The 144,179-nt window shown below is 44.0% G+C and overlaps 1 protein-coding gene and 1 pseudogene across 1 annotated transcript; one reads left to right on the forward strand and one right to left on the reverse strand.

The window, feature by feature from the left end:
* Window positions 1–34,403: 34,403 nt before the first annotated feature.
* On the reverse strand, window positions 34,404–39,786 carry LOC127299737 (uncharacterized). The gene is made up of 3 exons (XM_051329775.2): window positions 39,529–39,786; window positions 37,321–38,774; window positions 34,404–34,861 (listed from the first exon to the last, which is right to left on the reverse strand). The coding sequence occupies exon 2, from the start codon at window positions 38,686–38,688 to the stop codon at window positions 37,357–37,359; it is 1,332 nt and encodes a 443-aa protein (XP_051185735.1). The 5' UTR covers window positions 38,689–38,774; window positions 39,529–39,786; the 3' UTR covers window positions 34,404–34,861; window positions 37,321–37,356.
* Window positions 39,787–41,843: 2,057 nt separating this feature from the next.
* LOC139831577 (uncharacterized) lies at window positions 41,844–93,733 on the forward strand (annotated as a pseudogene).
* Window positions 93,734–144,179: the final 50,446 nt, after the last annotated feature.

Consider the following 144,179-nt stretch of genomic DNA (forward strand, 5'->3'; position numbering starts at 1 on the left):
ATGTATTATGTAAATTATATCCTACAGGTTGCAAGCCTCATGCATAGTATACTAATAGTGCCCGCACCTTGTCCTAATTAGCTCGGATTACCTGGATTATCATCGCAATACATATGTTTTAACCAAGTGTCACAAAGGGGTACCTCTATGCCGCCTGTACAAAGGTCTAAAGAGAAAGCTCGCAGAGATTTCTTGCTTTTGATTATTCTCAACTTAGACATCCATACCGGGACAACATAGTGATACGCGTACAGCACGCGACCGTTGGGAACCCCAAGAGGAAGGTGTGATGCGTACAGCGGCAAGTTTTCCCTCAGTATGAAACCAAGGTTTAATCGAACCAGTAGGAGCCAAGAAGCACGTTGAAGGTTGATGGCGGCGAGATGTAGTGCGGCGCAACACCAGGGATTCCGGCGCCAACGTGGAACCTGCACAACACAAACCAAGTACTTTGCCCCAACGAAACAGCGAGGTTGTCAATCTCACCGGCTTGCTGTAACAAAGGATTAGATGTATAGTGTGGAAGATGATTGTTTGCGTAAAACAGAGAACAAGATTACAAGAGATTGTATTTCAGTATAGAGAATTGGACCGGGGTCCACAGTTCACTAGAGGTGTCTCTCCCATAAGATAAACAGCATGTTGGGTGAACAAATTACAGTTGGGCAATTGACAAATAAAGAGGGCATGACCATGCACATACATATTATGATGAGTATAGTGAGATTTAATTGGGCATTACGACAAAGTACATAGACCGCTATCCAGCATGCATCTATGCCTAAAAAGTCCACCTTCAGGTTATCATCCGAACCCCCTCCAGTATTAAGTTGCTAACAACAGACAATTGCATTAAGTATTGCGCGTAATGTAATCAATAACTACATCCTCGAACATAGCACCAATGTTTTATTCCTAGTGGCAACAACACATCCATAATCTTAGAGATTTCTGTCACTTCCCCAGATTCACGGAGACATGAACCCACTATCGAGCATAAATACTCCCTCTTGGAGTTAAGAGTAAAAACTTGGCCAGAGCCTCTACTAATAACGGAGAGCATGCAAGATCATAAACAACACATAGATATAAATTGATAATCAACATAACATAGTATTCTCTATTCATCGGATCCCAACAAACACAACATATAGAATTACAGATAGATGATTTTGATCATGTTCGGCAGCTCACAAGACCTGACAATTAAGCACAATAAGGAGAAGACAACCATCTAGCTACTGCTATGGACCCATAGTCCAGGGGTAGATTACTCACACATCACTCCGGAGGCGACCATGGCGGCGTAGAGTCCTCCGGGAGATGATTCCCCTCTCCGGCAGGGTGCCAGAGGCGATCTCCTGAATCCCCCGAGATGGGATTGGCGGCGGCGGCATCTCTGGAAGGTTTTCCGTATCATGGCTCTCGGTACTGGGGGTTTCGCAACGAAGGCTTTAAGTAGGCGGAAGGGTAGGTCAGGGGGCGACGCGAGGGGCCCAGGAGACAGGGCGGCGCGGCCAAGGGTGGGGCCGCGCCGCCTGCCCTCCTGGCCACCTCATGGCCCCACTCCGTTGACTCTTCGGTCTTCTGGAAGCTTCGTGGCAAAATAGGACCCTGGGCGTTGATTTCGTCCAATTCCGAGAATATTTCCTTACTAGGATTTTTGAAACCAAAAACAGCAGAAAACAAAGAATCGGCACTTCGGCATCTTGTTAATAGGTTAGTTCCAGAAAATGCACAAATATGACATAAAGTGTGCATAAAACATGTAGATATCATCAATAATGTGGCATGGAACATAAGAAATTATCGATACGTCGGAGACGTATCAGCATCCCCAAGCTTAGTTTCTGCTCGTCCCGAGCAGGTAAACGATAAACAAAGATAATTTCTGGAGTGACATGCCATCATAACCTTGATCATACTATTTGTAAGCATATGTAGTGAATGCAGCGATCAAAACAATGTAAATGACATGAGTAAACAACTGAATCATATAGCAAAGACTTTTCATGAATAGTACTTTCAAGACAAGCATCAATAAGTCTTGCATAAGAGTTAACTCATAAAGAAATAATTCAAAGTAGAGGTATTGAAGCAACACAAAGGAAGATGAAGTTTCAGCGGTTGCTTTCAACTTGTAACATGTATATCTCATGGATATTGTCAACATAGAGTAATATAACAAGTGCAATATGCAAGTATGTAGGAATCAATGCAAAGTTCACACAAGTGTTTGCTTCTTGAGGTGGAGAGAGATAGGTGAACTGACTCAACATAAAAGTAAAAGAATGGTCCTTCAAAGAGGAAAGCATCGATTGCTATATTTGTGCTAGAGCTTTGATTTTATAAACAAGAAACAATTTTGTCAACGGTAGTAATAAAGCATATGTATCATGTAAATTATATCTTACAAGTTGCAAGCCTCATGCATAGTATACTAATAGTGCCCGCACCTTGTCCTAATTAGCTTGGACTACCGGGATTATCGCAATGCACATGTTTTAACCAAGTGTCACAAAGGGGTACCTCTATGCCGCCTGTACAAAGGTCTAAGGAGAAAGATCGCATTGGATTTCTCGCTATTGATTATTCTCAACTTAGACATCCATACCGGGACAACATAGACAACAGATAATGGACTCCTCTTTTATGCATAAGCATGTAGCAACAATTAATTTTCTCATATGAGATTGAGGATATATGTCCAAAACTGAAACTTCCACCATGGATCATGGCTTTAGTTAGCGGCCCAATGTTCTTCTCTAACAATATGCACGCTCTAACCATAAGGTGGTAGATCGCCCTTACTTCAGACAAGACGAACATGCATAGAAACTCACATGATATTCAACAATGAGTAGTTGATGGCGTCCCCAGGAACATGGTTATCGCACAACGAGCAACTTAATAAGAGATAAAGTGCATAAGTACATATTCAATACCACAATAGTTTTTAAGCTATTTGTCCCATGAGCTATATATTGTTAAAGGTAGAGGATATAAATTTTAAAGGTAGCACTCAAGCAATTTACTTTGGAATGGCGGAGAAATACCATGTAGTAGGTAGGTATGGTGGACACAAATGGCATAGTGGTTGGCTCAAGTATTTGGATGCACGAGAAGTAATCCCCCTCGATACAAGGTTTAGGCTAGCAAGGCTATTTGAAACAAACACAAGGATGAAGCGGTGCAGCAAAACTCACATAAAAGACATATTGTAAACATTATAAGACTCTACACCGTCTTCCTTCTTGTTCAAACTCAATACTAGAAATTATCTAGACTTTAGAGAGACCAAATATGCAAACCAAATTTTAGCATGCTCTATGTATTTCTTCATTAATGGGTGCAAAGTATATGATGCAAGAGCTTAAACATGAGCACAACAATTGACAAGTATCACATTACCCAAGACATTATAGCAATTACTACATGTATCATTTTCCAAGTCTAACCATATAACAATTTAACGAAGAAGAAACTTCGCCATGAATATTATGAGTAGAGCCTAAGGACATACTTGTCCATATGCTACAGCGGAGCGTGTCTCTCTCCCACACAAAGAATGCTAGGATCCATTTTATTCAAACAAAACAAAAACAAAAACAAACCGACGCTCCAAGCAAAGCACATAAGATGTGATGGAATAAAAATATAGTTTCAGGGGAGGAACCTGATAATGTTGTCGATGAAGAAGGGGATGCCTTGGGCATCCCCAAGCTTAGACGCTTGAGTCTTCTTGATATATGCAGGGGTGAACCACCGGGGCATCCTCAAGCTTAGAGCTTTCACTCTCCTTGATCATGTTGTATCATCTCCCTCTCTTGATCCTTGAAAACTTCCTCCACACTAAACTCAAAACAACTCATTAGAGGGTTAGTGCACAATCAAAATATACATGTTCAGAGGTGACATAATCATTCTTAACACTTCTGGACATTGCACAAAGCTACTGAAAGTCAATGGAATCGAAATATCCATCGGGCATAACAAAACAGACAATGCGAAATAAAAGGCAGAATCTGTCAAAACAGAACAGTTCGTAATGACGAATTTTATTGAGGCAGCAGACTTGCTCAAATGAAAATTCTCAAATTGAATGAAAGTTGCGTACATATCTGAGGATCACTCACGTAAATTGGCATAATTTTATGAGTTACCTACAGAGAATTTTACCCAGATTCGTGACAGCAAAGAAATCTGTTTCTACGCAGTAATCCAAATCTAGTATGAACCTTACTATCAACGACTTTACTTAGTACAACAAAACACTAAACTAAGATAAGGAGAGGTTGCTACAGTAGTAAACAACTTCCAAGACACATAATAAAAACAAAGTACTGTAGTAAAAACATGGGTTGTCTCCCATAAGCGCTTTTCTTTAACGCCTTTCAGCTAGGCGCAGAAAGTGTGTATCAAGTATTATCAAGAGAAGAAGTGTCAACATCATAATTTGTTCTAATAATAGAATCAAAAGGTAACTTCATTCTCTTTCTAGGGAAGTGTTCCATACCTTTCTTGATAGGAAATTGATATTTAATATTACCTTCCTTCATATCAATGATAGCACCAACAGTTCGAAGAAAAGGTCTTCCCAATATAATGGGACAAGATGCATTGCATTCAATATCCAAGACAACAAAATCAACGGGGACAAGGTTATTGTTAACGGTAATGCGAACATTATCAAATTTCCCCAAAGGTTTCTTTGTAGAATGATCAGCAAGATTAACATCCAAATAACAATTTTTCAATGGTGGCAAGTCAAGCATATTATAAATTTTCTTAGGCATAACAGAAATACTTGCACCAAGATCACATAAAGCATTACAATCAAAGTCATTGACCTTCATCTTAATGATGGGCTCCCAACCATCCTCGAGCTTCCTAGGAATAGAAGCTTCGCATTCTAGTTTCTCTTCTCTAGCTTTTATGAGAGCATTTGTAATATGTTTTGTGAAAGCCAAATTTATAGCACTAGCATTAGGACTTTTAGCAAGTTTTTGTAAGAACTTTATAACTTCAGAGATGTGGCAATCATCAAAATTCAAACCATTATAATCTAAAGCAATGGGATCATCATCCCCAATGTTGGAAAAATTTTTAGTAGTTTTATCACGGCGATTTAATAGCTTTAGCGATTTCAGGCAGTTTTTCGCGCTTTGCATTAGAAGTGGAAACATTGCCAACACCAATTATTTTACCATTAATGGTAGGAGGTGCAACAACATGTGTAGCATTAGCATTACTAGTGGTGGTAATAGTCCAAACTTTAGCTATATTATCTTCTTTTTCATTTTCTTCTCTTTCCCACCTAGCACGCAATTCAGCCATCAATCTTATATTCTCATTAATTCTAACTTGGATGGAATTTGCTGTAGTAACAATTTTATTATGATGATTTTCATTAGGCATAACTTTCGATTTCAAAAGATCAACATCAGTAGCAAGACTATCGACTTTAGAAGCAAGTATATCAATTTTCCCAAGCTTTTCTTCAACAGATTTGTTAAAAGCAGTTTGTGTACTAATAAATTCTTTAAGCATGGCTTCAAGTCCAGGGGGTGTGTTCCTATTATTGTTGTAAGAATTCCCATAAGAATTACCATAGCCGTTGCCATTATTATAAGGATATGGCCTATAGTTGTTACTAGAATTGTTCCGGTAAGCATTGTTGTTGAAATTATTATTTTTAATGAAGTTTACATCAACATGTTCTTCTTGTGCAACCAATGAACCTAACGGAACATTATTAGGGTCAACATTAGTCCTATCATTCACAAGCATAGACATAATAGCATCAATCTTATCACTCAAGGAAGAGGTTTCTTCGACAGAATTTACCTTCTTACCTTGTGGAGCTCTTTCCGTGTACCATTCAGAGTAATTGATCATCATATTATCAAGAAGCTTTGTTGCTTCACCAAGAGTGATGGACATAAAGGTACCTCCAGCAGCTGAATCCAATAGGTTCCGCGAAGAAAAATTCAATCCTGCATAAAAGGTTTGGATGATCATCCAAGTAGTCAGTCCATGGGTTGGGCAATTTTTAACCAGAGATTTCATTCTTTCCCATGCTTGTGCAACATGCTCAGTATCCAATTGTTTAAAATTCATTATGCTACTCCTCAAAGATATAATTTTAGCAGGGGGATAATATCTACCAATAAAAGCATCCTTGCATTTAGTCCATGAATCAATACTATTCTTAGGCAGAGATAGCAACCAATCTTTAGCTCTTCCTCTTAATGAGAAAGGGAACAATTTTAATTTTATAATGTCACCATCTACATCTTTATACTTTTGCATTTCACATAGTTCAACAAAATTTTTGAGATGGGCAGCAGCATCATCAGAACTAACACCAGAAAATTGCTCTCGCATAACAAGATTTAGTAAAGCAGGTTTAATTTCAAAGAATTCTGCTGTAGTAGCAGGTGGAGCAATAGGTGTGCATAAGAAATCATTATTATTTGTGGTTGTGAAGTCACACAACTTAGTATTTTTAGGAGTACCCATTTTAGCAGTAGTAAATAAAGCAAACTAGATAAAGTAAATGCAAGTAACTAATTTTTTGGGTTTTTAATATAGCAAACAAGATAGCAAATAAAGTAAAACTAGCAACTAATTTTTTTGTATTTTGATTTAGTGCAGCAAACAAAGTAGTAAATAAAACTAAGCAAGACAAAAACAAAGTAAAGAGATTGGGATGTGGAGACTCCCCTTGCAGCGTGTCTTGATCTCCCCGGCAACGGCGCCAGAAAACAGTCTTGATACGCGTACAGCACGCGACCGTTGGGAACCCCAAGAGGAAGGTGTGATGCGTACAGCGGCAAGTTTTCCCTCAGTATGAAACCAAGGTTTAATCGAACCAGTAGGACCCAAGAAGCACGTTGAAGGTTGATGGTGGCGAGATGTAGTGCGGCGCAACACCAGGGATTCCGGCGCCAACGTGGAACCTGCACAACACAAACCAAGTACTTTGCCCCAACGAAACAGCGAGGTTGTCAATCTCACCGGCTTGCTGTAACAAAGGATTAGATGTATAGTGTGGAAGATGATTGTTTAAAGAAAACAGTAGAACAGTATTGCAGTAGATTGTATTTTAGTATAGAGAATTGGACCGGGGTCCACAGTTCACTAGAGGTGTCTCTCCCATAAGATAAACAACATGTTGGGTGAACAAATTACAGTTGGGCAATTGACAAATAAAGAGGGCATGACCATGCACATACATATTATGATGAGTATAGTGAGATTTAATTGGGCATTACGACAAAGTACATAGACCGCTATCCAGCATGCATCTATGCCTAAAAAGTCCACCTTCAGGTTATCATCCGAACCCCCTCCAGTATTAAGTTGCTAACAACAGACAATTGCATTAAGTATTGCGCGTAATGTAATCAGTAACTACATCCTCGAACATAGCACCAATGTTTTATCCCTAGTGGCAACAGCACATCCATAATCTTAGAGATTTCTGTCACTTCCCCAGATTCACGGAGACATGAACCCACTATCGAGCATAAATATTCCCTCTTGGAGTTAAGAGTAAAAACTTGGCCAGAGCCTCTACTAATAACGGAGAGCATGCAAGATCATAAACAACACATAGATATAAATTGATAATCAACATAACATAGTATTCTCTATTCATCGGATCCCAACAAACACAACATATAGAATTACAGATAGATGATCTTGATCATGTTCGGCAGCTCACAAGACCCGACAATTAAGCACAATGAGGAGAAGACAACCATCTAGCTACTGCTATGGACCCATAGTCCAGGGGTAGACTACTCACACATCACTCCGGAGGCGACCATGGTGGCGTAGAGTCCTCCGGGAGATGATTCCCCTCTCCGGCAGGGTGCCGGAGGCGATCTCCTGAATCCCCCGAGATGGGATTGGCGGCGGCGGCGTCTCTGGAAGGTTTTCCGTATCGTGGCTCTCGGTACTGGGGGTTTCGCAACGAAGGCTTTAAGTAGGCGGAAGGGTAGGTCAGGGGGTGACGCGAGGGGCCCAGGAGACAGGGCGGCGCGGCCACGGGTGGGGCCGCGCCGCCTACCCTCCTGGCCACCTCGTGGCCCCACTCCATTGACTCTTCGGTCTTCTGGAAGCTTCGTGGCAAAATAGGACCCTGGGCGTTGATTTCGTCCAATTCCGAGAATATTTCCTTACTAGGATTTCTGAAACCAAAAACAGCAGAAACAAAGAATCGGCACTTCGGCATCTTGTTAATAGGTTAGTTCCAGAAAATGCACAAATATGACATAAAGTGTGCATAAAACATGTAGATATCATCAATAATGTGGCATGGAACATAAGAAATTATCGATACGTCGGAGACGTATCACATAGACAACAGATAATGGACTCCTCTTTAATGCATAAGCATGTAGCAACAATTAATGTTCTCATATGAGATTGAGGATATTTGTCCAAAACGGAAACTTCCACCATGGATCATGGCTTTAGTTAGCGGCCCAATGTTCTTCTCTAACATTATGCATGCTCTAACCATTCAATAGTGGTAAATCTCCCTTACTTTAGACAAGACGGACATGCATAGCAACTCACATGATATTCAACAAAGAGTAGTTGATGGCGTCCCCAGGAACATGGTTATCGCACAACAAGCAACTTAATAAGTAATAAAGTGCATAAGTACATATTCAATACCACAATAGTTTTTAGGCTATTTGTCCCATGAGCTATATATTGCAAAGGTAGAGGATAGAAATTTAAAGGTAGCACTCAAGCAATTTACTTTGGAATGGCGGAGAAATACCATGTAGTAGGTAGGTATGGTGGACACAAATGGCATGGTGGTTGGCTCAAGGATTTTGGATGCATGAGAAGTATTCCCTCTCGATACAAGGTTTTAGGCTAGCAAGGTTATTTGAAACAAACACAAGTATGAAGCGGTGCAGCAAAACTCACATAAAAGACATATTGTAAACATTATAAGGCTCTACACCATCTTCCTTGTTGTTCAACCCTTACTAGGAATTATCTAGACCTTAGAGAGACCAATTATGCAAACCAAATTTTAGCAAGCTCTATGTATTTCTTCATTAATAGGTGCAAAGTATATGATTCAAGAGCTTAAACATGAGCACAACAATTGCCAAGTATCACGTTATCCAAGACATTTTACCAATTACTACATGTAGCATTTCCCGTTTCCAACCATACAACAATTTAACGAAGAAGATTCAACCTTCGCCATGAATACTATGAGTAAAGCCTAAGGACATATTTGTCCATATGCAACAGCGGAGCGTGTCTCTCTCCCACACAATGAATTCTAGGATCCATTTTATTCAAACAAAACAAGAACAAAAACAAACCGACGCTCCAAGAAAAGTGCATAAGATGTGACGGAATAAAAATATAGTTTCACTAGAGGAACCTGATAATGTTGTCGATGAAGAAGGGGATGCCTTGGGAATCCCCAAGCTTAGACGCTTGAGTCTTCTTGAAATATGCAGGGGTGAACCACCGGGGCATCCCCAAGCTTATAGCTTTCACTCTCCTTGATCATATTGCATCATCCTCCTCTCTTGATCCTTGAAAACTTCGTCCACACCAAACTCAAAACAACTCATTAGAGGGTTAGTGCACAATCAAAATTTACATGTTCAGAGGTGACATAATCATTCTTAACACTTCTGGACATTGCACAAGCCTACTGAAAGTTAATGGAATCGAAAAATCCATCAAGCATAGCAAAACAGGCAATGCGAAATAAAAGGCAGAATCTGTCAAAACAGAACAATTCGTAAAGATGAATTTCTAAGAGGCACCAGACTTGCTCAAATGAAAATGCTCAAATTGAACGAAAGTTGCGTACATATCTGGGGATCACTCACGTAAATTGGCATAATTTTCTGAGTTACCTACAGAGAATTAGGCGCAAATTCGTGACAGCAAAGAAATCTGTTTCTGCGCAGTAATCCAAATCTAGTATGAACCTTACTATCAACGACTTTACTTGGCACAAAAATGCAACAAAATAAGATAAGGAGAGGTTGCTACAGTAGTAACAACTTCCAAGACTCAAATATAAAATAAAAGTGCAGTAGTAAAATCATGGGTTGTCTCCCATAAGCGCTTTTCTTTAACGCCTTTCAGCTAGGCGCAGAAAGTGTGTATCAAGTATTATCAAGAGACGAAATATCTACAGTGGGGTTTGGAGTTTTCTCAACCATGCATTGTATTTTGGATACATAAGTTTCAGAGGCTCCCTTTTCATTAGTCTTGGGCTTGCTACTCTCATCAAACAAATTTTGAGGGACAAGCCAAGCATAATTATCATCTAGAGCTTCATGCATCGCTAGGAGCTTACATGGTATTGGTGCTTTAATCTCCCCACCATCATTAACATTATTAGTGTACTTAATTCTATCCATATCCATCTTTTCAAGTGTTCTTTTAAAATCGGTGATCATACCAAGCCTCTCATGCTTACTAAAAACTTTTCTAGCTTCTTTGGCTATATCCTCAAATTCTCGCACTAGGACTTTTAGAACAAAATCTCTCTTCTCTCCCCTCTCCATATCAGAAAGTGTAAGGAACATGTCTTGTATCATGGGGTTGAGACTAATAAATCTAGCTTCCATCATGCGTACCAAACAAACAGAGGCATCTTCATAGGTAGGGACAGCTTTTGCAAGGGGTATATCTTTAAGATCTTCATGCATACTAACATGGGTGAGAAATTCTTCTATATTATCTCTTCCAATTATAGACCCTTGTCCCACAGGTATATCTTTTACAGTAAAATTAAAAGGAAACATGATGAAATAAGTAAATGCAAGTAACAAATTTTTTTTGTGTTTTTGATATGGAGAATGCAAACAAGACAGTAAATAAAGCTAGCAACTAATTTTTTTGTGTTTTTATATAATGCAGCAAACAAAATAGTAAATAAAAAAAAAGCAAGACAAAAACAAAATAAAGAGATTGGATGTGGAGACTCCCCTTGCAGCGTGTATTGATCTCCCCGGCAACAGCGCCAGAAAATCTTTGATGCTGTCCAGGACTGGCGCGTGGTTGACGAGGGAGGAAATCTCTGTTGTGTAGCTTTTCGTTCCCCGGCAACGGTGCCAGAAAATCTACTTGCTGCACGTAGTTGACGTATGTCTTTTCCGTTCAATACGCATCCGTTGGGAACCCCAAGAGGAAGGTGTGATGCGTACATCAGTAAGTTTTCCCTCAGTAAGAAACCAAGATTTATCGAACCAATAGGAGCCAAGAAGCACGGCGAAGGTTGATGGCGGCGGAGTGTAGTGCGGCGCAACACCAGGGATTCCGGCGCCAACGTGGAACCTGCACAACACAACCAAAGTACTTTGCCCCAACGTAACAGTGAGGTTGTCAATCTCACCGGCTTGCTGTAACAAAGGATTAGATGTATAGTGTGGATGATGATTGTTTGCAGAAAACAGTAGAATAAGTATTGCAGTAGATTGTATTCGATTAAAAGAATGGACCGGGGTCCACAGTTCACTAGAGGTGTCTCTCCGATAAGAATAAGCATGTTGGGTGAACAAATTACAGTTGGGCAATTGAAAAATAGAGAGGGCATGACCATGCACATACATGATATGATGAGTATAGTGAGATTTAATTGGGCATTACGACAAAGTACATAGACCGCTATCCAGCATGCATCTATGCCTAAAAAGTCCACCTTCAGGTTATCATCCGAACCCCTTCCAGTATTAAGTTACAAACAACAGACAATTGCATTAAGTATGGTGCGTAATGTAATCAACAACTACATCCTCGGACATAGCATCGATGTTTTATCCCTAGTGGCAACAACACATCCACAACCTTAGAACTTTCTGTCACTGTCCCAGATTTAATGGAGGAATGAACCCACTATCGAGCATAAATACTCCCTCTTGGAGTTACTAGCAAAAACTTGGCCAGAGCCTCTACTAACAACGGAGAGCATGCAAGATCATAAACAACACATAGATATAAATTGATAATCAACATAACATAGTATTCTCTATCCATCGGATCCCAACAAACACAATATATAGCATTACAGATAGATGATCTTGATCATGTTAGGCAGCTCACAAGACCCGATGATACGTCTCCGACGTATCGATAATTTCTTATGTTCCATGCCACATTATTGATGATATCTACATCTTTTATGCACACTTTATATCATATTTATGCGTTTTCCGGAACTAACCTATTGACGAGATGCCGAAGGGCCAGTTGCTGTTTTCTGCTGTTTTTGGTTTCATAAATCCTAGTAAGGAAATATTCTCGGACTCGGACGAAATCAACGCCCAGCATCTTAGAATCCCCGGAAGCATCCAGAACACCCGAGAGCCGCCAGAGGGGGGCCACAGGGGTCCCAGATGACAGGGTGGCACGGCCAGGGCCTGGGCCGCGCCCCCCTATTGTATCATCGCCTCGTCGCCCCTCCGACTCCGCCTCTTCGCCTATATAAAGGTCCCTGACCTAAATCTTCGATACGGAAAAGCCACGGTACGAGAAACCATCCAGAGCCGCCGCCATCGCGAAGCCAAGATCTAGGGGACAGGAGTCTCTGTTCCGGCACGCCGCCGGGACGGGGAAGTGCCCCCGGAAGGCTTCTCCATCGACACCGCTGCCATCTCCACCGCCATCTTCATCAACGCTGTTGTCTCCCATGAGGAGGGAGTAGTTCTCCATCGAGGCTCGGGGCTGTACCGGTAGCTATGTGGTTAATCTCTCTCCTATGTACTTCAATACAATGATCTCATGAGCTGCCTTACATGATTGAGATTCATATGAGTTTTGTATCACAATTCATCTATGTGCTACTCTAGTGATGTTATTAAAGTACTCTATTCCTCCTGCATGATGTAATGTGGACAGTGTGTGCATCATGTAGTACTTGGCGTAGTTTATGATTGTGATCTCTTGTAGATTATGAAGCTAACTATTACTATGATGGTATTGATGTGATCTATTTGGTTATGTTGATCTATCTTGCACTCTAAGGTTATTTAAATATGAACATCGAATATTGTGGAGCTTGTTAACTCCGGCATTGAGGGTTCGTGTAATCCTACACAGTTAGTGGTGTTCATCATCCAACAAGAGAGTGTAGAGTCTAGCATCTATCTATTTATTCTGTTATGTGATCAATGTTGAGAGTGTCCACTAGTGAAAGTATAATCCCTAGGCCTTGTTCCTAAATACTGCTATCGCTGCTTGTTTACTATTCTACTGCATCTGTACTGTCCGCAATATTACCACCATCAACCACATGCCAGTCCTGGACAACAAAGCACTTTTCTTGTGCCGTTGCTACTGCTCATATATATTCATACCACCTGTATTTCACTATCTCTTCGCCAAACTAGTGCACCTATTAGGTGTGTTGGGGACACAAGAGACTTCTTGCTTTGTGGTTGCAGGGTTGCATGAGAGGGATATCTTTGACCTCTTCCTCCCTGAGATCGATAAACCTTGGGTGATCCACTTAAGGGAAACTTGCTGCTGTTCTACAAACCTGTGCTCTTGGAGGCCCAACACTGTCTACAAGAATAGAAGCTCCCGTAGACATCAAGCACTTTTCTGGCGCCGTTGCCGGGGAGGAAAGGTAAAAGGCACTCTTACTCCGGTTCCAGGTAACAGTACTTTTCTGGCGCCATTGTGTGAGTGTTCGAAGCTATTTCCTTTAGATCCTGCAATTGCATCTTTTTGTTTCTTGTTTACACTAGTAAGGCATAATGGACAACAATGAGCTTCTTACTCTATTTCCTGATTTAAGACATGGATGGTTTGATCCGAAAATTAAAAAACCCATGGAACATATTAGTATGAACACTTTGAACACCATTGTTGCTAATGATATGGAAAATTCTAAGCTTGGGGAAGCTGGCTTTGATGAGCATGATCTTTTTAGTCCCCCAAGCATTGAGGAGGAAATTTACTTTGATGATACTTTGCCTCCTATTTATGATGATTATAATGATAGTAGTATTTTGGTGCCGCCTGTTATGGAGGATAAATTTGATTATGATTACAATATGCCTCCTATATTTGATGATAGCTACTCTGTTGAATTTGTTCCCACTACAATTAATAAGATTGATTATGCTTATGTGGGTAGTAATAATTTTATGCATGAGACTCATGATAAGAATGCTTTATGTGATAGTTATATTGTTGAGTTTGCTCATGATGCTACTGGATATTATTATGAGAGAGGAAAATATGGTGGTAGAAATTTTCATGTTACTAAAACACCTCTCTATGTGCTGAATTTTTTGAAGCTACACTTGTTTTATCTTTCTATGCTTGTTGCATTATGCTTCTTGAACTTGTTTATTTACAAGATTCCTTTTCATAGAAAGCATGTTAGACTTAAATGTGTTTTGAATTTGCCTCTTGATGCTCTCTTTTGCTTCAAATACTATTTCTTGCGAGTGCATCATTAAAACTGCTGAGCCCATCTTAATGGCTATAAAGAAAGAACTTCTTGGGAGATAACCCATGTGTTTATTTTGCTACAGTACTTTGTTTTATATTTGAGTCTTGGAAGTTGTTACTACTGTAGCAACCTCTCCTTATCTTAGTTTTATTGCATTGTTGTGCCAAATAAAGTCTTTGATAGTAAGGTTCATACTAGATTTGGATTACTGCGCAGAAACAGATTTCTTTGCTGTCACGAATCTGGGCCTAATTCTCTGTAGGTAACTCAGAAAATTATGCCAATTTACGTGAGTGATCCTCAGATATGTATGCAACTTTCATTCAATTTGAGCATTTTCATTTGAGCAAGTCTGTTGCCTCAATAAAATTCGTCTTTACGGACTGTTCTGTTTTGACAGATTCTGCCTTTTATTTCGCATTGCTTCTTTTGCTATGTTGGATGGATTTCTTTGTTCCATTGACTTCCAGTAGCTTTGGGCAATGTCCAGAAGTGTTAAGAATGATTGTTTCACCTCTGAACATGTGAATTTTGATTATGCACTAACCCTCTAATGAGTTTGATTTGAGTTTGGTGTGGAGGAAGTTTTCAAGGGTCAAGAGAGGAGGATGATATACAATGTGATCAAGAAGAGTGAAAGCTCTAAGCTTGGGGATGCCCCGGTGGTTCATCCCTGCATATTTCAAGAAGACTCAAGCTTCTAAGCTTGGGGATGCCCAAGGCATCCCCTTCTTCATCGACAAATTATCAGGTTCCTTCTCTTGAAACTATATTTTTATTCGGCCACATCTTATGTACTTTGCTTGGAGCGTCTGTATGTTTTTGTTTTTATTTTTGTTTGAATAAATGATTGTGTGGGAGAGAGACATGCTCCACTGGTTCATATGAACACATGTGTTCTTAGCTTTTAATTTTCATGGCGAAGGTTAAAACTGCTTCGTTAATTGTTATATGGTTGGAAACGGAAAATGCTACATGTAGTAATTGCTAAAATGTCTTGGATAATGTAATACTTGGCAATTGTTGTGCTCATGTTTAAGCTCTTGCATCATATACTTTGCACCTATTAATGAAGAAATACATAGAGCTTGCTAAAATTTGGTTTGCATAATTGGTCTCTCTAAGGTCTAGATAATTTCTAGTATTGAGTTTGAACAACAAGGAAGACGGTGTAGAGTCTTATAATGTTTACAATATGTCTTTTATGTGAGTTTTGCTGCACCGGTTCATCCTTGTGTTTGTTTCAAATAACCTTGCTAGCCTAAACCTTGTATCGAGAGGGAATACTTCTCATGCATCCAAATCCTTGAGCCAATAACTATGCCATTTTTGTCCACCATACCTACCTACTACATGGTATTTCTCCGCCATTCCAAAGTAAATTGCTTGAGTGCTACCTTTAAATTTCTATCCTCTACCTTTGCAATATATAGCTCATGGGACAAATAGCCTAAAAACTATTGTGGTATTGAATATGTACTTATGCACTTTATCTCTTATTAAGTTGCTTGTTGTGCGATAACCATGTTCCTGGGGATGCCATCAACTACTCCTTGTTGAATATCATGTGAGTTGCTATGCATGTCCGTCTTGTCTGAAGTAAGGGAGATTTACCGCTAGAATGGTTAGAGCATGCATAATGTTAGAGAAGAACATTGGGCCGCTAACTAAAGCCATGATCCATGGTGGAAGTTTCAGTTTTGGAAAAATATCCTCAATCTCATATGAGAAAATTAATTGTTGCTGAATGCTTATGCATTAAAGAGGAGTCCATTATCTGTTGTCTATGTTGTCCCGGTATGGATGTCTAAGTTGAGAACAATCCGATGCGAGCTTTCTCCTTAGACCTTTGTACAGGCGGCATAGAGGTACCCCTTTGTGACACTTGGTTAAAACATATGCATTGCGATGATAATCCAGGTAATCCGAGCTAATTAGGACAAGGTGCGGGCACTATTAGTATACTATGCATGAGGCTTGCAACTTGTAGGATATAATTTACATAGCACATATGCTTTATTACTACCGTTGACAAAATTGTTTCTTGTTTTCAAAACCAAAGCTCTAGCACAAATATAGCAATCGATGCTTTCCTATTTGAAGGACCATTCTTTTACTTTTATGTTGAGTCAGTTCACCTATTTCTCTCCATCTCAAGAAGCAAACACTTGTGTGAACTGTGCATTGATTCTTACATACTTGCATATTGCACTTGTTATATTACTTTGCATTGACAATTATCCATGAGATATACATGTTACAAGTTGAAAGCAACCGCTGAAACTTAATCTTCTTTTGTGTTGCTTCAATACCTTTATTGCTTTATGAGTTAACTCTTATGCAAGACTTATTGATGCTTGTCTTGAAGTACTATTCATGAAAAGTCTTTGTTATATGATTCATTGGTTACTCATGTCATTTACCATTGTTTTGATCGCTGCATTCATTACATGTGCTTACAATAGTATGATCAAGGTTATGATGGCATGTCACTCCAGAAATTATCTTTGTTATCGTTTACCTGCTCGGGACGAGCAGAAACTAAGCTTGGGGATGCTGATACGTCTCCGACGTATCGATAATTTCTTATGTTCCATGCCACATTATTGATGATATCTACATGTTTTATGCACACTTTATATCATATTTATGCGTTTTCCGGAACTAACCTATTGACGAGATGCCGAAGGGCCAGTTGCTATTTTCTGCTGTTTTTGGTTTCAGAAATCCTAGTAAGGAAATATTCTCGGAATCGGATGAAATCAACGCCCAGCATCTTAGAATCCCCGGAAGCATCCAGAACACCCGAGAGCCGCTAGAGGGGGGCCACAGGGGCCCCAGATGACAGGGTGGCGCGGCCAGGACCTGGGCCGCGCCCCCCTATTGTGTCATCGCCTCGTCGCCCCTCCGACTCCGCCTCTTCGCCTATATAAAGGTCCCTAACCTAAATCTTCGATACGGAAAAGCCACGGTACGAGAAACCATCCAGATCCGCCGCCATCGCGAAGCCAAGATCTGGGGGACAGGAGTCTCTGTTCCGGCACGCCGCCGGGACGGGGAAGTGCCCCGGAAGGCTTCTCCATCGACACCGCTGCCATCTCCACCGCCATCTTCATCAACGCTGCTGTCTCCCATGAGGAGGGAGTAGTTCTCCATCGAGGCTTGGGGCTGTACCGGTAGCTATGTGGTTAATCTCTCTCCTATGTACTTCAATACAATGATCTCATGAGCTGCCTTACATGATTGAGATTCATATGAGTTTTGTATCACAATTCATCTATGTGCTACTCTAGTGATGTTATTAAAGTACTCTATTCCTCCTGCATGATGTAATGTGGACAGTGTGTGCATCATGTAGTACTTGGCGTAGTTTATGATTGTGATCTCTTGTAGATTATGAAGTTAACTATTACTATGATGGTATTGATGTGATCTATTTGGTTATGTTGATCTATCTTGCACTCTAAGGTTATTTAAATATGAACATCGAATATTGTGGAGCTTGTTAACTCCGACATTGAGGGTTCGAGTAATCCTACACAGTTAGTGGTGTTCATCATCCAACAAGAGAGTGTAGAGTCTAGCATCTATCTATTTATTCTGTTATGTGATCAATGTTGAGAGTGTCCACTAGTGAAAGTATAATCCCTAGGCCTTGTTCCTAAATACTGCTATCGCTGCTTGTTTACTGTTCTACTGCATCTGTACTGTCCGCAATATTACCACCATCAACCACACGCCAGTCCTGGACAGCAAAGCACTTTTCTGGTGCCGTTGCTACTGCTCATATATATTCATACCACCTGTATTTCACTATCTCTTCGCCGAACTAGTGCACCTATTAGGTGTGTTGGGGACACAAGAGACTTCTTGCTTTGTGGTTGCATGGTTGCATGAGAGGGATATCTTTGACCTCTTCCTCCCTGAGATCGATAAACCTTGGGTGATCCACTTAAGGGAAACTTGCTGCTGTTCTACAAACCTGTGCTCTTGGAGGCCCAACACTGTCTACAAGAATAGAAGCTCCCGTAGACATCACCCGACAGTGAAGCATAATTAGGAGAAGACGACCATCTAGCTACTGCTATGGACCCATAGTCCAGGGGTGAACTACTCACACATCACTCCGGAGGCGACCATGGCGGTGAAGAGTCCTCCGGGAGATGATTCCCCTCTCCGGCAGGGTGCCGGAGGCGATCTCCTGAATCCCCCCGAGATGGGATTGGCGGCGGCGGTGTCTCTGGAAGGTTTTCCGTATCGTGGCTCTCGGTACTGGGGGTTTCGCGACGAAGGCTATATGTAGGCGGAGGAGATAGGTCAGGGGGCCACACGAGGGCCCCACACGCCAGGCCGGCGCGACCAGGGCTTGGGCCGCGCCGCCCTAGCGTCTGGCCACCTCGTGGCCCCACTTTGTATCATCTTCGGTCTTCTGGAAGCTTCGTGGCAAAATAGGACCCTGGGCGTTGATTTCGTCCAATTCCGAGAATATTTCCTTACTAGGATTTCTGAAACAAAAAACAGCAGAAAACAGCGACTGGCTCTTCGGCATCTCGTTAATAGGTTAGTGCCAGAAAATGCATAAATATGACATAAAGTATGCATAAAACATGTAGATATCATCAATAATGTGGCATGGAACATAAGAAATTATCGATATGTCAGAGACGTATCAACAGGATACTAAACATCTGAAATTCCAATGTGCCTTTAGTGAAGAATTTTTAATTAAGAACTATAATTGGAATAACTATATTCATCTTGGGTTCGAAGAGGTAGAACAATTTGTCATATTTATGGGAGCTTCTGAGTTCGAATCCTTCATGGCTAAAAATTATGAAACTTGTGCTGTTTGTAAGGACCTTAAAGATTATGTCTCTTCTATCCTTAATTTTTGCATAGAAAGTTACAGTGATAATCCTTATATCATTGATTATAAAGAGAGACTCATTAATGCACAAGAATGCACTCACAATTTGCAGGAACCTGTGGAAGAAGAAATTGATGAACCTGAAAGCTCATTGGATGAAAAAGAGGAGGAAATTGATGAACCTGAAAGCTCATTAGATGAAAAAGAAGAGGAGAGTGATGAATAAAAGGAGGAAGAATGGATTAGCTACCCATGCCAACCTTCTAATGAGAGTAACTCTTTATCTCTTACACTATTTGATTGTTCTCCATGCTTACCGAAAGAAGTTGAATGTTATGTTCCTGTGGATTCTCTTGAAATAGTACCTATGAGTAAAACTTGTGAAAATAATTATGCTACTGTTATCTATGATAATCCATGCTATTTTGATAAATCTTATGATAATGCTTTGTTTGTGCCTGATATCGAAGTGCATGGTACTAAAGAATTTTGCTTGGCAAATGTTTATGATAAAGCTCTAGATGATGGTCCTATCTTACTTGATAATATCAATTGTACTACTAATGAAAATGGGATTGGAGAGTTCTTGACTTCATGTATGAGTCCCATATCTCTTGATAATGATCAATCATCTTGTTATATTATTGATAAAAGTGGGTTTGAAAGTTTTAATCCCACTATTTTTGAGCTTGATAAAAAATATATGTTTGTGGATCATGAAAAACATGCTTTATGTGATATTTATATTGTTGAGTTTGTTCATGAAGCTACTGGAAATTATTATGAGAGAGGAAAATATGGTTGTAGAAATTTGCATGGTACTAAAACACTTCTCTATATGCTGAAACTTTTAAAGTTACTCTTGTTTTATCTTCTTATGCTTGTCACTTTGTTCTTCATGAATCTATTTGTGTACAAGATTACTATGCATAGGAAGTGGGTTAGACTTAAATGTGTTTTGAATTTGCTTCTTGATGCTCTCTTTTGCTTCAACTCTTATTTCTTATGTGAGCATCATTAAAATTACTGAGCCCATCTTAATGGCTATAAAGAAAGTACTTCTTGGGAGATAACCCATGTCTTTATTTTGCTACTGTTTTGTTGTGTCTTGGAAGTTGTTACTACTGTAGCAACATCTCCTTATCTTTATTTTATTGCATTGTTGTGCCAAGTGAAGTCTCTAAAAGAAGGTTGATACTAGATTTGGATTTCTGCGCAGAAACATATTTCTATCTGTCACGAATTTGGGCAGGGTTCTCTGTAGGTAACTCAGAAAAATCTGCCAATTTACGTGCATGTTCCTCAGATATGTACGCAACTTTCATTATTTTTGAGTTTTCTGATTTGAGCAACGGAAGTACCTCTTAAAAATTCGTCCTTACTGGCTGTTCTGTTTTGGTAGATTCTATCTCTGTTTTTTGCATTGTCTCTTGTGGACTTTAAGTGAAGCTTTCTATACGTGGAGAGCTGTAGCTAATGTTTTATTGAGTTCTTGCAATGTGTCACTACAGGACTAAGGTGAATTAAAGTTTTTTTTGAGTACTAACCCCTCTAATGAAGTTTATGAGAAGTTTGGTGTGAAGGAAGTTTTCAAGGGTCAAGAGAGGAGGATGATATATGATCAAGAAGAGTGAAAAGTCTAAGCTTGGGGATGCCCCCGTGGTTCATCCCTGCATATTTCAAGAAGACTCAAGCATCTAAGCTTGGGGATGCCCAAGGCATCCCCTTCTTCATCAACTTATCAGGTCACTTCTATTGAAACTATATTTTTATTCGGTCACATCTTATGTGCTTTACTTGGAGCGTCTATGTGTTTTTATTTTTGTTTTTGTTTGAATAAATTCGGATCCTAGCAATCCTTGTGTGGGAGAGATACACGCTCCGCTTTTTCATATGAACACTTGTGTTCTTCGTTTTACTTCTAATGTTCAATGGTAAAAGTTGGAAGCTATTGCATTTGTTGTTATTTGGTTGGAAACAGAAAATGCTTCATATTGTCTTGAATAATTTGATAATTGGCAATTGTTTTGAGCTCTCAAGTAGATCATGATTAAGTTCTTGCATCATGTAGTTTAAACCTATTAGTGGAGAACTACCGTAGAGCTTGTTGAAATTGGTTTGCATGATTGGTCTCTCTAAGGTCTAGATATTTTCTTGTAAAAGAGTTTGAGCACCAAGGAAGACAGTGTAGAGTATTATAATGCTTGCAATATGTTCTTATGTGAGTTTTGCTGTACCGGTTCATACTTGTGTTTGCTTCAAACAACCTTGCTAGCCCAAAGCCTTGTACTGAGAGGGAATGCTTCTCGTGCATCCAAAACCTTGAGCCAAAACCTATGCCATGTGTGTTCACCATACCTACCTACTATGTGGTATTTCCTGCCATTCCAAGTAAATACTTCATGTGCTACCTTTAAACCTTCAAAATGCTTCTCAATTTGTGTTAATGTTTTATAGCTCATGAGGAAGTATGTGGTGTTTATCTTTCAACCTTGTCATTTACTCTTGACGGACTTTCATAATGGACTAGTGGCACATCCGCTATTCCAATAATTTTGCAAAAAGAGCTGGCAACGGGGTTCCCAGCCCCAATTAATCAAACTTCATTAATAATTCTCTTCACATGTTTTGCTCTGATTCGTCAGTAAGCAACTTAATTTTGCAAATAGACACTCCTCCATGGTATGAGATTGATGGAAGGCACCCGAGGATTCGGTTAGCCATGGCTTGTGTAAGCAAAGGTTGGGGGGAGTGTCACCCATAATAAAACTAAAATACGTGTGTAAACAAAAGAGAAGAGGGATGATCTACCTTGCTGGTAGAAATAACGTCCTTCATGGGAGCCGCTCTTGAAAGTCTGGTTGGCGAGGTAGTTAGTGTACCCATTACCATTCGTTGACAACAACAAACACCTCTCAAGATAATTTTACTCCAGTACATGATTTAATCCCTGCTTCCCTCTGCGAAGGGCCATTCTTTTACTTTATGTTGAGTCAGTTTACCTACTTCCTCCCATCTTAGAAGCAAACACTTGTGTCAACTGTGCATTGATTCTTACATACTTGCCTATTGCACTTATTATTCTACTTTGTGTTGACAATTATCCATGAGATATGCATGTTGAAAGTTGAAAGCAACTGCTGAAACTTATATCTTCCTTTGTGTTGCTTCGATGCTTTTACTTTGAATCTATTGCTTTATGGGTTAACTCTTATGCACGACTTTTGATGCTTGTCTTGAAAGTACTATTCATGAAAAGTTTTGCTATATGTTATCTATTTGTTAGCAACTATAGATCATTGCCTTGAGTCGCTGCATTCATCTCATATGCTTTACAATAGTATGATCAAGGTTATGTAAGTAGCATGTCACAACAGAAATTATTCTTTTTATCGTTTACCTACTCGAGGACGAGTAGGAACTAAGCTTGGGGATGCTGGCACCGTTGCCGGGGAACAAAGGAAAGCTACACCATTTCCTCCCTCGTCAACCACGCGCCAGTCCTGGACAGCATTAGTGACCAAGAGCTCGTTGTAACCAGTTACACCGATGCAAGTTGGAACACTGATTCTGATGACTCTAAGTCTCAGTCTGGGTACGTGTTTATATGAATGGTGCTGCAGTAAGCTGGTCAAGCTCGAAGCAGTGCAAGGTGGCAAAGTCTTCAACAGAATCGGAATACATAGCGGCTTCAGAGGCTTCATCAAAAGAGATATGGATGAAGAGGTTCATTGTCGAGCTTGGTGTGGTTCCTAGTGCATTGGACCCACTAGTCATCTATTGTGACAACATGGGTGCCATCACCAATGCACAAGAACCAAGGTCACACAAGAGGCCGAAGCATATAAAGCTGCGTTATCATTCAATTCGCGAGTACATCGAAGATGGAGAAGTAAAGATTTGCAAAGTACACACTGATCTGAATGTAGCAGATCCGTTGACTAAAGCTCTCCCTAGGGCAAAGCATGACCAACACCAGAATGCCATGGGTGTTAGGTACCTTACAATGTAATCTAGATTATTGACTCTAGTGCAAGTGGGAGACTGTTGGAGATATGCCCAAGAGGCAATAATAAAGTAGTTATTATATATCTTTGTGTTTATGATAAATGTTTATATACCATGCTATAATTGTATTAACCGTAACATTGATACATGTGTGTTATGTAAACAACAAGGAGTTCCTAGTAAGCCTCTTGTATAACTAGCTTGTTGATTAATAGATGATCATAGTTTCATGATCATGAACATTGGATGTTATTAATAACAAGGTTATGTCATTATGTGAATGATGTAATGGACACACCCAATTAAGCGTAGCATAAGATCACGTCATTAAGTTATTTGCTATAAGCTTTCGATACATAGTTACCTAGTCCTTTCGACCATGAGATCATGTAAATCACTTATACCGGAAGGGTACTTTGATTACATCAAACGCCACTGCGTAAATGGGTGGTTATAAAGGTGGGATTAAGTATCCAGAAAGTATGAGTTGAGGCATATGGATCAACAGTGGGATTTGTCCATCCCGATGACGGATAGATATACTCTGTGCCCTCTCGGTGGAATGTCGTCTAATTAGCTTGCAAGCATATGAATGGTTCATAAGAGACCACATACCACGGTACGAGTAAAGAGTACTTGTCAGGAGACGAGGTTGAACAAGGTATAGAGATATCGATGATCAAACCTCGAACAAGTAAAATATCGCGTGACAAAGGGAATCGGTGATGTCTACGCACGCTTCTATTCCTGTAGACAGTGTTGGGCCTCCAAGAGCAGAGGTTTGTAGAACAGCAGCAAGTTTCCCTTAAGTGAATCACCCAAGGTTTTATCGAACTCAGGGGGGAAGAGGTCAAAGATATCCCTCACAAGCAACCCTGCAATCACGATACAAGAAGTCTCTTGTGTCCCCAACACACCCAATACACTTGTCAGATGTATAGGTGCACTAGTTCGGCGAAGAGATAGTGAGATGCAAGTAATATGGGTGTATATGAGTGGTAATAACAATCTGAATTAAATATGGCAGCGAGTAAACATGCAACAGAACAGTAAATAAACGGAGATTCGATGCTTAGAAACAAGGCCTAGGGATCCTACTTTCAGTAGTGGACACTCTCAACATTGATCACATAATAAAACCACTCTACACTCTCTTGTTGGATGACAAACACCATTACTTGTGTAGGGCTACAAGAGCACCTCAATGCCGGAGTTAACAAGCTCCACAACATTCGATGTTCATATTTAAGTAACCTTAGAATGCATGATAGACCAACGCAATTATACTGAGTACTAACATAGCATGCACACCGTCACCGACAGACTATGAAAGGGGGAATAGATAGCATCAATACCATCATAGTAATAGTTAACTTCATAATCTACAAGAGATCACAATCATAGCTTATGCCAAGTACTACATGATGCACACAGTCAACATTACATCATGGAGGAGGAATAGACTACTTTAATAACATCACTAGAGTAGCACATAGATGATATTCAACTAGATCACAAAGAGAGAGATGAACCACATAGCTACGGTAGAGCCCTCAGCCCCGGGGGAGAATTACTCCCTCCTCATCATGGAGACAGCGATGGCGGTGAAGATGGTGGTGGAGATGGCTTCCGGGGGCAATTCCCCGTCCCGGCAGGGTGCCGGAACAGAGACTTCTGTCCCCCGAATTGGAGTTTCGCGATGGCGGCGGCTCTGAAAGGTTTTCTGGTGTTTCGTCAATCTGTGTCGATGTTTTAGGTCAGGGAGGCTTAAATAGGCGAAGAGGCGGAGTCGGAGGGGACACGGGGCCTCCTCACACTAGGGGGGGTGCGCCCCCCTGGGCCACGCCGCCACCATGTGTGGGGCCCCCAGGGCTCCCCTCTGGTCCCTCTCTGGCTCTCTGGAAGCTTCCAGGAAAAATAAGGTTCTGGGCGTTGATTTCGTCCGATTCCGAGAATATTTCCTTTGTAGGATTTCTGAAACCAAAAACAGCAGAAAACAACAACTGGCCCTTCGGCATCTCGTCAATAGGTTAGTTCTGGAAAACGCATCAAAACGATATAAAGTGTGAACAAATTATGTAGGTATTGTCATAAAACAAGCATGGAACATCAGAAATTATGGATACGTTGGAGACGTATCAGCATCCCCAAGCTTAGTTCCTACTCGTCCTCGAGTAGGTAAACAATAAAAGAATAATTTCTGAAGTGACATGCTACCAACATAATCTTGATAATACTATTGTAAAGCATATGAGATGAATGAAGTGATTCAAAGCAATGGTAAAGACAATGATTCAACTGAATCATATAGCAAAGACTTTTCATGAATAGTACTTTCAAGACAAGCATCAATAAGTCTTGCATAAGAGTTAACTCATAAAGCAATAAATTCAAAGTAAAGGCATTGAAGCAAGACAAAGGAAGATTAATTTTCAGCGGTTGCTTTCAACTTGTAACATGTATATCTCATGGATAGTTGTCAATGCAAAGTAATATGATGAATGCAAATATGCAAGTATGTAGGAATCAATGCACAGTTAACACAGGTGTTTGCTTCTAAGATAGAAAGAAATAGGTAAACTGACTCAACATAAAAGTAGAAGAATGGCCCTTCGCAGAGGGAAGCATTGATTGCTATATTTGTGCTAGAGCTTTTATTTTGAAAACAAGAAACAATTTTGTCAATGGTAGTAATAAAGCATATGTGTTATGTATATTATATCCTACAAGTTGCAAGCCTCATGCATAGATTACCAATAGTGCCCGCACCTTGTCCTAATTAGCTCGGATTTACATGGATTATCATTGCATAGCATATGTTTTAACCAAGTGTCACAAAGGGGTACCTCTATGCCGCCTGTACAAAGGTCTAAGTAGAAAGCTCGCATTGGATTTCTCGCTTTTGATTATTCTCAACTTAGACATCCATACCGGGACAACATAGACAACAGATAATGGACTCCTCTTTAATGCATAAGCATTCAACAACAAATAATATTCTCATAAGAGATTGAGGATTGTTGTCCAAACTGAAACTTCCACCATGGATCATGGCTTTAGTTAGCGGCCCAATGTTCTTCTCTAACAATATGCATACTCAAACCATATGATCATGATAAATCTCCCTTACTTCAGACAAGACGAGCATGCATAGCAACTCACATGATATTCAACAAAGGTAGTTGATGGCATCCCCAGGAACATGGTTACCGCTCAACAAGCAACTTATAAGAAATAAGATACATAAGTACATATTCAATACCACAATAGTTTTTAAGCTATTTTTCCCATGAGCTATATATTGCAAAGACAAAGAATGGAATTTTAAAGATAGCACTCAAGCAATTTACTTTGGAATGGCGGAGAAATACCATGTAGTAGGTAGGTATGGTGGACACAAGTGGCATAGTTTTTGGCTCAAGGATTTTGGATGCATGAGAAGTAATCCCTCTCAATACAAGGCTTAGGCTAGCAAGGTTTTTTGAAGCAAACACAAGTATGAACCGGTACAGCAAAACTCACATAAGCACATATTGCAAGCATTATAAGACTATACACCGTCTTCCTTGTTGTTCAAACCCTTACTAGAAAATATCTAGACTCTAGAGAGACCAATCATGCAAACCAAATTTTAGCAAGCTCTATGTATTTCTTCACTAATAGGTGCAAAGTATATGATGCAAGAGCTTAAACATGAGCACAACAATTGCCAAGTATCACATTATTCAAGACATTATACCAATTACCACATGTAGCATTTTCTGTTTCCAACCATATAACAATAAACGAAGCAGTTTCAACCTTCGCCATGAACATTAAAAGCTAAGAACACATGTGTTCATATGAACCAGAGGAGTGTGTCTCTCTCCCACACAAGCATTTATTCAGAGAATGAAAATAACAAAACGAAAATAAAAGCACACAGACGCTCCAAGTAAAGTACATAAGATGTGACCGAATAAAAATATAGTTTCAAGAGAAGTGACCTGATAAATTGTTGATGAAGAAGGGGATGCCTTGGGCATTCCCAAGCTTAGACGCTTGAGTCTTCTTGAAATATGCAGGGATGAACCACGGGGGCATCCCCCAAGCTTAGACTTTTCACTCTTCTTAATCATATATCATCCTCCTCTCTTGACCCTTGAAAACTTCCTCCACACCAAACTCAAAACAAACTCATTAGAGGGTTAGTGCATAATCAAAAATTCACATGTTCAGAGGTGACACAATCATTCTTAACACTTCTGGACATTGCCCAAGGCTACTGGAAGCTAATGGAACAAAGAAATCCATCCAACACAGCAAAAGAGGCAATGCGAAATAAAAGGCAGAATCTGTCAAAACAGAACAGTCCGTAAAGATGAATTTTTTAGAGGCACCAGACTTGCTCAGATGAAAATGCTCAAATTGAATGAAAGTTGCGTACATATCTGAGGATCACTCACGTAAAGTGGCAGATTTTTCTGAGTTACCTACAGAGAATACTGCTCAAATTCGTGACAGCAAGAAATCTGTTTCTGCGCAGTAATCCAAATCTAGTATCAACCTTACTATCAAAGACTTTACTTGGCACAACAATGCAATAATATAAAGATAAGGAGAGGTTGCTACAGTAGTAACAACTTCCAAGACTCAAATATAAAATAAAAGTGCAGAAGTAAAATGATAGGTTGTCTCCCATAAGCGCTTTCTTTATAGCCATTAAGATGGGCTCAACAATTTTAATGATGATGCTCTCATGAGGATGAGAGTTGAAGCAAAGAGAGCATCAAAAAGCAAGTATGAAACAAATTTAAGCCTAACCCACTTCATATGAAAAGGAATCTTGTACACAAATAAATTCATAAAGAACAAAGTGACAAGCATAAGAAGATAAGACACGAGTAACTTCAAGATTCTCAACATAAAGAGGGGAAACTTAATATTATTAAGATGCATATAACCATGTTTCCCTCTCTCATAATAACTTTCAGTAACATCATTGATGAAATCCACAATATACCCATCACTTAAAACATTCTTATCATGGTTCATATGCATAAAAGTATCATTAATTTTGGCATAAGAAGAGTTCTTCTCATTAATAGTAATTGGAGCAAGATTATTATCAAGAATTTGAACATGGTAAACAAGTTGCTTACTAAGGGAATTGTTTTTGGCAATCCAATCATGACTATGACAAGTTTCATAAGGATAGTTATAACCTATATCATAGCATTCTTTATAATAATCATCAAAGATTGGAGGCATAGTGTCATCATAAGAAATAGAATAGTTATCTTCCACAGTATGTTCATCTGTGATCATACCATCATTGTTACTAGAAGGAGATGTATCAAACATATAATGATCAGTAGAAAAAGGATTTTCAAACACCTCATCCCCAAGCTTAGAGCTTTCTATATCATTATGGGAGGAAGCATGGATAGTACTGATACTATGGTAATTATTAACATCATCGTTTTCAGAATTAGTTTCCCAGAGATTTTCAATATCAAAAGTAGTGTGCTCTTTCAAATCATGATCACTAATGTAGGTAAAGGGCATAGGAAGATCATTGTACTCAGATTCATTATCATAATAATCATTAGGAGCAACATTCTTACGGTTACCTATCGTTATCTCTTTCTCTTTATTCCCCTTCTTCTTCTTCTTCTTCTTCTTCTTCTTCTTCTTATATTCCTTCTCCTCGTTCCCTTCTTTAGGAGGAAGAGGCTTGAAGGGGAGCTTCTCCACATAACCTGATTTATTTCCATAAACAATAGAATAAACTTGGGAGGATTCCTCCTTTTCATTAATAAGTTCAAACACACAGCGGTCCTATCATATTTTGGCAAAGTGTCATCTTCTAAAATATTTTGTATGTAAGTATTTGTATGACAATTATCAATGCAATAAGAAAAACACCCATGCAGGAGATCATCAATATCAAGATCACTCATATGTAACAAAGAGATTTTTCTTGATAACTCTTCACACCACAAAAATAAAGTAAGTTCATCATGCTGATTAGGGGTAATTTCATCATCACAATACAAATTTGCAGCACTCATGGGGTTCAAATTATCATTGGAGGAGCATTGAAAATTAAAATGACCCACTCTATGGCAAAGTTCACAAATAAAAGGATAGAGGGCACAAATTTTTTTACCAAGATCATCTAGAGCCCTATACCACTTTCTAGTTTTTTCATTAATATGGGATACAATATTCATCTTCGATTTGATTAATTCCACAGGGTCTATGCATTCCACAAAAATTAACATGCTTATAGGAAATAGCATTCTTAGGAGTTTGAGCATGTTTATTGTAATCATTAACAACAATTTCATCCTTCATGCAAGCATCTTTAAAAGGTTCATGATACTTATCAAAATTCTTCTTAGGCAATTCAAAATGAGAGGCAAAAGCTTTATAAAGATTTGCAGCAACTTGAGAGTCAAGACCATAAGTAGCACTCATATTTCGAAATTTACCAGTATCCATAAAAGTTTCAATGCATTCATAATCATAATTTATACCTGACTCTTTACCTTTGTCGTTCTCCCAATCTTCAGCGTTCTCCTCAATCCGGTCAAGAAGATCCCACCTAGCTTCAACCTCCTTGCTTGTGAAAGATCCCTCCGAACAGGCATCTAGATAGTCCTTGTGATGTCCTGAAAGCCTCGCATAAAAATTATTAATAATAACATTACGGGGGAGCTCATGAATGGGACATTTGAGCATTAGTGACTTCAATCTCCCCCATGCTTGGGAAATACTCTCTCCATCACGAGGATAAAAGTTATAAACGTAATTCCTATCAATATGCACTTCATGAGGAGGATAAAATTTAGAATAAAAGAGAGATACAATTTCCTCCCAACCAAGAGAATGACTATTCTTCAACAACTTATACCAATGCGCCGCTTTACCAGATAGCGAAATAGAGAATAGTTTCTTCCTCACTTCATCCATAGAGATACCTGCACACTTAAATAACCCGCATAATTCATGCAAAAATAGTAAATGATCTCCAGGATGAACAGTTCCATCTCCTTCATAGCGGTTATCCATAACACGTTCAATAATTTTCATGGGTATCTTGAAAGGAATACTTTCAGTAGGTGGATTTAAAATATCACAAGCATCATTAGAGTTATCGCATATGGGAGATAAAGTATTATCAGAGCAAATTTTCTCCCCTAAATATGGGAAGCTAAAAAGATCATAAAAACTAGCTTCCCCAAGCTTAGACTTCTCCATAGCATTAGCAGTGATTGTGTTCATACTAATAACATTGCTACTAGCATGCAAATAAGGTTCCATAGGTTTTTTAATTTTTGCATCACACAATTCATGTCTTAACTTAGGAAATAAATTAAAAAGCTCACAGTTGTTTTCCATTATGCCTTACTAGTGTAAAACAAGAAACAAAAAGATGCAATTGCAGGATCTAAAGGAAATAGCTTCGAGCACTCACCGAGAAAATAGCTTAGTTGCCGAGATCCGGAGTGTGAGTACCTTTTACCTTTCCTCCCCGGCAACGGCGCTAGAAAATAGCTTGATGTCTACGCACGCTTCTATTCCTGTAGACAGTGTTGGGCCTCCAAGAGCAGAGGTTTGTAGAACAACAGCAAGTTTCCCTTAAGTGAATCACCCAAGGTTTTATCGAACTCAGGGAGGAAGAGGTCAAAGATATCCCTCTCAAGCAACCCTGCAATCACGATACAAGAAGTCTCTTGTGTCCCCAACACACCCAATACACTTGTCAGATGTATAGGTGCACTAGTTCGGCGAAGAGATAGTGAGATGCAAGTAATACGGGTGTATATGAGTGGTAATGGCAATCTGAATTAAATATGGCAGCGAGTAAACATGCAACCGAACAGTAAATAAACGGAGATTCGATGCTTAGAAACAAGGCCTAGGGATCCTACTTTCACTAGTGGACACTCTCAACATTGATCACATAATAAAACCACTCTACACTCTCTTGTTGGATGACAAACACCATTAATTGTGTAGGGCTACAAGAGCACCTCAATGCCGGAGTTAACAAGCTCCACAACATTCGATGTTCATATTCAAGTAACCTTAGAGTGCATGATAGACCAACGCAATTATACCAAGTACTAACATAGCATGCACACCGTCACCGACAGACTATGAAAGGGGGAATAGATCGCATCAATACCATCATAGTAATAGTTAACTTCATAATCTACAAGAGATCACAATCATAGCTTATACCAACTACTACATGATGCACACACTGTCAACATTACATCATGGAGGAGGAATAGACTACTTTAATAACATCACTAGAGTAGCACATAGATGATATTCAACTAGATCACAAATACAGAGAGATGAACCACATAGCTACGGTAGAGCCCTCAGCCCCGGGGGAGAATTACTCCCTCCTCATCATGGAGATAGCGATGGCGGTGAAGATGGCGGTGGAGATGGCTTCCGGGGGCAATTCCCCGTCCCGGCAGGGTGCCGGAACAGAGACTTCTGTCCCCCGAATTGGAGTTTCGCGATTGCGGCGGCTATGGAAGGTTTTCTGGTGTTTCGTCAATCCGTGTCGATGTTTTAGGTCAGGGAGGCTTAAATAGGCGAAGAGGCGGAGTCGGAGGGGCCACGGGGCCTCCTCACACTAGGGGGGCTCGCCCCCTGGGCCGCGACGCCACCACGTGTGGGCCCCCAGGGCTCCCCTCTGGTCCCTCTCTGGCTCTCTGGAAGCTTCCGGGAAAAATAAGGTTCTGGGCGTTGATTTCGTCCGATTCCGAGAATATTTCCTTTGTAGGATTTCTGAAACCAAAAACAGCAGAAAACAGCAACTGGCCCTTCGGCATCTCGTCAATAGGTTAGTTCCGGAAAACGCATCAAAACGATATAAAGTGTGAACAAAAACATGTATGTATTGTCATAAAACAAGCATGGAACATCAGAAATTATGGATACGTTGGAGACGTATCAATCGGTATCGTATGTGAATGGTTCATTCGATCACTAAGTCATCGTTGAATATGTGGGAGCCATTATGGATCTCCAGATCCCGCTATTGGTTATTGGTCGGAGAGAGGTCTCAACCATGTCCGCATAGTTCGCGAACCGTAGGGTGACACACTTAAGGTTTGATGTCGTTTAAGTAGATATGGAATATGGAATGGAGTTCGAAGTTTTGTTCGGAGTCTCGGATAGGATCCAGGACATCACTAGGAGTTCCGGAATGGTCCGGAGAATAAGATTCATATATAGGAAGTCATTTTATAAGTTTGAAAATGATCCGGTGCATTTATGGAAGGTTCTAGAAGGTTCTAGAAAAGCTCGGAAGAAATCACTATGGAAGGCGGAGTCCCGGAGGGACTCCACCAAGCTTGGCCGGCCAACCCTAAGGGGGTGGAGTCTCAGGTGGACTCCACCAAGGTGGTCGGCCACCCCCCTCCAAGGAAAGGTGGGAATCCCACCTTGAGTGGGAATCCCACCTTGGGTAGGTTTCCCTACACATGGAAGGTTTTGGTTTGGGGTCTTATTCGAAGACTTGTAGACCAACTCTTGGGGGTTCCACCTATAAAAAGAGGGACAAGGGGAGGGGGCCGGCCACACCAAGCCCTAGTTGGCCGCACCCCTATAGTGGTCGGCGCCCCCCTCTCCCAAACCCTAGCCGCCTCTCCTCCACCACCTCTCCCGCATACGCTTAGCGAAGCTCCGCCGGAGATCTCCATCGACACCGCTACCACGCCGTCGTGCTGCCGGGATTCCAAGGAGGATCTACTACTTCCGCTGCCCGCTGGAACGGGGAGAAGGACGTCGTCTTCATCAACACCGAACGTGTGACCGAGTACGGAGGTGCTGCCCGATTGTGGCACCGTCAAGATCTTCTATGCGCTTTTGAAAGCGGCAAGTGATCATCTTCTGCAACAACGAGATCTAATCTCGTAGGCTTTGGAAATCTTCAAGGGTTAGTCTCGTTCATCCCCTTGTTGCTACCATCTTCTAGATTGCATCTTGGCTTGGATTGCGTTCTCGCCGTAGGAATTTTTTTGTTTTCTATGCTACGAATCCCTACACTACCGATTAGTGTTGCTTGTTGTCAATTGAGTTGGACACCCCTACCGCATGCTATCTCCCGTGCTCTCAACCTCCGGATATGGATGATGGTTAAGATAAATGAAGATATTTTGTGTCACTGACAATTTATGCATGCTCTTTATTATGTGAAAAGTCACTTTTGACATGTGTCGCATTAGAAGTTGCGACATGAGATCTTTCTTGGGTTGGAATTTTCTGCAAATTCTTTAATTTTAGGATATCGCATACTTAAAATTTCACTATAGTGGGCATCAACATTTTTGCAACACACATGTTTCTTGCCGTTGAAAAATGCACAATCTCAACATCACTTTAACATAGACGAATTCCATGGGAATTTTGAAAGATTTAGGTGCATAAGAATTTGTCCTACACAACTTGTTTCATTTGTAGTATTGAGAACCATAGAAATGTATTCCGCGGAATATTTTGTATGCAGTTCCGATTTTATTTTTGATTGACTCCAAACATCATGAAACGGTTCTTTGGTTCTAGTGACAAATAATCCATCGAGGATTTTTTCTTTCTTTTTTCCTTGTGCAACTTATACTATGAACTAGTGACGTTCAAGATCTAAATTTCGTTACACTATCTAAGCGTTTGGTGTATTGGTGTAATGCTATTTTATCGCAGACATGTGTTACTATTGTTTTTGTTTTCGGATACCCGCCTTCCTCTATTAATGTCTCTGTTTTCAGTTCCTGTAAAATTCCAAAATGGCGTAAAACCCCACGAATTGAAGAGGCCTTCAACAATCCAGTCCGTTTGACAGAACAGACTGCTTCACGTGAAATTCCGGTTGAATTTATGTCAAAATAATCAAATGTTCCAGAAATAAAAATTCCAACAAGATAAAATCCACATCAGAAACCAAATCCACATGCCGTCATTCCTTTCCATAAAAAATTGCACAAGGGAACAAGGATAAGGTGCTCGACTGAACTACAGCTCGAACTCTTTGATGGACCTATTTCACGGAAGTTCAGATAAAAACTTATGGTAGCACTTTAGCATATAACAATCACTTGGGGTTTTACACCAGGTATCTGTGGCCAGCAAGACATCCACTCAATTCAGAGTTACTGGTACACATCGACCTCATTAAAGCAAAGGATATTATTCCCTCCGACCCATATTACTTGTTGCAGATTTAGTACAACTTTGTACCAAATCTGAGACAAGTAAAAGATTTGGTACAAAGCTGTACTAAAAAATCTGTGACAAGTAATATGGGTCGGAGGGAGTACAACAGACTCAAAAAAAAAAAAAAAACTGACGAAGGTTCTCAGACTCATTTCTGCCTTAATTTTGAAAGTGCGGAGAATAATTCTGTTATCTGGCATCTCAACAGAAGTGCACCATCAGATCCAATTCTTGTGCAACGAGATAGGCCAGCCATCTAGCAATACTCTACGCTAACACGAGAAGCCATCAGCAACCTGAAAGAACAAATAACATCGTGAATTCAAGAGAAGCAGAAACATTAACAGTCTTACTATTTGACTAAGGAGCATGCTATCCAACTAGAAGATACTTTCGTGTCAGCTAGTATTAACAAGCAAGGTCAGCATGTCAAAAGCTTCCTTAGAGCCTTTGAATAATTAATATTCCCTAGGATCCATAACAAGTGTCATGGTTGCAGTTATCCATAACAAGTGTCATGGTTGTAGTTTAAATTCGAATTAAAACCATGACACTTACTATGGACTTATTATGGATCGGAGGGAGTACTTGTTTTCCCTTGCCCTCAAGGGCCTCAACAGTGAAAGTAAGATCTTGATAACACCACTACCTAAATAAGGATATACTACGTACTTGGGTATCTCACGCACAAAGAACATAATGTGAAAATCCAGGGGACCTTGTCATGTGCGCTAAACTGGAGATAAGGTTAACGGTGTTCAGAAGTCTGAGCAGTCTGTAGTCCGCGACCCTAGTATGTCACATTGTATTTAGCCTAGTATGTCAAAGCCCAGGTTTAGGTTTCTAGTACTATGAAATTGTGCCAGAAGTGAGCCGTTACTTTAGCTAAAATACAAATGTACTAAACAACTGTCTGCAACTATAAGCAAAAAAATGATTATAAACAGCATAAATTCCGGAAAACACTATGCAACAGCCAGCGAATTCCTAAGGTGGTTGTTCCCTACCCAGAAGCCACATTAAAGGGGTAGCACAGTCACAATTACTCACATGCCACGTCAGAACACCCTAATACCAGATAACACCATAAGGCTGCTCATAGTGGGGAGTAACTTGACTAGTAACATATGCCATGTTACTAGTCTAGGTTACTACCTTCATAGTGAGTAGTAACTTATATGTGGTGTCATGCATTGTGTTATTTATTATGTTGTAGACTCATTTTGCCTTGGGGTGTGTGATGTTATGGTAACATAGCTAGTTACCACCTCACTCTCTTTCTTCATTTATTCACATGCCATGTCACCAAAATGCCTTGAGATGTGTGATGTTACTAGCTATGTTACTCCCACTATGAGCAGTCTAAAGTTGCAGGGAATAGGTTGTTTCTCGTTGGTCAATCTGTAAACAATGTAATATTTTCTGGCAGTCTTTATATCAGTTCAAGTGTTGAAGTATATGTGGATTGCCCAACTTTCTCTCCAATGGTTAAAAGAGGCGTGGCCTAGGCGCTAGGCGGCAGCAAAACACCCCGCGCTTAATCGTGCTTTGTGTGCGCTAGGCGAGATAGGTGCTAGGGAGTGGCAAAACTAGGAAATAATGCCTTGCGCGCTTTTGAACTTGTCTCCATCAGTTTGGACTTTTGATTCTACTGGTTGGTGCATGAAGCTTAATATGGTATCAGAGCACAAGTCTAGGGTTCAAGTCTCGGCTTTCGCAATTTAATAAAAAACATTCTTGCTCTCTTTCTATCACGTCTAGGCCTTATTGACCCACACGTGAGAGGGGGTGTTGAAGTATATGTGGATTTCCCAACTTTCTCTCTATCAGTTTTGACTTTTGGTTCTACTGGTTGCTGCATGAAACTTAATAATAAGTTGGATAGCTCTCCTTCATATTTTTGGAAACCAATAGAATTGACACCAGGTACAAACAACATATGGCAGAACTATGCCTGGCCAAGGACAGCCCGGCCCAAAATTCCTGGGCCTGGGCCTAGAAAAGTCGACCCGATGGCTGGGCCGGACCTGAGTAGCCCAAAAATGCAAAATAAGGAAGCGGCCTGGCCCACGGCCGCAGGCCCGACAGGCTTCCGGGCTTTTGGCTGGGCCTGGGCCTAGATTTCGTATGTCGGACTTTTCTTGGCTCGCACGACAGATGCCCAGGTATAGGCAGAACACAGCCAAGATTCAGGACACAACTATTACTTATAGTACATTGATTTTCCTTTGTTTTACGAAAAACAAATATTTTCAAAATCCGCGATGCATCCTTTTCTATTTTTATTAGATAGCACCAGCAAAGGGTTTATTATTGATAAGTTGTAACTAATATGGTCCATAAAAGGTATGGAGTACATGTACAGTCACCATACCATTCCAAATAGTGATGCAATGCACAGAGAACACGAATATACGACTGTTTATATGGCACCAAACATTAGTTCAGTTGCTCCAACGAACTAATAATGCAAGCAATTTATATTCCATATTAATTAAGAACTACAGAAATCAGATGATTTACAAGGCTCCCTAAGCAAACAATTTATATTCCACATTAGTACATGATTTGAGCTCACCAAATTTTGAAACAGTTATGGCGTTAACTTGCAGTACAATATAATTACTATATTAAAAAAATTGTGATCAAACAACACCTAGCAGCCTAGAAATACCAGACTTGCTGGAGGGAAAAAATTGCACCAATGATTAATGCTGAGCTTTGTCTAGGTAATGTTAATGTATTGCTAGCTTACCATCTTATAGGTCAGTCTTGATCGCCCAAATAAATGTCATGAATGATTGCCATTTCCTTTCAGCTTGAGTTCAAGCTCTAATGCTTTCTGCCTTACCTTCAGCTCCAAGCGTTTATTCCCATTCTCCATTTCTTCATTCTCCCTTCTCATCCTTTCCAGTTCCTTGTCCTTCTTTTTACATAACTGTTCCCACTTGAGGCGTGCCTGTGCAAGCTTCAGTTCCCGAATTTCAATTTGCAAGCGATATTTCTCAAGCTCTGCAGATTCCGACACCAGGTCCCTTTGTGCCAAAGCCAAGCTAGTTCCATCTGGAAATACTTTGTTGATATCTAGTGCGATGCCATGGGGACTAGACCTCTGGCTGCAATGATGTGAGCTCGAAGAGTTGCCAAAACCTACATCCTCATGATCCGCCATATACTGCATCTTTTTTTGCATGGGTAGGGCCTCCTTATTGCTATGTGTTGAATGATGCTCCCCATAATTATCCTCCTCGTAATCAGAGTCTGCACTCTGGTCATCTTCATCAGCATCTCCACTTGCTCCTCTCATCGGATCATTTTCCTCTTTGCACCTAAGAGCAAGCTGTAGTGAACGCTGAAGTGCAGGATCTGCAGGCAAACTATTCCGGTTGTTATTATGGTAGGAGCACATCTCCTCATAGAACAAGTGCTTTGAGTTCAATATCTTCCTTGCGACGTCTTTCAACTTGTCAGAGAGATTATCCATGCGGTCCAGAAGTGCTGGATTCTCCACAACCTTGCAGGTTGTACCCCGTCCAAGGATTTCAGTAAGCCTTTTGTATCTCTTATTCAGGTCATTGAATTTATCCTCGCACTGCTGCGGTGACACACTGCAGCCTCGCTCGCCCATGACCTTTGATATTGCCTTCCACTTGCCTTTCTTCTGCATCATTGCACAGTTCCTCTTACCACCTCCTAAATCAGTTCCTTGATCCTCCCCAGTGTAAGACGCTGCAGTAATTAAAAGCTTAACCATTGAATCAGTCCACTTCATACGGTGCCACGCAGAGCCCTTCTTTCTCTTGCCGCTCTGGCTATCAGTGGTATCCTCATTCAGACCTTCCTCATCATCGCTCATGGTCATGGAGTCCTTCGTGTGATAGTTCTGGTGAAGGACCTGGTGGTGATCAGGCTTCCTGCGTTCTCCAAATAGAATCTCTGACATGTGATCAGAATCTGTAACCTGGTTCATAGGCATGGGGAAATTGCCAGGTATCTGAGATTGGTTGAAGACCTGATTACCCGAGTTTGGAGCACGTATTTGCATGGGGTTGCGATGCAAGTCTGAACTGCCATAAGATGCTCCATGCATAAAGTTTCCACAGGGCAGGTTATTGCCTTCCATTCTCCCAGTGTACCAGGCCGCTACTGATGCTTTTTATTAAATACCATATAAAAATGTATAGAATATGGCACAATTACTTCTTCAGTCTGCAATCCCAGCCGAGAAAATAATTAGGAAGAACTATTGAACAGTCAACACACATTGCACATAGCACATCTGCAAACTTCTAAGTGATCTTATAATCAGCTGTAAATTTACGGATTGTGATTTAATCAAAATCGCTTATATGGTGAACTAAGATGGTTCAAAGGTTTCATTTAACTATCCTAATACTTTTAACCAGAGTCTCCACGTTAATGCTCAAGCGATTGGTTGAATCAACACAAGTTCCACTGTACACTGGTGAAGATTGCAGCCTCCAAAATTAGAGTACAACTCACTCGGCAGTCGGTACTTAGGTGAGACCACCAAAATTATTAAGGATTTTAATCAGCTGAACTGCGTCAAGCTAACCAGTATTAAATCTAAAGAACTAGTTAAACTAGCATAAGGATCACATGTGTAGAACAGATCTCGTAAGACCTAATCTAATATGGTAGTGGCTGGCGGCATTTACCAGTAGTTATTTATGTTTATCCTGCTTTAACATGGAATTAGGATTTGAGATGAGGAGCAGAAATAAAGAAACAGCTCACTATCTGAATAATTCCTCAAGAATTGACCTGGAGAATTCCTCAAGAATCACCATACGGTGAAACAGGGCGTTCTCCTACTAACGGAATGGGGTTAACTGAGGCCGATCTTGAAGAAGAAAGATCTGGCTGGACATGGATGTTCACAGCGAAGAGACCACACCCTTGGAAACCGGAGAACAATCCAAGCAAGATAGGGCTTCCTTACCAAGATAAGGAATCGCGTCCGGGCACGTAGATCTTAACTCCACTCCTAGACCAATAGAGAGGAGGAGAGGAGGACGAGGAAGAGGGAGAGTTCCATGTGTAATTCGACGAAAGGAGGGCGATGACAAGCGGCGGGATCGGCGATGATAAGCGGCGGGATCGGCGACGCCGATGAAGTGCGTTTCGGCGGCGCCGGCGATGGAGACGAGGGCTAGTTTGTTTTCCTTGATGAGGAAGTTTGGGACAGACGCTCCTTTGGTTGGAGTATTATAGTAGTTCTCGGCAACGTCTACTGTCATTTGGATGTACTGTAGCAGTGATTTCGGCGAATTTCACAGTTTGCCACCGGATGCAGTGAGCATTTTTTTTACTTTTTTTTTTTTTAGGGGAACCGGATGCAGTGAGCTCATTACTCATCGTTTGTCATTTTTTCCCTCGTGAACTGGAAGGAGCAATGACTTTTCTTATTAAGATTGCACGATAGCGATTTGTTTTTTGAAATTTATACCACCTGTACCTTCCCGCGCATGCGATGGCGCGACGAAACGACAACCAACCGATCCCATGTGTGTGCATGGCGCGACGAAACGATAGCCGTCCGATCCCGTGAGTGAGGGATGGCGTAACGAAACGACATCCGATCGATTTTCCAAGGACGGCCATCGGTCGGATGGACTCTTTCTTTTTCATTGCCACGTGGCTAGCTGTCATTGATTCGCTTCCCAAATCACCCCCCACGATTAGGGTCTTTGTTTTCAAATAAAGCATGTAGAAGAAGCTAATAGTACACGACATACTAATTACTTTACTACTATATGAATACCGATTCAAAGTCTACCCTCTTTGGTAAATGTTCTCGATGGCGGGACACACATGGTTCTCTTAAATATTGCATAGAATTATATAAAATTCTCCAATCACATTCCTTCTATATATTTCAATGAACTATGGTGGTTGCTCACATTGATTTCGCCTTCCCTTTTCTAGAGAGACTCGAATAGCACGTTCCTTTTTTTAGTGGAAAATAGAATAGCACATTCCTATATCTAGAGAGCCAAAGATCAAGATGCATTGATATGCAGTTTCCTCTATAGCTGATGATGAACACAATATTCTCTATATCATTTTCAAAACACAAGATAGACATACTCAAACGACCATGATGGATCCAGCATCCAAATGAGTAGTTCTTTTGATTAAATCCGCAAGTTTCACAAATAATGTAGAGTTGAGTGTTTTGGATTTGCTCCACTTAGTTTACTAATGGCCATGCGTTATCTACTTCGTCTATCCTATGGTATGACGTTGCGGATAGGCCAGCTGGTGTCAGTGGTGGTGCTATAGAGCATGTTGGCTGCTGCAGCGACGGTGCTATAGAGCATGGTGCCTTCTGTAGCCACCCATCACGTGCGTAGCGAGTGCGTAATTATGAAAAGAGGCTCTCACCTGGTGGTGAAGTAGTAGGACACTCACCACGTCGTACTCACTAGTAGAAAACAAACCTTTGGTCAGGCACCTTTTGTTCCGGCCGTGTCCTGGGCCGGGACCCAAGGCCTAGCCACGTCGCCCGAAAATGTCCTAGCGTACAGCAATCATTGGTCCCGGTTCGTTGGGACCCATTTGTCACGGTTTGAGATACAAACCGGGACTAAAGGGTTATGTGGCCTGCTGCGGCCAGGTGCTGCCCCTTTAGTCCCGGTTTGTATCTCAAACCGTGACAAATAGGCGAACCCTATATATATGGCAGCCCCCCTCCCCATTCTTGTTTTTTTTTGCTGGTGGAGGAGTGTGGCTTTGTGCTTGTCTTTTTTTTGCTAGTATGCACTAGAGGTGTTTGTTGAAATGTGTGTTAGAGCAACGCCACTAGAGTTCACAGAAGACAAGCATGATATGAGGTGCCCGAGCCACACTTAAGCTTCCTCCTCTTAATTTCCACCTGTCCTACAAGGTTAGCAACTATTTTCTTGTTTAGATCATGCAGTACTAATTTTAGGATCGTGATTGTGTTTGATATACAGTTGTTCGATGTAGATGAGCTATCCATGGATGTACGGTGACCGACGCACACCCTCTTACAGAAAAGGCGTGCATTCTTTTCGCGATGCGGCCGAGACGAACAAGCATGGTGATGGCTTTATGTATTGTCCATGTGTTGATTGTCGAAATGTGAAGGATCACACTTCCTCAAGAGTCATTCAGAGCCACCTACTTCATTCCGGTTTCATGTCTGGCTATAATGTTTGGACGAAGCATGGAGAAAGATGGGTTATAATGGAAGACGGCGATTAAGAAGAGAACGATGATGACTACCGATCTATGTTCCCTGAGTACGCTGATACAATAATTGAAGACAATGAAGAAGAAGTCCAGGGTGAAGAACATGAACCAGATGAGCCCGCTGATGATTTTGGTCGGGTCATTTCTGATGCACGGCGAGGCTGCGATACAGAAAATGAGCGATTGCAGTTCGAGCAGATGTTACAGGACCACAATAAATTGTTGTACCCAACTTGTGAAGATGGCCAGAAGAAGCTAGGCAGCACATTAGAATTGCTGAAGTGGAAAGCAGAGAGCGGTGTGGTTGACTCGGCATTTGAAAAGCTACTGCTAATAATGAAGAAGATGCTTCCAAGAAAGAACGAATTGTCCGCCAGCACGTACGAAGCAAAGAAGCTTGTCTGCCCTCTAGGATTAGACGTGCAGAAGATACATGCATGCCCTAATGACTGCATCCTCTACCGCGGTGAGAAGTACGAGAATATGGATAAATGCCCGGTATGCAATGCATTGTGGTATAAGATCAGAAAAGATGACCCTAGTGATACTGAGGGCGAGCCACGCAAAAAGAGGGTTCCTGCGAAGGTGATGTGGTATGCTTCTATAATACCACGGTTGAAACGTCTGTTCAGAAATAAAGAGCATGCAAAGTTGTTGCGATGACACATGGAATACCGTAAGAAAGACGAGAAGTTGAGGCACCCCGCTGATGGTCGGCAGTGGAGAAAAATCGAGAGAGAGTTCCCGGACTTTGCAGATGATGCAAGGAACTTATGGTTTGGTCTAATTACAGATGGCATGACTCCTTTTGGGAAGCAGAGCTGCAGTCACAACACCTGGCCCATGACTCTTTGTATCTACAACCTTCCTCCTTGGTTGTGCATGAAGCGGAAGTTCATTATGATGACAATGCTTATCCAAGGTCCACAGCAACCTGGCAACGATATTGATGTGTACCTAAGGCAATTAGTTGATGAAATTTTACAGCTGTGGGCCAAACCAGGTGTACGTGTGTGAGATGAGCACAAACAAGAGGAATTTGACCTACAAGCGTTGCTTTTTGTAACCATAAATGACTGGCCTGCTCTTAGTAACATTTCAGGACAGTCAAACAAGGGATACAATGCATGCACGCGCTATTTGGATCAAACAGAAAGTATATATCTAGAAAAATTTAGGAAGAATGTGTATCCCTACAATCGTCGTTTTCTTCCTCAAAAGCATCCCTTAAAAGAAAAAAGGCAAGCATTTCGATGGCAAGGCAGAAACTCGGTCGAAGCCTGTCACCCGTACTGGTGCTGAAGTATTTGGTATGTTCAAGGATTTAAAAGTAATCTTTGGAAAGGGTCCTGGCAGCCAACCTGTTCCTAACGACGCTGATAAGTGCGTACCCATGTGGAAGAAGAAATCTATATTTTGGGAGCTACCCTATTGGGAAGTCCATGAGGTCCACTCCGCAATCGACGGGATGCACCTAACGAAAAATCTTTGCATGAATATTCTAGGCTTTTTAGGCTTGTATGGGAAGTCAAAAGATACACCGGAAACACGGGAGGACCAGGAATGTCATAAAGGACGAGCTGGCAATCATCCAGGGCAGTTTGAAGGGCCTGCCAGCTACGTTCTTACCAAGGAAGAGAAGGAAATCTTCTTTGAAGTCATTTTCAGTATCAAGGTCCCGACTGGCTTCTCGTCGAATATAAAGGGAATAGTAAATATGAAAGACAAAAAATTCCAAAACCTAAAGTCTCATGACTGCCACGTGCTTATGACGCAACTGCTTCCGGTTGCATTGAGGGAGATTCTACCGGAAAATGTTCAACTGGCCATTGTGAAGGTATGCGCATTCCTCAATGCAATTTCTCAGAAGATAATCGATCGAGAAAGTCTATCGGGGTTACAGAATGATGTGGCCCAATGTCTGGTCAGCTTCGAGTTGTTGTTCCTGCCATACTTCTTCAATATTATGACACACCTCCTAGTTCACCTAGTTGAAGAGATTATAATTCTCGGTCCTGTGTTTCTACACAATATGTTCCCCTTTGAGAGGTTGTTGCGGTCAGAAACCCACCGGCGAGCAGCGACGGGCAACACAGTAGAGCCGGGAGGCTCCCAGGACTGCGGCTGGCCCTGGTCCCTCAGAGCGACGGCCCTCAAAGACTCGGCACGCACGTCCGATGCTGGTGCAAGGGCGTGCCACCTGACCTATACCTGGTCAGGAAGGTGATGGATGTGCCTCGCTTAGTTTCCTGCATGGCATACACGTAAACATTAAATACGAGCCTCAATCGGCTCTCAGGTTGTCCTGTGAATCGGCTCAAAGAGCCGATCCACCCATGATCCATACGAGGTGTACGAATATATGGTGGTCCTGCTTGATCAAAATAAAGCTAAAACGACCTACTACGATTTAGGGTTTTCACCACATAATCGGAACATCCTACTCGTGATTGAGCCTGGCGGCCACGCACGGTGATCGTAAACCGACCCTAGACAAGGCCTAAAAACCAACACGAGGTTGGTCCCCGGAACATCCTGTCTAGGGCTAGCAAACTACACCCTACGCGCCACTGGATCCTTCAACCCGTTTGTAAGGCCTAACTATGCAGATATTAAACTAATCCTTGAAGAACAAGGAGCAACCATAACGGATCGGATCTACTAAATAATGATCAAGCGGGGTGCCGCCCCTACACCTAAGATAGGTGTAAGGGCGGCTAGACGTCTCAGGGTTGCACTACGACAGCATATGATACGATGAACAATGCTAACCCTAACATGTCTAAGATAACTACGTTGCTCGCCATCAAAAAGGCTTCAGTACGAGCAACGCATGAACGGCGAATAAACTTGTACTGCCTAGATCGCAAGGCAGCATGATGCTTCCCCGGAAGAAACCCTCGAGACAAGGGAGTTGGCGATGCGCCTAGATTGGTTTGTGGTGAACGTGATTGTTGTTTATTTCATAAACCCTAGATACATATTTATAGTCCGTAGACTTTCTAACGTGGGAATAATCCCAACCGTGCACGAGCCAAACTCTAACTAACCGACACGTATCCTATAATATTTACAGATACAAGGGCAAACTAGCCCAAACTTCGTGTACAAGGCCGATTCGCATATTCTTCTATATATATATATTCTTCAAGCCCAATCTTGATCGCGGCCCACCTCTGATCAGGTCAAATTCTGGTGATAACACATGCCCCCCTGGTTTTGGAATTAATAATTCCAAAATCACTCTGCTTTTTCTTCGTTGGGTCATGTCGTAGCAGAACCGTCGCAGTATCCTTCATCATGATGCCTTGCCTTCTCAACTTCTCCGCGTGACCTGACAGTTTTTTTTTGTTGGGCACCACTTCCTCGGAAACTGCTGTGGCATTAAATCTCCACTATACCCCCTTTATTTAACTGTGCCGAACGGTTCGCCACTTCATCCCCTTGCTCTGCTTAGGCCATCGGCACCTAAAAAACCCTCTTTCCCTGTAACAATGTCTTCTTCCTCCTGCAACTCCTCAGGCCTCTCTCTCCAATCTTCCTCCTCGAGCGAGCAGGAGTGGAACTTTGATCCCGTGCCAGATGGCCCACCCGAAGCACTCGTCGGGTCAGATGGTGACTTACCCCTGACTGATGGGGAGGACGACCTCGAGTTCCTCATCGAAGGGGAACTGAAGAGCGAGAGCGAAGACGACCTCCACTCCTGGGCGAACTCCACCTCCTCCGACGAGGAGGAGGAAGAAGAAGAAGCAGAGGAAGAAGAGGAAGAGGAGGAGGATGATTCCTCCTCCTCCGCTGGGTATCCGCCGGCGAAGCGCTTCCGCGCTTGGGCGGACAGCGAGGACGATGATGATGACGAGGAAGAAGAGGCTCCGGCCGAGGGCTGGGGCGGCAGCGACGAGGAACTCTCTGGAAGCAGCGCCGACGGCAGCTACAATGGCGACGATGAGGACGGCGATGACCCCTAGAACAGGGGCCAACTAGTGTAGGACTAGTAGTAGCAGCGCACTAGGCATCGGATGACCCTTTTGAGAGCCATCGGCTCTTTCTTGTAAAGCCGTTCCTTTGAATCAATAAGAATTGTTCTTCTAATTTGACTCTCAATTAATCCAATTTCAAGTCTTCCGCTTGCCGCACCAAGACCGATAATAACGTATCGGACTTTTCGCCTTCGACGCCCATGAAGCCAGACTCAGATACCAATTAGACCGTCAGTCAAGCACTTCTCAAATTCAGACTGTAATTCGATGTCTGGCCATAATACTTTGCAATCCTATAGCCGATGGCTGTTCATCGGCTGTTTTGAGAATCCACCAGACCCTGTAGACGACGACGGCTTCCCTTTCAGGCTCCTTTCCGCAGCTCTAGTAGTCTTCTTCTGCAACAACTCACCGCTTTCGAAAAAGGTTATGATGCAGGGTCAGCTGATGACACTCCAATCGGCTTCCAAAAACAGAGTGTCTACCAAATCAGCTGCCCCCCGAGCCTCAGTTAAGGTGAGAACAGTGGCGAGGACACACAGTTCAATCCAAGGGCCTTGAACTCAGGCAATTGAGACAGCCACCATGCAGAGGTCCTAGCCATTCCTACGAGCGTAGCTGAGAAGGTGGCCAACTTAGCCAGGCCGACGGTAGATACACCAGAGCCGATCACCTTTTCTTCCTTTGAAAGCCGATATTGCAGACGAAACACCAATGGCCTAATGAGTAAAAGGTTGGAGGTTGGCCTTGAGGCTGAACTGAAAACCGACTTGGTCGAAACCCGTGTCTTGAACACGCAGCTGGTAGATCTTGTGTAATTTGCACTAGAGTCGATGGCTGTGCATCGGCTTTGTTTCTTAGCTCTAAAGTCGATGTCTGTGCATCGGCTGTATACCATAAATTTTTTTTTACTGGCCGATTTTTCTATCGGCCCCCAATATTTCACTGCACACATGTTCATCTGCACATGTTCATCTGATTAGGTGCCCCCCCGAGCCAAATCTGTCAGAACGTCCATTTCTAACTAGGGTCTCCTAAGGTCAAACAATGGCTCTGATACCAACTTGTCAACACCCGGATTTTTAAAGTCCGGATGCCTATTATGTCATACATCGCAATCCCAGGAAATTGTTGTTGCGAGGCATAATAGTTAAGTATCACAGTCATCATTCATTACAAACCATAATGTCTTACAAATTGGAATCACATGATCCATATTACACAAATAGTTGATCTAATATCAACGAACAAACACAAGTTCATAGCGGAAGCGTAAGATACAAGGACTCTCTAGTCCACAGGCCAACACTTGACGTTAGAAGCTCCTAGTTGTGGTAGACGTCCTGCTGATTGTCCTCCTCGTACTGCTGCTCGGCTTCATATTCTGGCCATTTGAATAGCCAGGGACAAAGCCGTGAGTACTTTAAGTACTCGCAATCTAACACTAAAGTAAGTACTAGCATTGCTATAATGGTGTTCTAAGCTCTAAGTTTATTTGCATAAAGCCAATTTTATTTGATAAACCTTGTAGTAAACAACTCCTCATGTGCTAACTAACTCAAGTGGGAACATTAGTGTCATTCCCACAACTCAGTTGTGATTCAAAATCAAAGTCACCGTTCAAGTTCAAGTTCAAAAACACCAGTCACAAGGATATAAATTCTGATGACGGAAACAGAATGGCCTTTCCAATTGTCCATATCCACGGACGCGGCTATTCGAATAGTTCTACACTCTGCAGAGGTCGCACACTTGTGCCACAACATTTGATTACATCCGTCAGGGATAAAACCCCGAATAATCGTAACTCAGTACGCGGATCATCAACCGTTAACCTTTCACTTACACACCCTAGTATAGGCACCTCTCCCCATGAGCTTGGCCTCCCGGTGAAAACCAACTGTTAACCCGGGAACTGCACAGGGCTTGGCCGTACAATTCACCATCATTTCACATCATTTCTCAACAACGGAGGCAGCCTCAAGCATAACCCCTATGATGTGTGTTCAGAGGGAACCCATACTAAGACACATAAATTTCCAGCTAAGCCCTACCCATAATCAGGTATTGTGGGGGTACTTAATATTGGTAAGGTATCGCATCCAACTCAATCATCAGTTTTTAGCCCAAAATCACCAAGTCAAAAACATGTCATATTCACCTTCAAAATCTTTCAATGGAAATGACTCATCATTCCCAAGGTTTTCACCATCATCATTTCATAAACACATGTTCCCATCTAGAGTAGTCATTTTTAATTTAGCACTAGCAACTAGGTGTGAGGGGTGCTAAGAATTTGCTTTGCTTCTAGGCTAAGTTTGATACTCTTGTACTAACTCAGTACTACCCGGTAAATCATAAATCAAAAGTACCTTGATAAAACAAAGGTAAATAAAGCTTGTAAAGTAAAACTGGGAAATTGGATCATAAACATAAAGTAAATGGGGTAATGCCTTGCTCATGGTGAGCCTTGCACTTTGCAAGAGTATTATCTTGCCTTGGTTGGGAAACTGGTCAAAGTGGTCTTCTTCTTCTTGGAAGTAGACCTCCTCCTCCTCCTGGTACTCCTCGGTACTAGCGTCTAAAATACGAATACGGGGTACACAATCATCACACCAAACTAATTTACTAAACTAGGCACAAACATGGTTCACACACTTAAACTAGTATCACATATTAATATTGAGTTGGTGGATGTGTTTTTCTTATTATTTAAGAAAAATAATTTCCTCTCATACTAGACTTAATTGTTACTTTGAATTATTCAGAGAAATAATTTCCTCTCATTATCTTATTAAGATTTAATTTCTCTTATGCATAATATGTGACCTAGGTTGACCCAAGTCAACCTCTTCACACTTATCAGTTGGAGAAAATGATTTAAATGAGGTGAGCACCTCATACAATTTAATTCTAGCATAACAAAGATTTAATATCACCAACATTTCCTATGAGACCTAAATGACCAGAGTCTCTACTTTATTTGGAAATGGTGGTGACAAGATTTAAATAAGAGAAACTCTCTCATAAGATTTCTTCATAGTTTTGGACAATATCTTTGACTAGAAATAGCCATAAAGTCATTTAAATCAACTAAGCCATGATCATTCAAAGTAAGCATGGCATATTTTTGTATAAATGATTAGTATAAGTGAAATGTGGATTATTGGAGGTGGAATTAACTGAAAAGCATTTATGGTTGATTTTTTAGAATTTTGATAAAGCAGAAAAGTCCCTGCCTTGTTTATTTTGTCACTTTAATTCTACAATAGATCTAGGGTTCCATCCAGTGGCATTGTGTAGATAAAATCCTGAGCTTTCCAACAATATCAAGTTTGCAAAATTTGGCTGAGTAGCTTTGTCCCTATTGAATTTCAAAGTTTGCATTAGATTAGGGTATTTTTCTAATTTCCAAATTTGAATTCAAACCGTGGGCTCGCGCGGGAAATAACTGGGCTGCAGAGAGAAAGGGAAAAATGGGCCAGCCCAGTACTGCATCCAGCGCAGCGGGCCAGCTGACAGTGTGGGGACCACACGTCAGTGTGTTTTAAAACACCGAATCGGTACGAGGGAGGTGGACCGTAGGATTAGAATCGGATCGGACGAACGACAGACGTCGTCGTCTCCGGCGAGAAGGGCGAGTACGGGCGGCGACGGCAGGGGATCGACGGCTCACTGGCGGCGCGGCGAGGGTCGGCGAAGCGCGGAGAAGACGTTGGCGAGGTAGAGGAAGCAGCCTGTAGCAGTTGCGTCTCCAATGGTGGCCTCCTGCTCCGGCGACTTCGTGTACTGGCGGCGTCGTCGATCTTGCGATTGGAGCAGTGGGGTGGCTAGCTGGTGAAATTGAGCGGTTGAGGAGAGCTGTGAGGATGAGTGGAAGCGATTGGTGTGCTCGGATTGAGAAGAGGCGTCCTCCTTTTATAGCGGCGCGAGGTGGCAGTGGGGCGGAGCGGCAGTCATCGACGGCGTCGTCGTTCCAAGGGCGCCAAGGGGCAAGGGATGGGCGTGGCGTGCGGCTGGTGCACTGGCGACGGTGACGAGCATGATCGTGGCTCCGCAGCGGCTCTGTGGCGCTGGCGCGCTTGATGGGAGTGCTCGGGCCATGGCGGGCTGTCGTGGATGCGCTCGTCATCTGCGGCGTTCCCGCGGCCCCGTGCGCGTGTCCAGGCGATGCAGGGAGCCGTTGTGCGTCGACTGGCGCTGAGAGGAAGGGTGGAGGTGACGCAGGGCCGTGGGCGTCGTCACGCCCTAGCGGGTCCAGGGTTGGCGCCATGCGCGCTCTGGCGCGGCATGGACGCGTTCTGGGCGCCACTGGGCGCGCGTGTGCTGACGCGTGCGAGCTCGGTCTCGGTCAAGGGATGGCATGAGCTTGTCCAGGGAGGTGAGAGGGAGCCGGTGGACATGGCGGTGCAGGCCAGAGGTGACCAGGTGAGGAGATGGCATGAGGGTGGCATGCCATGCCACGGCATGGCATGGTTTAGTTGATTAGATCAAACAATGGCCATTGCAAGTGGTGGAACTGATGTTGTGAAGTGAGAGGAGGGTCCAGGGGTTGCTGTGGTGGCTCAGGTTGGACCAAGTCCTCTCCATTTTTCAGCATGGGCACAATTATATACCCTGCCTATAAGGTGTTTGATGAAATGCCCGAAAGAAAATAATTTTTGAATTTTGCAATTCTTTTTGGTGGGTTGTAATCATATATTAAATGGAGCATTTTGGTGGTGGTGGTGGTCAAAATGGAATTGGGATGCAAAATCACATTTTGCATATGATCTTGCATATGTGAGTTTGTTCCAACTTTGCTTGCCTCTCATTTGAATTTGGTAAAGAATTTGGGGTGATGGTTTTGGGCAAAGTTGAAGTGCTTGATGTTGTCTTGGATGAGGTGCAGAGAGTTGACAAAGTGTAGAGGTGAAAAGTAAAAATCCAGGGGCTCAAAGTGGGCATCAGGGTAAAAATGGCACATATGACCATAATCACATGTGAGCTCCATTTTGGTTCAAATTTGTTTTGAATTGAGTTTGATTGATTTCAAAAGTGTTAATAAGTGTTTAGTAACCTTTTACAAGTAATGGTGCAAACCAAATTGGCCTAGATCAAAGATTTGTAAAAATGGCATAGGCCTTATGTGAGTGTGAAGTGGATTTTTACAATTCCTTTTCAATTTTATTTTTATTTGACTAAGGGTGATCAAGTGATCAATGCTAGGGTTTTGGAAAGAGAGTAACACCTAAACAAGCATCATGGCAAAAGCACACTCAAATAAATTAATAAGGTGAGCTAATATGCATAGTCCTATATGATGAGAAAAAGTTTTTGTTGGCTCTAAATTTTGGATTCTTGAACTCTCTCTCTTGTTCATTTTATTGAAACTTGGGATGTTACAAACCCTTCCCCCTTACAAAAGATCTCGTCCCGAGATCTAGAGAAAACTAGGTACTAAAGAGATCTGGGTATTCCTTCTTCATGTCTTCCTCGCGTTCCCAAGTTGCTTCTTCTTCGGTGTGATTACTCCATTGTATCTTCAGGAACTTGATACTCCTGGTGCGGGTGGTCCTGAATGCTTCTTCAAGGATGTGAATCGGCACTTCGCGGTAGGTTAGGTCCTTGTTGATATCAATGGCTCTGTGGTCGATGTTCTTGAATACTTCGGTCTTTTCCGGCACTTCTAGGCACTTCCGTAGCAGTGAGATGTGAAACACATTGTGTACGGCGGACATCTCTTCCGGCAGTTCCAGCTGGTATGAGACTTCTCCTCGGCGACTCAGAATTTTGAATGGTCCGACATATCTGGGGGCGAGCTTTCCTTTGAGTTGGAATCTCTGCATTCCCTTGAGGGGTGAGACTTTGAGATACACAAACTCTCCGATCTCGAATGTCATCTCTCGGCGTCTCTTGTCGGCGTAGCTCTTCTGTCTTGATTGGGCGGTCTTGAGGTACTCTCGGATCTTGTGCACCTTCTCTTCGGCTTCGCGGAGAACATCGGGGCCGAAGACTTGACTATCTCCGACTTCCGACCAGTTCAGAGGGGTACGGCATTTCCTTCCGTACAGGGCTTCAAAGGGGGCCATCTGTAAGCTGGCTTGGTAGCTATTGTTGTAGGAGAATTCTGCATATGGTAGGCAGTCTTCCCATTTGGATCCGTACTCTAGCACACAGGCTCGCAACATATCTTCCAGTATCTGGTTGACTCTCTCGGTCTGTCCGTCAGTCTGCGGGTGATAAGCTGTGCTGAAATTCAGTCGGGTTCCTAGTCCTTCATGCACTTTCTGCCAGAATCTTGAGGTGAATTGTGATCCTCTATCTGACACAATTGACTTCGGGGTTCCGTGCAGGCTGACTATTCTTGAGATGTATAACTCAGCTAGCCTTGGGCCTTGGTAGGTGGTCTTGACAGGGATGAAATGTGCAACTTTGGTCAACCTATCAATGACTACCCAAATGGAGTCATTTCCTCTGCTAGATTTGGGCAATCCTGTGATAAAGTCCATACCGACAGAATCCCATTTCCACTCAGGAATCTGTAAGGGTTGCAACAGTCCTGCGAGTCGTTGATGTTCTGCTTTGACTCGTTGACAGATATCACACTTGGCGATGTAGCTTCCTATCTCTCGCTTCATTCCGTGCCACCAGAATTGTTCCTTCAGGTCTTGGTACATCTTGGTTCCTCCGGGGTGAATGGAATACAGTGTATCATGAGCTTCCTTCAGAATGACTTGTTTCAACTCTGAATCTGATGGTACACACAGGCGTTCGTTGTACCAAAGAACTCCTTCTTCATCTACGGTGAATCCTGGTGCCTTTCCTGCAGCTATCTGGTTCTTGATTCCGTCCATGCTGGCATTTCCCTTCTGGGCTTCCTTTATCTGGCTCATCAAAGTGGGTTGGAGCTCAATGCTGGCGAGGAATCCTTCGCTCACTAGCTCTAGTCTGAATTGTTCAAACTCTTGGTACAGGCTTGGTTGCTCTATTGCGATCATGGAGTTCAACTGACACGGCAGTCTGCTCAAGGCATCCGCTACCACATTGGCCTTGCCGGGGTGGTAGTGAATTTCCATGTCGTAATCCTTGATTAATTCAATCCATCTACGCTGTCTCATGTTCAGCTCCTTCTGGGTGAAAATGTACTTCAGGCTCTTGTGATCTGAATATATCTCGCATCGATTACCCATGAGGTAATGACGCCAAACCTTCAGGGCTAACACTACGGCTGCTAACTCCAAGTCATGAGTTGGATAGTTTTGTTCATGTTGTTTCAGTTGCCTTGATAGGTAAGATATCACTTTGCCTTCTTGCATCAACACACATCCAAGACCAGTCTTGGATGCATCACAATAGACATCAAATGGTTTGGTGACATCGGGCATGATCAATATTGGGGCTGTGGTTAATCTGAGCTTGAGTAGCTGAAAGCTTTCTTCACATTTGTCATTCCAGTCAAATTTCCGGTCCTTCTTCAGCAGTTGAGTCATTGGTCTTGCGATGCTTGAAAATCCTTCAACGAATCGGCGGTAATATCCCGCTAATCCCAGGAATGCTCGGACTTCAGTCTGGGTGGTTGGGGCCTTCCATTCCTCAACAGTTTTGATTTTTGCGGGATCTACCGCAATTCCTCCTGCAGACAAGATATGTCCCAGGAATCCTACTTCTCTCAACCAAAACTCACATTTGCTAAACTTGGCGTACAACTGATGTTGCCTAAGGGTTTCTAGAACCACTTCCAAATGTTGCTCATGTTCTTCTTCTGATTTGGAGTAGGTAAGGATGTCGTCGATGAAGACAACGACAAACTTATCCAGGAATTCCATAAAGATCTTATTCATGAGATTCATGAAGTAAGCGGGGGCATTGGTCAGTCCAAAGGACATGACATTGTACTCATACAGTCCATATCTGGTGGTGAAGGCAGTCTTTGGAATATCTGTTGCTCGGATCTTCAGTTGATGGTAACCTGTCCTCAGATCAATCTTTGAGAATACTTGGGCACCGGTTAGCTGGTCAAACAGATCTTCTATCTTCGGCAGGGGATATTTGTTCTTGATGGTGACATCGTTAACTTACGATAATCCGTAACCAAACGAGTGGCACCGTCCTTTTTATCCACAAACAAAACTGGTGATCTCCAAGGCGACGCACTTGGTCGAATCAGACCTTTGTACAGCATATCATCCAGTTGCTTCTTCAGTTCCATTAACTCTGCAGGGTTCATGCTATAGGCTCTCTGGGCTATAGGTCCCGTTCCGGGGATTAACTCGATGATGAACTCGATATCCCGATCTGGGGGCATACCGGGTAGATCATCCGGAAACACATCAGGGTATCGACAGACGACCCTGATTTGATCCAGAGTTGGCTTGGCTACACTTTGGTTGCAGGTGAATTTTCTGGGTAGTTTTTCAGATAAGTGTTCTATTATCATTCCGGTGCTACTTGTCATGGTGATGGCCTTCTTGGCGCAGTCTATCAATCCATGATGTTTCGCCATCCAATCCATACCCAGGACTACTTCCAATCCTTTTGTTCCCAAAACAATCAAGTTTGCATAAAAGTCTATTTCATGGATTCTGATGGGTACATCTTTGCAAAATTTTCTAGCTTTAGTTGTTGATCCAGGTATTTGAACTACCATGACATGTTTCAAGCTGATTGGTTGAATCTTACTAGTGCACACAAAATCTTCTGTAACGAACGAATGCGATGCTCCAGAATCAAACAACACTCTTGCTGGTATTGAGTTAACAGAGAACATACCCAGCACCACGTCAGGTGCTTCCTGGGCTTCCTCAGCATTCATGTGGTAGAGGCGACCTCCGCGGTTGTTCGGGTTGTTGGGGGCGAACTTCTTGCTGGTGGAGACACGGCGTTGCTGCTGAGCTGGTGGTGCGGGGTTGCCTGCAAGCTTGGCGAGCCTCTTGGGACACTCATTGGAGTAATGCCCCACTACACCACACTCATAGCAAGTGATGGTGGTCTTGTCTTGCTTGTTCGCGACGGGGATCGCATTGCTCCCTGTCCTTGGTGCGGTGTTGGTGTTGTTGTGGCTGTTGTTGTTGTTGGGGGCTCTCGGCGGAGCGCGGTTGAAGTTGTTGTTGGTGTTGTAGTTGCTGTTGTTGTGGTGGCCTCCTGGCCTGGGGTTTCCTCCACTCCGGTTCTGATAAACCGGACGTGACATCTGTGCATTGGGCTTGTTGGTCCTGAAGCCTCCGCCTGAGTTGGGGCGATACCTTGGGGCATTGCTAGGCCCACTCTGGTTCATCATGCGGCGCTTGCGATTCTCGCTGGCTTGGTGCAGTTTGCCTTCCATTTGGATGGCGGAGTCCACAAGGGCTTCGAGGTCGGCAAAGGGGATGTTGATCAACACAGTCTGCATCTCATCATGCAGTCCATTCAGGAACCTTTCCTTCCTCTTCTCAGTAATGTCGGTCTCATCCGGGGCGTACCTTGACAGTGTGAGAAACTTGTCGCGGTATTCCACCACGGACATCCGGCCTTGCTTCAGTTCACAGAACTCATCTCTCATCTTCTTTATCAGACCTGGGGGCACATGGTACTTGCTGAATTTGAGCTTGAAATCAGTCCAAGTGATAAACTGTCCCGCGTTCATGGCACGGGTGCTTGTCCACCAAGCTCTTGCTGGTCCTGCTAAGTAGTGCGTGGCAAACAGCACTTTCTCATTCTCTTCAACTCCAGCTACCTCTAGATTGTTCTCCATAGTTTGGAGCCAATCATCTGCATCAAGTGGTTCCTCGCCTTACCGAAACTGGCGGGTTGGTATTCTGGAAGTTCTTGAGCTTGGATCCTGGATGATCATGGTGGCCTTGATTGTTGTTGGCAAGCTGTTGAAGTGCTGCAATGTTGGCTTGCCTTTCAGCTCTTTCCGCTTCTCTATCTTCCAGCATAACTTGCAACATCTGCATCATAGCGTCTTGATTTGCGTTGCGAGTTGGAGGGGCCATCTGAGCATTGAGATTGATCATGAGATAAGAGGGAAATTTTCTATGGCTTGTTTTGTGTTTAAGTTCAAAAGCTTAAAACTTGAAGTCTTTTCATGACGATACAAACATACATTCATTCATAGCAAACAACACCCATTACAAGCTAACACACTAAGGGTTTTAAGAACCCTTCTTCTCCAAGCTACGATACATGGGGCGGGATACAACTCACACCTACGATAGTGCATAAGTGAACTACTCCTCATCCTCATCAACATCGATGGGGGTGTGGTCATCATCTTCATCGTCCAGGAAGTCGTAGTCTTCCCCCTCGGTGTTCTCATCCTCCTCGAAGTCGTTGTCGTCACTCAGGTAGTTGCTTCCTCCCTGAATGTCTTCTCCATCTTCCTCCATCTTCTTCATCTGCTCCTCCTGGGCCTTGACAGTGGCCTCGAGTGCTGCTATCTTCGCGCGAAGGCGAGTGATGGTGGCATCCCTCTTCGCCCGCTGCTGGCGGAGGGTCCTGCGGTCGTTGGCGAGCATCTTGATGGCGTCTCCTTGCTCGATGATGCGGGCGTGAGTCTGGTTGGCGTACTCACGGGAGTGGTCGAGATCCTGCTGAGTGTGGTATAGCATGAAGTCGAGATGCTCCACATGGTGCTTCAGCTCCGGGTGGGATGACATGTCCATGGGCTCTCCAGCAGAGTTACGCCTCGCGAGGTGGGAAAAGCGAGGGTGCTTGAGTGCCTCCCCGCTCATCCCGCACAAGCGTGCGAGTCCCTCCTGAAGGGCGTGGGCAAGTCCGTCCAGCCAGTTGCTCTCCATGAAGGAGAAGAGGATCCTCTCAGAAGTGGGAGGCTCCATCTTGCCCCTCAAATCCACAGTGATGATCCACTGCAGTTCGCCTCCTGGCTGGTTCGCGATCTGGGCTCCGTGGAACTCCGGGTGCGGGCGACCAAGGTGGTCGGACAGGGCGTTGAGGTCGTGCTCGAAGATCAAGCTTCCCCCATTCCCGAGCTGATAGAACTTCGTGTTCACGGGCTCCATCTGAAAGTGAAGTAAAGGATTAAGTTAGAGAAGTGAACAAGTGTGGCAAAATTTTAGTTATATTTCTAAGGAAGAGCATGACTTCTTGTTTTTCCAAAGAACTCAAGGAGAAGACAAGGACTTATTTTTTCTTTAGAAATACTTCATTCCTTTTTGAAACTAAATTTTCAGAACGTCCATTTCTAACTAGGGTCTCCTAAGGTCAAACAATGGCTCTGATACCAACTTGTCAACACCCGGATTTTTAAAGTCCGGATGCCTATTATGTCATACATCGCAATCCCAGGAAATTGTTGTTGCGAGGCATAATAGTTAAGTATCACAGTCATCATTCATTACAAACCATAATGTCTTACAAATTGGAATCACATGATCCATATTACACAAATAGTTGATCTAATGATCAACGAACAAACACAAGTTCATAGCGGAAGCGTAAGATACAAGGACTCTCTAGTCCACAGGCCAACGCTTGACGTTAGAAGCTCCTAGTTGTGGTAGACGTCCTGCTGATCGTCCTCCTCGTACTGCTGCTCGGCTTCATATTCTGGCCATTTGAATAGCCAGGGACAAAGCCGTGAGTACTTTAAGTACTCGCAATCTAACACTAAAGTAAGTACTAGCATTGCTATAATGGTGTTCTAAGCTCTAAGTTTATTTGCATAAAGCCAATTTTATTTGATAAACCTTGTAGTAAACAACTCCTCATGTGCTAACTAACTCAAGTGGGAACATTAGTGTCATTCCCACAACTCAGTTGTGATTCAAAATCAAAGTCACCGTTCAAGTTCAAGTTCAAAAACACCAGTCACAAGGATATAAATTCTGATGACGGAAACAGAATGGCCTTTCCAATTGTCCATATCCGCGGACGTGGCTATTCGAATAGTTCTACACTCTGCAGAGGTCGCACACTTGTGCCACAACATTTGATTACATCCGTCAGGGATAAAACCCCAAATAATCGTAACTCAGTACGCGGATCATCAACCGTTAACCTTTCACTTACACACCCTAGTATAGGCACCTCTCCCCATGAGCTTGGCCTCCTAAGTGAAAACCAACTGTTAACCCGGAATCGCACAGGGCTTGGCCGTACAATTCACCATCAATTCACATCATTTCTCAACAACGGAGGCAGCCTCAAGCATAACCCCTATGATGTGTGTTCAGAGGGAACCCATACTAAGACACATAAATTTCCAGCTAAGCCCTACACATAATCAGGTATTGTGGGGGTACTTAATATTGGTAAGGTATCGCATCCAACTCAATCATCAGTTTTTAGCCCAAAATCACCAAGTCAAAAACATGTCATATTCACCTTCAAAATCTTTCAATGGAAATGACTCATCATTCCCAAGGTTTTCACCATCATCATTTCATAAACACATGTTCCCATCTAGAGTAGTCATTTTTAATTTAGCACTAGCAACTAGGTGTGAGGGGTGCTAAGAATTTGCTTTGCTTCTAGGCTAAGTTTGATACTCTTGTACTAACTCAGTACTACCCGGTAAATCATAAATCAAAAGTACCTTGATAAAACAAAGGTAAATAAAGCTTGTAAAGTAAAACTGGGAAATAGGATCATAAACATAAAGTAAATGGGGTAATGCCTTGCTCATGGTGAGCCTTGCACTTTGCAAGAGTATTATCTTGCCTTGGTTGGGAAACTGGTCAAAGTGGTCTTCTTCTTCTTGGAAGTAGACCTCCTCCTCCTCCTGGTACTCCTCGGTACTAGCGTCTAAAATACGAATACGGGGTACACAATCATCACACCAAACTAATTTACTAAACTAGGCACAAACATGGTTCACACACTTAAACTAGTATCACATATTAATATTGAGTTGGTGGATGTGTTTTTCTTATTATTTAAGAAAAATAATTTCCTCTCATACTAGACTTAATTGTTACTTTGAATTATTCAGAGAAATAATTTCCTCTCATTATCTTATTAAGATTTAATTTCTCTTATGCATAATATGTGACCTAGGTTGACCCAAGTCAACCTCTTCACACTTATCAGTTGGAGAAAATGATTTAAATGAGGTGAGCACCTCATACAATTTAATTCTAGCATAACAAAGATTTAATATCACCAACATTTCCTATGAGACCTAAATGACCAGAGTCTCTACTTTATTTGGAAATGGTGGTGACAAGATTTAAATAAGAGAAACTCTCTCATAAGATTTCTTCATAGTTTTGGACAATATCTTTGACTATAAATAGCCATAAAGTCATTTAAATCAACTAAGCCATGATCATTCAAAGTAAGCATGGCATATTTTTGTAGAAATGATTAGTATAAGTGAAATGTGGATTATTGGAGGTGGAATTAACTGAAAAGCATTTATGGTTGATTTTTAAGAATTTTGATAAAGCAGAAAAGTCCCTGCCTTGTTTATTTTGTCACTTTAATTCTACAATAGATCTAGGGTTCCATCCAGTGGCATTGTGTAGATAAAATCCTGAGCTTTCCAACAATATCAAGTTTGCAAAATTTGGCCGAGTAGCTTTGTCCCTATTGAATTTCAAAGTTTGCATTAGATTAGGGTATTTTTCTAATTTCCAAATTTGAATTCAAACCGTGGGCTCGCGCGGGAAATAACTGGGCTGCAGAGAGAAAGGGAAAAATGGGCCGGCCCAGTACTGCGTCCAGCGCAGCGGGCCAGCTGACAGTGTGGGGACCACACATCAGTGTGTTTTAAAACACCGAATCGGTACGAGGGAGGTGGACCGTAGGATTAGAATCGGATCGGACGAACGACAGACGTCGTCGTCTCCGGCGAGAAGGGCGAGTACGGGCGGCGACGGCAGGGGATCGATGGCTCACTGGCGGCGCGGCGAGGGTCGGCGAAGCGCGGAGAAGACGTTGGCGAGGTAGAGGAAGCAGCCTGTAGCAGTTGCGTCTCCAATGGCGGCCTCCTGCTCCGGCGACTTCGTGTACTGGCGGCGTCGTCGATCTTGCGATTGGAGCAGTGGGGTGGCTAGCTGGTGAAATTGAGCGGTTGAGGAGAGCTGTGAGGATGAGTGAAAGCGATTGGTGTGCTCGGATTGAGAAGAGGCGTCCTCCTTTTATAGCGGCGTGAGGTGGCAGTGGGGCGGAGCGGCAGTCATCGACGGCGTCGTCGTTCCAAGGGCGCCAAGGGGCAAGGGATGGGCGTGGCGTGCGGCTGGTGCACTGGCGACGGTGACGAGCGTGATCGTGGCTCCGCAGCGGCTCTGTGGCGCTGGCGCGCTTGATGGGAGTGCTCGGGCCATGGCGGGCTGTCGTGGATGCGCTCGTCATCTGCGGCGTTCCCACGGCCCCGTGCGCGTGTCCAGGCGATGCAGGGAGCCGTTGTGCGTCGACTGGCGCTGAGAGGAAGGGTGGAGGTGACGCAGGGCCGTGGGCGTCGTCACGCCCTAGCGGGTCCAGGGTTGGCGCCATGCGCGCTCTGGCGCGGCATGGACGCGTTCTGGGCGCCACTGGGCGCGCGTGTGCTGACGCGTGCGAGCTCGGTCTCGGTCAAGGGATGGCATGAGCTTGTCCAGGGAGGTGAGAGGGAGCCGGTGGACATGGCGGTGCAGGCCAGAGGTGACCAGGTGAGGAGATGGCATGAGGGTGGCATGCCATGCCACGGCATGGCATGGTTTAGTTGATTAGATCAAACAATGGCCATTGCAAGTGGTGGAACTGATGTTGTGAAGTGAGAGGAGGGTCCAGGGGTTGCTGTGGTGGCTCAGGTTGGACCAAGTCCTCTCCATTTTTCAGCATGGGCACAATTATATACCCTGCCTATAAGGTGTTTGATGAAATGCCCGAAAGAAAATAATTTTTGAATTTTGCAATTCTTTTTGGTGGGTTGTAATCATATATTAAATGGAGCATTTTGGTGGTGGTGGTGGTCAAAATGGAATTGGGATGCAAAATCACATTTTGCATATGATCTTGCATATGTGAGTTTGTTCCAACTTTGCTTGCCTCTCATTTGAATTTGGTAAAGAATTTGGGGTGATGGTTTTGGGCAAAGTTGAAGTGCTTGATGTTGTCTTGGATGAGGTGCAGAGAGTTGACAAAGTGTAGAGGTGAAAAGTAAAAATCCAGGGGCTCAAAGTGGGCATCAGGGTAAAAATGGCACATATGACCATAATCACATGTGAGCTCCATTTTGGTTCAAATTTGTTTTGAATTGAGTTTGATTGATTTCAAAAGTGTTAATAAGTGTTTAGTAACCTTTTACAAGTAATGGTGCAAACCAAATTGGCCTAGATCAAAGATTTGTAAAAATGGCATAGGCCTTATGTGAGTGTGAAGTGGATTTTTACAATTCCTTTTCAATTTTATTTTTATTTGACTAAGGGTGATCAAGTGATCAATGCTAGGGTTTTGGAAAGAGAGTAACACCTAAACAAGCATCATGGCAAAAGCACACTCAAATAAATTAATAAGGTGAGCTAATATGCATAGTCCTATATGATGAGAAAAAGTTTTTGTTGGCTCTAAATTTTGGATTCTTGAACTCTCTCTCTTGTTCATTTTATTGAAACTTGGGATGTTACAAACCCTTCCCCCTTACAAAAGATCTCGTCCCGAGATCTAGAGAAAACTAGGTACTAAAGAGATCTGGGTATTCCTTCTTCATGTCTTCCTCGCGTTCCCAAGTTGCTTCTTCTTCGGTGTGATTACTCCATTGTATCTTCAGGAACTTGATACTCCTGGTGCGGGTGGTCCTGAATGCTTCTTCAAGGATGTGAATCGGCACTTCGCGGTAGGTTAGGTCCTTGTTGATATCAATGGCTCTGTGGTCGATGTTCTTGAATACTTCGGTCTTTTCCGGCACTTCTAGGCACTTCCGTAGCAGTGAGATGTGAAACACATTGTGTACGGCGGACATCTCTTCCGGCAGTTCCAGCTGGTATGAGACTTCTCCTCGGCGACTCAGAATTTTGAATGGTCCGACATATCTGGGGGCGAGCTTTCCTTTGAGTTGGAATCTCTGCATTCCCTTGAGGGGTGAGACTTTGAGATACACAAACTCTCCGATCTCGAATGTCATCTCTCGGCGTCTCTTGTCGGCGTAGCTCTTCTGTCTTGATTGGGCGGTCTTGAGGTACTCTCGGATCTTGTGCACCTTCTCTTCGGCTTCGCGGAGAACATCGGGGCCGAAGACTTGACTATCTCCGACTTCCGACCAGTTCAGAGGGGTACGGCATTTCCTTCCGTACAGGGCTTCAAAGGGGGCCATCTGTAAGCTGGCTTGGTAGCTATTGTTGTAGGAGAATTCTGCATATGGTAGGCAGTCTTCCCATTTGGATCCGTACTCTAGCACACAGGCTCGCAACATATCTTCCGATGTCTGGTTGACTCTCTCGGTCTGTCCGTCGGTCATGGGTGATAAGCTGTGCTGAAATTCAGTCGGGTTCCTAGTCCTTCATGCACTTTCTGCCAGAATCTTGAGGTGAATTGTGATCCTCTATCTGACACAATTGACTTCGGGGTTCCGTGCAGGCTGACTATTCTTGAGATGTATAACTCAGCTAGCCTTGGGCCTTGGTAGGTGGTCTTGACAGGGATGAAATGTGCAACTTTGGTCAACCTATCAATGACTACCCAAATGGAGTCATTTCCTCTGCTAGATTTGGGCAATCCTGTGATAAAGTCCATACCGACAGAATCCCATTTCCACTCAGGAATCTGTAAGGGTTGCAACAGTCCTGCGAGTCGTTGATGTTCTGCTTTGACTCGTTGATGATATCACACTTGGCGATGTAGCTTCCTATCTCTCGCTTCATTCCGTGCCACCAGAATTGTTCCTTCAGGTCTTGGTACATCTTGGTTCCTCCGGGGTGAATGGAATACAGTGTATCATGAGCTTCCTTCAGAATGACTTGTTTCAACTCTGAATCTGATGGTACACACAGGCGTTCATTGTACCAAAGAACTCCTTCTTCATCTACGGTGAATCCTGGTGCCTTTCCTGCAGCTATCTGGTTCTTGATTCCGTCCATGCTGGCATTTCCCTTCTGGGCTTCCTTTATCTGGCTCATCAAAGTGGGTTGGAGCTCAATGCTGGCGAGGAATCCTTCGCTCACTAGCTCTAGTCTGAATTGTTCAAACTCTTGGTACAGGCTTGGTTGCTCTATTGCGATCATGGAGTTCAACTGACACGGCAGTCTGCTCAAGGCATCCGCTACCACATTGGCCTTGCCGGGGTGGTAGTGAATTTCCATGTCGTAATCCTTGATTAATTCAATCCATCTACGCTGTCTCATGTTCAGCTCCTTCTGGGTGAAAATGTACTTCAGGCTCTTGTGATCTGAATATATCTCGCATCGATTACCCATGAGGTAATGACGCCAAACCTTCAGGGCTAACACTACGGCTGCTAACTCCAAGTCATGAGTTGGATAGTTTTGTTCATGTTGTTTCAGTTGCCTTGATAGGTAAGATATCACTTTGCCTTCTTGCATCAACACACATCCAAGACCAGTCTTGGATGCATCACAATAGACATCAAATGGTTTGGTGACATCGGGCATGATCAATATTGGGGCTGTGGTTAATCTGAGCTTGAGTAGCTGAAAGCTTTCTTCACATTTGTCATTCCAGTCAAATTTCCGGTCCTTCTTCAGCAGTTGAGTCATTGGTCTTGCGATGCTTGAAAATCCTTCAACGAATCGGCGGTAATATCCCGCTAATCCCAGGAATGCTCGGACTTCAGTCTGGGTGGTTGGGGCCTTCCATTCCTCAACAGTTTTGATTTTTGCGGGATCTACCGCAATTCCTCCTGCAGACAAGATATGTCCCAGGAATCCTACTTCTCTCAACCAAAACTCACATTTGCTAAACTTGGCGTACAACTGATGTTGCCTAAGGGTTTCTAGAACCACTTCCAAATGTTGCTCATGTTCTTCTTCTGATTTGGAGTAGATAAGGATGTCGTCGATGAAGACAACGACAAACTTATCCAGGAATTCCATAAAGATCTTATTCATGAGATTCATGAAGTAAGCGGGGGCATTGGTCAGTCCAAAGGACATGACATTGTACTCATACAGTCCATATCTGGTGGTGAAGGCAGTCTTTGGAATATCTGTTGCTCGGATCTTCAGTTGATGGTAACCTGTCCTCAGATCAATCTTTGAGAATACTTGGGCACCGGTTAGCTGGTCAAACAGATCTTCTATCTTCGGCAGGGGATATTTGTTCTTGATGGTGACATCGTTAAGCTTACGATAATCCGTAACCAAACGAGTGGCACCGTCCTTTTTATCCACAAACAAAACTGGTGATCTCCAAGGCGACGCACTTGGTCGAATCAGACCTTTGTACAGCATATCATCCAGTTGCTTCTTCAGGGCCAGTAACTCTGCAGGGTTCCTGCTATAGGCTCTCTGGGCTATAGGTCCCGTTCCGGGGATTAACTCGATGATGAACTCGATATCCCGATCTGGGGGCATACCGGGTAGATCATCCGGAAACACATCAGGGTATCGACAGACGACCCTGATTTGATCCAGAGTTGGCTTGGCTACACTTTGGTTGCAGGTGAATTTTCTGGGTAGTTTTTTAGATAAGTGTTCTATTATCATTCTGGTGCTACTTGTCATGGTGATGGCCTTCTTGGCGCAGTCTATCAATCCATGATGTTTCGCCATCCAATCCATACCCAGGACTACTTCCAATCCTTTTGTTCCCAAAACAATCAAGTTTGCATAAAAGTCTATTTCATGGATTCTGATGGGTACATCTTTGCAAAATTTTCTAGCTTTAGTTGTTGATCCAGGTATTTGAACTACCATGACATGTTTCAAGCTGATTGGTTGAATCTTACTAGTGCACACAAAATCTTCTCAGAATCTAACGAATGCGATGCTCCAGAATCAAACAACACTCTTGCTGGTATTGAGTTAACAGAGAACATATCCAGCACCACGTCAGGTGCTTCCTGGGCTTCCTCAGCATTCATGTGGTAGAGGCGACCTCCGCGGTTGTTCGGGTTGTTGGGGGCGAACTTCTTGTCGGTGGAGACACGGCGTTGCTGCTGAGCTGGTGGTGCGGGGTTGCCTGCGAGCTTGGCGAGCCTCTTGGGACACTCATTGGAGTAATGCCCCACTACACCACACTCATAGCAAGTGATGGTGGTCTTGTCTTGCTTGTTCGCGACGGGGATCGCATTGCTCCCTGTCCTTGGTGCGGTGTTGGTGTTGTTGTGGCTGTTGTTGTTGTTGGGGGCTCTCGGCGGAGCGCGGTTGAAGTTGTTGTTGGTGTTGTAGTTGCTGTTGTTGTGGTGGCCTCCTGGCCTGGGGTTTCCTCCGCTCCGGATCTGATAAACCGGACGTGACATCCGTGCATTGGGCTTGTTGGTCCTGAAGCCTCCGCCCGAGTTGGGGCGATACCTTGGGGCATTGCTAGGCCCACTGGTTCATCATGCGGCGCTTGCGATTCTCGCCGGCTTGGTGCGCTTTGCCTTCCATTTGGATGGCGGAGTCCACAAGGGCTTCGAGGTCGGCAAAGGGGATGTTGATCAACACGATCGCATCTCATCATGCAGTCCATTCAGGAACCTTTCCTTCCTCTTCTCAGTAATGTCAGTCTCATCCGGGGCGTACCTTGACAGTGTGAGAAACTTGTCGCGGTATTCCACCACGGACATCCGGCCTTGCTTCAGTTCACAGAACTCATCTCTCATCTTCTTTATCAGACCCGGGGGCACATGGTACTTGCTGAATTTGAGCTTGAAATCAGTCCAAGTGATAAACTGTCCCGCGTTCATGGCACGGGTGCTTGTCCACCAAGCTCTTGCTGGTCCTGCTAAGTAGTGCGTGGCAAACAGCACTTTCTCATTCTCTTCAACTCCAGCTACCTCTAGATTGTTCTCCATAGTTTGGAGCCAATCATCTGCATCAAGTGGTTCCTCAGTCTTACTGAAAACTGGCGGGTTGGTATTCTGGAAGTTCTTGAGCTTGGATCCTGGATGATCATGGTGGCCTTGATTGTTGTTGGCAAGCTGTTGAAGTGCTGCAATGTTGGCTTGCCTTTCAGCTCTTTCCGCTTCTCTATCTTCCAGCATAACTTGCAACATCTGCATCATAGCGTCTTGATTTGCGTTGCGAGTTGGAGGGGCCATCTGAGCATTGAGATTGATCATGAGATAAGAGGGAAATTTTCTATGGCTTGTTTTGTGTTTAAGTTCAAAAGCTTAAAACTTGAAGTCTTTTCATGACGATACAAACATACATTCATTCATAGCAAACAACACCCATTACAAGCTAACACACTAAGGGTTTTAAGAACCCTTCTTCTCCAAGCTACGATACATGGGGCGGGATACAACTCACACCTACGATAGTGCATAAGTGAACTACTCCTCATCCTCATCAACATCGATGGGGGTGTGGTCATCATCTTCATCGTCCAGGAAGTCGTAGTCTTCCCCCTCGGTGTTCTCATCCTCCTCGAAGTCGTTGTCGTCACTCAGGTAGTTGCTTCCTCCCTGAATGTCTTCTCCATCTTCCTCCATCTTCTTCATCTGCTCCTCCACAGGCCTTGACAGTGGCCTCGAGTGCTGCTATCTTCGCGCGAAGGCGAGTGATGGTGGCATCCCTCTTCGCCCGCTGCTGGCGGAGGGTCCTGCGGTCGTTGGCGAGCATCTTGATGGCGTCTCCTTGCTCGATGATGCGGGCGTGAGTCTGGTTGGCGTACTCACGGGAGTGGTCGAGATCCTGCTGAGTGTGGTATAGCATGAAGTCGAGATGCTCCACATGGTGCTTCAGCTCCGGGTGGGATGACATGTCCATGGGCTCTCCAGCAGAGTTACGCCTCGCGAGGTGGGAAAAGCGAGGGTGCTTGAGTGCCTCCCCGCTCATCCCGCACAAGCGTGCGAGTCCCTCCTGAAGGGCGTGGGCAAGTCCGTCCAGCCAGTTGCTCTCCATGAAGGAGAAGAGGATCCTCTCGAAGTGGGAGGCTCCATCTTGCCCCTCAAATCCACAGTGATGATCCACTGCAGTTCGCCTCCTGGCTGGTTCGCGATCTGGGCTCCGTGGAACTCCGGGTGCGGGCGACCAAGGTGGTCGGACAGGGCGTTGAGGTCGTGCTCGAAGATCAAGCTTCCCCCATTCCCGAGCTGATAGAACTTCGTGTTCACGGGCTCCATCTGAAAGTGAAGTAAAGGATTAAGTTAGAGAAGTGAACAAGTGTGGCAAAATTTTAGTTATATTTCTAAGGAAGAGCATGACTTCTTGTTTTTCCAAAGAACTCAAGGAGAAGACAAGGACTTATTTTTTCTTTAGAAATACTTCATTCCTTTTTGAAACTAAATTTTCAGAACGTCCATTTCTAACTAGGGTCTCCTAAGGTCAAACAATGGCTCTGATACCAACTTGTCAACACCCGGATTTTTAAAGTCCGGATGCCTATTATGTCATACATCGCAATCCCAGGAAATTGTTGTTGCGAGGCATAATAGTTAAGTATCACAGTCATCATTCATTACAAACCATAATGTCTTACAAATTGGAATCACATGATCCATATTACACAAATAGTTGATCTAATGATCAACGAACAAACACAAGTTCATAGCGGAAGCGTAAGATACAAGGACTCTCTAGTCCACAGGCCAACGCTTGACGTTAGAAGCTCCTAGTTGTGGTAGACGTCCTGCTGATCGTCCTCCTCAGATCGCTGCTCGGCTTCATATTCTGGCCATTTGAATAGCCAGGGACAAAGCCGTGAGTACTTTAAGTACTCGCAATCTAACACTAAAGTAAGTACTAGCATTGCTATAATGGTGTTCTAAGCTCTAAGTTTATTTGCATAAAGCCAATTTTATTTGATAAACCTTGTAGTAAACAACTCCTCATGTGCTAACTAACTCAAGTGGGAACATTAGTGTCATTCCCACAACTCAGTTGTGATTCAAAATCAAAGTCACCGTTCAAGTTCAAGTTCAAAAACACCAGTCACAAGGATATAAATTCTGATGACGGAAACAGAATGGCCTTTCCAATTGTCCATATCTGCGGACGCGGCTATTCGAATAGTTCTACACTCTGCAGAGGTCGCACACTTGTGCCACAACATTTGATTACATCCGTCAGGGATAAAACCCCGAATAATCGTAACTCAGTACGCGGATCATCAACCGTTAACCTTTCACTTACACACCCTAGTATAGGCACCTCTCCCCATGAGCTTGGCCTCCCGGTGAAAACCAATTGTTAACCCGGGAACTGCACAGGGCTTGGCCGTACAATTCACCATCAATTCACATCATTTCTCAACAACGGAGGCAGCCTCAAGCATAACCCCTATGATGTGTGTTCAGAGGGAACCCATACTAAGACACATAAATTTCCAGCTAAGCCCTACCCATAATCAGGTATTGTGGGGGTACTTAATATTGGTAAGGTATCGCATCCAACTCAATCATCAGTTTTTAGCCCAAAATCACCAAGTCAAAAACATGTCATATTCACCTTCAAAATCTTTCAATGGAAATGACTCATCATTCCCAAGGTTTTCACCATCATCATTTCATAAACACATGTTCCCATCTAGAGTAGTCATTTTTAATTTAGCACTAGCAACTAGGTGTGAGGGGTGCTAAGAATTTGCTTTGCTTCTAGGCTAAGTTTGATACTCTTGTACTAACTCAGTACTACCCGGTAAATCATAAATCAAAAGTACCTTGATAAAACAAAGGTAAATAAAGCTTGTAAAGTAAAACTGGGAAATTGGATCATAAACATAAAGTAAATGGGGTAATGCCTTGCTCATGGTGAGCCTTGCACTTTGCAAGAGTATTATCTTGCCTTGGTTGGGAAACTGGTCAAAGTGGTCTTCTTCTTCTTGGAAGTAGACCTCCTCCTCCTCCTGGTACTCCTCGGTACTAGCGTCTAAAATACGAATACGGGGTACACAATCATCACACCAAACTAATTTACTAAACTAGGCACAAACATGGTTCACACACTTAAACTAGTATCACATATTAATATTGAGTTGGTGGATGTGTTTTTCTTATTATTTAAGAAAAATAATTTCCTCTCATACTAGACTTAATTGTTACTTTGAATTATTCAGAGAAATAATTTCCTCTCATTATCTTATTAAGATTTAATTTCTCTTATGCATAATATGTGACCTAGGTTGACCCAAGTCAACCTCTTCACACTTATCAGTTGGAGAAAATGATTTAAATGAGGTGAGCACCTCATACAATTTAATTCTAGCATAACAAAGATTTAATATCACCAACATTTCCTATGAGACCTAAATGACCAGAGTCTCTACTTTATTTGGAAATGGTGGTGACAAGATTTAAATGAGAGAAACTCTCTCATAAGATTTCTTCATAGTTTTGGACAATATCTTTGACTAGAAATAGCCATAAAGTCATTTAAATCAACTAAGCCATGATCATTCAAAGTAAGTGTTATCACCAGATTTTGGTCAAATCAGGAGGTGGGCCGCAAGAGAGATGGGCTTGGAAGATTACACTTGGAAGATCTCTGAAGCGGCCTTGTGCGAAGAGTTTGGGCTAGACTGCCCGTGTATCTTTAATTATAGTAGATTGCATCTTAGATTGAAAGTTAGAGTTTGTATCGTGTACGGTGGGGATTATTCCCACGTTAGAAAGTCCCCTGGACTATAAATATGTATCTAGGGTTTATGGAATAAACAACAACCAACGTTCAACCAAACAAATCAATCTCGGCGCATCGCCAACTCCTTCGTCTCGAGGGTTTCTACCGGTAAGCGACATGCTGCCTAGATCGCATCTTGCGATCTAAGCAGCACAAGCTCCACGTTGTTCATGCGTTGCTCGTACTGAAGCCTTGTTGATGGCGAGCAACGTAGTTGTCATAGATGTGTTAGGGTTAGCATAGTTCTTCGCGTAACATGCTATCGTAGTGCAACCCTTGCATGTCTAGCCGCCCTCACACCTATCTTAGGTGTGGGGGCGGCACCCCGCTTGATCATTATTTAGTAGATCTGATCCGTTACGATTGCTCCTTGTTCTACAAGGATTAGTTTAATATCTGCAATAGTTAGGCCTTACAAAGGGGGGAGGATCCAGCGGCACGTAGGGTGTCATTCGCTAGTCCTAAACAGGATGTTCCGGGGATCAACTTCGTGTTGGTTTTTAGGCCTTGTTTAGGATCGGCTTACGATCACCGTGCGTGGCCGCGAGGCCCAACCTGGAGTAGGATGATCCGATTATGCGCTGAAAACCCTAAATCGTTGTAGATCTAATTAGCTTTATCTTGATCAAGCAGGACCACCATATATTCGTGCACCCCGTACGAATCATGGGTGGATCGGCTCCTTGAGCCGATTCACAGGATAACCTGAGAGCCGATCGAGGCTCGTATTTAATGTTTACGTGTATGCCATGCAGGAAACTAAGCGAGGCATCTCCATCACCTTCCTGACCAGGTATAGGTCAGGTGGCACGCCCTTGCATCAGCATCGGACGTGTGACCAGAAGGCTTTGCGGGCCGTCGCTCGGAGGGACCTCAGCCAGCCGCAGCTCTAGGTTGTTCCCGGCTCTACGGTGTTGCCCGTCGCTGCCCGCCGGTGGGTTTCTGACGAAAACACATTATGGCACGCCCGGTGGGACAAGCTTCTACATCAACCACATCGCCATCTACATCTGAGATGGCGGACGGCACGCCAGTCACCTACGAGGAGCTGCCCGACGAGCTCAAGAAGAGGTATGACGAGATCAAAGTCACCCTCGAAGCCGACCTCATCAGCTCTTTTCAGAGAACCCGTTCACATGGCATCAGATGGAAGGGGTTCTCACCGCAAGGTGCACTCGATGGGATAGACCTCTCTGCCCCGTCGGAGGAACGCACCAGGTCCCTGCGGCAGGAGATCAACTACTTGGTGGCTCATTCGCTACACCGCCACTCTGAGAACCTGGTCAACACGTTGGAGCGTGTCGCTCTTCGCGTGATCCAGGAGATCATGAGGCACCAGTACTCGCCGTCAGGACCAGCTCTCGGGACGCATCAAGGAGAGTTGCCACTCCAGTCCCGTCCACCGCTGCCATATGCGTTGGCAGCACCAGAAGTGCTGGCTACACCGGCATTCGTCGTCTACAAGATCGGTGGTGACCCTAGTGACTACCAGTTCTTGCCCGAGGCGCCTAAGGAGATCCCTCACGGGTACACGTGCACGTATGTGCCAGATTGTGGTAACTGGGCACTCACAAACCAGGCCACAACATCAGGGACTTCTGGGAAAACAGGAGGGACGTCAGCGACAGAGCTTGAGAAGCAGACGTGGCTAACTAAGTACGCCACCCCGGCGAACCTCCAGAGCTCAGCTCCTGCAGTTGGCTCAGAGCTGGAAAAGCAAACATGGCTGGCTAAGTACGCCACCCCGGCGAATCTTCAGAGTTCAACTCCTGCAGCCCAAAGACAAATGGATCAGATCGATACTATCTTGAGAGACCAGTTCGGCATGGTGCCGAAAAGGAGGGCAATCGGCTATTCCAAGCCGTACCCCGACGACTACGAGATGATCCCGCTGCCACCTAAATATCGGCTCCCTGATTTCTCCAAATTCAGTGGATCAGATGGTTCCAGCTCCATCGAGCACGTCGGCCGATATTTGGCACAACTAGGACCGGCTTCAGTGTCGGATCAGCTACGCGTGAGGCTCTTCTCACAGTCCCTCACGGGATCGGCTTTCGGATGGTACACCTCTTTGCCACCAGACTCCATCCGGACTTGGAAGCAGTTGGAAGAGCGATTCCATATGCGGTACCATTCGTAGGCTTCCGAGTCCGGCATTGCCGATCTAGCACAACTACGTCGAAGCGCGGAGAAACTGTGACAGAATACATCCAGCGCTTCAGAATCTTAGGAACCGATGTTATTCGGTTCGTATAACTGAAAAAGAAGCGATCGAGTTGGCGTAGCAGGCCTTGCAACACAGCTCAAGGACATGGCCTCCCAAGCAGATTATCCCTCACCGGCGCACATGGTTCGTAAACTGTCGGCATATGAACAGCGCCACCCGGACCTGTACCAAGACAAGTTCAAGCGTGCGATAGTCCTGGTCGATGCGAGAGGAAGACGAAGTTCCTGCGGGAGACCAAGAGGTAGCAGTGGCTGAATGGACTCGGGGAGGAACCCCCGTGTCCTGCAAATGGGTAAAGCCACCAGGCCCACCCAGGGGATTTGATTTTGACGTGACCAAGACTGAGCAAATCTTCGACCTCCTGCTCAAGGAGAAGCAGTTGACGATTCCTGAAGGTCTCAAATTCCCCACGGTGCAAGAGCTGAATGGAAAGCCATACTGCAAATGGCACAACTCGCTCTCCCATGCCACCAACGACTGCAGGGTATGGCGTCAGCACATCCAAGCGGCGATAGAAAAAGGGCGTCTAATTTTCAACCAATACGCCATGAAGGTTGACACCCAGCCCTTCCCCACCGTTAACATGGTAGAGTGCACTTACCCTGAAGGTTGCCAGCCAGGATCCTCGTTCAGCATCAACATGGTAGGACTTGGGAACCACTCTGGCAAAGATGGAGACGAGGGCAGCTGCTCTCGTAGCAAGGACACAGAGGAGGCCGCTCCACGCGATCGGCTCCGTCATGATGGCAAGCGCTACGTCACAGAGGGAGAAGTGAAGAATATGAGATATCAGCGACCCCTCTCTGATCACCTCCTCAACAAGTATGTGAGTCAGTATGACCAACGCCGACGATCCACCGATGATGATGAGGGAGATCGTCTGGCTAGAGAAGCCAGAAGACATCGTCGGCACGATCGCGATGAGGAGGAGCACGAGCGCCGTGCCACGGAAAAATCAAGGGAGCAAGATGACAACTCCAGGCACTGGGACTGCCCCTTCTTCAGACACTGCTGGGATTCAGGAATGAGCCGATTGCCCACAATCGGCAATTGCCCAGAATGCAACCAGAAGAAGAAGGAGGCAGCCAACGTGTCTGTGTTCAGGCGCTTAGGGCCTCTCCCGCCACAAAGCAAACGTGCTGAGTCCCCTCGGTGGGCAGATCTCGAGGATTCCGAAGACGAGGGACAAGAAGAAGGAGAAGACAGGTACCACCGGCCAAGGTGGTGCCCTGATGGACTCAGCCGTTCACAAAAGCTCAGGGTTCAGCGATTGCGCGGCTTGGAGGAAGCCGAAAGGTTATACTTGCATACGCTAAGGAAGGCACGACCTGATCTGGCTGCGAAAGTTCAGCGAACCCTGGATGAAGAGGGTCGTCCACGGAAAATGGAGTGGCGCCCCAAGCAAAGGAAAGCCGATGATGAAACATCGGCTGGCACGAACATGGTGCTCGTCCTTCCGACGGAACTTAGTGCCCCACGATTCTACGATGCACTCAAGGTGGACGACAGCAGGCGCATCAAGTCAGAGGTTGGGCTGGTTTTATCCACCAGCCTGACCGAGTAGCAAGATTAAACCAATGAGCAAACGGGGCGAGGCTGATCCTTGTGATCGGCCCCAAAAATTATGAAGGAACATTACAGAACCTTCAGTCAACGCTCCAATGGATATGGAGGCCGATTCCAGCAATCGGCCAAAATTATCTTCACCACGTGTTCTGCTTGTGTTCAGCATTGATCCACGGGGCAGCGGCCACGTCGGCAGATGAAAATCAGCACGAATCCTTACGGAGCTGACGTGCAAGTGCAGTGCCCTGGCTAACCATAGAAGCCGATATCTGCAGTCATTTGGCAGATTCGGCTCGGGGGGCATACAGTCAGATGAACATGTGCAGATAAACGTGTGTAAACATGCGTGCAGTGGAACATTGGGGGCCGATTAAGAAAAATCGGCCAAATAAAAAAAAAAATTGCGCAAGAAGCGAAGCCGATGCGCAGCCATCGACTCTAGTACAGTTACACAAGACCAAGACCTACTGGCTATATGCTCAAAGTTCACGTCGACATCGACGTTTAGTGGAAAAAAGCTGATCAACGATCTGTGCATCCTCGCCGGTATCCTCGCCTTGATTAAGGCTCGGGGGGCAGCTCGCCCTAAAATATCTTTAGAGAGCCGATTTTGATGGAATCGGCTGTTTCTGCATTACAACGTGGAAACCAATGGCGACGCAGTTGGCTCGCTTTGGATGGGGCTCGGAGGGCGACTCGCCCGAGAGGTTCTTGGCTTTGGGAGCCGATTTTGTTGGAATCAGCTGGTTCTACGTTGCAGCTGTTCTGCAGAATGATGCTTGATTACAGAGTCATCAGTTTCAGCATCCAGGCTGATTCGGCAACAGTTCCGGGACTCTCTTGGGAACGTCCGCTCAAAATCAAAGGAAGCCGGTCTGCTGCGATCGGCTGCACCCAGTGCTATCGTCATCGGCAGGGCTAGCTAACTTGGAAGTTAACTTGGAAGGATGACTGAATTAGCTTGTCTCGCTGGTCATTAAGCATTGGTTAGCAACCGTCAAGGTCAGATGAGGAAAATCGGCTGAGTCGGCATAAAGAACATCGGCAAAATCAAAAGAAATTTTTCATTGATAATAAGATTTCTTACAAAGTGGAGCCGATTGTTCAGCAAAGGGGACAGATTGCTACTGCTAATCTTATGCTAGTAGGTCCCTATTCTAAGGACTGTTGCCATCTTCGCCGTCGCTGAGGTAGCTGCCCTCATTGCTGCTGTCGACGAATCCCTTGGTGCTGCTACTGTAACCTTCAGCAGGGGCTTCTTCCTCGTCATCATCATCGTCCTCGTCTGACCAAGCCCAGCCCCGGATGCGTTTCACCGGCGGTTCGTCGGAGGAGGTGTCGTCCTCCTGTTCCTTCTTCATGTCAGAGGAGATATCTTCGTCTTCGACATCCTCTTCTTCTCTTTTGGTGACAGATGTGAATTTACCCCGGAAGGGAGGGTCGTCGTCGCCGCTCTCCGCCTCCAGTGCTCCGTCAACCAGGTACCGGAGGTCATCTTCCCCGTCGGTTAGGGGCATGGCCCCATCTGACCAGACGAGGTCCTCACCCTCCGGCACGAAGTCGAAGTCCCACTCCTGCTTGTCCCAATGTTTGGGAGCCTGGCGGTTGTACACCTCCATCTTGTCGTGCTCTGGGACCAACTCGCTTGAGGAAGAGGATTGGAGAGAGACGGAAGACGAGGAAGAAGACGACATGGCTGAGGAAGAAGAGGGTTTTTTGGTGCCGATGGCCGGAACAGAGAAAGGGGATGAAGAGGGTTAATCAGTCGGCACGGTTAAATAATGAGAAGCCTGGTGGGAATTAATGCCATTGCAGTTTCCGAGGAGGTGATGCCAAAGCTATCGAATCTCGCAGAGAAACTAGAAAGACAAGGCATCATGATGAGAATACTGCGACAGGTCTTCTCTGCCACGACATGACCCTTCGAAGGAAAAACAGAGTGGTTTTGAAATTATCATTGCCAAAACCAGGGGGGCATGTGTTATCACCAGATTTTGGTCAAATCAGGAGGTGGGCCGCAAGAGAGATGGGCTTGGAAGATTACACGTGGAAGATCTCTGAAGCGGCCTTGTGCGAAGAGTTTGGGCTAGACTGCCCGTGTATCTTTAATTATAGTAGATTGCATCTTAGATTGAAAGTTATAGTTTGTATCGTGTACGGTGGGGATTATTCCCACGTTAGAAAGTCCCCTGGACTATAAATATGTATCTAGGGTTTATGGAATAAACAACAACCAACGTTCAACCAAACAAATCAATCTCGGCGCATCGCCAACTCCTTCGTCTCGAGGGTTTCTACCGGTAAGCGACATGCTGCCTAGATCGCATCTTGCGATCTAGGCAGCACAAGCTCCACGTTGTTCATGCGTTGCTCGTACTGAAGCCTTGTTGATGGCGAGCAACGTAGTTGTCATAGATGTGTTAGGGTTAGCATATTTCTTCGCGTAACATGCTATCGTAGTGCAACCCTTGCATGTCTAGCCGCCCTCACACCTATCTTAGGTGTGGGGGCGGCACCCCGCTTGATCATTATTTAGTAGATCTGATCCGTTACGATTGCTCCTTGTTCTACAAGGATTAGTTTAATATCTGCAATAGTTAGGCCTTACAAAGGGGGGGAGGATCCAGCGGCACGTAGGGTGTCGTTCGCTAGTCCTAAACAGGATGTTCCGGGGATCAACTTCGTGTTGGTTTTTAGGCCTTGTTTAGGATCGGCTTACGATCACCGTGCGTGGCCGCGAGGCCCAACCTGGAGTAGGATGATCCGATTATGCGGTGAAAACCCTAAATCGTCGTAGATCTAATTAGCTTTATCTTGATCAAGCAGGACCACCATATTTTCGTGCACCCCGTACGAATCATGGGTGGATCGGCTCCTTGAGCCGATTCACAGGATAACCTGAGAGCCGATCGAGGCTCGTATTTAATGTTTACGTGTATGCCATGCAGGAAACTAAGTGAGGCATCTCCATCACCTTCCTGACCAGGTATAGGTCAGGTGGCACGCCCATGCATCAGCATCGGACGTGTGACCAGAAGGCTTTGCGGGCCGTCGCTCGGAGGGACCTCAGCCAGCCGCAGCTCTAGGTTGTTCCCGGCTCTACGGTGTTGCCCGTCGCTGCCCGCCGGTGGGTTTCTGACGACAACAGTAAGCATGGCATATTTTTGTAGAAACAATTAGTATAAGTGAAATGTGGATTATTGGAGGTGGAATTAACTGAAAAGCATTTATGGTTGATTTTTAAGAATTTTGATAAAGCAGAAAAGTCCCTACCTTGTTTATTTTGTCACTTTAATTCTACAATAGATCTAGGGTTCCATCCAGTGGCATTGTGTAGATAAAATCCTGAGCTTTCCAACAATATCAAGTTTGCAAAATTTGGCCGAGTAGCTTTGTCCCTATTGAATTTCAAAGTTTGCATCAGATTAGGGTATTTTTCTAATTTCCAAATTTGAATTCAAACCGTGGGCTCGCGCGGGAAATAACTGGGCTGCAGAGAGAAAGGGAAAAATGGGCCGGCCCAGTACTGCGTCCAGCGCAGCGGGCCAGCTGGCAGTGTGGGGACCACACGTCAGTGTGTTTTAAAACACCGAATCGGTACGAGGGAGGTGGACCGTAGGATTAGAATCGGATCGGACGAACGACAGATGTCGTCGTCTCCGGCGAGAAGGGCGAGTACGGGCGGCGACGGCAGGGGATCGACGGCTCACCGGCGGCGCGGCGAGGGTCGGCGAAGCGCGGAGAAGACGTTGGCGAGGTAGAGGAAGCAGCCTGTAGCAGTTGCGTCTCCAATGGCGGCCTCCTGCTCCGGCGACTTCGTGTACTGGCAGCGGCGTCGATCTTGCGATTGGAGCAGTGGGGTGGCTAGCTGGTGAAATTGAGCGGTCGAGGAGAGCTGTGAGGATGAGTGGAAGCGATTGGTGTGCTCGGATTGAGAAGAGGCGTCCTCCTTTTATAGCGGCGCGAGGTGGCAGTGGGGCGGAGCGGCAGTCATCGACGGCGTCGTCGTTCCAAGGGCGCCAAGGGGCAAGGGATGGGCGCGGCATGCGGCTGGTGCACTGGCGACGGTGACGAGCGTGATCGTGGCTCCGCACGGCTCTGTGGCGCTGGCGCGCTTGATGGGAGTGCTCGGGCCATGGCGGGCTGTCGTGGATGCGCTCGTCATCTGCGGCGTTCCCGCGGCCCCGTGCGCGTGTCCAGGCGATGCAGGGAGCCGTTGTGCGTCGACTGGCGCTGAGAGGAAGGGTGGAGGTGACGCAAGGCCGTGGGCATCGTCACGCCCTGGCGGGTCCAGGGTTGGCGCCATGCGCGCTCTGGCGCGGCATGGACGCGTTCTGGGCGCCACTGGGCGCGCGTGTGCTGACGCGTGCGAGCTCGGTCTCGGTCAAGGGATGGCATGAGATTGTCCAGGGAGGTGAGAGGGAGCCGGTGGACATGGCGGTGTAGGCCAGAGGTGACCAGGTGAGGAGATGGCATGAGGGTGGCATGCCATGCCACGGCATGGCATGGTTTAGTTGATTAGATCAAACAATGGCCATTGCAAGTGGTGGAACTGATGTTGTGAAGTGAGAGGAGGGTCCAGGGGTTGCTGTGGTGGCTCAGGTTGGACCAAGTCCTCTCCATTTTTCAGCATGGGCACAATTATATACCCTGCCTATAAGGTGTTTGATGAAATGCCCGAAAGAAAATAATTTTTGAATTTTGCAATTCTTTTTGGTGGGTTGTAATCATATATTAAATGGAGCATTTTGGTGGTGGTGGTGGTCAAAATGGAATTGGGATGCAAAATCACATTTTGCATATGATCTTGCATATGTGAGTTTGTTCCAACTTTGCTTGCCTCTCATTTGAATTTGGTAAAGAATTTGGGGTGATGGTTTTGGGCAAAGTTGAAGTGCTTGATGTTGTCTTGGATGAGGTGCAGAGAGTTGACAAAGTGTAGAGGTGAAAAGTAAAAATCCAGGGGCTCAAAGTGGGCATCAGGGTAAAAATGGCACATATGACCATAATCACATGTGAGCTCCATTTTGGTTCAAATTTGTTTTGAATTGAGTTTGATTGATTTCAAAAGTGTTAATAAGTGTTTAGTAACCTTTTACAAGTAATGGTGCAAACCAAATTGGCCTAGATCAAAGATTTGTAAAAATGGCATAGGCCTTATGTGAGTGTGAAGTGGATTTTTACAATTCCTTTTCAATTTTATTTTTATTTGACTAAGGGTGATCAAGTGATCAATGCTAGGGTTTTGGAAAGAGAGTAACACCTAAACAAGCATCATGGCAAAAGCACACTCAAATAAATTAATAAGGTGAGCTAATATGCATAGTCCTATATGATGAGAAAAAGTTTTTGTTGGCTCTAAATTTTGGATTCTTGAACTCTCTCTCTTGTTCATTTTATTGAAACTTGGGATGTTACATTTGGGGCCGATCCCAAGGATCGGCCTTGCCACGTTTGTCCATAGGTTTGTTCTTGCTAGACGGTCAGGCCGGTGGATAAGACCAGCCTAACCCCGTCCTTCGTCACGTCGATGCGCTCGCAGTCGTCCAAATTGATGCCTGAGAGTGGCTCTTGGCCTGTTGTCTCCCAAGCGTTCATGCCAGCCGTTGAAATCTCGGCTGAGTCATCTGCATGGACGACTTCTACTTCATCTCCATCCCACTGTATTACACATTGGTGCATCGTGGATGGAATGCAACATTTGGCGTGGATCCAATCTCTTCCTAGCAAGACAGCATAGGTGCTCTTGCTATCGACAATAAAGAACGTCGTAGGGATGGTTTTCCTTCCTACGGTCAGATCCACGTTCAGAACACCTTGTGCGTCAGACGCTTGGCCGTTGAAATCGCTCAATGTCACATTGGTCTTGATCAGATCCGAGCTAGAGCGTCCCAAGCGACGTAGCATGGAGTATGGCATAATGTTGACTGCCGCTCCAGTGTCCACCAGCATCTTGTTGACAGGCTGCCCATTGATATAACCTCGCAAGTACAGGGCCTTCAGATGTCTGTAGATTCTTTCTCGTGGCTTCTCAAAGATAACTGGCCGTGGGCCGCAGTCAAGTTGTGCCACAAGTGCTTTGTCTAATCCTGGAGCACTAAACTTCGTCGGAAGGATGAACACCATGTTTGTGCCAGCCGATGTTTCATCATCGGCTTTCTTTTGTCTGGGGCGCCACTCTTTCCTTTGTGGCCGACCCTCTTCGTCCAGGGTTCGCTGAATTTTAGCGGCCAGATCAGGCCGCGCCTTCCTCAACGTGTGCAGGTATAACCTTTCGGCTTCCTCCAAACCACATAGTCGCTGAACCCTACGCTTTTGGGAACGGCTGAGTCCATCAGGGCACCACCTTGGTCGGTGGTACTTATCTTCTTCTTCTTCGTCGTCTTCCAATTCCTCGAGATCTTCCACCCGAGAGGACTCAGCGTGCTTGTTCCGAGGCGGGAGAGGCCCTAGACGTTTGAACACGGACACGTTAGCTGCATCCTTCCTCTTCTGTCTACATTCTGGGCAGTTGCCGATTGTAGGCAATCGGCTCATTCCTGAATCCCAGCAGTGTCTGAAGAAGGGGCAGTCCCAGTGCCTATCCTCGTCGTCTTGCTCTCTCGACTTTTCCTTAGCGTGGCGCTCATATCTCTCCTCGTCGCGATCATGCCGACGATGTCTCCTGGCGTCCCTAGCCAGACGATCTCTTTCATCATCATCGTTGGGTCGTCGGCGTTGGTCATATTGACTCACATACTTGTTGAGGAGGTGATCAGAGAGAGGTCGCTGATATCTCACATTCCTCACTTCTCCCTCTGTGATGTAGCACTTGCCATCGTGACGGAGCCGATCGCGTGGAACGGCTTCCTCTGTGTCCTTGCTACGAGAGCAGCTGCCCTCGTCTCCGTCCTTACCAGAGTGGTGTCCAGGTCCTACCATGTTGATGTTGAACGAGAATCCTGGCTGGCACCCTCCAGGGTAAGTGCACTCCACCATGTTAACGGCGGGGAAGGGGTGAGTGTCGACTTTCATGGCGTACTGGTTGAAAATTAGACGTCCTTGTTCTATCGCCATTTGGATCTGCTGACGCCACACCCTGCAGTCATTGGTGGTATGGGAGAACGAGTTATGCCATTTGCAGTATGGCTTTCCGTTCAGCTCCTGTACCGTGGGGATTTTGAGGCCTTCGGGTAACTTCAGCTGCTTCTCCTTAAGTAAGAGGTCAAAAATTTGCTCAGTTTTAGTTACATCGAAATCAAACCCTCTGGGCGGACCTGGTGGCTTAACCCGTTGGGGTACGGCTTGGAATAGCCGATTGTCCTCCTTTTCGGCACCATGCCGAACTGGTCTCTCAGGATTGTATTGATTTGATCCGCGGTGCTGGCTGCAGGAGGCGAACTCTGAAGATTCGCCGGAGTGGCATACTTAGCCAGCCATGCTTGCTTTTCCAGCTCTGAGCCAACTGCAGGAGCTGAGCTCTGGAGGTTTGTCGGAGTGGCATACTTAGCTAGCCACGTCTGCTTCTCAAGATCTGTTCCCGAAGTTCCTCCTGTTGTTCCAAGTCCCCGCTGTTGCGATCTGGTTTGTGAGTGCCCGATTCTTGCGATGCAGCACGTATGTGCACGTGTATCCGTGAGGGATCTCCTTAGGCGCCTCATGCAAGAACTGGTAGTCACTAGGGTCACCACCGATCTTGTAGACGACGTATGCCGGTGAATTCGGCACTTCTGGTGCTGCCAACGCGAATGGCAGCGGTGGACGGGACTGGAGTGGCATCTCTCCTTGGTAAGTCCCGAGAGCTGGTCCTGACGGAGAGTACTGATGCCTCATGATTTCCTGGATCACCCGAAGAGCGACACGCTCCAAAGTGTTCACCAGGCTCTCAGAATGGCAGTGTAGCGAATGAGCTACCATGAAGTTAACCTCCTGACGCAGGGACCTGGTGCGTTCTTCTGACGGGGCGGACAGGTCCACTCCATCGAGCGCGCCTTCAGGTGAGAACCCTTTCCATCTGATGCCATGTGAGCGGGTTCTGTGAAAAGAGCCGATGAGGTCGGCTTCGAGGATAGCTTTGACCTCGTCATACTTCTTCTTGAGCTCCTCGGTCAGATCCTCGTACGTGACTGGAGTGCCGTCTGCCATCTCAGATGTAGATGGCGATGCGGTTGATGTCGCAGATGGTCCCACCGGGCGTGCCAGAATGTGTTGCGGTCAGAAACCCACCAGCGAGCAGCGACGGGCAACACAGTAGAGCCGGGAGGCTCCCAGGACTGCGGCTGGCCCTGGTCCCTCCGAGCGACGGCCCGCAAAGACTCGGCACGCACGTCCGATGCTGGTGCAAGGGCGTGCCACCTGACCTATACCTGGTCAGGAAGGTGATGGATGTGCCTCGCTTAGTTTCCTGCATGGCATACACGTAAACATTAAATACGAGCCTCAATCGGCTCTCAGGTTGTCCTGTGAATCGGCTCAAAGAGCCGATCCACCCATGATCCGTACGAGGTGTACGAATATATGGCGGTCCTGCTTGATCAAAATAAAGCTAAAACGACCTACTACGATTTAGGGTTTTCACCACATAATCGGAACATCCTACTCGTGATTGAGCCTGGCGGCCACGCACGGCGATCGTAAACCGACCCTAGACAAGGCCTAAAAACCAACACGTGGTTGGTCCCCGGAACATCCTGTCTAGGGCTAGCAAACTACACCCTACGCGCCACTGGATCCTTCAACCCGTTTGTAAGGCCTAACTATGCAGATATTAAACTAATCCTTGAAGAACAAGGAGCAACCATAACGGATCGGATCTACTAAATAATGATCAAGCGGGGTGCCGCCCCTACACCTAAGATAGGTGTAAGGGCGGCTAGACGTCTCAGGGTTGCACTACGACAACATATGATACGATGAACAATGCTAACCCTAACACGTCTAAGATAACTACGTTGCTCGCCATCAAAAAGGCTTCAGTACGAGCAACGCATGAACGGCGAATAAACTTGTACTGCCTAGATCGCAAGATGCGATCTAGGCAGCATGATGCTTCCCCGGAAGAAACCCTCGAGACAAGGGAGTTGGCGATGCGCCTAGATTGGTTTGTGGTGAACGTGATTGTTGTTTATTTCATAAACCCTAGATACATATTTATAGTCCATAGACTTTCTAACGTGGGAATAATCCCAACCGTGCACGAGCCAAACTCTAACTAACCGACACGTATCCTATCATATTTACAGATACAAGGGCAAACTAGCCCAAACTTCGTGTACAAGGCCGATTCACATATTCTTCCATATATATATTCTTCAAGCCCAATCTTGATCGTGGCCCACCTCTGATCCGGTCAAATTCTGGTGATAACAGAGGTTTATGGGAGTCTTAAAGAAACATGTTCATAACCGGGCTAGGCCGGAAGGAAGCATCTCCAAGGGCTATGGAACCGAGGAGGTCATTGAGTTTTGTGTAGACTTTCTTCCTAACCTTAAGTCGATTGGTGTTCCTGAATCTCGGTATGAGGGGAGGCTGAATGGAAAAGGCACACTAGGAAGGAAAGCAATGGTATGTATAGATTAGCATTCTTTCACTCAAGCACACTACACAGTTCTACACAATTCCATCATGGTGGCTCCATATATCGAGAGATACAAGAATATTCTACGCTCCGAAAACCCGGGGAAGGCTGACTCCTGGATTAAAGGGGAACACGAGAAGACTTTCGGCAGTTGGTTGCAGACACATATCATGAATAACACCAAAGTTGGAGATCAGCTGTACTGGTTGGCCCGGTCACCATCTTCTACTATATGTACTTTCCAAGGGTACGAGATAAATGGGAATACATTTTACACGGTCGCCCAAGATAAAAAGAGCACCAACCAAAACAGTGGTGTCCGCTTTGATGCAACAGCCGTGAATGGGCACAAGGACACATATTATGGGTATATAGAGGAGATATGAGAACTTGACTATGGACCTACTTTTAAGATCCCTTTGTTCTGGTGCAAATGGGTCAAGCTGGCAGGAGGCGGGTGATGTCTACGGGAGCTTCTATTCTTGTAGACAGTGTTGGGCCTCCAAGAGCAGAGGTTTGTAGAACAGCAGCAAGTTTCCCTTAAGTGGATCACCCAAGGTTTATCGATCTCAGGGAGGAAGAGGTCAAAGATATCCCTCTCATGCAACCCTGCAACCACAAAGCAAGAAGTCTCTTGTGTCCCCAACACACCTAATAGGTGCACTAGTTCGGCGAAGAGATAGTGAAATACAGGTGGTATGAATATATATGAGCAGTAGCAACAGCGCCAGAAAAGTGCTTTGCTATCCAGGACTGGCGTGTGATGGATGGTGGTAATATTGCAGTAAGTAGAGATGCAGTAGAACAGTAAACAAGCAGCGATAGCGGTATTTAGGAACAAGGCCTAGGGATCATACTTTCACTAGTGGACACTCTCAACATTGATCACATAACAGAATAGATAAATGCTAGACTCTACACCCTCTTGTTGGATAATGAACACCACTAATTGTGTAGGATTACACGAACCCTCAATGCCGGAGTTAACAAGCTCCACAATATTCGATATTCATGTTTAAATAACCTTAGAGTGCAAGATAGATCAACATAACCAAATAGATCACATCAATACCATCATAGTAATAGTTAACTTCATAATCTACAAGAGATCACAATCATAAACTACGCCAAGCACTACATGATGCACACACTGCCACCTTTACACCATGCAGGAGGAATAGAGTACTTTAATAACATCACTAGAGTAGCACATAGACGAATAGTGATACAAAACTCATATGAATCTCAATCATGTAAGGCAGCTCATGAGATCATTGTATTGAAGTACATACGAGAGAGATTTACCACATAGCTACCGGTACAGCCCCGAGCCTCGATGGAGAACTACTCCCTCCTCATGGGAGACATCAGCGTTGATGAAGATGGCGGTGGTGTCGATGGAGAAGCCTTCCGGGGGCACTTCCCCGTCCCGGCGGCGTGCCGGAACAGAGACTCCTGTCCCCCAGATCTTGGCTTCGCGATGGCGGCGGCTCTGGAAGGTTTCTCGTACCGTGGCTTTTTTTTCTCGAAGTTTTAGGTCAGGGACCTTTATATAGGCGAAGAGGCGGAGTCGGAGGGGCGACGAGGCGATGACACAATAGGGGGGCGCGGCCCAGGCCCTGGCCGCGCCACCCTGTCATCTGGGGCCCCAGTGTCCCCCCTCTGGCGGCTCTCGAGTGTTATGGATGCTTCCGGGGATTCTAAGATGTTGGGCGTTGATTTCGTCCAATTCCGAGAATATTTCCTTACTAGGATTTCTGAAACCAAAAACAGCAGAAAACAACAACTGGCCCTTCGGCATCTCGTCAATAGGTTAGTTCCGGAAAACGCATAAATATGACATAAAGTATGCATAAAACATGTAGATATCATCAATAATGTGGCATGGAACATAAGAAATTATCGATACGTCGGAGACGTATCAGCATCCCCAAGCTTAGTTTCTGCTCGTCCCGAGCAGGTAAACGATAACAAAGATAATTTCTGGAGTGACATGCCATCATAACCTTGATCATACTATTGTAAGCACATGTAATGAATGCAGCGATCAAAGCAATGGTAATACAATGAGTAAACAAGTGAATCATATAGCAAAGACTTTTTATGAATAGTACTTTCAAGACAAGCATCAATAAGTCTTGCATAAGAGTTAACTCATAAAGCAATAATTCAAAGTAAAGGTATTGAAGCAACACAAAGGAAGATTAAGTTTCAGCGGTTGCTTTCAACTTGTAACAGTATATCTTATGGATAGTTGTCAATGCAAAGTAATATAACAAGTGCAATATGTAAGTATGTAGGAATCAATGCACAGTTCACACAAGTGTTTGCTTCTTAAGGTGGAGAGAAATAGGTGAACTGACTCAACATAAAAGTAAAGGAAAGGCCCTTCGCAGAGGGAAGCATTGATTGCTATATTTGTGCTAGAGCTTTTATTTTGAAAACATAAAGAGAGCATAAAAGTAAATTTTGAGAGGTGTTTGTTGTTGTCAACGAATGGTAGTGGGCACTCTAACCCCCTTGCCAGACAAACCTTCAAAGAGCGGCTTCCATTTTATTTTATTTTTGGGTGGCACTCCTTCCAACCTTTCTTTCACAAACCATGGCTAACCGAATCCTCGGGTGCCTGCCAACAATCTCATACCATGAAGGAGTGCCTTTTTATCTTTAGTTTTACTAGCAAAAGTGCCCGTGCGTTGCAACGAGATTAAATAAATTAAACATGCTAGATTTTAAGTATAGGTCGGTTTTGGATGTAGCATTTTTTGAGAAGTATGTTATTTCTATTCCATTAGATGCCCCACTATACAGCAATCCAGACAAAAGTCTATACCTATCTATCTTGTTCCTACATCATAATAAAAATTCATCATTTTTATATTAAGCACATAAAAAGAAATAAATTTATGCATTTACATTGTTTGCATTATCGCCATAATAAAATTAAGTGCAAGATGATGTATAGTATTCACTGATTGAACTCGGAGAATATTTGTCAATAAAGTATAATTTTTCCACCATTCTTATAGGAAAAATATTTTCCAGGATTATTGGTTAAGTGAAAGATCAAACATGTAAAGATAAATACACTAAGCATTAGGAATTAAGTCTTACCTCCACGATCGCAATAGAGCTTCTGCTCACCTCACTGTATCCGTGGCAGTTGGTGCGGTCAAATCATATGTGGATAATTTAATTTCATCTAAAATTGGGAAGAGGTGCAAGGCAGGGGCTCTATTCTTCATTCAATCTCCATCTTCCTCTCCATTGCTCTTCCCGTGAGACCACAGCCACCTCCACCATAGTTTCTTCGTCTTCGGCTCATCCGCCACTGTTTGGCCAAATTACTCCATCATGTGAGCAAGGTCGAAGGCAGCCTGTGCCAAACGAAATATCCCCAAACCTTTTACGCTACCCTGGCTTAATTAAATAAACTGACGTTCGGCGTAGTTCCCACTTGATTGGCCATCCTTGCAGGCTACAACTTACTTCTCACATCGTTTGACACCCTGCTCGCCGATGGAGGGCCGCCTTGGCTGCACGCGCGTAGGAGATGCGTACCACATCGTGCCGACCGGCGGCCGCCGTGGAGTCAGGTCGCTGCCACCTCTTCGCCTGGTTGGATCGGGGGATTGGGGTCGGCGCTGTAGGATGGGGATCCTGAGCGGGGGTTTGGATGACTTGATTTCCCGGCGTCCACCCATAGCGACCTGGTCCTGGCGGCGATGTGGATGTGCGGTCACGCGATGTGCTTTCTGGGTGGATATGGAGAATCAGGGCGGACGATGGGGACGATCTATTCGGTACGGTAGGAGTAGTCCGAGCAGGAAGAAGAAAAGACAATGAACCGGTATCATGGCATTTTTATGTATTATGTGATTTGGTGGGAGGACAAATCGGTCCAACGAAAAGTTGGACGAAAATTTTGGCAGAAACCTTAGCTCCTTTATTATTAGGTATAGATTATGATGACACTCCTCCCCACCTTTGCTTTCTCAAGCCATGGCTAACCGAATCCTTCGGGTGCCGTCCAACAATCACATACCATGGAGGAGTGTCTATTTTTGTTAATTAATTTGGGACTGGGAATCCCATTGCCAGCTCTTTTTGCAAAATTATTGGATAAGCGGATGAAGCCACTAGTCCATTGGTGAAAGTTGCCCAACAAGATTGAAAGATAAACACCACATACCTCCTCATGAGCTATAAAACATTGACACAAATCAGAGGTAATGAATTTTGAATTGTTTAAAGGTAGCACTCAAGCAATTTACTTTGGAATGGCGGAGAAATACCATGTAGTAGGTAGGTATGGTTGACACAAATGGCATAGTGGTTGGCTCAAGGATTTTGGATGCATGAGAAGTATTCCCTCTCAATACAAGGCTTAGGCTAGCAAGGCTATTAGAAACAAACACAAGTATGAAGCGGTACAGCAAAACTTACATAAAAGACATATTGTAAACATTATAAGACTCTACACCGTCTTCCTTGTTGTTCAAACTCTTACTAGAAATTACCTAGACCTTAGAGAGACCAATTATGCAAACCAAATTTTAGCAAGCTCTATGTATTTCTTCATTAATAGGTGCAAAGTATATGATGCAAGAGCTTAAACATGAGCACAACAATTGCCAAGTATCAAATTATCCAAGACATCTTACCAATTACTACATGTAGCATTTCCCGATTCCAACCATATAACAATTAACGAAGCAGTTTCAACCTTCGCCTTGAAAATTAAAAGCTAAGAACACATGTGTTCATACGAACCAGCGGAGCATGTCTCTCTCCCACACAAGCATTTATTCAAACAAAAACAAAAACAAAAACAAACAGACGCTCCAAGCAAAGTACATAAGATGTGGCCGAATAAAAATATAGTTTCAAGAGAAGGAACCTGATAATTTGTCGATGAAGAAGGGGATGCCTTGGGCATCCCCAAGCTTAGATGCTTGAGTCTTCTTGAAATATTCAGGGATGAACCACCGGGGCATCCCCAAGCTTAGAGCTTTCACTCTTCTTGATCATATTGTATCATCCTCCTCTCTTGACCCTTGAAAACTTCCTCCACACCAAACTCGAAACAAACTCATTAGAGGGTTAGTGCATAATCAAAAACTCACATGTTCAGAGGTGACACAATCATTTTTAACACTTCTGGACATTGCCCAAAGCTACTGGAAGTTAATGGAACAAAGAAATCCATCCCACATAGCAAAAGAGGCAATGCGAAATAAAAGGCAGAATCTGTCAAAACAGAACAGTCCGTAAAGACGAATTTTATTGAGGCACCAGACTTGCTCAAATGAAAATGCTCAAATTGAACGAAAGTTGAGTACATATCTGAGGATCACTCACGTAAATTTTCATAATTTTTTGAGTTACCTACAGAGAATTTGGCCCAGATTCGTGACAGCAAGAAATCTGTTTCTGCGCAGTAATCCAAATCTAGTATGAACCTTACTATCAAAGACTTTACTTGGCACAACAATGCAATAAAACTAAGATAAGGAGAGGTTGCTACAGTAATAACAACTTCCAAGACTCAAATATAAAACAAAGTTACTGTAGCAAAATAAACACATGGGTTATCTCCCAAGAAGTTCTTTCTTTATAGCCATTAAGATGGGCTCAACAGTTTTAATGATGCACTCGCAAGAAATAGTATTTGAAGCAAAAGAGAGCATCAAGAGGCAAATTCAAAACACATTTAAGTCTAACCCACTTCCTATGCAAAGGAATCTTGTACACAAATGAATTCATGAAGAACAAAGTGACAAGCATAAGAGGATAAAACACGAGTAACTTCAGGATTCTCAACATAAAGAGGGGAAACTTAATATTATTAAGATGCATATAACCATGTTTCCCTCTCTCATAATAACTTTCAGTAGCATCATTGATGAAATCCACAATATACCCATCACTTAAAACATTCTTATCATGGTTCATATGCATAGAAGTATCATTAATTTTGGCATAAGAAGAGTTCTTCTCATTAATAGTAATTGGAGCAAGATTATTATCAAGAATTTGAACATGGTAAACAAGTTGCATATTAAGGGAATTGTTTTTGGTAATCCAATCATGACTATGACAAGTTTCATAAGGATAGTTATAACCTATATCATAGCATTCTTTATAATAATCATCAAAGGTCGGAGGCACAGTGTCATCATAAGAAATAGAATAGTTATCTTTCACAGTCGGTTTATCTTTGACCATACCATCATTGTTATTAGAAGGAGATGTATCAAACACATAATGATCAGTAGCAAAAGGATTTTCACACACCTCTTCCCCAAGCTTAGAGCTTTCTATATCATTATGGGAGGAAGCATAGATAGCACTGATACTATGGCAATTATTATCATCCTCATTTTCAGAATTAGTTTCCCAGAGATTTGCAATATCAAAAGTAGTGTGCTCATTCAAATCATGATCACTAATGTATGTAAAGAGTATAGGAAGATCATCGTATTCAGATTCATTATCGTAATAATCATTAGGAGCAACATACTTACGGTTACCTAGCGTTATCTCATTCACGCGGGGATATGCCGTTACCTCTTTCTTTTTATTCTCCTTCTTCTTCTTCTTCTTCGTTCCCTTCTTCTCCTTCTTCTTCTCTTCCTTCTCCTCGTTCCCTTCTTTAGGAGGAAGAGGCTTGAAGGGTGGCTTGTCCGCATAACCTGATTTACTTTCAGAAACAATAGAAGAAACTTGGGAGGATCCCTCCTTTTCATTAATTAGTTGAAAACACACAGCGGTCCTATCATATTTTGGCAAGGTGTCATCTTCTAAAATATTTTGTATGTAAGTATTTGTATGGCTATTATCAATGCAATAAGAAAAACACCCATGCAAGACATCATCAATATCAAGATCATTAATATCTAACAAAGAAATTTTCCTTGATAACTCTTCACACAACAAAAATAAAGTGAGTTCATCATGCTGATTAGGAGTAATTTCATCATCACAATACAAATTTGCAGCACTCATTGGGTTCAAATTATCATTAGAGGAGCATTGAAAATTAAAATGACCCACTTCATGGCAAACTTCACAAATAAAAGGATAGAGGGCACAAACTTTTTTACCAAGATCATCTAGAGTCCTAGCCCACTTTCTAGTTTTTTCATTAATATGATGGATACAATATTCATCTTTGATTTGATTAATTCCACAAGGTCTATGCATTCCACAAAAATTAACATGCTTATAGGAAATAGCACTCTTAGGAGTTTGAGCATGCTTATTGCAATAATTAACAACAATTTCATTCTTCATGCAAGCCTCTTTAAAAGGTTCATGATACTTATCAAAATTCTTCTTAGGCAATTCAAAATAAGAAGCAAAGGCTTTATAAAGATTTGCAGCAACTTGAGAGTCAAGACCATAAGTAGCACTCATATTTCGGAATTTATCAGTATCCATAAAAGCTTCAATGCATTCATAATCATAATTTATACCTGACTCTTTACCTTCATTGTTCTCCCATCCTTCAGCGTTCTCCTCAATCCGATCAAGAAGATCCCACCTAGCTTCAACCTCCTTTCTTGTGAAAGATCCCTCCGAACAGGCATCCAGATAGTCCTTGTGTTGTCCTGAAAGCCTCGCATAAAAATTGTTAACAATAACATTACGGGGAAGCTCATGAATGGGACATTTGAGCATTAGTGACTTCAATCTCCCCCACGCTTGAGAAATACTCTCTCCATCACGAGGATAAAAGTTATAAATATAATTCCTATCAATATGCACTTCATAAGGAGGATAAAATTTAGAGTAAAGGAGAGATACAATTTCCTCCCAACCAAGAGAATGACTATTCTCCAACAATTTATACCAATGCGCCGCTTTACCAGACAGCAAAATAGAGAATAGCTTCTTCCTCACTTCATCCATAGAGATACCTGCACATTTGAATAACCCACATAATTCATGCAAAAATAGTAAATGATCTCCAGGATGGACAGTTCCATCCCCTTCATAGCGGTTATCCATAACACGTTCAATAATTTTCATAGGTATTTTATACGGAATACTTTCAGCAGGTGGATTTAAAATATCAGAAGCATCATTAGAGTTATCGCATATGGGAGATAAAGCATTATCAGAGCAAAATATTTCTTCCAAAGCTGAGGAGCAAAAAAGATTATTTTTATATAAACTAGCTTCCCCAAGCTTAGACTCATCCATAGCATTAGCAGTGATTGCATTCATCCCAATAACATTGCTACTAGCATGCAAATGAGGTTCTATAGGTTCTTTAATTTTCGCATCACACAATTCATGTCTTAACTCAGGAAATAAAATAAGAAGCTCATTGTTGTCCATTATGCCTAACTAGTGTAAACAAGAAACAAAAAGATGCAATTGCAGGATCTAAAGGAAATAGCTTCGAGCACACACAATGGCGCCAGAAAAGTACTGTTACCTGGAACCGGAGTATGAGTGCCTTTTACCTTTCCTCCCCGGCAACGGCGCCAGAAAAGTGCTTCATGTCTACGGGAGCTTCTATTCTTGTAGACAGGGCCTCCAAGAGCAGAGGTTTGTAGAACAGCAGCAAGTTTCCCTTAAGTGGATCACCCAAGGTTTATCGATCTCAGGGAGGAAGAGGTCAAAGATATCCCTCTCATGCAACCCTGCAACCACAAAGCAAGAAGTCTCTTGTGTCCCCAACACACCTAATAGGTGCACTAGTTCAGCGAAGAGATAGTGAAATACAGGTGGTATGAATATATATGAGCAGTAGCAACAGCGCCAGAAAAGTGCTTTGCTATCCAGGACTGGCGTGTGATGGATGGTGGTAATATTGCAGTAAGTAGAGATGCAGTAGAACAGTAAACAAGCAGCGATAGCGGTATTTAGGAACAAGGCCTAGGGATCATACTTTCACTAGTGGACACTCTCAACATTGATCACATAACAGAATAGATAAATGCTAGACTCTACACCCTCTTGTTGGATAATGAACACCACTAATTGTGTAGGATTACACGAACCCTCAATGCCGGAGTTAACAAGCTCCACAATATTCGATATTCATGTTTAAATAACCTTAGAGTGCAAGATAGATCAACATAACCAAATAGATCACATCAATACCATCATAGTAATAGTTAACTTCATAATCTACAAGAGATCACAATCATAAACTACGCCAAGTACTACATGATGCACACACTGCCACCTTTACACCATGCAGGAGGAATAGAGCACTTTAATAACATCACTAGAGTAGCACATAGACGAATAGTGATACAAAACTCATATGAATCTCAATCATGTAAGGCAGCTCATGAGATCATTGTATTGAAGTAGATAGGAGAGAGATTTACCACATAGCTACCGGTACAGCCCCGAGCCTCGATGGAGAACTACTCCCTCCTCATGGGAGACAGCAGCGTTGATGAAGATGGTGGTGGTGTCGATGGAGAAGCCTTCCGGGGGCACTTCCCCGTCCCGGCGGCATGCCGGAACAGAGACTCCTGTCCCCCAGATCTTGGCTTCGCGATGGCGGCGGCTCTGGAAGGTTTCTCATACCGTGGCTTTTTTTCTCGAAGTTTTAGGTTAGGGACCTTTATATAGGCGAAGAGGCGGAGTCGGAGGGGCGACGAGGCGATGACACAATAGGGGGGCGCGGCCCAGGCCCTGGCCGCGCCACCCTGTCATCTGGGGCCCCTGTGGCCCCCCTCTGGCGGCTCTCAGGTGTTATGGATGCTTCCGGGGATTCTAAGATGTTGGGCGTTGATTTCGTCCAATTCCGAGAATATTTCCTTACTAGGATTTCTGAAACCAAAAACAGCAGAAAACAGCAACTGGCCCTTCGACATCTCATCAATAGGTTAGTTCAGGAAAACGCATAAATATGACATAAAGTATGCATAAAACATGTAGATATCATCAATAATGTGGCATGGAACATAAGAAATTATCGATACGTCGGAGACGTATCAGCGGGGTACAAGTAGACCAAAAGTACAGCATGACAACAGAGGATCTCAACAATCTTGCGTACTTGGATGAACCATTTGTCCTAACCAACGATGTGGCTCAGGTTTTCTATGTGAAGGACATGTCTACCAAAACGAGAAAAAGAAATTAGCAAAAGAATACTGCGTCCGATGAGCCAAAGCTCCACATAGTTCTTTCTGGGAAAAGAAACATTGTGGGAGTAGATGACAAGACAGACATGTCAAAAGATTATAATAATTTTAATGAAATTCCGCCCTTCACAGTGAAAACTGACCCAAGCATCCTGTTGAATGATGAAGATTCTCCATGGCTACGACCCAGAAGAAAAAAAGAAACAATGACGAAGACCCAAGCATCAAGTTAAATGATGAAGATGCTCCATGGTTACGGCCGAAGCGATCATAACTTGTGTATCTCAATATGGAAATCACTTTCCCATTTATTTTTGTGTAATGATGTTACTGTATGTAAGATATTAACAATGGAGATGGTTGGCTTGTTTTACTAGTTAAGTAGCTTTCACGGGCTTGCAGGGAAATTTTTCCGAGGCGGAACTTCCGAAGATGTCCTAGGGCGTGAGCACCAACGACATTTTCGAGAAGTTCCGCCACGGGAGATTTCCCAACCCTTTCGCCAACGCTATTAGGTGTATACTAGAAGCTTCCGGGCGGTCCTTCTTACGGAAAGAGTTCGCTCGGGCGGAGCTTCCGAATATGTCTAAGACGGCCAGCCATCTAAGACATATTCGAGAAGCTCCGTCGGAGAGGCTCTTTCCTTCCAGGTCACCGTCGTCGGGTGTAAACCAGCTCCCGGGAAGCTTTCTCTGCTCTTACCTCCTTTTGTACCCTGAGCTACTGGTTGTTGGGTGTATATCAGCACCTTCCGGGCTAGAGTCCTGCTTGCGGGAAGAGTTACCTCGGGCGGAGCTTCCGAAGATGTCCAAGACGGCCGACCATCTAAGACATCTTCAAGAAGCTCCACCGGAGATGCTCTTTCCTCTCCTCTCTCTGCTCCCGGGCTGCTCTCTCTACTCTCCCCGGAGGGGCTATATATAGCGGCATGCCTCATATAATCCCCTCCCCCCAGATAAGGCAAACACCAGATAAGCCTCCCCCAGATGAATCCCCCCATCTTTTGTCCCGGTTTGAGCCCCCACCTGGGATAAAAGGGAAAACACCAGATAAGCCTCCCCTAGATTAAGCCCCCCATATTTTGTCCCGGTTTGAGCCCCCATCTGGGATGAAAGTTTCCCGCGAAACTGCGTTCCCACCTATTTTCTTTTCGCGCTTTCCACCGCTTCCCGCCTCCGTCTTCCCGCCATTTTTCACTATATATATGTAGGCTTGGCCTCCATTTCCATATCAGATCTAGACTCGTATATGCAAAACCTAATCACTCTCTCCCATGGCTTCCATCGTATCTCTAACCCCCCGGGAGGCGGAGGCGCATTGCGCCTCGAACTACCCCTGCCCACCGGGCTACCGCGTCCCCACCGGCTGGATGCTGAGCGTCGGAGGCGTAACGGTCCCTCATGTCCCTCTAGGTGTGGCGCGCGAGATGGCCATCACGAACCACCACTACTTCGAGCTCACACCAGAGCAGCGGAGGAATCCCTAGTGGCATCCCGACTACAGCCCGACTTGGGACAACTTCTTCATCAATCAGCATGAGAGTGCGCTTGCTAGGCATGAGGAGGATGGCCCGCCTCGTTCGAACTTCAACGAGGCCGGCCGTCGGCTATGGTGGCGCGGCCGGACTCTCCAGAGCGTGATACGTCTCAAACGTATCTATAACTTCTTATGTTCCATGCTGCTTTTATGATGATACTCACATGTTTTATACACACTTTATGTCATTATTATGCATTTTCCGGTACTAACCTATTGACGAGATGCCGAAGAGCCAGTTGCTATTTTCTGCTGTTTTTGGTTTTAGAAATCCTACAAAGGAAATATTCTCGGAATTGGACGAAATCAACGCCCAGGGTCTTATTTTTCCACGAAGCTTCCAGAAGACCGAAGGAGTTACGAAGTGGGGCGACGAGGCGACGCCACCATAGGGCCGCGCGGCCTAAGGGGGGCCCGCGCCGCCCTAGTGTGTGGGGCCCTCGTGCCGCCTCCAACCCTACCCTTCCGCCTACTTAAAGCCTCCGTCGCGAAAACACCTGTACCGAGAGCCACGATACGGAAAACCTTCCAGAGACGCAGACGCCGCCAATCCCATCTCGGGGGATTCAGGAGATCGCCTTCGGCACCCTGTCGGAGAGGGGAATCATCTCCCGAAGGACTCTTCATCACCATGATCGCCTCCGGATTGATGTGTGAGTAGTTCCTCATTGGACTATGGGTCCATAGCAGTAGCTAGATGGTTGTCTTCTCCTCTTGTGCTATCATGTTAGATCTTGTGAGCTGCCTATCATGATCAAGATCATCTATTTGTAATGCTACATGTTGTGTTTGTTGGGATCCGATGAATATGGAATACTATGTCAAGTTGATTATCAATCTATCATATATGTGTTGTTTATGTTCTTGCATGCTCTCCGTTGCTAGTAGAGGCTCTGGCCAAGTTGATACTTGTAACTCCAAGAGGGAATATTTATGCTCGATAGTGGGTTCATGCCTCCATTGAATCTGGGACAGTGACAGAAAGTTCTAAGGTTGTGGATGTGTGATACGTCTCCGACGTATCGATAATTTCTTATGTTCCATGCCACATTATTGATGATATCTACATGTTTTATGCATACTTTATGTCGTTTTTATGCGTTTTCCGGAACTAACCTATTGACGAGATGCCGAAGGGCCAGTTGCTGTTTTCTGCTGTTTTTGGTTTCAGAAATCCTAGTAAGGAAATATTCTCGGAATCGGACGAAATCAACGCCCAGCATCTTAGAATCCCCGGAAGCATCCAGAACACCTGAGAGCCGCCAGAGAGGGGACACAGGCCCCCTAGGAGGTAGGCCGGCGCGGCCCAGGGGTGGCCCGCGCCCCCCTGTGGTGATGTCGCCTCGTCGCCCCTCCGACGCCGCCTCTTCGCCTATATAAAGGTCCCTGACCTAAAACTTCGAGACGGAAAAGCCACGGTACGAGAAACCATCCAGAGCCGCCGCCATCGCGAAGCCAAGATCTGGGGGACAGGAGTCTCTGTTCCGGCATGCCGCCGGGACGGGGAAGTGCCCCCGGAAGGCTTCTCCATCGACACCACCGCCATCTTCATCACCGCTGCTGTCTCCCATGAGGAGGGAGTAGTTCTCCATCGAGGCTCGGGGCTGTACCGGTAGCTATGTGGTTAATCTCTCTCCTATGTACTTCAATACAATGATCTCATGAGCTGCCTTACATGATTGAGATTCATATGAGTTTTGTATCACAATTCATCTTTGTGCTACTCTAGTGATGTTATTAAAGTATTCTATTCCTCCTGCATGATGTAAAGTGGACAGTGTGTGCATCATGTAGTACTTGGCGTAGTTTATGATTGTGATCTCTTGTAGATTATGAAGTTAACTATTACTATGATGGTATTGATGTGATCTATTTGGTTATGTTGATCTATCTTGCACTCTAAGGTTATTTAAATATGAACATCGAATATTGTGGAGCTTGTTAACTCCGGCATTGAGGGTTCGTGTAATCCTACACAGTGGTGTTCATCATCCAACAAGAGAGTGTAGAGTCTAGCATCTATCTATTTATTCTATTATGTGATTAACGTTGAGAGTGTCCACTAGTGAAAGTATGATCCCTAGGCCTTGTTCCTAAATACTGCTATCGCTGCTTGTTTACTGTTCTACTGTATTTGTACTATCTGCAATATTACCACCATCAACCACACGCCAGTCCTGGACAGCAAAGCACTTTTCTGGTGCTGTTGCTACTGCTCATATTTATTCATACCACCTGTATTTCACTATCTCTTCGCCGAACTAGTGCACCTATTAGGTGTGTTGGGGACACAAGAGACTTCTTGCTTTGTGGTTGTAGGGTTGCATGAGAGGGATATCTTTGACCTCTTCCTCCCTGAGATCGATAAACCTTGGGTGATCCACTTAAGGGAAACTTGCTGCTGTTCTACAAACCTCTGCTCTTGGAGGCCCAACACTGTCTACAAGAATAGAAGCTCCCGTAGACATCAAGTACTTTTCTGGCGCCGTTGCCGGGGAGGAAAGGTAAAAGGCACTCATACTCCGTTCTAGGTAACAGTACTTTTCTGGCGCCATTGTGTTTGTGCTCGAAGCTATTTCCTTTAGATCCTGCAATTGCATCTTTTTGTTTCTTGTTTACACTAGTTAGGCATAATGGAAAACAACAAAAATATGAGAGATCTTTATGAACTTTATCTTGAATTAGGACATGATGTGTTTGAAGAGAGAATTAAAAAACCCATGGAACTTTATATGCATGCTAATGGGAATGTTATTAATATGAATGCTTTGAACACTATTGTTGCTAATGCTATGGAAAATTCTAAGCTTGGGGAAGCTGGCTTTGATGAGCATGATCTTTTTAGTCCCCCAAGCATTGAGGAGAAAATTTACTTTGATGATACTTTGCCTCCTATTTATGACGATTATAATGATAGTAGCCTTTTGGTGCCACCTGTTATGGAGGATAAATTTGATTATGATTACAATATGCCTCCTATATTTGATGATGAGAATAATAATGATAGCTACTTTGTTGAATTTGCTCCCACTACAACTAATAAAATTGACTATGCTTATATGGAGAGTAATAATTTTATGCATGAGACTCATGATAAGAATGCTTTATGTGATAGTTATATTGTTGAGTTTGCTCATGTTGCTACTGAAAGTTATTATGAGAGAGGAAAATATGGTTGTAGAAATTTTCATGTTACTAAAATGCCTCTCTATGTGCTGAAATTTTTGAAGCTACACTTGTTTTATCTTCCTATGCTTGTCACTTTGCTCTTCATGAACTTGTTTATTTACAAGATTCCTATGCATAGGAAACATGTTGGACTTAAATGTGTTTTGAATTTGCTTCTTGATGCTCTCTTTTGCTTCAAATACTATTTCTTACAAGTGCATCATTAAAACTGCTGAGCCCATCTTATTGGCTATAAAGAAAGAACTTCTTAGGAGATAACCCATGTGTTTATTTTGCTACAGTAATTTGTTTTATATTTGTGTCTTGGAAGTTCTTACTACTGTAGCAACCTCTCCTTATCTTATTTTTATTGCATTGTTGTGCCAAGTAAAGTCTTTGATAGTAAGGTTCACACTAGATTTGGATTACTGCGCAGAAACAGATTTCTTTGCTGTCACGAATCTGGGTCAAATTCTCTGTAGATAACTCAGAAAATTATGCTAATTTACGTGAGTGATCCTCAGATATGTACGCAACTTTCATTCAATTTAAGCATTTTCATTTGAGCAAGTCTGGTGCCTCAATAAAATTCGTCTTTACGGACTGTTCTGTTTTGACAGATTCTGCCTTTTATTTCGCATTGTTTCTTTTGCTATGTGGGATGGATTTCTTTGTTCCATTGACTTCCAGTAGCTTTGAGCAATGTATAGAAGTGTTAAGAATGATTGTGTCACCTCTGAACATGTGGATTTTTGATTATGCACTAACCCTCTAATGAGTTTGTTTCGAGTTTGGTGTGGAGGAAGTTTTCAAGGGTCAAGAGAGGAGGATGATATACTATGATCAAGGAGAGTGAAAGCTCTAAGCTTGGGGATGCCCCAGTGGTTCATCCCTGCATATTTCAAGAAGACTCAAGCGTCTAAGCTTGGGGATGCCCAAGGCATCCCCTTCTTCATCGACAAATTATCAGGTTCCTTCTCTTGAAACTATATTTTTATTCGGTCACATCTTATGTACTTTACTTGGAGCGTCTGTATGTTTTTGTTTTTGTTTTTGTTTGAATAAATGCTTGTGTGGAAGAGAGACACGCTCCGCGGGTTCATATGAACACATGTGTTCTTAGCTTTTAATTTTCATGGCGAAGGTTGAAACTACTTCGTTAATTGTTATATGGTTGGAAACGGGAAATGCTACATGTAGTAATTGGTAAAATGTCTTGGGTAATTTGATACTTGGCAATTGTTGTGCTCATGTTTAAGCTCTTGCATCATATACTTTGCACCTATTAATGAAGAAATACATAGAGCTTGCTAAAATTTGGTTTGCATAATTGGTCTCTCTAAGGTCTAGATAATTTCTAGTAAAGAGTTTGAACAACAAGGAAGACGGTGTAGAGTCTTATAATGTTTACAATATGTCTTCTATGTGAGTTTTGCTGCACCGCTTCATCTTTGTGTTTGTTTCAAATAACCTTGCTAGCCTAAGCCTTGTATCGAGAGGGAATACTTCTCATGCATCCAAAATACTTGAGCCAACCACTATGCCATTTGTGTCCACCATACCTACCTACTACATGGTATTTCTCCGCCATTCCAAAGTAAATTGCTTGAGTGCTACCTTTAAACAATTCAAAATTTATTACCTCTGATTTGTGTCAATGTTTTATAGCTCATGAGGAAGTATGTGGTGTTTATCTTTCAATCTTGTTGGGCAACTTTCACCAATGGACTAGTGGCTTCATCCGCTTATCCAATAATTTTGCAAAAAGAGTTGGCAATGGGATTCCCAGTCCCAAATTAATTAACAAAAATAGACACTCCTCCATGGTATGTGATTGTTGGACGGCACCTGAAGGATTCGGTTAGCCATGGCTTGAGAAAGCAAAGGTGGGGAGGAGTGTCATCATAATAAAACTAAAATAAAAAGGCACTCCTTCATGGTATGAGATTGTTGGCAGGCACCCGAAGGATTCGGTTAGCCATGGTTTGTGAAAGAAAGGTTGGAAGGAGTGCCACACAAAAATAAAAATAAAATGGGAGCCGCTCTTTGAAGGTTTGTCTGGCAAGGGGGTTAGAGTGCCCACTACCATTCGTTGACAACAACAAACACCTCTCAAAATTTTACTTTTATGCTCTCTTTATGTTTTCAAAATCAAAGCTCTAGCACAAATATAGCAATCGATGCTTTCCTCTTTGAAGGACCATTCTTTTACTTTTATGTTGAGTCAGTTCACCTATCTCTCTCCACCTCAAGAAGCAAACACTTGTGTGAACTGTGCATTGATTCCTACATACTTGCATATTGCACCTGTTATATTACTTTACATTGACAAATATCCATGAAATACACATGTTACAAGTTGAAAGCAACCGCTGAAACTTAATCTTCCTTTGTGTTTCTTCAATACCTCTACTTTGAATTATTGCTTTATGAGTTAACTCTTATGCAAGACTTATTGATGCTTGTCTTGAAGTACTATTCATGAAAAGTCTTTGCTATATGATTCAGTTGTTTACTCATGTCATTTACATTGTTTGGATCGCTGCATTCATTACATATGCTTTACAATAGTATGATCAAGGTTATGATGGCATGTCACTCCAGAAATTATCTTTGTTATCGTTTACCTGCTCGGGACGAGCAGAAACTAAGCTTGGGGATGCTGATACATCTCCGACGTATCGATAATTTCTTATGTTCCATGCCACATTATTGATGATATCTACATGTTTTATCCATACTTTATGTCGTTTTATGCGTTTTCCGGAACTAACCTATTGACGAGATGCCGAAGGGCCGATTCTTGTCGTTTTGTTGTTTTTGGTTTCAGAAATCCTAGTAAGGAAATATTCTCGGAATCGGACGAAATCAATGCCCAGCATCTTAGAATCCCCGGAAGCATCCAGAACACCCGAGAGCCGCCAGAGAGGGGACACAGGCCCCCCAGGAGGTAGGACGGTGCGGCCCAGGGGTGGCCCGCGCCCCCCTGTGGTGATGTCACCTCGTCGCCCCTCCGACGCCGCCTCTTCGCCTATATAAAGGTCCCTGACCTAAAACTTCGAGATGGAAAAGCCACGGTACGAGAAACCATCCAGAGCCGCCGCCATCGCGAAGCCAAGATCTGGGGGACAGGAGTCTCTGTTCCGGCACGACGCCGGGACGGGGAAGTGCCCCCGGAAGGCTTCTCCATCGACACCACCGCCATCTTCATCACCGCTACTGTCTCCCATGAGGAGGGAGTAGTTCTCCATCGAGGCTCGGGGCTGTACCGGTAGCTATGTGGTTAATCTCTCTCCTATGTACTTCAATACAATGATCTCATGAGCTGCCTTACATGATTGAGATTCATATGAGTTTTGTATCACAATTCATCTATGTGCTACTCTAGTGATGTTATTAAAGTATTCTATTCCTCCTGCATGATGTAAAGTGGACAGTGTGTGCATCATGTAGTACTTTGCGTAGTTTATGATTGTGATCTCTTGTAGATTATGAAGTTAACTATTACTATGATGGTATTGATGTGATCTATTTGGTTATGTTGATCTATCTTGCACTCTAAGGTTATTTAAATATGAACATCGAATATTGTGGAGCTTGTTAACTCCGGCATTGAGGGTTCGTGTAATCCTACACAGTGGTGTTCATCATCCAACAAGAGAGTGTAGAGTCTAGCATCTATCTATTTATTCTGTTATGTGATCAACGTTGAGAGTGTCCACTAGTGAAAGTATGATCCCTAGGCCTTGTTCCTAAATACTGCTATCGCTGCTTGTTTACTGTTCTACTGTATTTGTACTGTCTGCAATATTACCACCATCAACCACATGCCAGTCCTGGACAGCAAAGCACTTTTCTGGTGCTGTTGCTACTGCTCATATTTATTCATACCACCTGTATTTCACTATCTCTTCGCCGAACTAGTGCACCTATTAGGTGTGTTGGGGACACAAGAGACTTCTTGCTTTGTGGTTGCAGGGTTGCATGAGAGGGATATCTTTGACCTCTTCCTCCCTGAGATCGATAAACCTTGGGTGATCCACTTAAGGGAAACTTGCTGCTGTTCTACAAACCTCTGCTCTTGGAGGCCAACACTGTCTACAAGAATAGAAGCTCCCGTAGACATCAATGTGCTGTTGCCACTAGGGATAAAACATCGATGCTTTGTCTAAGGATATTTGTATTGATTACATTACGCACCATACTTAATGCAATTGTCTGTTGTTTGCAACTTAATACTGGAAGGGGTGCGGATGCTAACCCGAAGGTGGACTTTTTAGGCATAGATGCATGCTGGATAGCGGTCTATGTACTTTGTCATAATGCCCTGATTAAATCTCATAGTAGTCATCATGATATGTATGTGCATTGTTATGCCCTCTCTATTTGTCAATTTCCCAACTGTAATTTGTTCACCTAACATGCTATTTATCTTATTGGAGAGACACCACTAGTGAACTGTGGACCCCGGTCTATTCTTTTACATCTGAAATACAATCTACTGCAATACTTGTTCTTACTGTTCTTCGCAAACATCATCTTCCACACTATACATTTAATTCTTTGTTTACAGCAAGCCGGTGAGATTGACAACATCACTGTTACGTTGGGGCAAATTACTTTGATTGTGTTGTACAGGTTCCACGTTGGCGCCGGAATCCCTGGTGTTGCGCCACACTACACTCCGTCACCAACGACCTTCACGTGTTCCTTGACTCCTACTGGTTCGATAAACCTTGGTTTCTTACTGAGGGAAACTTGCTGTTGTACGCATCACACCTTCCACTTGGGGTTCCCAATGGGCGTGTGCTTTACGTGTCAGCAAGCTAAATTTCTGGCGCCGTTGCCGGGGAGATCAAGACACGCTGCAAGGGGAGTCTCCCACTTCCAATCTCTTTACTTTGTTTTTGTCTTGCTTTACTTTATTTTATTTACTGCTTTGTTTGCTCTCTATATCAATAATACAAAAAAATTAGTTACTTGCTTTATTTTATTTACTATCCTGCTTGCGTTCTCTATATTAAAAACACAAAAAAATAGTTACTTGCATTTATTTTATTTAGTTTGCTTTATTTACTATTGCTAAAATGGGTACCCGTGAGAATACTAAGTTGTGTGACTTCACTAGCACAAATAATAATGATTTCCTATGCACACCTATTGCTCCACCTGCTACTACAGCAGAATTTTTTGAAATTAAACCTGCTTTACTAAATCTTGTTATGAGAGAGCAATTTTCTGGTGTTAGTTCTGATGATGCTGCTGCCCATCATAATAATTTTGTTGAACTTTGTGAAATGCAAAAGTATAAGGATGTAGATGGTGATATTATAAAATTAAAACTGTTTCCTTTCTCATTAAGTGGAAGAGCTAAAGATTGGTTGCTATCTTTGCCTAAGAATAGTATTGATTCATGGACTAAATGTAAGGATTCTTTCATTGGTAGATATTATCCTCCTGCTAAAATTATATCTTTGAGAAGTAGCATAATGAATTTTAAGCAATTGGATAATGAGCATGTTGCCCAAGCATGGGAAAGAATGAAATCTTTGGTCAAGAATTGCCCAACCCATGGACTGACTACTTGGATGATCATCCAAACCTTTTATGCAGGATTGAATTTTTCTTCGCGTAACCTATTGGATTCAGCTATTGGAGGTACTTTTATGTCCATCACTCTAGGCGCCGCAACAAAGCTTCTTGATGATATGATGACCAACTACTCTGAATGGCACACGGAAAGAGCTCCACAAGGTAAGAAGGTAAATTCTGTTGAAGAAACCTCCTCCTTGAGTGATAAGATTGATGTTATTATGTCTATGCTTGTGAATGGTAGATCTAATTTGATTCTAATAATTTTCCTTTAGCTTCATTGGTTGCTCAAGAAGTACATGTTGATGTGAAATTCATTAAAAATAATAATTTCAACAACAATGCTTATCGGAATAATTTTGGTAACAACTATAGGCCATATCCTTCTAATAATGGTAACGGTTATGGTAATTCTTATGGTAATTCTTACAACAATAATAGGAGTGTACCCCCTGGTTTTGAAGCCATGCTTAAAGAATTTATTAGTACACAAACTGCTTTTAACAAATCTGTTGAAGAAAAGCTTGGTAAAATTGATATTCTTGCTTCTAAAGTTGATAGTCTTGCTGCTGATGTTGATCTTTTAAAATTGAAAGTTGTGCCTAATGAAAATAAAGATATTAAGTCATTTGCTACAGCAAACGCTATCCAAGTTCGAACAAATGAGAATATTAGATTGATGGCTGAATTGCATGCTAGGTGGGAAAGAGAGGAAAAATTTGCTAAAGAGAATAATGTAGCTAAAGTTTGGACTATTACCACCACTAGTAATGTTGATGCTCCACATGTTGCTAAACCTCCTACTATAAATGGTAAAATAATTGGTGTTAGCAATGTTTCTACTCCTAATGCAAAGCGTGCAAAATTGCCTGAAACTGCTGAAATTGCAAAAACTGCTGAAACTGCTTGTGATAAAACTGCTGAAATTTTTCAAAATATTGTGGACAATGATCCCATTGCTGTAGATCATAATGGTTTAGATTTTGATGATTGTCACATCTCTGAAGTTATACAGTTCTTACAAAAATTTGCTAAAAGTCCCAATGCTAGTGCTATAAATTTGGCCTTTACAAAACATATTACAAATGCTCTCATTAAAGCTAGAGAAGATAAACTAAAACTTGAAACTTCTATTCCTAGGAAGTTAGAAGATGGTTGGGAGCCCATCATTAAGATGAAGGTCAAAGATTTCAATTGTAATGCTTTATGTGATCTTGGTGCAAGTATTTCTGTTACGCCTAAGAAAATCTATGATATGCTTGACTTGCCACCATTGAAAAACTGTTATTTGGATGTTATTCTTGCTGATAATGCTGTGAAGAAACCTTTGGGGGAGGATTGATAATGTTCATATTATGGTTAACAATTACCTTGTCCCCGTTGATTTTGTTGTCTTGGATATTGAATGCAATGCATCTTGTCCCATTATATTGGGAAGACCTTTTCTTCGAACTGTTGGTGCTATTATTGATATGAAGGAAGGTAATATTAAGTATCACTTTCCTCTCAAGAAAGGTATGGAACACTTCCCTAGAAAGAGAATGAAGTTACCTTATGATTCTATTATTAGAACAAATTATGATGTTGATACTTCATCTCTTGATGTTACTTGATTCACACTTTCTGCGCCTAGCTGAAAGATGTTAAAGAAAAGCGCTTATGGGAGACAACCCATTATTTTACTTCTGCACTTTTGTTTTATATTTGAGTCTTGGAAGTTTTTACTACTGTAGCAACCTCTCCTTATCTTTATTTTATTGCATTGTTGTGCCAAGTAAAGTCTTTGATAGTAAAGATGATACTAGATTTGGATTACTGCACAGAAACAGAATTCTTACTATCACGAAATTGAGCCGCCCCATCTGTAGGTATCTCATAAAAATCTACCAATTTACGTGCGTGATCCTCAGATATGTACGCAACTTTCATTCAATTTGAGCATTTTCATATAAGCAAGTTAAGTGCTCCAGAAAAATTCTTCTTTACGGACTGTTCTGTTTTGACAGATTCTGCCTTTTATTTCGCATTGTCTGTTTTGCTATGTTTGAGGGATTTCTTTGTTCCATTAACTTTCAGTAGCTTTGTGCAATGTCCAGAAGTATTAAGAATAATTATGTCACCTCTGAATATGTGAATTTTCGATTATGCACTAACCCTCTAATGAGTTTGTTTTGAGTTTGGTGTGGAGAGGAGGATGATACAATATGATCAAGAAGAGTGAAAAGTCTAAGCTTGGGGATGCCCCCGTGGTTCATCCCTGCATATTTTAAGAAGACTCAAGCATCTAAGCTTGGGGATGCCCAAGGCATCCCTTCTTCATCGACAACTTATCAGGTAGTGAAACTATATTTTTATTCCGTCACATCTTATGTGCTTTACTTGGAGCGTCTGTTTGTTTTTATTTTTGTTTTTGTTTGAATAAAATCGGATCCTAGCATTCTTTGTGTGGGAGAGAGACACGCTCCGCTGTTGCATATGAACACATGTGTTCTTAGCATTACTTTTAATGTTCATGGCGAAGGATGAAACTGCTTCGTTCATTATTATGGTTGGAAACGGAAAATGCTTCATGTGGTAAATGGTATAATGTCTTGAATAATTAGATACTTGGCAATTGTTGTGCTCATATGGATCATGTTTAAGCTCTTGCATCATGTACTTTGCACCTATTAATGAAGAACTACATAGAGCTTGTTAAAATTTGGTTTGCATGATTGGTCTCTCTAGAGTCTAGATATTTTCTGGTGAGGTGTTTGAACAACAAGGAAGACAATGTAGAGTCTTATAATTCTTGCAATATGTTCTTATGTAAGTTTTGCTGTACCGGTTCATACTTGTGTTTGCTTCAAACAACCTTGCTAGCCTAAGCCTTGTATTGAGAGGGAATACTTCTCGTGCATCCAAATCCTTGAGCCAAAAACTATGCCATTTGTGTCCACCATACCTACCTACCACATGGTATTTCTCTGCCATTCCAAAGTAAATTACTTGAGTGCTACCTAAAATTTCATTCCTTGTCTTTGCAATATATAGCTCATGGGAAAATAGCTAAAAACTATTGTGGTATTGAATATGTAACTTATGTATCTTATTTCTTATAAGTTGCTTGTTGAGCGGTAACCATGTTTCTGGGGACGCCATCAACTATCACCTTTGTTGAATATCATGTGAGTTGCTATGCATGTTCGTCTTGTCTGAAGTAAGAGTGATTTATCATGATCCAATGGTTTGAGTATGCATATTGTTAGAGAAGAACATTGGGCCGCTAACTAAAGCCATGAATCATGGTGGAAGTTTCAGTTTGGACATTAATCCTCAATCTCTTATGAGAATATTATCTGTTGTTGAATGCTTATGCATTAAAGAGGAGTCCATTATCTGTTTTCTATGTTGTCCCGGTATGGATGTCTAAGTTGAGAACAATCAAAAGCGAGAAATCCAATGCGAACCTTCTCCTTAGACCTTTGTACAGGCGGCATAGAGGTACCCCTTTGTGACACTTGGTTGAAACATATGTTATGCAATGATAATCCATGTAAATCCAAGCTAATTAGAACAAGGTGCGAGCACTAATGGTAATCTATGCATGAGGCTTGCAACTTATTGTAGGGATTCGTTGCATAGAAAACAAAAAATTTCCTACCGCGAACACGCGATCCAAGCCATGATGCAATCTAGAAGACGGTAGCAACGAGGGGATGATCGAGACTCACCCTTGAAGATTTTCAAAGCCTACAAGATGAGGCTCTTGTTGCTGCGGTAGACGTTCACTTGCCGCTTGCAAAAGCGCGTAGAAGATCTTGATCACGGTGCCACGATCGGGCAGCACCTCCGTACTCGGTCACACGTTCGGTGTTGATGAAGACGACGTCCACCTCCCCGTTCCAGCGGGCAGCGGAAGTAGTAGCTCCTCCTTGAATCCGGCTGCACGACGGCATGGTGGTGGTGGCGATGGAGTTCTCCGGCGGAGCTTCGCTAAGCATTGCGGGATAGGAGGAGGAGTGGGGCGGCTAGGGTTTGGGGAGAGGGGGTGGCCGGCCACTTAGGGGTGTGGCCAAGCTATGGGCTTGTGGTGGCCGGCCCCCTCCCCTTGGCCCCTCATTATATAGGTGGAAGCCCCAAGTGTTGGACTACAAGTCTTCGAATAAGACCCCAACCCAAAACCTTCCATGTGTAGGGAAACCTACCCAAGGTGGGAATCCCACTTGGGGTGGGATTCCCCCCTTCCATGTGGGGGGGTTAGCTGGCCACCTTGGTGGAGCCCAAGGTGGACTCCCCCCTCTAGGGTTGGCCGGCCATGGGGAGGTGGAGTCCCTCCGGGACTCCTCCTTCCTTAGTGATTTCTTCCGGACTTTTCTAGAACCTTCTAGAACCTTCCGTAGAATCTTCCGGATCATTTTAAATCTTATAAAATGACTTCCTATATATGAATCTTATTCTCCGGATCATTCCGGAACTCCTCGTGATGTCCGGGGATCTCATCCGGGACTTCGAACAAAACTTCGAACTCCATTCCATATTCAAGTTCTACCATTTCAACATAGGGGATATTACTCATCCTTTCTCTTTCTTCTGCCATAGCCGGTCCTTGAGTCTTACTCAAGACCTTGCCTGGTAACATAGGTAAGAACCCTTTCTTACTTTCGTCCATTCTAAACTTGTTTAGAATCTTGTCCAGGTATGTACTCTGTGATAGCCCTATTAGGCGTCTTGATCTATCTCTATAAATCTTGATGCCTAATATATACGATGCTTCACCAAGGTCTTTCATTGAAAAACTATTATTCAAATAACCTTTAACACTGCTTAATAGTTCTATATCATTCCCAATCAATAATATATCATCTACATATAATATCAGGAATGCTACAGAGCTCCCACTCACTTTCTTGTAAATACAGGCCTCTCCATGACACTGTATAAACCCGAAGTCTTTGATCACCTTATCAAAGCGTCGGTTCCAACTTCTTGATGCTTGCTTCAGTCCATAGATTGAACGCTGAAATTTGCATACTTTGTCAGCATTTTTAGGATCGACAAAACCTTTGGGTTGTACAAATACAACTCTTCCTCAATGTCTCCATTAAGGAACGCCGTTTTGACATCCATCTGCCAAATCTCATAATCGAAAAATGCAGCTATTGCTAACAAAATCCTCACAGATTTTAGCTTCGCTACAGGTGAGAAAGTCTCATCGTAGTCAACTCCTTGAATTTGTCGAAAACCCTTTGCGATAAGTCGAGCTTTATAGACAGTAATATTACCATCAGCATCTGTTTTTCTCTTGAAGATCCATTTATTCTCGACAGCCTTGCGGCTATCAGGTAAGTCTACCAAAGTCCATACTTTGTTACATACATGGATCCCATTTCGGATTTCATGGCTTCTTGCCATTTGTTGGAATCTGGGCTCATCATCGCTTCTTCATACGTTGCAGGGTCCTCATCATTGTTATCCACAATCATGACATTTAGACAAGGATCATACCAATTAGGAGTGGCACGTTCCCTTGTCGATCTGCGAGGTTCAGTAGTTTCCTCGTTCGAAGTTTCATGATCATTATAATTAGCTTCCTCTGTTACCGGTGTAGGCGGTATAGGAACAGCTTCCGGTACTGCGCTACTCTGATCAACGAGTAAAGATTCATCAATCTCATCGAGTTCTACTTTTCTTCCAGTCACTTCTTTAGTGAGAAATTCTTTCTCAGGAAAGGTTCCGTTCTTAGCAACGAAGATTTTGCCTTCGGATCTGTGATAGAAAGTGTACCCTATAGTTTCCTTAGGGTATCCTATGAAGACGCATTTCTCCGCTTTGGGTTCTAGCTTGTCCGGTTGTAACTTCTTTACATAGGCTTCGCAACCCCAAACTTTAAGGAACGACAGCTTAGGTTTCTTATTAAACCAAAATTCATACGGTGTCGTTTCTACGGATTTTGATGGTGCTCTATTTAAAGTGAATGTGGCTGTCTCTAATGCATAACTCCAAAATGATAACGGCAAATCAGTAAGAGACATCATAGAACGAACCATATCTAAGAGAGTTCGATTACGATGTTCGGACTCACCGTTTCGTTGTGGTGTTCCCGGCGGTGTCAATTGTGAAAGTATTCCGCATTTCTTTAAATGCATGCCAAACTCATAACTCAGATATTCACCTCCACGATCAGATCGTAGAAATTTAATCTTCTTGTTACGTTGATTTTCGACTTCACACTTTGGAATTCCTTAAACTTCTCGAAAGTTTCGGATTTATGTTTCATGAAATAGATATACCCATATCTACTCAGATCATCTGTGAAAGTTAGAACATAACGATAACCACTGCGCGATGCTACACTCATTGGTCCACATACATCGGTATGTATGATTTTCAATAAGTCAGTAGCTCGCTCCATCATACCAGAAAATGGAGTCTTAGTCATTTTTCCCATTAGACATGCTTCGCATCTATCAAGTGACTCAAAGTCAAGTGATTCAAGTAATCCATCGGTATGGAGTTTCTTCATGCGTTTCACTCCAATATGACCAAGACGACAGTGCCACATATAAGTAGAATTATCATTTAATTTAATTCGCTTAGCATCAATGTTATGTATATGCGTATCACTACTATCGAGATCTAACAGAAATAAGCCATTCTTTTCAGGTGCTCGACCATAAAAGATATTATTCATAAAAATAGAACAACCATTATTCTCAGACTTGAATGAATAACCGTCTTGCATTAAACAAGATCCAGATATAATGTTCATGCTCAACGCGGGTACAAAATAACAATTATTTAGGCTTAAAACTAATCCTGAAGGTAGATGTAGAGGAAGTGTGCCGACAGCGATCACATCGACTTTGGATCCGTTTCGAACGCGCATCGTCACTTCATCTTTCAGTACTCTTCGTTTATTCTTTAGTTCCTGTTTCGAGTTACAAATATGAGCAACTGAACCAGTATCAAATACCCAGGTACTAGAACGAGAACCAGTGAGATAAACATCTATAACATGTATATCAGATATACCTTCTTTCTTCTTCTTGACAAGGCCGCTCTTCAGATCAGCCAGATACTTGGAGCAATTACGCTTCCAGTGTCCCTTCTCCTTGTAGTAATAGCACTCAGCATCAGGCTTAGGGCCGTTCTTAGGTTTCATAGGAGGCGTGGCAGCTTTCTTGCCCCTTCTTGAATTTCCCCTTAGACTTGCCCTGTTTTTTGAAACTGGTGGTCTTGTTGACCATCAACACTTGGTGCTCTTTCTTGATCTCAATCTCAGCAGCTTTTAGCATGCCAAAGAGTTCAGGTAACTCCTTGTTCATGTTCTGCATATTGTAGTTCATCACAAAGTTCTTGTAACTTGGTGGCAGTGATTGAAGGACACGATTAATCCCCAGTCTGTTAGGAATCACTATTCCCAAGTCACTGAGTTTCTTCGCATGCCCGGTCATAAAGAGCATGTGCTCACTAACGGAACTGCCTTCTTCCATCATACAACTGAAGAAATGTTTCGATGCTTCATAGCATTCCACGGCCACATGAGTTTCAAATATAGCTTTCAGCTCATTGACTAACTCATGAGGATCGTGGTGCTCAAAACGTTTTTGAAGATCGGATTCCAGACTGCACAGGATGGCACACTGTACTTGAGAGTACCGAGCTTTCCGAGTTGCGTAAACATTCTTTACTTCCTCGGTTTCAGTTTCTGCAGGAGGGTCACCTAGCGGTGCATCAAGCACATATTGCAGATTTCCGCCAGCGAGGAAGATCCTCACATGACGGAACCAGTCGGTGAAGTTGCTACCGTTGCTCTTAAGCTTTTCTTTCTCTAGGAACTGGTTAAAATTGATTGGGGACGCCATCTCTACAACATATATTTGCAAAAGTTTAGACTAAGTTTATGACAAATTGAGTTCAAATTTTAATTCAACATAATTAAAAATCTAGGTGAACTCCCACTCAAAACAATTTCCCTCGCATTGTCTTAGTGATCACACGAACCAAATCCACCACACCTAAGGCCGATCATCACGAGACAAGGTGTAATTTCAATGGCGAACACTCAAAGTGTTCATCATATCAACCATATGATTCATGCTCTACCTTTCAGTATCACGTGTTCCGAGACCATGTCTGTACATGCTAGGCTCGTCAAGGCCACCTTAGTATCCGCATGTGCAAAACTGGCTTGCACCCGTTGTATGCACTTGTTGATTCTATCACACCCGATCATCACGAGATGCTTCTAAACGACAAGTCTTGGCAACGGTGCTACTAACGATGAACACTTTATTATCTTGATATTTTAGTGAGGGATCATCTTATAATGCTACCGTCGCGATGTAAGCAAAATAAGATGCATAAAAGGATTAACATCACATGCAGTTCATATGTGATATGATATGGCCCTTTTGTCTTTGCGCCTTTGATCTTCATCTCCAAAGCACGGACATGATCTCCATCATCTTCGGGCATGATCTCCATCATCGTCGGCGTCGCGTCAAGGTCAATGGCGCCGTCTTCATGGTTGTTCACCTCATGTAGCAACTATTACAACTACTTTGAAATACTACTCAACATGAAATTTAAAGACAACCATAAGGCTCCTGCCGGTTGCCACAATACAATAATGATCATCTCATACATATTCATCATCACATTATGGCCATATCACATCACCAAACCCTGCAAAAACAAGTTAGACGTCTCTAATTTGGTTTGCATATTTTACGTGGTTTAGGGTTTTCGAGAGAGATCTAATCTACCTACGAACATGAACCACAACGGTGATACTAATGTTGTCAATAGAAGAGTAAATTGAATCTTCACTATAGTAGGAGAGACAGACACCCGCAAAGCCTCTTATGCAATAGAAGTTGCATGTCGAACGAGGAACAAGTCTCATGAACGCGGTCATGTAAAGTTAGTCCGAGCCGCTTCATCCCACTATGCCACAAAGATGCAAAGTACTCAAACTAAAGACAACAAGAGCATCAATGCCCACAAAACCATTGTGTTCTACTCGTGCCACCATCTATGCATAGACACGGCTCTGATACCACTGTAGGGATTCGTTGCATAGAAAACAAAAAATTTCCTACCGCGAACACGCAATCCAAGCCAAGATGCAATCTAGAAGACGGTAGCAACGAGGGGATGATCGAGACTCACCCTTGAAGATTTTCAAAGCCTACAAGATGAGGCTCTTGTTGCTGCGGTAGACGTTCACTTGCCGCTTGCAAAAGCGCGTAGAAGATCTTGATCACGGTGCCACGATCGGGCAGCACCTCCGTACTCGGTCACACGTTCGGTGTTGATGAAGACGACGTCCACCTCCCCGTTCCAGCGGGCAGCGGAAGTAGTAGCTCCTCCTTGAATCCGGCAGCACAACGGCGTGGTGGTGGTGGCGATGGAGTTCTCCGGCGGAGCTTCGCTAAGCGTTGCGGGAGAGGAGGAGGAGGAGTGGGGCGGCTAGGGTTTGGGGAGAGGGGGTGGCCGGCCACTTAGGGGTGCGGCCAAGCTATGGGCTTGTGGTGGCCGACCCCCTCCCCTTGGCCCCTCATTATATAGGTGGAAGCCCCAAGTGTTGGACTACAAGTCTTCGAATAAGACCCCAACCCAAAACCTTCCATGTGTAGGGAAACCTACCCAAGGTGGGAATCCCACTTGGGGTGGGATTCCCCCCTTCCATGTGGGGGGGTTAGCCGGCCACCTTGGTGGAGCCCAAGGTGGACTCCCCCCTCTAGGGTTGGTCGGCCATGGGGAGGTGGAGTCCCTCCGGGACTCCTCCTTCCTTAGTGATTTCTTCCGGACTTTTCTAGAACCTTCTAGAACCTTCTGTAGAATCTTCCGGATCATTTTAAATCTTATAAAATGACTTCCTATATATGAATCTTATTCTCCGGACCATTCCGGAACTCCTCGTGATGTCCGGGATCTCATCCGGGACTTCGAACAAAACTTCGAACTCCATTCCATATTCAAGTTCTACCATTTCAACATCAAACCTTAAGTGTGTCACCCTACGGTTCGTGAACTATGCGGACATGGTTGAGTACTCTCTTCGACCAATAACCAATAGCGGGATCTGGAGATCCATAATGGCTCCCACATATTCAACGATGACGTCAGTGATCGAATGAACCATTCACATACGATACCAATTCCCTTTGTCACGCGATATTTTACTTGTCCGAGGTTTGATCATCGGTATCACTCTATACCTTGTTCAACCTCGTCTCCTGACAAGTACTCTTTACTCGTACTGTGGTATGTGGTCTCTTATGAAATTATTCATATGCTTGCAAGACATTAGACGACATTCCACCGAGAGAGCCCAAAGTATATCTATCCGTCATCGGGATGGACAAATCCCACTGTTGATCCATATGCCTCAACTCATACTTTCTGGATACTTAATCCCACCTTTATAACCACCCATTTACGCAGTGGCGTTTGATGTAATCAAAGTACCTTTCCGGTATAAGTGATTTATATGATCTCATGGTCATAAGGACTAGGTAACTATGTATCGAAAGCTTATAGCAAATAACTTAATGACGTGATATTATGCTACGCTTAATTGGGTGTGTCCATTACATCATTCATATAATGATATAACCTTGTTATTAATAACATCCAATGTTCATGATTATGAAACTAATCATCCATTAATCAACAAGCTAGTTAAGAGGCATACTAGGGACTCTTTGTTGTTTACATATCACACATGTATCAATGTTTCGGTTAATACAATTATAGCATGGTATATAAACATTTATCATAAATATAAAGATATATAATAACCACTTTTATTATTGCCTCTTGGGCATATCTCCAACAGTCTCCCACTTGCACTAGAGTCAATAATCTAGATTACATTGTAATGTACCTAACACCCATGACATTCTGGTGTTGGTCATGCTTTGCCCTAGGGAGAGCTTTAGTCAACGGATCTGCTACATTCAGATCAGTGTGTACTTTGCCAATCTTTACTTCTCCATCTTCGATGTACTCGCGAATCGAGTGGTAATGCAACTTGATATGCTTCAGCCTCTTGTGTGACCTTGGTTCTTGTGCATTGGCGATGGCACCCATGTTGTCACAGTAGATGACTAGTGGGTCCAATGCACTAGGAACCACACCGAGCTCTACAATGAACCTCTTCATCCATACCGCTTCTGATGAAGCCTCTGAAGCCGCTATGTACTCTGATTCTGTTGAACACTTTGCCACCGTGCACTGCTTTGAGCTTGCCCAGCTTACTGCAGCACCATTCAATATAAACACGTACCCAGACTGTGACTTAGAGTCATCAGGATCAGTGTTCCAACTTGCATCGGTGTAACCACTTACAACGAGCTCTTGGTCACCTCCATAACAAAGAAACATATCCTTAGTTCTTTTCAAGTACTTCAGGATATTCTTGACCGCTGTCCAGTGTTCCATTCCTGGATCACTTTGATATCTGCTAGTCAAACTAACAAAGATGTGCTATATCCGGTCTAGTACATAGCATGGCATACATGATAGATCCTATTGCCGAGGCATAGGGGATATTACTCATCCTTTCTCTTTCTTCTGCCGTAGCCGGTCCTTGAGTCTTACTCAAGACCTTGCCTGGTAACATAGGTAAGAACCCTTTCTTACTTTCATCCATTCTAAACTTCTTTAGAATCTTGTCCAGGTATGTACTCTGTGATAGCCCTATTAGGCGTCTTGATCTATCTCTATAAATCTTGATGCCTAATATATACGATGCTTCACCAAGGTCTTTCATTGAAAAACTATTATTCAAATAACCTTTAACACTGCTTAATAGTTCTATATCATTCCCAATCAATAATATGTCATCTACATATAATATCAGGAATGCTATAGAGCTCCCACTCACTTTCTTGTAAATACAGGCCTCTCCATGACACTGTATAAACCCTAAGTCTTTGATCACCTTATCAAAGCGTCGGTTCCAACTTCTTGATGCTTGCTTCAGTCCATAGATTGAACGCTGAAGTTTGCATACTTTGTCAGCATTTTTAGGATCGACAAAACCTTTGGGTTGTACCATATACAACTCTTCCTCAATGTCTCCATTAAGGAACGCCGTTTTGACATCCATCTGCCAAATCTCATAATCGAAAAATGCAGCTATTGCTAACAAAATCCTCACAGATTTTAGCTTCGCTACAGGTGAGAAAGTCTCATCGTAGTCAACTCCTTGAATTTGTCGGAAACCCTTTGCGACAAGTCGAGCTTTATAGAAAGTAATATTACGATCAACATCTATTTTTCTCTTGAAGATCCATTTATTCTCGACAGCCTTGCGGCTATCAGGTAAGTCTACCAAAGTCCATACTTTGTTACCATACATGGATCCCATTTCGGATTTCATGGCTTCTTGCCATTTGTTGGAATCTGGGCTCATCATCGCTTCTTCATACGTCGCAGGGTCCTCATCATTGTTATCCACAATCATGACATTTAGACAAGGATCATACCAATTAGGAGTGGCACGTTCCCTTGTCGATCCGCGAGGTTCAGTAGTTTCCACGTTCGAAGTTTCATGATCATTATAATTAGCTTCCTCTGTTACCGGTGTAGGCGGTATAGGAACAGCTTCCGGTACTGCGCTACTCTGATCAACGAGTAAAGATTCATCAATCTCATCGAGTTCTACTTTTCTTCCAGTCACTTCTTTAGTGAGAAATTCTTTCTCAAGAAAGGTTCCGTTCTTAGCAACAAAGATTTTGCCTTCGGATCTGTGATAGAAAGTGTACCCTATAGTTTCCTTAGGGTATCCTATGAAGACGCATTTCTCCGCTTTGGGTTCTAGCTTGTCCGGTTGTAACTTCTTTACATAGGCTTCGCAACCCCAAACTTTAAGGAACGACAGCTTAGGTTTCTTATTATACCATAATTCATACGGTGTCGTTTCTACGGATTTTGATGGTGCTCTGTTTAAAGTGAATGCGGCTGTCTCTAATCAATAACTCCAAAATGATAACGGCAAATCAGTAAGAGACATCATAGAACGAACCATATCTAAGAGAGTTCGATTACGACGTTCGGACACACCGTTTCGTTGTGGTGTTCCCGGCGGTGTCAATTTTGAAAGTATTCCGCATTTCTTTAAATGCATGCCAAACTCATAACTTAGATATTCACCTCCACGATCAGATCGTAGAAATTTAATCTTCTTGTTACGTTGATTTTCTACTTCACTTTGGAATTCCTTAAACTTCTCGAAAGTTTCGGATTTATGTTTCATGAAATATATATACCCATATCTACCCAGATCATCTGTGAAAGTTAGAACATAACGATAACCACCACGCGATGCTACACTCATTGGTCCGCATACATCGGTATGTATGATTTTCAATAAGTCAGTAGCTCGCTCTATCATACCAGAAAATGGAGTCTTAGTCATTTTTCCCATTAGATATGCTTCGCATCTATCAAGTGACTCAAAGTCAAGTGATTCAAGTAATCCATCGGTATGGAGTTTCTTCATGCGTTTCACTCCAATATGACCAAGACGACAGTGCCACATATAAGTAGAATTATCATTTAATTTAATTCGCTTAGCATCAATGTTATGTATATGCGTATCACTACTATCAAGATCTAACAGAAATAAGCCATTCTTTTCAGGTGCTCGACCATAAAAGATATTATTCATAAAAATAGAACAACCATTATTCTCAGACTTGAATGAATAACCGTCTTGCATTAAACAAGATCTAGATATAATGTTCATGCTCAACGCGGGTACAAAATAACAATTATTTAGGCTTAAAACTAATCCCGAAGGTAGATGTAGAGGAAGTGTGCCGACAGCGATCACATCGACTTTGGATCCGTTTCCAACGCGCATCGTCACTTCATCTTTCAGTAGTCTTCGTTTATTCTTTAGTTCCTGTTTCGAGTTACAAATATGAGCAACCGAACCAGTATCAAATACCCAGGTACTAGAACGAGAACCAGTGAGATAAACATCTATAACATGTATATCAGATATACCTTCTTTCTTCTTCTTGACAAGGCCGCTCTTCAGATCAGCCAGATACTTGGAGCAATTACGCTTCCAGTGTCCCTTCTCCTTGCAGTAATAGCACTCAGCATCAGGCATAGGGCCGTTCTTAGGTTTCATAGGAGGCGTGGCAGCTTTCTTGCCACCCTTCTTGAATTTCCCCTTAGACTTGCCCTGTTTCTTGAAACTGGTGGTCTTGTGGACCATCAACACTTGGTGCTCTTTCTTGATCTCAATCTCAGCAGCTTTTAGCATGCCAAAGAGTTCAGGTAACTCCTTATTCATGTTCTGCATATTGTAGTTCATCACAAAGTTCTTGTAACTTGGTGGCAGTGATTGAAGGACACGATTAATCCCCAGTCTGTTAGGAATCACTATTCCCAAGTCACTGAGTTTCTTCGCATGCCCGGTCATAACGAGCATGTGCTCACTAACGGAGCTGCCTTCTTCCATCATACAATTGAAGAAATGTTTCGATGCTTCATAGCATTCCACGGCCGCATGAGTTTCAAATATAGCTTTTAGCTCATTGACTAACTCATGAGGATCGTGGTGCTCAAAACGTTTTTGAAGATCGGATTCCAGACTGCACAGGATGGCACACTATACTTGAGAGTACCGAGCTTTCCGAGTTGCGTAAACATTCTTTACTTCCTCGGTTTCAGTTTCTGCAGGAGGGTCACCTAGCGGTGCATCAAGCACATATTGCAGATTTCCGCCAGCGAGGAAGATCCTCACATGACGGAACCAGTCGGTGAAGTTGCTACCGTTGCTCTTAAGCTTTTCTTTCTCTAGGATCTGGTTAAAATTGATTGGGGATGCCATCTCTACAACATATATTTGCAAAAGTTTAGACTAAGTTTATGACAAATTGAGTTCAAATTTGTTGACTGCCAAAACCCACCGGCGGGCAGCGATGGTCAACACTGTAGAGCCGGGAACAACCTAGAGCTGCGGCTGGCTGAGGTCCCTCCGAGCGATGGCCCGCAAAGCCTTCTGGTCACACACCCGATGCTGATGCAAGGGCGTGCCACCTGACCTATACCTGGTCAGGAAGGTGATGGAGATGCCTCGCTTAGTTTCCTGCATGGCATACACGTAAACATTAAATACGAGCCTCGATCGGCTCTCAGGTTATCCTGTGAATCGGCTCAAGGAGCCGATCCACCCATGATTCGTACGGGGTGCACGAATATATGGTGGTCCTGCTTGATCAAGATAAAGCTAATTAGATCTACGACGATTTAGGGTTTTCACCGCATAATCGGATCATCCTACTCCAGGTTGGGCCTCGCGGCCACGCACGGTGATCGTAAGCCGATCCTAAACAAGGCCTAAAAACCAACACGAAGTTGATCCCCGGAACATCCTGTTTAGGACTTGCGAACGACACCCTACGTGCCGCTGGATCCTCCCCCCCTTTGTAAGGCCTAACTATTGCAGATATTAAACTAATCCTTGTAGAACAAGGAGCAATCGTAACGGATCAGATCTACTAAATAATGATCAAGCGGGGTGCCGCCCCCACACCTAAGATAGGTGTGAGGGCGGCTAGATATGCAAGGGTTGCACTACGCTAGCATGTTACGCGAAGAACTATGCTAACCCTAACACATCTATGATAACTACATTGCTCGCCATCAACAAGGCTTCAGTACGAGCAACGCATGAACAACGTGGAGCTTGTGCTGCCTAGATCGCAAGATGCGATCTAGGCAGCATGTCGCTTACCGGTAGAAACCCTCGAGACGAAGGAGTTGGCGATGCGCCGAGATTGATTTGTTTGGTTGAACGTTGGTTGTTGTTATTCCATAAACCCTAGATACATATTTATAGTCCAGCGGACTTTCTAACATGGGAATAATCCCCACCGTGTACGAGACAAACTCTAACTTCTAAACTATGATGCAATCTACTATAATTAAAGATACAAGGGCGAACTAGCCCAACTTAGCATAACAGGCCGATTCACGTAACTCTTCCATGTATATCTCTTTAAATCCATCTTGATCGCGGCCCACCTCTGACTCGGTCAAATTCTGGTGATAACAAAATTTTAATTCAACATAATTAAAAATCTAGGTGAACTCCCACTCAAAACAATTTCCCTCGCATTGTCTTAGTGATCACACGAACCAAATCCACCACACCTAAGTCCGATCATCACGAGACAAGGTGTAATTTCAATGGCGAACACTCAAAGTGTTCATCATATCAACCATATGATTCATGCTCTACCTTTCAGTATCACGTGTTCCGAGACCATGTCTGTACATGCTAGGCTCGTCAAGGCCACCTTAGTATCCGCATGTGCAAAACTGGCTTGCACCCGTTGTATGCACTTGTTGATTCTATCACACCCGATCATCACGAGATGCTTCTAAACGACAAGTCTTGGCAACGGTGCTACTAAGGATGAACACTTTATTATCTTGATATTTTAGTGAGGGATCATCTTATAATGCTACCGTCGCGATGTAAGCAAAATAAGATGCATAAAAGGATTAACATCACATGCAGTTCATATGTGATATGATATGGCCCTTTTGTCTTTGCGCCTTTGATCTTCATCTCCAAAGCACGGACATGATCTCCATCATCTTCGGGCATGATCTCCATCATCGTCGGCGTAGCGTCAAGGTCAATGGCGTCGTCTTCATGGTTGTTCACCTCATGTAGCAACTATTACAACTACTTTGAAATACTACTCAACATGAAATTTAAAGACAACCATAAGGCTCCTGTTGGTTGCCACAATACAATAATGATCATCTCATACATATTCATCATCACATTATGGCCATATCACATCACCAAACCCTGCAAAAACAAGTTAGACGTCTCTAATTTGGTTTGCATATTTATGTGGTTTAGGGTTTTCGAGAGAGATCTAATCTACCTACGAACATGAACCACAACGGTGATACTAATGTTGTGAATAGAAGAGTAAATTGAATCTTCACTATAGTAGGAGAGACAGACACCTGCAAAGCCTCTTATGCAATAGAAGTTGCATGTCAAATGAGGAACAAGTCTCATGAACGCGGTCATGTAAAGTTAGTCCGAGCCGCTTCATCCCACTATGCCACAAAGATGCAAAGTACTCAAACTAAAGACAACAAGAGCATCAACGCCCACAAAACCATTGTGTTCTACTCGTGCAACCATCTATGCATAGACACGGCTCTGATACCACTGTAGGGATTCGTTGCATAGAAAACAAAAATTTTCCTACCGTGAACACGCAATCCAAGCCAAGATGCAATCTAGAAGACGGTAGCAACGAGGGGATGATCGAGACTCACCCTTGAAGATTTCCAAAGCCTACAAGATGAGGCTCTTGTTGCTGCGGTAGACGTTCACTTGCCACTTGCAAAAGCGCGTAGAAGATCTTGATCACGGTGCCACGATCGGGCAGCACCTCCGTACTCGGTCACACGTTCGGTGTTGATGAAGACGACGTCCACCTCCCCGTTCCAGTGGGCAGCGGAAGTAGTAGCTCCTCCTTGAATCCGGTAGCACGACGGCGTGGTGGTGGTGGCAATGGAGTTCTCCGGCGGAGCTTCGCTAAGCGTTGCGGGAGAGGAGGAGGAGTGGGGCGGCTAGGGTTTGGGGAGAGGGGGTGGCCGGCCACTTAGGGGTGCGGCCAAGCTATGGGCTTGTGGTGGCCGGCCCCCTCCCCTTGGCCCCTCATTATATAGGTTGAAGCCCCAAGTGTTGGACTACAAGTCTTCGAATAAGACCCCAACCCAAAACCTTCCATGTGTAGGGAAACCTACCCAAGGTGGGAATCCCAGGTGGGATTCCCCCCCTTCCATGTGGGGGGGTTAGCCGACCACCTTGGTGGAGCCCAAGGTGGACTCCCCCCTCTAGGGTTGGCCGGCCATGGGGAGGTGGAGTCCCTCCGGGACTCCTCCTTCCTTAGTGATTTCTTCCGAACTTTTCTAGAACCTTCTAGAACCTTCTGTAGAATCTTCCGGATCATTTTAAATCTTATAAAATGACTTCCTATATATGAATCTTATTCTCCGGACCATTCCGGAACTCCTCGTTATGTCCGGGATCTCATCCGGGACTTCGAACAAAACTTCGAACTCCATTCCATATTCAAGTTCTACCATTTCAACATCAAACCTTAAGTGTGTCACCCTACGGTTCGTGAACTATGCGGACATGGTTGAGTACTCTCTCCGACCAATAACCAATAGCGGGATCTGGAGATCCATAATGGCTCCCACATATTCAATGATGACTTCAGTGGTCGAATGAACCATTCACATACGATACCAATTCCCTTTGTCACGCGATATTTTACTTGTCCGAGGTTTGATCATCGGTATCACTCTATACCTTGTTCAACCTCGTCTCCTGACAAGTATTCTTTACTCGTACCGTGGTATGTGGTCTCTTATGAACTTATTCATATTCTTGCAAGACATTAGACGACATTCCACCGAGAGGGCCCAGAGTATATCTATCCGTCATCGGGATGGACAAATCCCACTGTTGATCCATATGCCTCAACTCATACTTTCTGGATACTTAATCCCACCTTTATAACCACCCATTTACGCAGTGGCGTTTGATGTAATCAAAGTACCTTTCCGGTATAAGTGATTTATATGATCTCATGGTCATAAGGTCTAGGTAACTATGTATCGAAAGCTTATAGCAAATAACTTAATGACGTGATCTTATGCTACGCTTAATTGGGTGTGTCCATTACATCATTCATATAATGATATAACCTTGTTATTAATAACATCCAATGTTCATGATTATGAAACTAATCATCCATTAATCAACAAGCTAGTTAAGAGGCATACTAGGGACTCTTTGTTGTTTACATATCACACATGTATCAATGTTTCGGTTAATACAATTATAGCATGGTATATAAACATTTATCATAAACATAAAGATATATAATAACCACTTTTATTATTGCCTCTTGTGCATATCTCCAACACTTATAGGATGTCTTATGCATAACACATATGCTTTATTACTACCGTTGACAAAATTGTTTCTATGTTTTCAAAATAAAAGCTCTAGCACAAAAATAGTAATCCATGCTTCCCTCTGTGAAGGGTCATTCTTTTACTTTATGTTGAGTTAGTTCACCTACTTTTTTCTATCTTAGAAGCAAACACTTGTGTCAACTGTGTGCATTGATTCTTACATACTTGCTTATTTGCATTCATCATATTACTTTGTGTTGACAATTATCCATGAGATATACATGTTGAAGTTGAAAGCAACTGCTGAAACTTATATCTTCCTTTGTGTTGCTTCAAAGCTTTCTACTATGAATTTATTGCTTTATGAGTTAACTCTTATGCAAGTCTTATTGGTACTTGTCTTGAAAGTACTATTCATGAAAAGTCTTTATTATATGATTCAGTTGTTTACTCATTGTCTTTACCATTGCTTCGAATCGCTGCATTCATCTCATATGCTTTACAATAGTATTGATCAAGATTATGATAGCATGTCACTTCAGAAATTATCTTTGTTATCGTTTACCTACTCGAGGGCGAGTAGGAACTAAGCTTGGGGATGCTTGATACGTCTCAAATGTATCTATAATTTCTTATGTTCCATGCTGCTTTTATGATGATACTCACATGTTTTATACACACTTTATGTCATTATTATGCATTTTCCGGCACTAACCTATTGACGAGATGCCGAAGAGCCAGTTGCTGTTTTCTGCTGTTTTTGGTTTCAGAAATCCTACAAAGGAAATATTCTCGGAATTGGACGAAATCAACGCCCAGGGTCTTATTTTTCCATGAAGCTTCCAGAAGACCGAAGGAGTTACGAAGTGGGGCGACGAGGCGCCGCCACCATATGGCCGCGCGGCATAAGGGGGGCCCGTGCCGCCCTAGTGTGTGGGGCCCTCGTGCCGCCTCTAACCCTACCCTTCCGCCTACTTAAAGCCTCCATCGCGAAAACACCTGTACCGAGAGCCACGATACGGAAAACCTTCCAGAGACGCAGCCGCCGCCAATCCCATCTCGGGGGATTTAGGAGATCGCCTCCGGCACCTTGCCGGAGAGGGGAATCATCTCCCGGAGGACTCTTCATCACCATGATCGCCTCCGGATTGATGTGTGAGTAGTTCCTCATTGGACTATGGGTCCATAGCAGTAGCTAGATGGTTGTCTTCTCCTCTTGTGCTATCATGTTAGATCTTGTGAGCTGCCTATCATGATCAAGATCATCTATTTGTAATGCTACATGTTGTGTTTGTTGGGATCCGATGAATATGGAATACTATGTCAAGTTGATTATCAATCTATCATATATGTGTTGTTTATGTTCTTGCATGCTCTCCGTTGCTAGTAGAGGCTCTGGCCAAGTTGATACTTGTAACTCCAAGAGGGAGTATTTATGCTCGATAGTGGGTTCATGCCTCCATTGAATCTGGGACAGTGACAGAAAGTTCTAAGGTTGTGGATGTGCTGTTGCCACTAGGGATAAAACATCGATGCTTTGTCTAAGGATATTTGTATTGATTATATTACGCACCATACTTAATGCAATTGTCTGTTGTTTGCAACTTAATACTGGAAGGGGTGCGGATGCTAACCCGAAGGTGGACTTTTTAGGCATAGATGCATGCTGGATAGCGGTCTATGTACTTTGTCGTAATGCCCTGATTAAATCTCATAGTAGTCATCATGATATGTATGTGCATTGTTATGCCCTCTCTATTTGTCAATTGCCCAACTGTAATTTGTTCACCCAACATGATATTTATCTTATTGGAGAGACACCACTAGTGAACTGTGGACCCCGGTCCATTCTTTTACATCTGAAATACAATCTACTGCAATACTTGTTCTTACTGTTCTTCGCAAACATCATCTTCCACACTATACATTTAATTCTTTGTTTACAGCAAGCCGGTGAGATTGCCAACCTCACTGTTACGTTGGGGCAAAGTACTTTGATTGTGTTGTGCAGGTTCCACGTTGGCGCCGGAATCCCTGGTGTTGCGCCGCACTACACTCCGTCACCAACGACCTTCACGTGTTCCTTGACTCCTACTGGTTCGATAAACCTTGGTTTCTTACTGAGGGAAACTTGCTGCTGTACGCATCACACCTTCCACTTGGGGTTCCCAACGGGCGTGTGCTTTACGCGTCATCAGAGCGTCACACTAGTAACATATGGGTCTTCAATGACGGTATGATACTGACGATTGAGAAATCCGTCAGTGATTGTCTTTTTGTATGATGATAGGGCGTTTTCGCATCACAAATGGCGATTTGGGCCGCTCGGCCCGAAAAATTAGTGACGGGTGAGGTCTAAACGTCAACGATTGTACAGAAATGAGTGTAGCGGGTGGTGGGCGGCCCGAACTATGGAATCAACAGGGGGCGTCAAAACAACTGGGCTTCGGGCTGGTGGACACACCTGACCCACACACTGCACGCTTCTGTTCACATACTTTTCTGTCTGCCCGCACAACATTTCAAGGCCTGCAGCACTGGGACCCATATTTGTAAGGGGAGACAACCATTGTCTACATACATGTACCTGGCCTGCAGCACTCGGGCCCGCATGTGAGGTACCGACACGACCACCTGCATGGGGCCACCCGTTCCGACAACTCCCAGCATGCGAAGTGGCCCAGAACTGTCAGTACCACCAATATGGGTTCCCCATGTCAGTTGCCATGCCAAAAAAAATTGCGCACGTGCCAGCACAAGTGTCTGCCTGCCGTCAATTCTGGACGCATGGCCCCGCAGGTCAGAGCTTGCTAGGACCCTTCTCTGAGAGTTTTGGTGGGTCCAGCATGCCAGAGATCTATAGGGGCCGCATGTCAGATCCTGGTGGGACCCATGTATGACAGTTTCAGTGGGTACGGCATGCCAGAGATCTGTGGGGTCCGCATGTCAGAGCCTGGTGGTTCCCAGCATGCCCGAGCTTGGTGGGCCCAACATGCCAGAGTGTGGACCCAATATGTCAGAACTTGTGGGGTCTGTATGTCAGAGCATGGTGGGTCCCTGGTCCCAACCCCGTCGGGCCCACATGTAGCCATGGGACCTACTGGATTCACTAGGTGTCCCACCTGTCAGCTACGCGTCGTGGTGTCCTTGGGCCAGATTGGCTGACTAAAGGCCTAAGGCCAATTTATTCAGCTCGAAACAAGACACGCAGAGGAAATTACTGGCCCTAAATTACTTGGACCAATTCCAATTTATTCTGGTTGAAACAAGACACACAGAAGAGCTGAAAGGATCATATGACACCTAGAGGGGGGTGAATAATTGTAAACTCAAATTTTAATTCTTTTTCAAATTAGGCTTGACACAAAGGTAAATTCTCTAGATATGCAACTAAGTGAATTCACCTATATGAAAAGATAGCAAGCAACAATACAAGATACAAGTAGTAAATACGGTGAGAGGATAGAGGTAACCGAGGTGGACCACACGGAGAGACGACGATATGATTCCCGTAGTTTCTTCCTTGTAAAGGGAAGTACGTCTACATTCGGAGGGGTGTGGTGCGATGAAGGCCAACGAACGCCACGAAGGCTCACCCTATTCTCCTGTGAGCAACGCCACACAGGCCTAGCCCACGCTCCACTAAGTGGTTGCCTTGAGGTCGCAAGCGGCACCTTTACACAAAGCTTGGGGCACACATCCACAACCAAATTGGAGGCTCCCAAGATGTAACCCTGAAGAAAACATTGGGGAAGCAGCTCTATTTATACGCCCGAAGGGAAAGTTGTCGTTGGAGAGGTCTGACCGGTAGTACCGGCCAGGTTGGGCCGGTACTACCATCCGATGTCGATGGGCCGCACGCGTGGGAGGCGGCCACATGGCCAGACAGTCCAAGCAGCTACGGGCCTGGAGGGGGAGGCCGGAGCCTCCGGCCGGGGTACCGGGTGACATAGACATCCCCAATGGGCCTGCCAAAGATGGTACCCGGGGTTTACTGAAGGCCCACGACTCGAGGAAAGCTAGAGTTGTATTAGGAAATACATACTTGTAATCTCGCGGGATGGGTTGGAAACCATCCCGGACTCTGTAACTTGTGTATTATGAATCCCTCGACTCCACCTCCTATATAAGGGGGAGTCGAGGGACAAAGAGAGGATCGATTCATGGTTTCACACAACCCTAGTTTTCACATCGTCGAGCACTTTTCAGCTGAAACCTTCGAGATCTACTTTCCCTCTACTTCCGACTAAAACCCTAGTCTACAACTTGTAGGCATTGACAAATTAATCCCTTGTCAATTGGCGCCGTCTGCGGGAATTAGAGGTGTCAAGGATCTGATCTCGATGGCACGTTCAATCGTCGACTTCATCAACTGCAAGCAACGCGATGGACAGAAGTAAACAGATCGAAACTGGTCTAGTTGATTTTGTTCCTCACCCGCCCTCCCGTTTGGATGCATATGCGTATCTGGAGGAGCCCATGGAGATGACGTTCGGAAAGTTCCACTTCCGCGTCGAGAAAGAAGGAGCGTATCGTCTCGAAATTCCGATCTCGTCGGGATTATCAGCGGTCGATTCTGATTTTTCGAGTTCAACATCGTCAATCGAGTCAGGCGACGAGGAGATTTCGTCGCCACGCTTCATCAGCACTATGTCAAGTGTGAAACTTGCCAAGATCTTCAGCGATATGTCTTTCGAGTCATCTGCGGACTTCGATATAAGTGGTGACTCGAGCAGCATCGACAGCTTCAACTTCATCGACAGAGCCACTATCGTTGGCGAGGTCTTCACCATTCTATATGATGGTGTCACCAAACCAGACAAAGCTCAGAATCCAAAATATCATCAGATCTATGCAATTGGTGATCCGAGTCGCCCACAAGAGGAGACATCGGAGAACTTCGACGAGGCGGGAAATCCATATGTCGATCATGCAGATATCACGAGAGGTCTAGGAAAAAAATATATCAGACCGGGAACACGAGAGATGGTGCGATTTCCGCAGGCAGTATGGGATCGAGTCGCAAGAGCTATTGATGGTACAGAGCCAATGATAGTAATGGCGACACCTGAGGAGTTACAAGCATATCAATATAGGCTTGCACGTACCAGGCGGGAGCTCGAGAAGAAAAAAATCGAGTTGGATAGGAGACAGGAAGCAGCTTCTGCGTCAAGTAGGCGAAGAGCTAACTTGAGTCAACAATCTGGTACTTCGGGAGATAGTCACAGAGCAGCTTGAAATAGAGCGAGATCTCGGCTGCAAAATATACCTGAGGCAGATAGGGAGAATCTGGTTCAAAACGTCAACATGTCCTTTATGTCAATAGACACGAGGGGGAACATTATCCCTAAGACACCAGAAGCTGGATACATGGCGACACAAGCGTTTATCCTCGCATCCAAGCCACCTCCCGGAGATCCAAGAAAAGCACTATACAATATGGCTATGGCAGGAGTTGGAGCCATGGGAACGGCGTTTATAAATTCGCCTCCCGAAGGATCAGCAAGGCAAAATAGTCCACGACCTACTGCAGCAGCACCAGGTCCCGAGAGAACAAGTGGATCAAGAGACACAGCAGCACAGGCACGGGTGGACAGAGCACGACAAAATAGAAGGGAACATCGGTGTAACATCCCAAACTTGTTATCTTGAATAAATGAGTGTTCATGAGCATTGCATGCATATAGTTTGCATTTAAGTAAAATTTGCATCTCCATTTTCCAATTATGCAAATCCCTCCGCATTTCTTCCTCATTCAAATCTCTCAAGATTTTCAAAATTAGACAACATGGCATTGTTGTTATTCAATAAGTCCATGTGTGTTTAATATCTTCTCTGCAAAATTTGAGTTCAAACAAAATTCAAAACAGATTTGAAAATTGAATTTGGAATGAGAAATAAAAACCAGAAAAAAATAGAGAGAGCCCCTCTCTTCCCTCTCCTTGGGCTCAGCCCACCTCTCTCTCCTTCTCTCCTCCCTGGCCGCAGCCCAAACATGGCCCAAGTGGCCCAGCCGCACCCCTTTGCCAGCCCAACACTTTTTCCGGGGGGTATGTGCAAAAATGGCTTCTTCCCCGCAGGCCAAAGCAGCTGCCTGGCAGCGCCATGGCCGCCCGATGGCGCCGGCGGCCAGGATGAGCTCCGCCGCCCCCCGGTGGCTACAAGTAGCTCGCCGCCGCCGCCCCTAACCCTAATCCCCCACTTCTCCCCTTCCCCCGCGGCCCCGAAGCCCCCAGCAACCCTAACCCTAACCCGTCTGCCGGCCGGCCCCCGGCCAAATTCGCCGCCGGCGAGCTTCCCCGGCGGTCGTCAACCTCACCATCGAACTCGTGGTGAGCTCCTCTCTCTTCCTGTGCCCTCGCCCTGCTCCCCCTCGCCTCCTAGCGCCGCGGCACCACAGCACCTGCCCCGGCCGCCGCATTCCATCGCCGTCGGCCGTGCTCCGGCGACGCAAATGGGGCGGCGCCGCCACCAAACGCCTCAGCGCGTTGAGGCGCTTCGTTTCCCCCTCACGCGCGCCCCAGGAGCCCTTCCAATCACCGGATTGGAGCTCCACCGAGCTCAATTGTGAGCTCATGGCCATGCTGACGTCAGCATGATGTCAGCATGACGCCATAAATAGTTTTTCCATTTTCAGTAATTATTTTCTGTATTTCTCTAATTAGAAAATAATATGACATGTGGGCTCTACTGTCAAATATTTAATAATTTCATAAATGATTGGAAAATAATAAAATTATGACATGTGGGTCCAAATTGTTAAACTTTTATTATTTTTGTATAATTTTTAGAAAATGATTTAAAATGAATTAAATTTTGGAAATTCATAAGTAATTCATTTTAAATCAGAAAAATATGAAATTATATATCAAAATGATCAGAAAAACATTTCCTAATTGTTTATCCATGTTTCATACATCTTTGAACCAATTAAATATGAGCCTTAGTAGAAACCCTAATTTGACCCCTCTCATATGTCGGGGTTCGAAGCCGAACCCCTTTAATTTCCATCGATGCACCTAGGGTTACCCAAACCCCTTTAATATGACATGTCATCATATTTTATGTGCATTGCATTGTACCTTGTCTTGATTGTGCTCTTCCTTTCCGGTATTTGGTTCTTCTCGATAGGGACCGAACGCGAGCCTGAGATCAACGCCACCGAAAAGCAGCATCACAACAACGAGGGACAAGGCAAGCCCTAACCTGGTTCACATATGGTTTCGAAATGCTTTACTTCTGGTTCTTACATATTGCATCCGCTTCAAATATGTTTTATCGGTAGTTCTAGATATCCTATGTGTGCATATTCCATCCTTGTAGCCCAGAGTTACTGATCCACCGCTCCCAGCAAAACTAGGTCTGAGCTTGTTCGCATCGCTAGAGACGTATATGTGTTATGCTTAGCCATGCTTAGCTGTTGAAGTCTGATCCATCCGGTTGATGAATCAGAGCTACGAATGAACCTAGTTTGACAGGATGACGTGGTAAGATCAGTGATGATGTTAATAAACATGCTAAAGGCTTGGATGGGCCGCCACATGGGGATGTGGTGATTTGACTCGTTCTCGCCGATACTAGGACCTGAGTTCTCGCCTTCGGAACCAAGACTGAGCGTACAACCACACGGGGCCCATGGGAACCCCTTGGCCCGAACTTACCTAGCTTACCCATGAGTCAATTAGTTTGCGAGTTCCATTTGCCATACGCATGGGGGAAAGGTGGAAAAGGTTTACAAAGTGCATCATACAGGGCGTGGCTAGGGTGAAGGATGCTGGAGGCATTGAACTGGATCCCCTGCACACAATGACCGGGACCGCCTCGGAGAATGGCTACCTACGATGACGGAGCTCCCCAGTTAGTTTGACTCATGGGATAGGCGAAGTAAGGGAAAGGTTTTGGTCGACCACCCTCCGCCGGCACACCAAGGAAGTGTGTTAATCTAGTGGCACTAAGAGTCGGTCGGCGCGTGTGGGTAAAGTTGTACACCCCTGCAGGGTAAATCTTTTCGAAAAGCCGTGTCCACGGTTACGGACGACTTGGTGATGGATTCTGTGATCATAGACAACTTGAACCTAATCGTAAAACTTGATGTCAATGTGTGAATAAGGATCCCTTCTCAGGGTGTCGAGGGGGTGATCCTAGGTGATAGGTTCAGGTGATGATGAAGATTCGGTGGATTCAACATGATGATCTTGAAGCTAGAGTTGATATCGCTCTCTTACCCCTTTTGAAAATGGTCTGAATAGACGAGCTTCTGCTCCCTCCTGTTTACAAAGGAAAACTGGCTTTCTGCAAAATAAGCTCCACATAAAGCCTCGCATACCCGCTTTGCTAACAGGTTGTACTAAGTCTTGCTGAGTCCCTGTACTCAGCCTTGCATGCTTTGTTTCAGATGAAGTTCTTCCAACTGATGGTGGCTTCGACCTCGACGTCGACGAGTAGTTCGGAGTTCCTCAGGCGGCAGCCTGAGACTTATGGGCTGGGACGTCGCCTTATGTTATGGCCTCTTAGGCCCTTTGCAGTCTTGTTATCTAGATAACATAATTTGCTTTCCGTTGCTTGTTGAATTGTGGTCAGTGACCTCTGCGTGTAATAAATTTGGATCTTAACTCTACCAAGAGTTGTAATATATTTGCTTTCAGTCGTAGAGTCACTGTTGTGTTACCGATTCTCACCCTGTAGGCCCTAGAGATCTAGGTTAGGCTTATGCCAGATGTGATATCTGGGTTTGTCTAGCCCTGACCTCCGGGGTCACGACAGGTTTTGGTATCAGAGTAGGACTGCCTATTGGAAACCCTTTCGACTGGTCGATGTTGAGTCTAGTAGTTGTGAAAACTATTTGAAACCTAAAAACATTTGCAAAAATCTGAATAGGACTCTTTTTACTCCTTATCTGGTGTCACTCTAATGCTGAGTCCTCTTACCTTGTTTTGATTGAAAAAGGTTTTATCTCCACCCTGTTATTTCCAAACTTATAGGATCTACGGGTTTGGGTTATTTTCTCTAAAAAGTACTCCGTACTTGGTTTCTTAGCTCAGTGTTCCTAAAGTTACCTCAGTTAATATGAATCTTGTTCCTTCCATTCAGTGAATGTTATCATTCCATTGAATCCTTTCCAAGGAATCTATTTCTCATGGTCTTTGTCTTTCTCGTCAGGATGGCTGGTCGTGGCCGTGGTCGTAACCGATGTGGACAAAACAATGCTGAACAGGAACTGCAGCCACCTCCCACAATGGCGCAGGTTCTTAACAACATTGAGACCAACCGCCTGAGGAATGAACAACTTCTGGAGCGTGTAGCTCAAAACACAGAGCGTCATCCCGACAACTGTGTCACACTAGGGGACTTCATCCGTGCACTGCCTCCTGTCTTCACCCACCCCAAGGAGCCTCTTCATGCTGATGATTGGCTTCGCACCATCGAACGCAAGTTCAACGCTCTTCATGTTCCACCAGGTGAACGCGTGAACTTTGCCACCTACCAGTTAGAAGGTGCAGCTGGTTCTTGGTGGGAAGGTTTTCTGGCTCTTCAAGCGCCAGGACATGATGTTACCTGGGAGGAGTTCGTCACAGCTTTCCGTGCAGCCTATATCCCCAAGACTGTCATGGACATCAAAAGGAGGGAATTCCTGGACTTTTCTCAGGGGAAGCTGGATGTGAAGACATATGGATGTGAGTTCACTCAGCTGTCTCGCTATGCACCCCGTGATGTGGTTGATGATGCTGATAAGCAAGATCTATTCCACAAGGGACTTAACCCTGAGCTTCGCTATGAGATGCTGCCTTTCACCTTCCAGTCATTCCAAGACCTGCATAACCGTGCTCTTCTGATGGAGAACGGGAGGAAGGATATGGAAAAATCCAAGAAGCGTGAAGAAGGTGATTCTCGTGCGTCTTCCTCTCACAACAAGAAGCGCCGAGTCTGGATCCCTTACAGTGCTGTACCTCGTGCTCCCTATGCACCAAGGTCTTCTGGCAATAACTCTAAGCCACCCTCTGGTGGTTCAAGCTATCGTCCTGCCATGGGTACTGTGCCTAGTGGTGCTTGCTACTCTTGTGGTCAGCCTGGCCACTACTCAAAGGAGTGCCCCCATAAGCCTGCTGGTCGTGGATATTCTCAGCCCAAGAAGGATGACAAATATCCCTCTGGTCGTGCTCGTCTGACCCATGTCTCTGCTGATGAGGCTGAAGAGGATCCAAGCGTCCTAATGGGTACGCTCTATATAAACTCAATCCTAGCTACAGTTCTGTTTGATTCTGGAGCATCGCATACATTCATATCTCAAGAGTTTGCACAAAGGCATGATATACCCTTCGAGACAATGCCCTCCCCTCTAGAGATCACAACTCCTGGTTCTCATTGGCAAACTATCTGGATTACCCCTGAGGTTATAATCAGTATAGGGCCAGTGTGGTTCCCCACCTCTCTCATTGCCCTCAAGTCAACTGACATTGATATCATCTTGGGCATGGATTGGCTAGTAAAGCATAAGGCTGTCATTGATTGCGCAGCTAGGTCTGTTGTACTAACCAATCTTTCCGGCAAAAGTGTTCTGTACTGGGCTCCATCCGCAGTACCTCCGTCGGCAAGGTTTACCCCTGAAGCCGAGTTGTATGCTATTGAAGCCCAACCTAAACCAGAAATCTCCGATGTCTGGGTGGTCCGTGACTTTCCAGATGTCTTTCCTGAAGAGTTACCTGGCATGCCACCTGATCGAAGTGTGGACTTTGTCATTGAGCTGGTTCCTGGAACTCCGCCTGTTTCCTGGAGACCATATCGTATGCCTCCGGAAGAGCTGGTTGAACTGAAGAAGCAGTTAGAGGAGTTGGAAGAAAAGAACTTCTTACAACCCAGTACTTCTTCCTTGGGTTGCCCTGCCCTCTTTGTCAAGAAGAGAGATACCAACATTCCGCGGCTGGTTGTTGATTACCGTCCGCTCAACGCAGTGACAATCAAGAACAAATACCCTCTTCCTATAATCAATGATCTTTTTGATCAGTTGTTCAGTGCCACAGTCTTCTCAAAGATGGATTTGAGATCAGGGTACCATCAAATTAAAATCCGCAAGGAGGACATTCCAAAGACAGCGTTTACAACTCGTTATGGTCTTTACGAGTACACTGTCATGTCCTTTGGCCTTACAAATGCTCCAGCCACGTTTATGCGGCTCATGAACTCTGTTTTCATGGAGTATCTTGACAAGTTCGTCGTGGTCTACATCAACGATATTCTGATCTACTCCAAAACCGAAGATGAACATGAGGAACATCTCCGTCTGGTGCTAACTAAACTTCGTGAGCACCGTCTCTACGCCAAATTCTCCAAATGTGAGTTCTGGTTAAAAGAGCTCATATTCCTTGGTCATGTTATCTCCGAAAAAGGTGTTGCAGTCATTCCAGATAAAGTTCAAGCCGTTCTTGACTGGAAGACACCTAAGTCAGCTAAGGAGATTCGGAGTTTTCTCGGTCTGGCGGGTTATTACCACCGATTCATTGAAAATTTCTCCAAGATTGCCAAACCAATGACCGATCTTCTCAAGAAAGATAAGAAGTTCGAATGGTCAGAAAAGGCTGAAGAGAGTTTCCAGGTTTTGAAAACCAAGCTGACTACTGCTCCTGTGCTCGTCCTTCCGGACACAAGCAAAGACTTCGTTGTCTATTGCGATGCCTCTCTCCAAGGGCTCGGCTGTGTGTTGATGCAAGATTGCCATGTGGTGGCCTATGCCTCTCGACAGTTGAAACCACATGAGCTTAATTATCCTACTCATGATCTCGAGCTTGCAGCTGTGATCCATGCTCTTAAGCAATGGCAACCTTACCTTTATGGTAATCGTTGCGAGTTGTACTCGGATCATCAAAGTCTGAAGTATATTTTCACCCAGCCGGATCTGAATCTCAGACAGAGAAGATGGTTGGAAGTCATCAAGGATTATGACTTGGGTCTCAACTATAAGCCCGGCAAAGCCAATGTCGTTGCTGATGCGCTAAGTCGGAAGTCCTATTGCAACAATCTGATGGTTAAGCAAGCGCAACCTTCTCTCTATGAGGAACTTGCAAAACTCAACCTTGAGATTGTTCCTAGTGGATTCCTTGCTAATCTAGAGGTGAAGCCCTCTCTTGAAGACTAGATCAATAAGGCTCAGAAGCAAGATTCTGACATTACCCAGATCAAGAAGAACATTGCTAGCGGAGTTGCTAAATGTTTCTCCATTGATGATCAAGGTACCGTTTATTTCGGTAAGCGTCTAGTCGTGCCGGATAAATCGGATCTCAAAGAGCTAATCCTTAAAGAAGCTCATGAATCACCACTCTCCATCCATCCTGGTGGTACCAAGATGTATCGGGATATCCGCCAAAGATTCTGGTGGTCTGGGATGAAGCAAGAAATCGCTAAGTTTGTTGCTGAATGCGACGTTTGTCGTGTAAAAGCTGAACATCAAAGACCTGATGGCACTCTCCAACCTCTATCAATTCCAGAGTGGAAGTGGGATGAAATTGGCATGGATTTCATTACCGGTCTCCCCAAGACCAAAAATGGAAGAGATGCTATATGGGTAGTCATTGACCGTCTATCCAAGGTTGCTCACTTCCTTCCTATCCGAGAAGACATAAAAGCTAGTCAACTAGCAGATCTATATATCTCACGGATAGTCACTCTTCATGGTGTTCCTAAGAAGATCGTCTCTGATCGTGGAAGTCTTTTCACCTCAAAGTTCTGGGCTAGTTTTCAACAAGCTATGGGAACTCGTCTTTCCTTCAGCACAGCCTATCATCCTCAAACCGGTGGTCAAACCGAAAGAGTGAATCAAATTCTTGAAGACATGCTCAGGGCCTGTGTTATATCCTTCGGTAAAGATTGGGAAAAGTGCCTTCCATTTGCCGAGTTCACCTATAACAACAGCTTCCAATCTAGCCTGGGCATGGCACCTTTTGAAGCTTTGTATGGCAGAAGGTGTAGAACTCCTTTGAACTGGTCCGAAACTGGAGAAAGAAAATTATTTGGACCAGATATAATCAACGAAGCAGAAGATCAAGTTCGCATCATTCGCGAGCGTCTGAAAACTGCTCAGTCACATCAAAAGAGCTACTATGATCGCCATCATCAAGAAGTGAAGTATGAAATTGGTGATCAAGCTTATCTTCGAGTCACTCCTCTCAAGGGTGTTCGTCGTTTCGATATCAAAGGAAAACTAGCTCCTCGCTATGTTGGTCCTTTCCGCATCCTTGCCAAGCGTGGTAATGTTTCCTACAAGTTGGAGTTACCTTCAAATTTTCCTGAAGTTCATGATGTCTTCCATGTGTCCCAACTCAAGCGTTGCTTCAAAGATCCTATCCATGGTGTTGATCACGAGACTCTTGACCTTCAAGAGGATCTAACTTATCGAGAACATCCTATTCGTATCCTTGATGAAGCCGAGCGTAAAACTCGACGTCAGAGCATCAAGTTCCTGAAAGTTCAATGGTCTAATCATTCCGAGCAAGAAGCAACCTGGGAACGAGAAGATCGTTTACGATCTGAGTACCCTTCCTTCTTTTCTAAAATCTAGGAATCTCGAGGACGGGATTCTTGTAAGGGGGGTAGAGTTGTAACATCCCAAACTTGTTATCTTGAATAAATGAGTGTTCATGAGCATTGCATGCATATAGTTTGCATTTAAGTAAAATTTGCATCTCCATTTTCCAATTATGCAAATCCCTCTGCATTTCTTCCTCATTCAAATCTCTCAAGATTTTCAAAATTAGACAACATGGCATTGTTGTTATTCAATAAGTCCATGTGTGTTTAATATCTTCTCTGCAAAATTTGAGTTCAAACAAAATTCAAAACAGATTTAAAAATTGAATTTGGAATGAGAAATAAAAACCAGAAAAAAATAGAGAGAGCCCCTCTCTTCCCTCTCCTTGGGCTCAGCCCACCTCTCTCTCTCCTTCTCTCCTCCCTGGCCGCAGCCCAAACATGGCCCAAGTGGCCTAGCCGCACCCCTTTGCCAGCCCAACACTTTTTCCAGGGGGGTATGTGCAAAAATGGCTTCTTCCCCGCAGGCCAAAGCAGCTACCTGGCAGCGCCATGGCCGCCCGATGGCGCCGGCGGCCAGGATGAGCTCCGCCGCCCCCCGGCGGCTACAAGTAGCTCGCCGCCGCCCCTAACCCTAATCCCCCACTTCTCCCCTTCCCCCGCGGCCCCGAAGCCCCTAGCAACCCTAACCCTAACCCGTCTGCCGGCCGGCCCCCGGCCAAATTCGCCGCCGGCGAGCTTCCCCGGTGGTCGTCGACCTCACCATCGAACTCGTGGTGAGCTCCTCTCTCTTCCTGTGCCCTCACCCTGCTCCCCCTCGCCTCCTAGCGCCACGGCACCACAGCACCTGCCCCGACCGCCGCATTCCATCGCCGTCGGCCGTGCTCCGGTGACGCAAATGGGGCGGCGCCGCCACCAAACGCCTCAGTGCGTTGAGGCGCTTCGTTTCCCCCTCACGCGCGCCCCAGGAGCCCTTCCAATCGCCGGATTGGAGCTCCACCGAGCTCAATTGTGAGCTCATGGCCATGCTGACGTCAGCATGACGTCAGCATGACGCCATAAATAGTTTTTCCATTTTCAGTAATTATTTTCAGTATTTCTCTAATTAGAAAATAATATGACATGTGGGCTCTACTGTCAGATATTTAATAATTTCATAAATGATTGGAAAATAATAAAATTATGACATGTGGGTCCAAATTGTTAAACTTTTATTATTTTTGTATAATTTTTAGAAAATGGTTTAAAATGAATTAAATTCTGGAAATTCATAAGTAATTCATTTTAAATCAGAAAAATATGAAATTATATATCAAAATGATCAGAAAAACATTTCCTAATTGTTTATCCATGTTTCATACATCTTTGAACCAATTAAATATGAGCCTTAGTAGAAACCCTAATTTGACCCCTCTCATATGTTGGGGTTCGAAGCCGAACCCCTTTAATTTCCATCGATGCACCTAGGGTTACCCAAACCCCTTTAATATGACATGTCATCATATTTTATGTGCATTGCATTGTACCTTGTCTTGATTGTGCTCTTCCTTTCCGGTATTTGGTTCTTCTCGATAGGGACTGAACGCGAGCCTGAGATCAACGCCACCGAAAAGCAGCATCACAACAACGAGGGACAAGGCAAGCCCTAACCTGGTTCACATATGGTTTCGAAATGCTTTACTTCTGGTTCTTACATATTGCATCCGCTTCAAATATGTTTTATCGGCAGTTCTAGATATCCTATGTGTGCATATTCCATCCTTGTAGCCCAGAGTTACTGATCCACCGCTCCCAGCAAAACTAGGTCTGAGCTTGTTCGCATCGCTAGAGCCGTATATGTGTTATGCTTAGCCATGCTTAGCTGTTGAAGTCTGATCCATCCGGTTGATGAATCAGGGCTACGAATGAACCTAGTTTGACAGGATGACGTGGTAAGATCAGTGATGATGTTAATAAACATGCGAAAGGCTTGGATGGGCCGCCACATGGGGATGTGGTGATTTGACTCGTTCTCGCCGATACTAGGACCTGAGTTCTCGCCTTCGGAACCAAGACTGAGCGTACAACCACACGGGGCCCATGGGAACCCCTTGGCCCGAACTTACCTAGCTTACCCATGAGTCAATTAGTTTGCGAGTTCCATTTGCCATACGCATGGGGGAAAGGTGGAAAAGGTTTTCAAAGTGCATCATACAGGGCGTGGCTAGGGTGAAGGATGCTGGAGGCATTGAACTGGATCCCCTGCACACAATGACCGGGACCGCCTCGGAGAATGGCTACCTACGATGATGGAGCTCCCCAGTTAGTTTGACTCATGGGATAGGCGAAGTAAGGGAAAGGTTTTGGTCGACCACCCTCTGCCGGCACACCAAGGAAGTGTGTTAATCTAGTGGCACTAAGAGTCGGTCGGCGCGTGTGGGTAAAGTTGTACACCCCTGCAGGGTAAATCTTTTCAAAAAGCCGTGTCCACGGTTACAGACGACTTGGTGATGGATTCTGTGATCATAGACAACTTGAACCTAATCGTAAAACTTGATGTCAATGTTTGAATAAGGATCCCTTCTCAGGGTGTCGAGGGGGTGATCCTAGGTGATAGGTTCAGGTGATGATGAAGATTCGGTGGATTCAACATGATGATCTTGAAGCTAGAGTTGATATCGCTCTCTTACCCCTTTTGAAAATGGTCTGAATAGACGAGCTTCTACTCCCTCCTGTTTACAAAGGAAAACTGGCTTTCTGCAAAATAAGCTCCACATAAAGCCTCGCATACCCGCTTTGCTGACAGGTTGTACTAAGTCTTGCCGAGTCCCTGTACTCAGCCTTGCATGCTTTGTTTCAGACGAAGTTCTTCCAACTGATGGTGGCTTCTACCTCGACGTCGATGAGTAGTTCGGAGTTCCTCAGGCGGCAGCCTGAGACTTATGGGCTGGGACGTCGCCTTATGTTATGGCCTCTTAGGCCCTTTGCAGTCTTGTTATCTAGATAACATAATTTGCTTTCCGTTGCTTGTTGAATTGTGGTTAGTGACCTCTGCGTGTAATAAATTTGGATCTTAACTCTACCAAGAGTTGTAATATATTTGCTTTCAGTCGTAGAGTCACTGTTGTGTTACCGATTCTCACCCTGTAGGCCCTAGAGATCTAGGTTAGGCTTATGCCAGATGTGATATCTGGGTTTGTCTAGCCCTGACCTCCGGGGTCACGACAATTGGCATTCCCCAGAGATAGATGACGAGGATATGTGTGGGATGCCGTGCTTTACAAGGAGGGTCCGGAAAACTCGAGTTCCTTCAGGGTTTAAATTACCCGATAATTTCAAAAAATTCGACGGCCTGCAAGATCCAGAGGATTGGCTAGTTGATTATCTCGAGATGGTGAAGCTGATAGGAGGAACCAGAGCAACAACCATCCAGAAATTCAAGTACATCTGAGCGGAGCCGCGTGATCTTGGATAAAGAAGCTTCTGCCAGGTTCCATCGACAACTGGGACAATTTCGAGGACGTGTTCGTCAAGAACTTCCGGTCCACCTGCAAAAAACCCGCATCGCTAGAAGAGTTGAGATCATGTCGACAAAAGCGTGACGAATCAATGAGAAAATACATCCAATGGTGGAACATCATTAAAAACTCGGCAGAGAACATATCTCACGAGAGAGCAATAGATGCGTTCATAGCAGGAATTAAACGAGGAGACTTTGTAAAAGACTTGGGGAGAATCAACCCAAGGACAGTATCAGCATTGATGGAGACACCAAACAGGTGGGCAGATGGAGAGGATGTTGTTCACAATAAGCGGCACAGGTCGCCTGAAGAGGTCCGCAGCCGAAATTTTCAAAATAGACGACGATTTCCTCGGTAGTTCTCGAGTTATGATGCTCCCGGCCAAATATCGGCTGGTTTCCGAGGAAATAACGGAGGAGGCAATAGAGATGAATATCAAAGGAGCAGCGAGGCGATAATAGAGATGACTCCCGAAATAACAGGCAAAATAGTGGGCCAAGGTTCCAAAGGCCTTTCGTGTCTCCCGAGGATATGATGAATGGGCCGTGTCAGATGCATTTTTATCTCGACAGTAATGGAAAGAGACAGTCAGGACATCTGGAGAAGGACTATCAAAATTTTCAAGCAATGTTGAGGTTTGCGGGGCAAGCCAATGCTCAAGCAACAAATAGAAATCCCCAAGGGCCCAGGAGTGAGATCCACTTGCCACCTCCTCCCGCAATTATAGACGAAAATCGGCACCAGCTCAGAATAGCGGCAGCACCACACCCACCTCCATATGTTGATCCCAATTCCAACGGTGCGGTCTCGATGATTCAGAAGGCTAGGCCGTCCAATAGAGCTCAGAAAGTAATCTCGCGACAAGTGTTCATGGCAGAAAAGATGCCTCCCCCAACGATTGAGTATCTAAATTGGGACAGGACATTGGCTTCACTATAGCGGATCACCCGCAGCAAGTTCCTCGACCAGGACAGTCAGCACTTATCTTACCAGCAGTAATCGCAGGGTTCGACGTATCTCGAGTATTCATAGATGGCGGCAACAGTCTAAACCTTATGTACGCAGATACACTAAGGAAGATGAACATATCCCTAGCAAATCTGAAACCAACTGACACACGTTGGGGAAGATCAATCTCGACGTTCAGTTTGGGACTCGAGAAAATTACATAATAGAAAGGCTGGAGTTTGAAGTCATGGATTTCCCGTCGCAATATCACGCCTTGTTGGGACGACCAGCGTATGCCAGGTTTATGGCGGTACCACACTATACATACCTGTTGTGGAGATTACCTGGACCTAAAGGACCAATCACAGTCAAAGGAAGCTTTGCGTTAGCCGATAAATGTGATAAGGATTTTCATCGACTGTTAGAAACTTTTGCGATGCAAGCAGAATACATGGCGTCAAGGCTTACAACTGATTATGATGTGTTGCCAGATGTAGGAAGGCCTCTCAGGGAGCCAACCTTTAACACCACCAAAGATTCCAAGGAGGTGCAAATTCATCCGACAGATCCAAAGAAAACGACGTCCATCGTGACAGACATGGACCTCGCATAGGAAAGCGCGCTTGTTGAGTTCCTCCGTGAGCACTGGAAAATCTTCGCATGGTGTCCAGCTGACATGCCAGGAGTACCCAGGGAACTTGCCGAGCACCACCTAAACTTGGATCCAATAGCGAGGCCAATTAAACAACCTTTGCGGCATTTTTCGGAACCAAACCGCAAAGCTATGCTGTCAGAGATTGATCGACTCAGAGAAGCTGGTTTTATTAAAGAGCTGCATACAGAGGCCACTTGGGTAGCTAACCCAGTGCTGGTCCCGAAGAAAAACACGAAAGTCCTTCGCATGTGTGTCGACTTTACGTGTCTCAATAAACACTATCCAAAGGATCACTTTCCCCTCCCAAGGATCGATCAAATCATTGACTCCATGGCAGGATGTGAACGTCTTTCCTTCCTAGACGCATATTCTGGTTATAACCAGATCATGTTAAAAGAAGAAGATGAGGTCAAGACAGCGTTCATTACACCTTACGGCGTGTTTTGCTACAAAACAATGCTTTTTGGTCTGAAAAACATGGGAGCAACATATCAGCGGATGATGCAGAAGTGCCTGGCAACACAGATTGGAAAAAACGTACAAGTGTACATTGACGATGTCGTCATGACATCAAAAAAGGGGACAACGTTGATCGAGGACTTAAAGGAAACTTTCGACAACCTTGACAAGTTCTGCCTCAAGCTGAACCCGACGAAGTGTTCCTTCGGCGTCCCTGCGGTGGAACTTCTCGGGTTCCTAGGCTCAGCAAGAGGGATCGAGGCTAATCCAGAAAAAATTCAAGCTATCGTAACAATGAGGAAGCCAACAAAGTTGAAAGAAATACAACAGTTAACTGGGCGAGTCGCAGCTTTAAGCAGATTCGTCGCCAGGCTGGGAGGAAAGGCGTTACCATTCTACGCTTTGATCAAGAAAGGAGAGAAGTTCCAGTGGAACAAAGAGGCAGATAGAGCTTTCGAGGATCTCAAGCGCACAATTTCGACACCACCAATTTTGGTGGCGCCTAAGGAGAAGGAACCCCTCTTGTTATACATTGCAGCCACACCTCAGGTGGTCAGCACAGCGCTTGTAGTCGAAAGAGAGGAAGAAGTAAATATCCATGGAGTACAGAAGCCGGTATATTTTATCAGTGAAGTTTTATCGCCTTCAAAACAGCGGTATCCGCAGTACCAGAAGCTAGCATATGGAGTGTTTACGACTGCAAGAAAATTGCGGCACTATTTTTCGGCGCATCCGATAATAGTGGTCAACGAGGCGCCGTTATCCAATATACTGAACAATCCAGAGGCTACGGGCCGTGTCTCCCTTTGGGGAATAGAGCTTTCCCCTCGGGACATCACGTATGAAAAAAGAAAAGCAATAAAGTCGCAAATCTTGCCAGACTTCATCGCAGAGTGGATGGAGTTACAAAATACAGGACCCCGGATTTATCGAGAACCTGGACTATGAACTTCGACGGGTCCAAGAGATTAGAAGGAGCAGGAGCAGGCGTGATACTAATATCACCTGAAGGCGACAAATTAAAGTATGTCTTACGGATGACGTTTCCAAACGCGTCCAACAATGAGGCAGAATACGAAGCTCTTATACACGGGATGAAGATGGCGAAGGCTTGTGGTGCAACTCGACTAAAAATATTTGGCGACTCACAATTGGTGGCTCAGCAAGTCATGAACCAATGCGATGCAGTCAATGATAGTATGGTAGCATACACAGAAATGTACAACGAGCTAGAGAAGTTGTTTGATGGATGCGAAGTAAATCACATCAGCAGGCTGAGCAATGATGAAGCCGATGTTCTTGCAAACACTAGATCACAGTGCCCCGCAATTCCTCCAGGCGTGTTCTGGGAAGAGATAGCCGAGAGATCTACAAAGCCGAAGAAAGCACAGAAGAAACAGAAGGATGAGAAATCCTCGGGACCTACAAAAGAAGCACTAGAAGAAGAGGAACAGGACCTAGTAATGATGGTGCAAATTCCATGGATGCAAGCGTACATATCGTACATCCTAAGGAAAGAAATACCCGACGACCCAGTTGAAGCAAGGCGAGTTATTAGACGATCTAAAGCCTTTACTGTGGTCAAAGGGGAGTTGTACAAGCGAAGTATTTCGGGAGTGTTACAAAGGTGCGTCACACCCGAAGAAGGGAGGATAATTCTGAAGGATGCACACGAAGGAATATGTGGTCACCATGCAAGCAGTCGAGCTATAGCAGCCAAGGTTTTCAGAGCAGGATTTTATTGGTTGACAGCAATCGAAGATGCGAAGGAGATAGTTCGAACTTGCGATGCGTGCCAGAGATTTGCCGCAAAGCCTCATTCTCCAGCAGCAGAGTTGATGCCAATACCGTTGTCTTGGCCCTTTGCTCAATGGGGTCTCGATATGGTGGGAAAGTTACACAAGGTCTCGCCAGGAGGATACAAGTATATGCTCGTCGCTGTCGACAAATTCACGAAGTGGATAGAAGCAAAGCCGATAAATTCACCAGACGGAGCATCGGCAATCAAGTTCGTGAAAAGCATCGTCTTCCGGTTTGGAGTACCTCATAGCATCTCCACGGACAATGGTAGCAATTTTACATCCAAGGAATTCAAGGCATATTGTGCAGAGGTGGGCATCAAACTGCACTTTGCGTCAGTTGCGCACCCGCAAACCAATGGTCAAGTCGAGAAATCCAATGGAATCATTTGCAATGGTATCAAGAAGCGCCTGCTAGCACCATTAGAAAAAGCTCGACATACTTGGCCAGAGGAGTTGCCTAGTGTATTGTGGAGTATTCGAACAACACCAATTACAGCGACACAAGAAACTCCGTTTTTCCTGGTCCATGGAGCTAAAGCAGTGTTGCCAATAGAAATAGAGCATGATTCTCCGAGAGTAACGGAATATGATGAAGAGGCATCAAGAAAAGCATTGGAGGATGATGTCGATGCACTTGATGAAGCTCGAGATGAAGTGTTATCACGGGTCGCTAAGTACCAGCAAGATCTGAAAAACTACCACAGTCGACGATTGAGGCCAAGATCCTTTCAGGTAGGGGACTTAGTTCTTCGGCTTAGACAAAAAAGTCATGAAAAACTTGAGCTGCCGTGGCTTGGTCCTTACATCGTCACGGAAGTAATCGAAGGAGGAGCATACAGAATCAAGGACAAGAAGACAAGAGTTGCCAAGCCAAATCCTTGGAACGTGGCGCAACTCAGGCATTTTTACGCCTAGAGTCGAAATATAGTCCTCCTTGTAAAAATACAATGTACTAAAACGCCCGCGAGTTTTCAGACGCACTCTTTTCCTTTCAGGGCACCGAGTGGGGCTGAAAGGTTTTTAATGAGGCGGGCTCGCGGTGCTGCAATATAGTAAAAGATATTGGTGATATACATCTTTTTTCGTCGACAGGCTCGGGGGCTCATACCCATAAATATAGTATACTCAATAAAATTTATTTGCCTTGGTTT

Source organism: Lolium perenne, chromosome 5 (assembly GCF_019359855.2).
Source record: "Lolium perenne isolate Kyuss_39 chromosome 5, Kyuss_2.0, whole genome shotgun sequence".
Classification (NCBI taxonomy): domain Eukaryota; kingdom Viridiplantae; phylum Streptophyta; class Magnoliopsida; order Poales; family Poaceae; genus Lolium; species Lolium perenne.

Excerpts from the sequence above, each read along its gene's own strand:
- LOC127299737 (XM_051329775.2), bottom strand. The coding sequence starts at position 38,688 with ATGGAAGGCAATAACCTGCCCTGTGGAAACTTTATGCATGGAGCATCT.